A 127,020-nucleotide genomic window follows, 5' to 3' on the forward strand; every position below is an offset into this window, starting at 1 on the left:
TTGGAAAACATAGCAGCACTCCTTTTTCAAGCATTATTAAAATCACTGCTCCTGAAAAAACAGCCGTTTTGAAAACTTTTTTTTGCATTGATACATGTCCCCTGGGGCAGGACCCAGATCCCTAAACACTTTTTATGACAATAACTTGCATATTACCTTTAAAATTAACACTTTAGATTTCTTCCATAGACTTTTAAAGGGTGTTCCGCAGCTTTTCGAATTTGCCACGAACACCCCAAATTGTTCCCTGTTCGGGCGAACAGCCAATGTTCGAGTCAAACTCGTGTTCAACTCAAACAGATAGCCCATCCCTACTTATCAGCACCACCAGCTATAGCCTGCAGTGCTGATTGAGAGAAAAAATTTCCAACAAGCTGGTTGTACATAAGTCGATCGATAGATTGACTTGTGTACAACCAGACTGCCCATACATGGATGGAAATTCGGACAGTCTCTGCTGAACTAGCAGAAATTTGACCCATGTATGGCCAGTAATACAAGGGGTAATACAAGTTTTAGCTGTTGCTGGTTAACCGCTTGCCGACCAGTGCACGCCGATTTACGTCGGCAGAATGGCACTGGTGAGCAAAAGGGGCTTACAGGTACGTCCCCTTTAAGAAGCGGTGCTGCAGGTGCGTGCGCACCGCCAGAGTCTCCGTGACCGCGGGTCCCGCGGACTCGATGTCCACCAGGTGCCTGCGATTGTGTCACGGAGAGGTAGAACGGGGAGATGCTTTTGAAAACAAAGCATTTTCCTGCTCTGCCTTGTGACAGGACATAGATCACCGCTCCCTGTCATCGAGAGCAGTGATCGCTGTCATGTGAGGCGCAGCCCCTCCCCCCCACAGTTAGAATCACTCCCTAGGAAACACTTAACCCCTTCACCGCCCCCTAGTGTATAACTCCTTTCCCGCCAGTGTCATTTACACAGTATTCAGTGCATTTTTATAGCACTGATCGCTGTATAAATGACAATTGTCCCAAAATAGTGTCAAAAGTGTCCGATCTGTCCGCCATAATGTCACAGTCCCGATAAAAATCACAGATCACCGCCATTACTAATAAAAAAAATTAAAAACAAAAATGGCATAAAACTATCCCCATTTTGTAGATGCTATAAATTTTGCGCAAGCCAATCAATACACGCTTATTGCGATTTTTTTTTTTTTATACCAAAAATATGTAGAAGAATACATATCGGCCAAAACTGAGGAAAAAATTTTTTTTTAATATATTTTTGGAAGATATTCATTATAGCAAAAAAGTCAAAAATATTGTGTTTTTTTCAAAATTGTCACTCTTTTTTTGTTTATAGCGCAAAAAATAAAAACCGCAGAGGTGATCAAATACCATCAAAAGAAAGCTCTAATTGTGGGGAAAAAAGGACGTCAATTTTGTTTGGGTACAATGTCGCACGACCGCGCAATTGTCAGTTAAAGCGATGCAATCGCAAAAAGTGCTCTGGTCAGGAAGGGGGTAAATTCTTCCGGGGCTGAAGCGGTTAAGCAAGGAGGTAGGTCTAATTTGAGCATGGTCAGGGCTGGGTGGAGCTTTGGGGGGGAAGTGGATGGTTAACCAGATGGGGGTGGTCTTCAAATAGAGGTCAGCAAGCAAGAAACAACTTCCCACCCTCCCGCCCTGCATGTGGTGGGTATTGTGGGTTGGGGAATTGGGTTGTGAGGAGCCGGGTATGGCAACTGGTGGGGTGCAAGGTCCTTTTAGGTTCAGATGGGGACAAAGGGTATGGTGTAGGGACCCGTCTGAGGTACGGCTCCCTGTTGGTGTATGTGTACCTGCGAGTTGTCTCCGAGTCTGTGCTTTTGCGGCTTGAGGCTTGAGAAGTGACGCGCCGGTAATGTCTTGGTTTCGATGCCTATTAGGACCTTATGGCTCTATTCTTTAATACACTGTGTGTTCAGGTTACTGTGTTATTGATCAGTTAATTATTTGTCAATTATTTGTTGTTTACATATTTTGGTTAATAAAAGGCTGCTATTGCCAATTTAACTCCATTGTTGTGGTGTGGTTATTATACCGGAAGGGTGGGATTTTTGGTGTAGTCGTTTTTAAAAGACATGTGCATTCGTTTTCGTCCGAATGCATTTTCGTCCGAAATTCATGTATTTTCGTTATCGTTTTAACAAATGAAAACGAACGTGCAGAATCCGAAAACCGAAAGATCCGACATAAACAAATGCTTTATTTTCGTTATCGTTGCGACGACAGTTCGATATAGATAGGAGATTCGACATGACGCTGACAATAGTGATCTGTGTCCATCGAACCTGTGGTCGAATGTGCCTAGCCTTAGCTCTATTAGTCCAAGATTATTCTACATAGAGAGAAAAGATTCGACAATAGAGAGAAAAGATTCGACATTATAGAGACAATAGCAAAAAAGGTCGAATGTGCCTAACCTAACTCTATTAGTCCAAGATTATTCGACATAGAAAAGATTCGACATAAAGATTCGACGAAGCAGTCGCCACAAGTGGACATTTATGGTCAAATGCTCCGCCCATAGGCTATAGAAGAATTCTAATGTTGGTTGACTAGTAATATTAATTAATAAATATAATTATTACTAGTGTCATACAACATTAGAATTCTACTATAGCTTGTAGGCGGAACATTCGACCGGAAATGTACGATTGCGGCGTCGTACAGTTTAGCTGCTCCGTCGAATCTTCTTAGAACATCCGACAGATACCATAAGCCTTCAATGACAGATTCGACCTTAAAGTGGAGTTCCACCCACTTTTACAACTCTTCAGCATCCCTCACTAAACTGTGCACTGTAAACGAATTGGATATTTTTTATTTTTTTTCTCAGCACCTACTGTATATCTGCTGTATTCATTTTTCACTTCCTCCTCCCTGGCCGCGGCCCATCGCATCATTTCCTGTTTGCAATGCCTTCTGGGAGTGGGGGGGAAACTTCCTCTGAAACTGCCATTGCTATGGAAACCTGACCTGAAACCTATTACACTGCTTGTGCTGCACTGAGCATGTGCGAGATCTGCAAGAATGAGATCCAGGAAGAAATACAGTCTGGCTTCAGATGCCCACACTTAAGATGGCCACGGCCTGCTGTAAGTTTATAAAATAACAAACTACTGCTATAAACTAACAAAACAGACCTTAGTTTACTAGAATACATTAAGCTTGTGTATTATAGGGGTATTTTTATTTAAAAAGTATCATTTCGGCCGGAACACCACTTTAATTATATGGGATTTTCGGACGAATGCATTTTTTTAACGAAACTAAATGAATAAAAACTAATTTCGGGAGTAACCACATAAATTTTTTTTCAGTGAAAACGAAATTCCAAATCGAAATATTTCAGTGTGCACATGTCTACTTTTTAAGCACAAGCCATATTTCATACTATAGTCATGAATCAATTAGTGAAAGTCTGTGGATGTGGTCAAGGAACAGCCCCCAACACGGTGCAGCCAGATCCAAGACCCTGCACTGCCATCCCCGTGAAAACTTCTGGAACCAGTAAGGCACTTGGGGAAAGGGAGCAAGGCAGTAATTCAGAGACAGCAGAGAGCATTTCTTCAGTACCCCCCCTCCCAATCCTCACTTACATAGACTACCTTTTAAAAAGAAAAGTGACAGCAGCTAGAGGGGCTCATCTGTATGACACACACATATCCACAAACATACAGGTTGCTGCTTAGGCTCCGGGATTTACATAATTGTGTTATCTCTTATCCATTCAGGAAATAGTTGGGGACCCTGGATGATGCCTAAACAGAAATGGTGATGTATACCTCCCAACTTTTTGAGATGGGAATGAGGGACACCTATCAGCAAAAGTATGCAGGCATAGGACACGCCCCTTGCCACGCCCCCCTTAAAGGAGAATTGTACAAAAAAAACCAAGATTAGTTAAACCCACATGTGCTTTACCACTATCATTCCTTTATATTGGCTTTTGGAATTTACAAATGCAGCAATTTAGAAATCAGATGAAAGGTTTAGCGCTGGAAAACTCTTTTTGATAGATAAAAAGTGCATTTTATATACATCTATATAGATCAGACCAAAATGAGGGACAAATGAGGAGGGATGAGGGACAGAGGGACATTGCTCCAAATCAGGGACAGTTGGGAGCTATGGTGCTGGCTATCTAGGAAATAAGGAAAGGGAAGGCTTTCACAGAGGGAGGACGGTGACCTCTGTGAGAAATAATAAATACCTGAAGGTGTCACTTAGATCATGCTTTGTATCTGTGTGCATGAAAAATATATCTAATGCTAGGTCCAATCAAAATGACTACATATTTGTACACACAGTATGTTGTATTGACTGGTGTACTTTTATGTCTTATAAAAGGATCCTAAGAAGTGTACTCACCTTTCCTTTTACCTTTTTCTTTTAGGTTTTCTGAAAAAGATAGAAAATATTGGAAATGCAGAGTGAGCAGATGAGAGGAAATGTGTTGGTGATACTGCAACTTTTATCTACATGAAAATAACCAAAGCAAAACTCCAAGCAAACAGATAAATACGAAATGCAAATATGTGTATAGCTGTCAAAGGAATTGTAATTCTGTGCAGTTGTTGATCATATGATTTACACCCATTTTCCACACCGTACAACCAGACAATTGACACACTGAGTTCCTGATTGCTCCTTCCTGGCCTCTCCCGGCAGAGGTGGGACAGGCTTCCCCATCACATGAGCACTGTTATTGGCTGTCCCAGTGGTTGCATGATCAGAAGTGGTCACTTACCGTAGGTGGGAGCATGCAGTGAGCACACTCTCAGCATGGAAACTTTGACCATGAATCAGACTGAGATAGAAATTCAGTATCACACCTTTTTAATGTAATGGTAAAAAAATGGTACAGATCAGTAAATGTAATCAAAACATAAGCCAGGGATTGGAAGCCAAAGTGGGTAGTCAGACAAGCCAGTAATCAGGAAACCAGAGATCAGCATAGTCGGAGGCAGAAGAACAGGATCAGGAACCAGAAGGGATGTCAGCCGGGCAAAGTCTTTCACAGGAACACAGCAGAGAACCTCCAGATATGTTGACCAGGCTAAAGCAGGAAAGGAATGAACAAGGCAGTTTAAATAGCCAGAAGGGGCTGGCTGTAGGCGGGACTGACGAGCAGATAATGATAACCAGGTGAGCCACTGGGGAATCAATGACTGCTGACAATTATCCGACAGCTGAGCAGCCTGAGCACAGAGAAGAGATCTGCTAAGAGCCCAGCCCTGACAGGAATATGGATTAGTTTGTGAAGATGAAGACCACCCAGAGCAGCCATCTTGTATACTGGCATGCCCTTCATGACAGCTGCTCAGTAAAGTGTGATCCTAAAACTAATTTGTGGAAATCTCTATGTTGGAACATATAGAGTATAGCATTATCGATAAATTCGATAAATTTAGGGCAGGTATGCCTGGAGGCATCAAATTTCTCCTTAAGGCACAGGTACACATTAGAAGCCTGGCAAGAGCACAATGGCAGCTGAAAGTATCCAATGTGTCTATGCCAATTTCAGCAAGTTAAGCAACAACGACAACCACCCCAATTTATAACTAGCTATTAGAACAAGGAACCTCTAGAAGGGCATTGCACAGAGCAAAACAAACCAAAATGTGTTTCATCACAGAAGAAATTGGACTTTCTCCTAATTTGCATTCACAATTTCTTAACCCGGTGAGGACCAAGTAGAGGACTTTAGCCAAGCGTTTGTTACACCAGCACGTATAACATGACATTTTGTCCCAATGTCACATGAACAGCTACACATCTAGCATCCCTCAATGAAAAGTTATAGTTATATCAACCCTGTATTACAAAGAAAGTTACCAATTCTCTTTTTTTAGCCTTTTGCCCTAAAGGCCCAGTAGCATTTATGCAGGAATTTAGCCTCTTTCTATAGAAGCCTCTTTCCTCTATCTTCTCTACTAGATGTTAAAGTGGAGCTCCAGTTTGGGCAAAAAAATACTGTAGCTGCTGACTATTAATATAAGGACACTTACCTGCCCAGGGATCTTGTGATGTTGGCCCCCCGAGCTGATTCTTCAATTGGCTTTGGGTACAGGCGCCGGGATCTTAGGTAGCTGTAAAAACGTCCAGTGTGTATGAGGCCTTATATGTAGCACCCTCTAGTGTGCTAGAAGTGATTTTTTTTGTTAGAGTAGTGAAATTGTTTGGCTTGGCTGGCAGCCAAGCCTGTGTTTTTCTGGGTTGGGGTTTGAGTGACTCAGGGAGGACTGGATGACTCACAGGCAGCATCTCTGAGACCTCCCCTTACATCTGGAACTTGCTGGATACTTCCAGAGGTATGGGTATGGAGGTGAGGAGGAGCCGCCTGGAATAATCTGAGGGCCCTGACCAATACCCAACAGATGAGTTCACAGGGGGCAGGCCCCCCACAAATACTCAGGGTCAGCCCAGCTGGGGCAATGGAGTTCTGGTCCAAGATGAAGGTGGACTGAGGCTGTCGGTGGCCCTTAAGGGTAGCCCCCTAGTCTGGGGGGGGGGGGGACCTCAGGCTTGTGCTCAGGAGTGGAAGGTATCCTCTTCACGGGCACACAGAGGTGCCCTGACAGGAGGCACGGGAGCAGGAGAAGGACAGCAGGAGGACACTGCCGGGCAAATCTCCAGGAAGGAAGAGGGCCAGGGGGGCTGGTGAGTGTTACAGTCAAGAGAACTGAGAGGCAGCCTGAGAGGACTGAGGAGAGCATTTTGCTACTTATCTGACTGAGCCTTGTCAGACCATCAAAACAGTGCCAGCTGATCCTGGGTGTTGTAGTTCTACAAGCAAGAATTGTGCTAGGTAGAGGTGAAGTGTATAGACTGTATGTATGGACTGTATAAAGTTGTGTCCCTGAAGAGTTCTACTGCTTTGATCAAGTGGGTATCCCATAATACCCCAATCCCTATCCAAGTTTATTACCCAAAGGCCCCTTTCACACTGCCAGTGCCCGGGCGTCAGCTGTAAAGTGGCTTTTTACTTTACCGTCGTTTTAGCGGCGCTATTTGGCCACTAGTGGGCCGGTTTTAATCCCGGCTAGCGGCCGAGAAAGGGTTAAAAACCACCGCAGAGTGCTGCTGCAGGGGCGCTATGCCGGCGGTATAGCCGTGCTGCCCCATTGATTTCAATGGGCAGAAGCGGTGAAGGAGCGGTGTATACACCGCTCCTTCACCGCTCCAAAGATGCTGCTAGCAGGACTTTTTTTAACGTCCTACCAGCGCACCACTCCAGTGTGAAAGCCCTTGGGAGGATGTGCAGGATGGGGGACCCCTTTCTACTTGCGGCTCCTTAGGAGGTGCACTACATACAGTTATGCTCATAAGTTTACATACCCTGGCAGAATTTATGATTTCTTGGAGGGAAAAGGTAGTTGAGCTGTATAAAACAGGAAAGGGATATCAAAAGATATCCAAGGAATTGAGAATGCCAATCAGCAGTGTTCAAACTCTAAAAAGAAGTGGAAAATTAGAGGTTCTGTTAAAACCAAACCATGGTCAGGTAGACCAACTAAAATTTCAGCCACAACTGCCAGGAAAATTGTTCGGGATGCAATGAGAAACATGAAAACATGTGGTGTGGCTCTTTCAAGATGTACAATAAGGAGGCACTTGAAGAAAGATGGGCTGCGTGGTCGAGTCGCCAGAAGAAAGCCATTACTATGCAAATGCCACAAAGTATACCACTTACAATACGCCAAACAGCACAGAGACAAGCCTCAAACCTTCTGGCACACAGTCATTTGGAGTGATGAGACCAAAATTGAGCTTTTTGGCCACAACCATAAACGCTACATTTGGAGAGGGGTCAACAAGGCCTATGATGAAAGGTATACCATTCCTACTGTGAAACACGGAGGTGAATCACTGATGTTTTGGGGATGTGTGAGCTACAAAGGCACAGGAAATTTGGTCAAAACTGATGGCAAGATGAATGAAGTATGTTATCAAAAAATACCGGAGGAACATTTGCATCCATCAGCCAGGAAGCTGCGCATGGGACATACTTGGACATTCCAACATGAAAATGATCCAAAACACAAGGCCAAGTGGACCTGTCATTGGCTACAGCAGAATAAAGTGAAGGTTCTGGAGTGGCCATCTCAGTCTCCTGACCTCAATATCATTGAGCCACTCTGGGGAGATCTCAAACGTGCAGTTCATGCAAGACAGTCCAAGAATTTACAGTTACAATTTTTTTGCCAAGAGGAATGGGCAGCTTTACCATCTGAGAATATAAAGAGCCTCATCCACAAATATCACAAAAGACTTCAAGCTGTCATTGATGTCGGTATTAAGAACTGGGGTATGTAAACTTTTGATGAGGGTCATTTAGGTAGTTTCTGTTGCCATTATGATCTTAAAAGAGTAAACACAGTTGATTAATAATAAATGGCTTCAGCCAAACACTAACCATGAGTGAAAAAAAAGTTTGTACTATCATTCATATTCTCTGAAAAATGGCCAAGAAATCATAAATTCTGCCAGGGTATGTAAACTTATGAGCACAACTGTATATATTCCTGAACAATATGTTCTATTCAATCAGCATTGGCTGATGATCACAGGGGGATAGAGACAGTTTTTGGAGTCTCCTTTATTACCTAAAGAAGACCCTTGGCATTTCTGTACAACTCTTAAATAACATTCTGTGGGGTAATCAATGCACGTACCTTAATTATACAATATCAACAATATACAAAGAAAGTATACATAAGCAAATCTTATTAAAATAACAAAAAAACAGTCACAGATCTGGTTTACCTAGAGTACAGGGACAAGGTATCACATCTTTTTAAATCAGCCAACATGCTTGCCAGTTATTGCCAGAACCCAAAGTTCCCCAACCCGATCACACGTAACAGAAACAATATACACACACTAGGATCTAAGCTGAAACCATTCACAGTTTACAAGAATATGGGGTGCTGTTGACCAATGGTGCTGGATAGGCAATTTCAGCATGTGGAATAGGATTGCCAGCAGTTTATTTATGATCTGCTTGCTAGGATTCTGTCTCCAAAAAAAAATTTGCCCTTTGACCCTACCTATCACTCGACATGGTCAAGCAGACACTGACAAACAGGTCTCTCCATCTAGAAAAAGTAGTTCCAGAAGTTACCATCCAGCCCTGACTGTGTTCAGCCAAGCTGAGTATAAATGAAAAAAGAAAGAGGACGCCACCATCTTAGTGTAACAAATTTTCAAATAGCTACAATTAGACGGAGGCACCCTTTTTCTTTCATTTATCCTATGTGCATTAGAGTTTTTTCAAGGTTTGGTTTAGAGGAGCTGCATCCATTATACAGTGGCGGAACTGTCATTCTCACATTATGACTTTTTAGACAATTTTTTCCCCACTGTCTAGGTTCCTCTTGCTCCATTCATTACAGACCTCAGACTCAATTTGTGCACCATAGTCAATATTCCTTTGTTCAGCCAAGCTGAGTAGCCGAGCAACATACAGCAAACATAAACCGAGCTAATAAGCCTGGATAGAACTTTATACAGTGCCTTGAAGAAGTATTCATACCCCTTGAAATGTTTCACATTTTGTCATGTTAAAGCCAAAAACGTGAATGTTTTTTTGGGGGGATTTTACATGATAGACCAACACAAAGTGGCACATAATTGTGAAGTGGAAGGAAAATGATAAATGGTCTTCAAAATTTTTGACAAATAAATACGTGAAGAGTGTGGCGTGCATTTGTATAGCGCCCCCCTGAGTCAATACTTTGTAGAACCTCCTTTCTCTGCAATTACAGCTACAAGTCTTTTTGGGGATGTCTCTACCAGCTTTGCACATCTAGAGAGTGACATTTTTGCTCATTCTTCTTTGAAAAATAGCTCAAGCTCTGTCAAATTGGATGGAGAGCATCTGTGAACAATTTTCAAATCTTGATGCAGATCCTCAATAGGATTTAGTTCTGGACTTTGAGCCATTCCAACTCTTGAATATGCTTTGATCTAAACCATTCCATTGTGGCTCTGGCTATATGTTTAGGGTCGTTGTCCTGCTGGAAGGTGAACCTCCGCCCCAATCTCAAGTCTTTTGCAGACTCTAATGCCCTGTACACACAAGTGGAATGTCTGACAGAAAAAGTCCGACGGAAGCATTTCTACGTCTATTTCAATCGTGTGTAGGCCTCATCGGTTTTCTTTTTTCAAAAATCCTGACAGACCTAGAAATAGAACATGCTCTAAATATTTCCAACGGAACCAATTCCTATCGGGAAAACTGCTCATCTGTATGCTGTTTCAACGGACCAAAAAACTACGCATGCTCTGAAGCAAGTACGAGACGGAAGTTATTAGCTACTGGCTATTGAACCTCCTTTTTCTAGTCCTGTCGTATGTGCTGTACGTCACCGTGTTCTGGAAGGTCGGACTTTGGTTGGACTTTGGATTGACCGTGTGTAGGCAAGATCGCTTGAATGGAATTCCATTGGAGTTCCGTCGGAGGAGTTTATTCCGACGGCTAAACCGGTCGTGTGTACGCGGCATTACAGGTTTACTTCTACTGCCCTGTATTTGGCTCCATCCATCTTCCCATCAACTTTGACTAGCTTCCCTGTCTCTGCTGAAGAAAAGCTTCTCCATAAAATGATGCTGCCACCACCATGTTTTATGGTGGGGATGGTGTGTTCAGGGTGATGGGAAGTGTAAGTTTTCCGCAACACAAAGCGTTTTGCTTTTAAGCCAAAGTTCAATTTTGGTCTCCTCTGACCAGAGCACCTACTTTCACATGTTTGCTGTTTCCCCCACATGGCTTCTCACAAACTGAAAATGGGAATTCTTATGGCTTTCTTTCAACAATGGCTCTCTTCTTGCCACTCTTCCATAAAGGTCAGATTTATGGAGTGAATAACTAATAGTTGTCCTATAAATACAAAAATTCGCCCGTGGGACTTTAAATGAAGTGTCCATGGTGATCACAGAAAAATAACAAGAGTATAGGAATGACAAAATTTATTGTGATAAATAACATCCAGTACAAGTTATGAACATCGGTGACACATACATAAGAACAGCAGCATGATAAATGGTCCTAAAAGCATAGCCATCATGACATAACATCAAAATATAAAAAAGTACAGATATACATGCTACATCTCTAATCCGACGCGTTTCGCGAGCTCTCCTCGCATCATCAGGGGCTGATGTGTATATCTGATGTCTGTAATAACAGGTAAAGAGTATATTGAAGTATAGGTTATGGTAGGACAACAACATGAAGCCAGAGTAATTAATCCAATACCCACTTGTCAGGCGTAGAACCCCGAAGGGGTGGCCCCCAGCGGGGGGCAGCGGCGATACATCTCCCCCGGGAGCTGAGGGGGAGGAGACCACCAAATGGACGTCCAGGATCAGGCAAAGAGCAGGCAAGGCAGTTGAAAAGAAGAGAGGAATGAACCCGGCTGTCACCCAGGATGATTCCAGGGTGTATTCACTATAATGAAATAAATAGCAAAAATGTATACGTATCTAAGATACTGGCAATAGCCATATCCAAAAGAAATTAAGAAAAGTATACTTGAATATGAAGAGTGCAGGGTGTTCAGCAGGGGATGAAAAAACAAGAAACGAAGGCAAAGAAGGGGTAAAAAAAAAGTGAACTCAAGTGCTACCCATGGACCTAGCAGGGCATACTCCATGTCATAGCGTATATAAATGTGTATAAATGTATTGAGATGGTAAATGACATAATCTCCCAAGTAGCCCATAAGTCCTAAATGACATGAGTACCATAGTGAAATACATGGATATATATATTGTATGACTGGGATTGTTAATGTCACACTGTAGTGGGAATGTAATATAGTAACCTGAGGTACAAGGAATGCAGGAGTGTCTTGCAGAGCATGGGGAAGTGTGATGTGAGAAGAAAGTGCATGTGGGGAACGAAGTGAGGGAGTGGTGAAGAGGAAGAGGAAAAGGGGAGAGGGGGAGAGAAAAAGGAGAGAAAGGAAAGAAAGACGAAAGAGGAAAAGACAGCAAAGAAAAAGAAACAAAGAAAAAAGCAGAGAAGAGAAGGAGAAAAAACATGCAGACGGCCAAAAGAGATGAACAGATAAAGGGAAGTAAAAATCAATGACAAGTATGGCTCCGGGGTGTACCTATATGAATGAGGGGTACGCTAGTGAAGTGACATATAACGATTTGTATGTGAAAGTGGTGCTTACCAGTGTGCTCTCTTGTCAGAGTGTGAAGGAGGCCAGATAGAAACAAGGAAGACTGACCATGCCAAAACCCCCGCCTTAAATGCCCGGACGTCCACCGTAACCTCCACCCCCAATGTCATACAGACATCGGTGAGGGGGACCGCCCAACCACGTCCGCTAGAGAGCGGCGGAACGCAGCAGAGGTCCCCGCCCAACGTCAGCTGTTACTGTGCTCAAGAGGTGGGGACACCGCCGTATGCGGAAGTCTCCCACTGTAGCACAAGGCATGACGCCGATGCACTAGTTGTCCTATGGACAGATTCTCCCACCTGAGCTGTGGATCTCTGCAGCTCCTCCAGAGTTACCATGGCTGCTTCTCTGATTATTGCACTCCTTGCCCGGCCTGTCAGTTTAGGTAGACGGCCATGTCTTGGTAGTTTTGCAGTTGTGCCATACTCTTTCCATTTTCGGATGATGGATTGAACAGTGCTTCCATGAGATGTTAAAAGCTTGGGATATTTTTTTATAACCCAACCTTGCTTTAAACTTCTCCACAACTTTATCCCTGACTTGTCTTGTGTGTTCCTTGGTCTTGGATACGGTTTGTTCACTAAAGTTATCTGAGGGCTTCACAGAACAGCTGTATTTATACTGAGATTAAACTTCTGACAACAATTGGTTCCACTAGATTTCAGTTAGGGTTATCAGAGTAAAGGGGGCTGAATACAAATGCACCCCACACTTTTCACATATTTATTTAAAAAACATTTGAAAACCATTTATCATTTTCCTTCCACTTCACAATTATGTGCCACTTTGTTTTGGTCTATCACATAAAATCCCAATAAAATACATTTTTACATTTACATTTTTGGTTGTAATATGACAAAATGTGGAAAATTTCAAGGGGTATGAATACTTTTTTAAGGCACTGTAGTTGCCTCTCTGCCATAATTTTAATGCATTTTGTAAGTACTTCAAACCAAACCAAACCAAACCAAACTATTCTGTATAACTATATTAGTTTAAAATAGGAGTTCAGTGTGCACACATTTGCAAATATATGCGTAAGCTGCAGAGCCACTTTATGGCACCCCAGTATTGTCTGCAGTCCTAACTGTAACATTTGAGAGCATCCATAGTAGAAGCACATGCATTATGATATATAGGCAGGGGGCAGGTGAGTCTGGAGGTACCCCTCCCCTCCTTAATGGCACAGGGCTGCACTGGACACCCAGCATATAGCACAATGGCAGCAGAGGTGCCCAGTGCATCCTCTCACTGGTATTCCAACAGTACAAACAAATGGCCACTGACCCCCACCTATAACTGGCCTTTGCAGCAAGGAGCACATGGAAAGGCAATGCATGTCAAACATGAACACAAAGGAATGGATCTCTGCTACATAATTCACCTTGTGCCTCATGACAGCTCTGTTAAAGTGTCTAACAATTGTCTTCTCTTATTTGCTCCCATTTGACCTGTTAAATATACCATTGAAAGTGTTTTATTAAACCTGCATTATCTCACAAAAGTGAGTACACCCCTCACATTTTTGTAAATATTTAATTCTATCTTTTCATGTGACAACACTGAAGAAATGACACTTTGCTACAATGTAAAGTAGTGAGTGTGCAGCTTGTATAACAGTGTAAATTTGCTGTCCCCTCAAAATAACTCAACACACAGCCATTAATATCTAAACCGCTGGCAATAAAAGTGAGTACAATCCTAAGTGAAAATGTCCAAATTGGGCCCAATTAGCCATTTTCCCTCCCCGGTGTCATGTGACTCGTTAGTGTTACAAGGTCTCAGGTATGAATGGGGAGCAGGTGTGTTAAATTTGGTGTTATCGCTCTCACTCTCTCATACTGGTCACTGGAAGTTCAACATGGCACCTCATGGCAAAGAACTCTCTGAGGATCTGAAAAAAAGAATCTGAGCTGCAGCACAATGACCAAGACCATAGAGCAGTTTAACAGGACAGGTTCCACTCAAAACAGGCCTCGCCATGGTCGACCAAAGAATTTGAGTGCATGTGCTCACCATCATATTCAGAGGTTGTCTTTGGGAAATAGACGTATGAGTGCTGCCAGCATTGCTGCAAAGGTTGAAGGGGTGGGAGGTCAGCCTGTCAGTGTTCAGACCATATGCCGCACACTGCATCAAATTGGTCTGCATGGCTGTCGTCCCAGAAGGAAGCCTCTCTTAAACTTAATGCACAATAAAGCCCGCAAAAGTTTGTTGAAGACAAGCAGACTAAGGACATGGATTACTGGAACCATGTCCTGTGGTCTGATGAGACCAAGATAAACTTATTTGGTTCAGATGGTGTCAAGCGTGTGTGGCGGCAACCAGGTGAGGAGTACAAAGACAAGTGTGTCTTGTCTACAGTCAAGCATGGTGGTGGGAGTGTCATGGTCTGGGGCTGCATGAGTGCTGCCAGCACTGGGGAGCTACAGTTCATTGAGGGAACCATGAATGCCAACATGTACTGTGACATACTGAAGCAGAGCATGATCCCCTCCCTTCAGAGACTGGGCTACAGGGCAGTATTCCAACATGATAACAACCCCAAACACACCTCCAAGACGACCATTGCCATGCTAAAGAAGCTGAGGGTAAAGGTGATGGACTGGCCAAGCATGTCTCCAGACCTAAACCCTATTGAGCATCTGTGGGGCATCTTCAAATGGAAGGTGGAGAAGCACAAGATCTCTAACATCCACCAGCTCCGTGATGTCGTCACGGAGGAGTGGAAGAGGACTCCAGTGCCAACCTGTGAAGGTCTGGTGAATTCCTTGCCCAAGAGGGTACAGGCATTGCTGGAAAATAATTGAAACTTTGGGCCCAATTTGGACATTTTGACTTAGGGGTGTACTCACTTTTGTTGCCAACAGTTTAGACATTAATGGCTGTGTGTTGAGTTATTTTGAGAGGACAGCAAATTTACACTGTTATACAAGCTGTACACTCACTACTTTACATTGTAGCAAAGTGTCATTTCTTCAGTGTTGTCACATGAAAAGATATAATAAAATATTTACAAAAAACTGAGGGGTGTACTCACTTTTGTGAGATACTGTATATATACAGTCCTCAAATTTTCCACTTGCCTACTTGCACTTGCCACTTGGAAAATGAGGGCTGGCGAACGTGGGCTGCCTCGGAGTGGGGGGCGAGCAATAAAATATTTACAAAAATGTGAGGGGTGTACTCACTTTTGTGAGATACTTTATATACAGGTGCAGAAAATGCTCATTATCAAAAAAAAAAAAAATACTCAAATATTATTGTTATTATCACACATCAGACTTATCAAACACATATCAAATAGTAAGGCAAAAGACAGCCAATGCATTTTGGAGACCATAGATCCCCCCTCATCAGGGCTTGGGCAATGTAGCAAAAATGTGTCTATTATACTCAAAGCAAAAGCTCTTGAATATAAATTTCTGACAAGAGAAAGACTTAATATGCAAGTGTGCCTGCATCTATGGCCTAATGGTGCCGTTTTCAACTTGGGCTCCCTTGACCTCCCATATGATGGTGCCTTCATAGTTCCAGGTCCAACACCAATTGGCAGAGCCAGAGGAGTGATTGTAAGGGTAGCATTCTGACCACCACTATAAGGGAAGCATTTTCCCCATTGACCACCACCAACATAAGGGGCGTTTTTCCAATGACCCCCAATGGAGTAATTTTAGCAAGTGTTCCCTGAAAACTGAAAATTATTGCAAAGGTTCCTCCAGGGTAAACATTTTGGGAAAGTTGGTCTAAGGAGTACGGGTTAGACACCATTTTGCTACATTGTCGATGCCCTGATGATGTTCCTTTACCCTTGAAACTCTCTGGCTATCTTTTTCCTTCCTGTTGTTATGTGTGATAATAAATGATTTTGAATTCTTGAAACAATTGTTTGGCACCCTCTCCTTTTTTGTTCTTTACATGGACTTCTCAATTGAGGTGACCCCTGTCTTTCAGGGGGCGAGGGCGTTTTGTGAAGAGCTGCCCAAGGCAAGCCATTAGGCATTCCTCACTAAGGGTTAAAGATTTGCGCCCACGCCTCGTCTCCCCCTTTCTTTGCAGTGAAAGCTCAAGCAATGTCCTTATCCCTGTTCAGTTAAGCTCCATAAACTACAGAACACCTACTTTCTACATTATAGTGATGAGGAGAGAGGACTGCAGTCTAATGCCCTGTACCCACGGTCGCACATTCCGACAACGAAATCCTTGTCTCGCATACACACAGTCGCACAAAGTTGTGGGAATTTCCGAACGTCAAGAACGCGGTGACGTACAACATGTACGTCGGGACTATAAACGGGCCAGTAGCCAATGGCTTTCGTCTCGTAATTTATTCTGAGCATGCATGGCACTTTGTGCGTCGGATTTGTCTACACACAATCGGAATTTAAATCGGATTTTGTTGTCGAAAAATGTTATATCCAGCTCTCAAACTTTGTGTGTCGGAAATTTCGACGGAAAAAGTCAGATGGAGCCCACACACGATTGAAATTTCCGAAAACAAGCTCCGACATTTTCCGACGGAAAGTCTGACCGTGTGTACAGGGCATTAGACTGGGGGGAACAGTTTAAGGTGACATTGCTTCTCTCCCATGGGTGCAGTTCAGTGACTGAGCGTTGTCACCCTAGGACAGAGCTCAACAAATCCCAGCCGTGTCCCAGCACTTGGGGCCCCCGCAGGCTCATCTCTCATCACACAGCGATCCCCCCATGGAGCAGAGGATGCAGTCTCCCACGTTGATGGCTCTGTTCATACTACTCCTGCTGGAGGGTGGCTGGGCAGCAATGGACGAGTGTTCGGAGGGCGGCCGACCACAGTCCTATATGCTGGAGTTTGGCAATGCCACCCTCAACGTGATGGTGGTGGCCACCAATACAAGCACCCCCCCCCCCCCGCCAGGATCCAGTACCCACACTCAATCAACCTCACCCTGCATCTCGGTGAGTGACAACACCCCATACCTGGACACAGGGGCCCCATCCCTCCATACCAGATCTAACCTCATACACCTAGCCAGGGATAGGGATCCCCATTACCAGACCATGCTGGCCAGCATCCAGCACCCAAGCTCCATCAACCTCACCCTGCACCTAGGTGAATAACAACTCCCCCCCCTACTTGTACACAGGGACCCCCATATCCCCCAACAGTCCACCTACCTGTAGACAGGGGCCCCCATACCCCCAACGACCTATACACAGGGGTCCCTATCTCCACCATTCTCCAACCCCAGACCCCCTGTACAATACCACATCCCACTCCCTGCTCCACTGCCCCCCACCTGTCCCACTTCCCCCTCCTGTCCTACTGCCCCCATCTTGTCTCACACCACCTGTCATGCTGCCCTCCCACCTGGCTCCTAACTTTTTTAGCTGGCTAATAGATTCAAAGCATGTTTGTCAAGCCCTGCCCTAGGACATAATAAGATAATAAGGGTGAAAGAGCCTAATAGAAAATGAAAGCGGCCACCACATCTAAGGACCAATAAACTGCAATATATTACATTTTTTTGTTCTTGGGTTTAACACTGAGAATCCTATTTATTACAATTGCGATTGTGCAGAACATTGAGGTTCTGCCAACAGAATAAGATGGAACCCCCTCTAAATATGTGAGTTTATGTTTGCTTACCTGATGTTTTGGTGCCGTCCGTGGTCGATAAGCAGACGACACTAAGTAAGAAGAGAAGTAACAGGATGTTGGTCTCCATCTAGACTGAGATGTAATGATGAGCACAAAGTCTATAAAGATGTAATATGTATGGACTCCGATTGCCAGTTTGGGAATATCATCCCATCTGATGATGAGGAGGAGGTGGAGATGATATTTATAAACTTTTTTTTTTTTTTATTATCTCTAAGGGATGGGAGAGTTAGCTCTAATGTACTGAACATGTTTGCTTTTAATCCCACATTAATAAAACCGTTAACAGAGACGTATGCGTAAAAATTAGCTTTAATGGTGAAGGTGGACCTTGCATCCAATATATTTTTTTTCATATTAAGTGCAGGCTAATGTGTGAGTGTATTTATCATCTCTCACACAGATCACAGTAATACCCTTAATTGGCTTTACTCATTAGAAGGGAGCCATCTTTGTTTAGGCGTTAACCACTATATTACCAAAAGTATTGGGACACCCACTCACAAGAACTTTAATGGCATCCCAAATCTATGGGCCGTACACACGGTCAGATTTTCCGACAACAAATGTTGGATGTGAGCTTGTTGTCGGAAAGTCCGACCGTGTGTAGGCTCCATAGAACATTTGTTGTCGGGGGGGCGTGTCCGGACGCACACCGAGGAGGACGCATGGAAGCTGAGCTCCGATCAGGCATAAACAATCCACTGCCATCTCAGCCATACTACGCCTTGGCGATTCCCCATCGCACTCCATCTGCCTCCTGGTCCCTCCTGCTTTCCCCCTGGAGGGGTCTTTTTTGAGCTAAGAGCGTCCGCTCCGATCCGGGCCTACAGGACACGCCGCAGCTTGGTCGCCAGCCGCCATCTTAGGCCCTGCTGCCCGACCCGAGCCTCCTGCTATTGCCTCACTACAGGAGGGGTTTGAACGCTCTCGAGAGGTCGGCTATCTGCGGGGTGACTGGGGTCGCGGGTTCGACCGGTCACCCGAAGATCACTGCCCGAGACTCCGGTGATTGCGGTCCGAGGCGCCGCGGCCTGCCGCCATCTTGAGGCCTGCCGGCCTGATCTACCACATCTCGGGCTCACAGTGAGTACTAAGTTCCCCCTGCACATCCACACTCTACAGTGCACTTCATCCACTGGAAGTTTAGAACTGTGTTCTTTAAAAGCCTGTGCAGAGGTCTGTGTACCCTACGGGGAGTGGGTGCTACCCGGCTGGTTGTCCCTGTTAGGAAAGACCGCGGCTTCGGCCTGTGCCTGGAAGTGAGCGGCCATCTTGCTACTCCTGCTGCACCAGACCTTAGATTTCATCTCCCTACTTCATTCCTCCAGCACTACATCTCCTTCCTCTTCAGAGTTTATTCAAGTGATAGACTTATAACCTCACAGTGATTAAAGGGAACTTATTTGCAATTGCCTATCTTATCCAGCAGTGGACTTGAAGCTTTTTTTTTTTTTTTTTTCTATTTTCTCTGTGAATGTAACCTGATGTGACCGCGAAGAGCCCCGTCCAACTGCCGGCCCTACAGTTCCAGCTATGCCTGCCAAGACACCTAAAACCCGCTCTTCAATAAGTAAGAGATCCGGGAAAGGGGCGAAACCTCACTCCGCTGTCTCTGGCTCTATTCAGCAATATTTAGCTGGCGCACGTAACAGTCAAGCTAGAAACTCTCGTCAGAGTGTTTCCCCTCCCTCTCATACTGCCTCTATAAGGGAAAGTTCACCTGCTTCATCCTACTGCTCAGACCTCATGGAGGACCCAGGATCTCCCATTAGCTCAGAAATGACATCACTGATGAGTGGTCTTAAAAAAGAGCTTGCGGGAATGTTTCACAGTCTAGAAAAATCAATTAAGAAAGAAATTACCGCAGTAAGAGCTGACATGTCCCACCTCTTAGCCAGAGTGGAGGAGTCGGAGCAGCGTCAGGATTCCCATGCAATTGCCATAAAGGAGTTACAAGAGACTGTTACCCAACTAGCTTTTGCTCATCGTTCCTCTCTATATAAGCTTGAAGACCTTGAAAACCGCAACCGTAGGAACAACCTACGTATCAGAGGCCTACCAGAAGCAACTAGAGACAATGATCTAGAGCCATCGATCCGTGGAATTCTCAACACAATTCTGGGCAATCCTGTCACTGACCCACTGCGATTTGATCGTGTCCATCGTGCATTGCGTCCTCGTTCTGCTAACCCAGATCAACCCAGAGATGTCGTTTGCCGCCTTCACTATTTCGAGGATAAAAATGCCATCATGACAAAACTTCGCAACACCCCTAACATTGACTTTGATGGCGCAGTCATTAACATCTTCCCTGATCTGTCCAAAGAAACTCTTGATCGCCGCAGAGCTCTAAAACCACTCCTGGAGCATTTACGCACGGATGGAATCAACTATAGATGGGGTTTCCCAGCTTCTTTGATAGCCACCAAAAATGGCCGATCTCATACCTTACGATTCCCAGAGGAACTCCCTACCTTTCTTCAAGATCTCAATCTTCCTTCAGTTGAGCTCTCGAGCTGGCAAGACCATGTTCCGAAGTTTTCAAACCCATTTGACCCTCCATGGCGGAAAACTCCGTCTAAGAAAAAGCACACCTCGATTCCCGGTTCCGCACAGAAGCATGGATGAAATATGCCTCTTTCTACTTGTCTTGGACTCTCCTTCCACCCTTCTGGCGCTCTCTCCTCTTTATATTTACTGATGCCCTTTTTTCAATAATTGTTTGACTCTGGTCAGACCCTTTGGACTCTTTTTCAGCCCCCTTTTTTGGCTCAAAGGATCTTGACCCGACAGTTTCTGCTCATTGAGTATTTTTTGCTCCAAATATAGTTTGCACTTTTAATGTTTTTGGTTATCAATGGTTGCATTGCAAACAGAGGAGGAAGGGTGGGGGAGAAGAGAGAGGAAAGGGAGGGATTTTTGCTGTTTTGTAATTTTTTCTTTTTCCTTCCCTTCCCTCTCTAAAGTTCTTTACTGGAACTCATGTTATGTTAATTTATGTACTTATAATGCACTTCTCAACAGGCCGAATGTTGGCGGGGCACATTGCTCCTTCGCTCTCCCGCCTCGGGGCGCCCTCCGCCCCCCCCTTCCTTTTGGGGTTGGTGAGACCGAGCGGCCTATAGGATCTTTATCCTGGACTCTTCGCGGAGCTCCAGATGGCCGCTTGTTCTTTCTCTCCCCTCAGGGAACACTGCAGATTTCTGCGTGTTTTTCTCGTAATTCCCACATTTGTTTTGATTTATTGGTATGCTACTACTTCTGTATGTTATTTCCTCTTTCCCCTACTCCCTCAAACCTTTTTTCTTTACCCTTCCCTCTCCATTCCCCCTTCACGTTGGCATGCGTGGAAATTTAAAGTAAGCTATTCCTCTCTGCTGCACCTATGGCAACTCTGACAATTACATCATATAATGTTCGAGGCCTTAATGTCGCGGCTAAACGACACCAAGTGATGCGTGAGTTAAAACGCAATAATTGCTCAATTGCCTTCCTTCAGGAAACACATTTAACCCACACCACTTCGGTCGGATTGACCTCACCCCACTTCCCGCAGTGGTACTACGGTCTTTCTGACACTAACAAAGCAAAGGGTGTTGCCATTGGTTTCAGCAGTAAGGTATCTTTTCGTCTAACGGAAATGCTTGCAGACGACCATGGTCGTTTCCTCTTCCTCAAGGGTTTTATAGGCAATACCTTATGCACATTTGCAAACATATACTCCCCAAATCAGAATCAACCAACCTTTCTATCGCAAACCCTCACTAAACTTTCACAATTTGCTAAAGGTGTCATTGTCCTCGCTGGTGACATAAATATGCCCCTTGACCCTACAATGGATACCTCCCAGGGCCGCTCTAACATTTCTTTTAAACGTTTAGCTTTTGTTAAAAAAAGGCTTTCAGACCATCAACTAATAGATGTATGGCGCCTTCTCCACCCTAAGGATAAAGACTTTTCCCATTTCTCTGCAACACACTTATCTTACTCAAGAATAGATAATATATTCCTTGATCACTTCCATCTTCCTCTCCTCAAATCTGCCCATATAGGTACATCTACACTATCTGATCACGCACCTGTGACGATGTGTATGACCATGCCCACCTTATCTCGCACCACAAATAACTGGAAACTTAATGAAGCTCTTCTCTCTAACCAAACTGAAGTCTCCATGTTAGCCTCTCATCTGAAGCATTATTTTAAAGAAAATGCAACCTCGATGACCTCCCCATCTGTTGTTTGGGAAGCGCATAAGGCAACTATAAGGGGACGTTTAATTGAACTCGGTGCTAGGAAGAAGAGGGAGCATGGTCATCAAATAGCACAGGTCCTGCAACAAATAGCTGACCTTGATAAACAACATAAACTTTCACTTCATAGCGCACACCTTAAAGCCCTCACACTTAAACGCGAAGAACTACAAACCCTTTTAAATCTAGATACTAAAAAGAGATTTCACCGTATATCACAAAAATTTTATGAATGGGGCAATAAGCCAGGCAGATTACTAGCTAGGTCCCTTAAAGCGAAACAAACACAGTCATTTATTCCTAAAATTAAACTTCCATCGGGTGAATTAGTACATGCAACCCCACACATAGCTAAAGCTTTTAGGGAATTCTATGCGGATCTCTATAATGTTACGAACGGGCTAGCCCATCTACCCCCATCTGAGAGACGCTCCCGAATCCTCTCCTATTTGAGGGCGGCGAACCTCCCTAAACTATCCAGGTCAGCTCTTAAGGAATTGGAAGAAGACTTCTCCATTGAAGAATTCCAATCCGCCTTAAAATCCTCTCCGTCGGGTAAAGCCCCCGGCCCCGATGGTTTCACCATCCTTTATTATAAGACATTTCAAGATATCCTACTTCCTCGCCTCACAGCTTATGCTAACTCCATTTCCCAAACCTCAGGCTTACGTCCAGAATCCCTTTCAGCACATATAACTGTTATTCCTAAACCCGGTAAGGATCCCACCCTTTGCAGCAGCTTTAGGCCAATTTCTTTGATAAATACGGATATTAAATTATTTGCCAAAGTGATGGCCAACCGCATTCTTCCTTTCATACCTAGTTGGATTTCGGCAGACCAGACCGGTTTCATACCGCACAGAGAGGCTAAAGATAATTCTTTACGGACAATTTCCCTAATTCAGTATGTTCAAAGATGTGCCCAGCCCACCCTACTCCTTTCTACCGATGCTGAAAAAGCATTTGATAGGGTGGACTGGGACTATCTCAAGTTAACTTTGCGACATTTTGGTTTGGGCCCGAAGATGCTCCATCGCATTTCTTCACTGTACTCCACCCCTTCGGCGCAAATCCGCATAAACGGCTCGCTGAGCGACCCCTTCACCTTGCATAACGGCACTAGGCAGGGGTGCCCTCTCTCCCCCCTCCTCTTTGCTATCACTTTGGAACCGTTCTTAGCCACAATTAGACGCAATATTAATATACATGGTATCCAGGTAGGAAGTAGAACTCATAAATATGCTGCTTATGCAGACGATATACTCTTCTTTATCCAACAACCGCGTATCTCCCTGCCTAACTTAATGTCAGCTTTTTCTACCTTCCAAATGTTATCAAATTTTAAAATAAACCTTTCCAAATCGGAAATCCTCAATATTAACCTCCCTAGAACAGAAGCGACCTCCCTGAAGCCCCTCTTCCCATTCAGATGGGAACAGACCCATATGAAGTATTTGGGCATATACCTCACACCTAGACTACGCTCTCTTTTTAAATATAATTACATTCCATTATTAAATAGCATTAGAGCAGATCTAAGAAAGTGGTCCAATCTACCCCACTCTTGGTTAGGGAAAATCAACATAATTAAAATGAACATTCTCCCCCGCGTATTATTTATTTTTCAAATGATTCCACTTGGTGTCCCGTTGGGATTCTTCACTATATTACAAGCAATGATTTCCCGATTTGTTTGGGGGAACAGTCGCCCTAGAATATCCAGAGACGTTCTTTTCCGCTCCAAATGCTCTGGGGGACTGGCACTCCCAAACTTTAAGACCTATTATCATGCTGTCATATTATCCAGAATCGCAGACTGGAAATACGCGATTAATTCAAAATTATGGGTGCAACTAGAATACTCTCTGAGTGGAGCCGATCTTTCGGTTATCCCCTGGATACCCAGAACTCATAGGCACACTTCCCACACTGTACCCACACTCACCACGTCTTCACTGGATATATGGGATGCCATATACAGGAACTTTTCCTGGACCTATGACTCCCCCCTGATGCCCCTCCTCAATCATCATTATTTCCTACCAGGTTTACTGGATCCGGGATTTAAATCTTGGTCCCCAGATGAACCTCTTCTGCTACATCACGTCATACACGCCAACACATTTAAACCTCTTTCGGAGATTCTCAGAACCACACAACTTACATTTCTGGACAAGTGGAGATATCATCAATTACAACGCTTTTTACATTCCCTCCCTCACCCGTTACGAGGTTCACAAGATTTAAATGGCATAGAAGAAATATTTTACCCAAAAGACCCCCCTTTACATGGAATTTCTCTGTTTTATAAGGCTCTTGTGGACCTCTCTAACCCTGGGTATCCGCATTTCTTGGCAAATTGGGAATCAGACTTAGACTCCCCCATAACAAACTCTCTAAAAGATAAAATCCTAACACTGGCTCATGTCTCCTCACCCGCCTCCAAGATGGCGGAAGTCAATTATAAACTTCTTTCCAGATGGCATTACACCCCATTTAAAATGCATCGAATGTTCCCTGATAGCTCCCCGTTGTGTTGGAGGAGCTGCGGGAACGAAGCTTCTCACGCACACATTTGGTGGCACTGCCCGCTCATTCGCCCTTTCTGGACCAGTGTTATTAACCTCATAAAACTTATCACAGACGTCAGTCTACCCCTTGATCCCTGGGTTGTCCTTTTCCACGCCACTAAAGAATCCATAGGCACTTACAAACGCTCCCTTATACCACATTTGCTAAACACTGCCAAGGATCTAATCCCCACATTGTGGGGACAACCTACAATCCCGTCTATACAAACTTGGTTGCGTAAGGTCTCGGAGGTTCACCACCTAGAAGATATAACTCACAGCATCAGGGGTACCTCTCAGAGACACACTCTAACATGGACACCCTGGATAGTGTTCACATCTTCCACTCATTATAAAGACATTATAACTCAACATATGTGAGCCTACCTCCCTAACCTTGCCCTGGGTCTCAATAGACCTCATTAGACCTATTCTCAGAGTTTTCTTCCCTTTACTGACAGAAAATCAAATTAAACTAAATTACCGATACAATTTTCCAATATTTTTTAACATATTGACACGCATGCCAACAATCCCCCCCTCCCCCCCACCCTATCCTATACCCTATCTACTATCCCTCTTCCTTCATCTATTCTCCACCTTATTATCTATTTTTTTCTATTCCCCCTTCTCTATTCTTTTTCTTTTGTCTTTCTCTTCAGTTCAAAGCAACGTTTCTTCTTTCTTATGTTTTGTTTCATATGCTCGCATAGAAAGAAGCCTCTGTCTAGTTAGTTAATACACTCGCTCGTATTTTTCCTCTTGTGTTTACAGGGGCAATTATTGGTTTTTAGACAAACGTTGTAAACTCGTGAGCATTGAAACCTGTGTCATAATTTTTTCTCCGAGAATGTATATGCTTTGTGGTATATGTATATCTCTTCTCTATTTTTCTTTAATAAAAATTTATTAAACAAAAGAACATTTGTTGTCGGAATTTCCGCCAACAAATGTTTGAGAGCAGGTTCTCAAATTTTCCGACACCTTAGACTTGTTGTCGGAAATTCCGAGCATGTGTACACAATTCCGATGCACAAAAATCCGCGCATGCTCGGAATCAAGCAGAAGAGCCACACTGGCTACCTAATTTTTCTCGGCTCGTCGTACGTGTTGTACGTCACCGCGTTCTTGATGTTCGGAATTTCTGACAACATTTGTGTGTATGCAAGACAAGTTTGAGCCAATATCCTTCGGTTTTGTTGTCAGAGCCTTAGTCCGTAGGGTTCAATAATGACTTGGCCCACCCTTTGCAGCTATAACAGCTTCAACTCTTCTGGGAAGGCTGTCCACAAGGTTTAGGAGTGTGTCTATGGGAATGTTTGACCATTCTTCTAGAGGTGCATTTGTGAGGTCAGGCACTGATGTTGGACGAGAAGGCCTGGCTTGCAGTCTCCGCGGGTTGAGAACTTTGTGCAGGCCAGTCAAGTTCCTCCACCCCAAACTCGCTCATCCATGTCTTTATGTACCTTGCTTTGTGCACTGGTGCGCAGTCATGTTGAAACAGGAAGGGACCATCCCTGACCTCAACCCGATAAAACACCTTTGAGATGAATTAGAGCGGAGATTGCAAGCCAGGCCTTCTTGTCCAACATCAGTGCCTGACCTCACAAATGTGCTTCTGGAAGAATGGTCAAACATTCCAAGAAGAGTTGAAGCTGTTATAGCTGCAAAGGGTGGGCCAACTCAATATTGAGCCCTACTGACTAAGACTGGGATGCCATTAAAGTTCATGTGTGTGTAAAGGTAGGTGTCCCAATACTTTTGGTAATTTCGTTTATTTCCCAGACTGAGATGCCAGTTTAGAGATGACACCCACCTTGTGACTTGCTGCAAAGATGCAATGTTGAAGTTTGATCACTGCATGAGAGGAGACTGGGGAAATGTTTCCTCCTGCCTGCAGCAGACTAATGGCATCATCTCAGCTTGGGCAAAGTCACAGCACAAGAGCACAAGAATGGCTTTTTATAAAAGTTGGAGCTTTGTTTTTGAATAATTGTACTGTTGCCAGGGAGTCTATTTATAATTTTTTTTTGGCCAAGATCCACATGACGTTTGCGAAAGATTCACACATTTTTCACCCAAGATTTATATGTGCCTTGTTTGCCTTGCATACACACGGCCACGCAAAAGTTCGCTGAAATTACGACCGTCAAGAACGCGGTGATGTACAACACTATGACAAGCTGAGAAAATGACGTTCAATGCTTTGGAGCATGCGGTTGGATTTTGCGTGTCGGAATTGCCACAGACGATCGCATTTTCGGATAGGAACTTTTCCCAACCGAAAAATTGAGAACATGCTCCCAATCTTTTGCTGGTTGGAATTCCGCCAGTAAAAGACCGATGGAGCGTACACACGGTTGCATTTTCCGCCAAAAAAATATCATCGGTCTTTTGCGGTCCGAAATTCCGACCGTGTGTACGCGGCATAAGAGTAGCAAGAGTGCAGGTGTAAAGCTTCTGATGCAGAAGGGAACCATAAAGCCACTGCCAAAGGGATGTGAGGACACTGGATCAGTAAGCCTTTCATTGGCGGCTGGTGTTTTTTTTGGGGGGGCAGCAAACAACCCCCCCGTTGGTTGGTCAGTTGGCGGCACCCCCTCGGCACTTACCCCATCCAGGTTGTGGGCGGGTATGCGGGCTCCTACGGGTGGCGGGCAGCGGCTGAGTTGCAGGCTCCTACAGGCGGTGGGCAGGTTGCGGCCTCCTACAGGCAGCGGGCTCCTATGGGCGGCAGGCAGTAGGCTCCTATAGGCATTGGGCAGCAGCTCCTGTGTCTTCTTCCCTTCTTCTGCATCATGGCGGCTTCTGCCGTGCAGCTCCTTCCTCCTCCTCCTCCTCCTAAGCATCCAATAGGATCGACTGTCCTCTCAGCCAATCAGGTGACGGGTTTCAAGACCCGCTTCCTGATTGGCTGGGAGGAGGATCACTGGGTGGGATCGGGGCGCAGTGCCCTGCGCCCCAAGCCCACCCTTTTTTGAAGCCTATTAGAGCCTCTGGCTCTAATCATGTGCTTCAAAAAAACATCCCGCCCTTGGAATCCATGCGTCCGGTGCCCTGTATGTAGATCAGGGGGCTGGACGCATGGATGGGGGGGGAGGGGGGCGCCCGTGAACCCCTAATGGACGGGCCACCACTGAAGCCTTCATAGGTGAAATCTGGACCTGCCGAAAGAATTACAGTCAGTAGTGTCTATGGCAATCTTCTGTGCACTACAACAGAGCAACCATCCACAAGTCCAATGGGAGGGCAGCAACACTGTCCCAGCCCATTGTCAAGCTAACCCAAAGAGTCAAATAATATTCGCATATGTTCACTCACATCTGGTCTTCAATCGAAAACTTCTAAACTGTACTAGTTACCCTATTTATTACTTAGAGAATGTAGATTCAATCAGAAAATCACTCAACCTTTATTTTTTACCTATAGCAATATTTCTTTCAGATTGACTTTTGTTGATCAAGGACATTGGAACATCATCTGTGACATAGGCAATGTAGCCACCTATACCAATATTTAACTCTTCCTCTGTGTGATCTCCCCGGTGGCATCCAGGGTGAATATCTCCTTAACGGTGCACGTTTGGGAGATGTTCATTTTACCTGCAGGCAAGTCTTATGATAGGCTTACCTATGGGTAAAAATCATAAAGTGGACTTTACTACTAGGGGTGGGCAAACGGTTCAGCCCGAGCAGAACTTTGGTTGTTCGACCGTTCGGCGAACAACGAACATTATGTGGTGTTGCGGCAAATTCGAAAGCCGCGGAACACCTTTAAAGTCTATGGGACACTAACATGAAAAATCAAAAGTGCTCATTTTAAAGGCTTATGTGCAAGTTATTGTCATAAAAAGTGTTTGGGGACCCGGGTCCTGCCCCAGGGGACATGTATAAATGCAAAAAAAAATAAAAAAAACAGACTTTTTTGGGAGCAGTGATTTTTTTTAATGCTTAAAGTGAAATAATAAAAATGAAATATTCCTTTAAATATAGTGCTTGAGGGGTGTCTATAGTATGCCTGTATAGTGGCGCATTTTTTCCGTGTTTAGAACAATACCACAGAAAAATGACATTTCTAAAGGAAAAATTGTCATTTAAAACTGATTGCGGCTGTAATGAATTGTCGGGTCTCGGCAGTATGGATAAAACTCATTGAAAGGCATGGGTTCCTCCCCCAGTCCATTACCAGGCCCTTTGGGTCTGGTATGAATATTAAGGGGAACCCCAAACCAAAAATTAAAAAAACATTGCGTGGGGGTCCCCCCAAAATCCATACCAGGCCCTTCAGGTCTGGTATGGAAATTAAGGAGAACCCTGCGCCAAAATAAAAAAATGGCGTAGGGGTCCCCTCCAAAATCCATACCAGTGCCTTATCTGAGCATGCAACCTGACAGGCCGCAGGAAAAAAAGGGGGGGGGGAGAGAGCTACCCCCCTGAACCGTACCAGGCCACATGCCTTCAACATGTGGAGGGTGCTTTGGGGTCTGACCCCAAAGCACCTTGTCCCCATGTTGATGGGGACAAGGGCCTCATCCCCACAACCCTTGCCCAGTGGTTATGGGGGTATGCGGGCGGGGGGCTTATCGGAATCTGGAAGATCCCTTTAACAAGGGGACCCCCAGATGCTGGCCCCCCATGTGATTTGGTAACGGGGTACATTGTACCCCTACCATTTCACAAAAAAAGTGTCAAAAATGGTAAAAGAGACAAGAGACAGCTTGGAACAAGTCCTTTATTAAAAAATAAAAAAGTAAAAAATGTCCAGCGATGTAAATTCACGCCGCCCGACGGACCGGAAAAGAAAGCTGCAACTGTTCCACCCCCATGGGAGGCTCCCGCCGAGTGGCGCTTCTTCTTGATGACAGCTGTTATATAGCTGAGGGTGGGGCCACCCGGTGACGTAAACGGGTGACCACGCCCCCTCTGACATCTGTCGAGTAGCGTGAATTTACATTACTGGACATTTTTATTTTTTTATTTTTTAATAAAGGAAAGTCATTTTTACCATTTTTGACACTTTTTTGGGGGAAATGGCAGGGGTCCGATAAGCCCCCTGCCCGCATACCCCCACAATCACTGGGCAAGGGTTGTGGGGATGAGGCCCTTGACCCCATCAACATGGGGACAAAGTGCTTTGGGGTCAGACCCCAAAGCACCCTCCCCATCTTGAGGGCATGTGGCCTGGTACGGTTCAGGATGGGGGGGCGCTCTCACCTCCCCCCTCTTTTCCTGCGGCCTGCCAGGTTGCGTGCTCAGATAAGGGTCTGGTATGGATTTTGGAGGGACCCCTACGCCATTTTTATTACATTTTTGGTTCTGGGTTCCCCTTAATATTCATACCAGGCCTGGTAATAGACTGGGGATGGGGGGACCCATGCTGTTTTTTTCAATGAGTTGCATATAAGCCTGATGGGTGTTACTTCCTCTTTGTTTCCCTGCAAAGGTAAAGCATAATGGGCTACTATGCATTGCATAGTAGCCCATTATGTGACACTTACCTGCAGGAGAAGCCCGTGATGTCCCCGTCTTCCTCGCTAGTAGCGAGCGTCCATTCTTACAACCACTTTAGAGCACTAAGTGTCATTTCTGTCTGCTGCCCCGTTCTTCTGTTATCAGCATGAGTCACTTCTGACAAGTTTTCCTGACACCAAGAGAAAAATGATGACAGGGGAGGGAGCTCCAGGATATTGACAGCCTTAGCTCTGTTCCTGTGTGCTGTGTGGAGGGGGGGGTGTCCCTTCCCTCCAATCAGCTCTCAGAGCTCTCCTTACTGGGCTCTGCAGAGTGTAATTTCAGCTCTCGGACCCCTTTTTTCTGAACTCTTAGACAGGCCGTATACATTCTGGACTTTGAGCAGATGTAGAGAAGAGAAGGCAGCAGATAAACAGGTTTAACTGATGTAGGAGGATTTGCCTCAGCTATGTGCATTACCTGAGGATAGTCACTTCACTGGGTATACTGTATGTAAGTGTTTACAACCAATTTAAGAAGCAATATGCCCCAATATTCAAAATGAATTATTCAGTGCTGACCATCTAAACAAATGATAAAAAATATGTAAATGCTATGAAGAACTAAGTGAAACTAAACGGCAAATATATCTCCAACTAATGTCTGTCAGAATCAGTAATTATGAAATGTGTAATTGCTATTAAGAACTAAATGAAAGAAAACTAATAAATCTCCAGCTAGTGAATCAAAACTAATGGTAATTTTTTGCATTCTTAATTGCTTTCCAGACCGCATTGTTTTCTGTGCCAGCAATAACAGACCATGGCACCAACCACTAGGGATAAGCAAATCTGCCTGGAGTTGATTTACATCAGGTTTGATGAATCCTGCTTAAGGCAGGGTTCACACTAATGCGATGCACATCTGCATCACAGCGCATTCCTGTGTGAATTACATGCGGTATTTCCAGGGTGCAATTTGAGGCATGGATTTGTATTGCTCAAATCGCACCGCATTCTCAGGGCCCTTTTTTTGTTCGCACCAGAATCTGATCGCATGGGTGTTTACACCCATGCGATCCAATTCTGCAAATTGCACTGCGTTTTTAAATAGGTTTGATTCAGAAGACCTGGCTTTGGCTCCCTCAGATTCAACACAAAGCTGTAGGAGAGTAGAGCTACGAAAAGTACACTCCACTCCTCATACTAGAAGTCCTTCCTCCTTTATTGTGTGTTCTGATTAACCCCTATTGGATACTTTTAACAGCTGTTCTTTTTATAAGAACAACTCTACTCCTCCTTTACGAGAAGGTGCATCAATGTCTTTTACAGCTGATCAAGTGAGTGGTTGAGGAGTAGGGATGGGCGAGCGGTTGGGACCGAGCATAAGTTCGGGCTGAACTTTCGTTGTTTGATCGTTTGGCGAACAGCTGAACAAACGGGTTGTTCGACTGTTTGTTCGGCCCCCCGAACCCACCAAAATGCATTGCGGCCCTGAACAGTACATTGCAAGCCCTGATTGGCTGAAGCAGTGAAAGATTTAGCCAATCAGGGCACAGAGCACTGTCAGAGTCATGATTGGACATTTTATCCAATCATGGATCATTCCCGCCCCACAGTATAAAATTATTTTTTCAATGGCAGCCATTTTCAGTGTGATTTCGGCGTGGAGAGAGAGATAGAACAGGGCTCTGTTCAGTGCTATTAGTTAGTTAGTGTGCTATACTGTGCTATTTTGCTTCAATTGTCAGTGTAGAATATTAGTTTAGTGTCAGTCTAGGGATAGTGTGAGTGTTGTAAGGAGGACCATCATTTAGGTTTGCATAGTGTGCAGCTAGAGCAGGGACAGCTCAGATAGTTTCACGGTAGTATAGTGAGACCCTGTCAGTAATCTTTACATTAGCGTATAGCTAGAGTAGGGACAGTTCAGATAGCGTCAGTGTAGTGACAGTTGAACACCGTCTATTTGATTGCGTTACTGCCAGTTTAACGCCATTTACTTCTGTGTGCGTTACTGCCAGTTTAACGCCATATAGCCCTGTGTGTGTTACTGCCAGTTTAAAACCATATAGTTCTGTGTGCGTTACTGCCAGTTTAATGCCATTTACTTCTGTGTGCGTTACTGCCAGTTTAACGCCATATCGTTTTGTGTGCATTACTGCCAGTTTAATGCCATATAGTTTTGTGCGTTACTGCCAGTTTAACGCCATATAGTTTTGTGCGTTACTGCCAGTTTAATGCCATATAGTTCTGTGTGCGTTATTGCAAGTTTAACGCCATATAGTTTTGTGCGTTACTGCCAGTTTAACGCCATTTACTTCTGTGTGCGTTACTGCCAGTTTAACGCCATATCATTTTATGTGCCTTACTGCCAGTTTAACGCCATATCGTTTTGTGTGCATTACTGCCAGTTTATCGCCATATAGTTCTGTGTGTCACTGTACATTTGGCGTATTATATTGCAGTATATTATAGTGTATCCGTGGAGTGTGTCTGTGTAGTATGAGTACTCATTTGCTTATAAGCACCACCCCCTCCCTCTGGGAGGACAACAAGGAGTGGCAGATGTTCCCTTGGCACTGTATAGGGGCCAGCAACAAATGTATCTACAGTCAAAGGTGGACGTGGTGGTCAGTCCTCAGGCAGGGTATCATTTCCTCTGTTTAGTGAGTTTGCCCGTGCTATTCAGCCACAGCATGCAGAGGAGGTGGTGGACTGGCTTACTAAACCTTCCTCATACTCCTCATCCTCTGTCACGCAAGCAGAGACAAGTGTGCAGTCCCCTGCAGTTGCAAGAGTGGATAAACCTGCCTCCTTGTCCACATTTATTCCTGCCATAGTGCCAACAACAGCCATTGAGGAGTCAGCTAAGTTATTTGACCACAGCGTCAGCCACTTGCTCCCTAATGATGCCCAGCCATTACTGGATTCAGATGTTGGTTCTGAGGTTGAGGATAACAGGAACATGAGTCTAGGGAGAGGGAGGAACACTGGTAGACAAATTGGCATTCATGTTCCCCAAACCGCAGTGTATTGCCAAGTTGTCTCCAGTGTTAAAGATGAAGATGGAGGAGATGAAGATGTTGATGATGATGATGATGATGATGATGAGGTCACTGATGCGACTTGGCTGCCAGATAGAGCAGAGGAGGAAACTGAAGGTGAGGCGGCACAACCCCAAGGAGGCCAACATCAAGAAAGAGTAGAGAGCAACCACCCTATTCCATCACATTCTGCAGCTGTTATCTCCCGGCCCACTCCCCAAAGCTCAGCTGTCTGGGCCTTTTTCAGGAACATCTGCAGCAGATCGCAGGTGCTCAGTCTGAAGCTGTGGAACTTGGTGTAAGTGGAGCTGGAATAAGTGGGAGTTAAAAAACCAGAGTTAGAGTGTACAAGTCTTGCTGTTTGTTTGCTGTTTGTTTGCTGTTTGCTGTTTGTTTGCTGTTTGTGTGCTGTTTGTTTGCTGTTTGTGTGCTGTTTGTGTGCTGTTTGTTGTTTGCTGTTTGTTTGCTGTTTGCTGTTTGTTTGCTGTTTGCTGTTTGTGTGCTGTTTGTTTGCTGTTTGCTGTTTGTTTGCTGTTTGTTTGCTGTTTGCTGTTTGTGTGCTGTTTGTTTGCTGTTTGTTTGCTGTTTGTTTGCTGTTTGTTTGCTGGGTTGCATTTTTGGGGCTTTTCCTTTTAGTTTTTAATTTGCCTTTTGCTGTCACTTTTTAAATAGCTTTTTTTTTTTCTCTGGTTTCATCAGTCTATCAATTAAGGGGTGTGGTTAATTTCTCACAGGTGCCTATTTAACTGGTTGTAGGACTCAGTCTGAGCGTGCTCAGTCTGAAGCTGTGGAACTTGGTGTAAGTGGAGCTGGAATAAGTGGGATTTAAAAAACCAGAGTTTAAAACAGGAGGTTATAACAGGGGTCATAGTACCTGTGTAGTGTGAGTATCTGAGTGTTGTCTGAGTAGTGTGTGTGGATCGTTAGTACTTGTGTATTGTGTACTGTGTACTTGTGTATTGCGAGTGCACGTAGGTCTGTGAGTACCTGTGTATTGTCGTGTACCTGTGTATTGTCTTGAGTATTAGTGCCAGGAAGCTAGCTGTTAGGTAATTTGGACAGGGTAAAATCCCCAAATCCTCACTAAATTTAATAGGTACGATGCCCGGCGGGTGTGGAGAGGCAACTCTTTGTACATCTTGCCGCATGTATGCGTTCCTTGATCATCCGATCGAGGGCGAATACTGCCGTGCAAAATGTAAGCACATTGTTTCCCTGGAAGCCCAGGTTCTGAATCTGGGGAAGCAACTGTCAGCACTGAGAAGTCCCTCCATACTAAAGGTGAGCCAGGAACGTACACGGCAGGTGCCGGCAGGGGCCAACACAGAGGCGGGTGGAGACAAAGAGGTGCAGGCACTAGCAAAGAGTAGATGGGTGACAGTCAGGAGGGGTAGAGGGGGAAGTGCCAGAGAGGCCGATCCAGGACTGGAGCATCCCAATAAGTACGCTCCATTGAGTGACATTGGTGAAACCAGTCAGGGACCAGCACTGCTGGAGATGAGGGACTCTCCTAGCTGCCAGGGGAAGAACTCCTCCAGTGAGAGTGGGGGGGCAGCAAAGGGAAAGGAAAGACAGATTCTGGTGGTAGGGGACTCAATTCTTAGAAGGACAGAGAGGGCAATCTGTAACCAAGACCTGAAGCGCCGAACAGTATGTTGTCTACCGGGCGCTCGGGTTCGGCACATCACGGATCTTGTGGACAGATTACTGGGAGGGGCTGGGGAAGACCCGGCTGTCATGGTGCACGTTGGCACCAATGACAAAGTCAGAGGCAGATGGAGTGTCCTAAAGAACGATTTTAGGGACTTAGGAGCTAAATTGAGGAAAAGGACCTCCAAGGTAGTGTTCTCAGGAATACTACCGGTATATCGAGCCACACCAGAAAGGCAGAGGGAGATTAGGGAAGTAAACAAGTGGCTGAAGAGCTGGTGTAGTAAGGAGGGGTTTGGGTTCCTGGAGGACTGGGCCGACTTCTCAGTCGGTAACCGGTACTATAGAAGGGACAGACTGCACCTAAATGAGGAGGGTGCAGATCTGCTGGGAATGAAGATGGCCAAAAAGTTAGAGGGGTTTTTAAACTAGGCGATGGGGGGGAGGGTCCAGAGACAGTGATAACCAGCGCGGAAGATATTCCAGAGGGTAGTATTGGGGGCATTAGTGGTAGGTTAACCAAAGCACAAAAACACAAGGTGAGTATAGTAGCAAGTCCTAGTTGCAATCTTGAAACACCCAATACGAGGACAATATGCGACCGGTCTAAACTATGTGGCATGTTCACTAATGCCAGGAGCATGGCGGACAAGATGGGTGAACTAGAGATACTGTTGTACAAGGAGGATTTGGATTTTGTGGGAATTTCAGAGACCTGGTCAACAGCTCTCATGATTGGCTGGCAAACATTCAAGGGTATACCCTATACCGCAAGGATAGAGAGGGTAAAAAAGGGGGAGGGGTATGCCTATATATCAAGAATAATGTACAAGTGAATGTGAGAGATGACATCACTGAGGGGGCTAGGGAGGAGGTGGAATCTTTATGGGTAGAGCTCCAAAGGGATGAAGCTAAGGGGAAAATAATACTGGGAGTATGCTATAGGCCCCCTAACCTGAGGGAGGAAGTGGAGACGGATCTCCTATCACAAATTGGATTAGCAGCAAGGATGGGAAGTGTTATCATAATGGGGGATTTTCATTATCCAGACATAGACTGGGCGGAGGGAACCGCGCATTCATTTAAGGCTCGCCAGTTCCTTAATGTCTTGCAGGACAATTTTATGGGTCAGATGGTAGACGCACCAACTAGAAATAAAACATTACTAGATCTACTGATTACCAATAATACAGACCTGATCACAGATGTGGAAATACGGGGCAATTTAGGTAACAGCGATCACAGGTCAATTAGTTTCAGTATAAATCACACAAATAGGAAACATGAAGGGAACACAAAGACACTGAATTTCAAAAGAGCCAACTTCCCTAAACTACAAACCTTGCTAAAAGGCATAAATTGGGATAAAATATTAGGAACAAAGAATACGGAGGAGAGATGGGTTTGCTTTAAGAGCATATTAAATAAGGGCATTAGCCAATGTATCCCATTGGGTAATAAATTTAAAAGAGCGAACAAACATCCTGGATGGCTTAACTCCAATGTAAAAATGCATATAAAAGCAAAGGAGAAGGCCTTCAAAAAATACAAGGTTGAGGGATCATCCTCAGCATTCAGAATTTATAAAGAATGCAATAAGAAATGTAAGGGTGCAATTAGGACGGCTAAGATAGAACAGGAAAGACACATAGCGGAGGAGAGCAAAAAAAATCCCAAGAAATTCTTTAAGTATGTAAACAGTAAAAAAGGGAGGACAGACCATATTGGCCCCATAAAGAATGAGGAAGGACATCTGGTTACAAAGGATGGGGAGATGGCAAAGGTATTGAATTTATTCTTCTCCTCAGTCTTCACGAGTGAATCAGGGGGGCTTCAGTAACCAAAACTGCAGTGTTTATCCTCATGACACAACACAGGAAGCACCTACATGGTTAACAGAGGACGGAATTAAAATTAGACTTGAGAAACTTAACATTAATAAATCACCGAGACCAGATGGCTTGCATCCGAGGGTACTTAGGGAACTCAGTCAGGTGATTGCCAGACCGTTGTTCCTAATTTTTACAGACAGTCTATTGACTGGAATGGTACCAGCTGATTGGAGAAAAGCCAATGTAGCACCAATATTTAAAAAGGGCCCAAAAAACATCCCTGGGAATTACAGACCAGTTAGCCTAACATCAATAGTATGTAAACTCTTGGAGGGGATGATAAGGGACTATATACAAGATTTTTGTAATAAGAACGATATCATTAGCAGTAATCAGCATGGATTCATGAAGAATCGTTCTTGCCAAACCAATCTATTAACCTTCTATGAGGAGGTGAGTTGCCATCTAGATAAAGGAAGGCCCGTAGACGTGGTGTATCTGGATTTTGCAAAAGCATTTGACACAGTTCCCCATAAACGTTTACTGTACAAAATAAGGTGCGTTGGCATGGACCATAGGATGAGTACATGGATTGAGAACTGGCTACAAGGGCGTGTTCAGAGGGTGGTGATAAATGGGGAGTACTCAGAATGGTCAGGGGTGGGTAGTGGGGTTCCCCAGGGTTCTGTGCTGGGACCAATCCTATTTAATTTGTTCATAAACGACCTGGAGGATGGGATAAACAGTTCCATCTCTGTATTTGCAGACGATACTAAGCTAAGCAGGGCAATAACTTCTCTGCAGGATGTGGAAATCTTGCAAAAAGACCTGAACAAATTAATGGGGTGGGCGACTACATGGCAAATGAGGTTCAATGTAGAAAAATGTAAAATAATGCATTTGGGTGGCAAAAATATGAATGCAATCTATACACTGGGAGGAGAACCTCTGGGGGAATCTATGATGGAAAAGGACCTGGGGATCCTAGTAGATGATAGGCTCAGCAATGGCATGCAATGCCAAGCTGCTGCTAATAAAGCAAACAGAATATTGGCATGCATTAAAAGGGGGATCAACTCCAGAGATAAAACGATAATTCTCCCGCTCTACAAGACTCTGGTCCGGCCGCACCTGGAGTATGCTGTCCAGTTCTGGGCACCAGTCCTCAGGAGGGACGTACTGGAAATGGAGCGAGTACAAAGAAGGGCAACAAAGCTAATAAAGGGTCTGGAGGATCTTAGTTATGAGGAAAGGTTGCGAGCACTGAACTTATTCTCTCTGGAGAAGAGATGCTTGAGAGGGGATATGATTTCAATTTACAAATACTGTACTGGTGACCCTACAATAGGGATAAAACTTTTTCGCAGAAGAGAGTTTAATAAGACTCGTGGCCACTCATTACAATTAGAAGAAAAGAGGTTTAACCTTAAACTACGTAGATGGTTCTTTACTGTAAGAGCGGCAAGGATGTGGAATTCCCTTCCACAGGCGGTGGTCTCAGCGGGAAGCATTGATAGCTTCAAGAAACTATTAGATAATCACCTGAATGACCGCAACATACAGGGATATGTAATGTAATACTGACACATAATCAAACACATAGGTTGGACTTGATGGACTTGTGTCTTTTTTCAACCTCACCTACTATGTAACTATGTAAGATCGCACTGTTGCTATCTGCAAACTGTGTATCAGGCACATCAAACGTGGCAAAAACACCAACCATTTGGGTATCACATGCTTAACAAGGCATTTAACGTCCGACCACTCAGCCCGTTGGCAAGAGCACCTAAAAGCCACACAAAAGGGGCACAAATCTGTCCCTCCTCCTCCTTGCCCACTTCAGTCTGCCCCTGCGATACTGAGTCATAACCTTTCAGCAGCCTCCACTGAAAGGGATGATGGTATAGCACATGGTGTCTCAGGTCCTAGCAGCACATCTGCCAGCAGCACACCACCAGCTGTAGACTATAGCCGGCAAATTTCTCTGCCCCATCTGCTGCAGAGGGAAAAAAAGTCCCTGCCACCCACATGCCCAGCGTATGAATGCAAGCTTGTCAAAGCTGTTGGCTCTCCAACTTCTGCCTTTCAGTCTGGTGGATTCTGCCCCCTTCCGTAAATTCGCACATGTGCTGTACCACAATGGCAGGTTCCCAGTCGCTACTACTTTTCACGTAAGGCCGTTCCATCTCTCTACCATCACATGGAAGGGAATGTTCTGGCATCGTTGGGCAAGGCAGTCAGCCGTAAAATTCACCTTACTGCTGACACGTGGTCCAGCAAGCATGGGCAGGGACGATATATTTTTGTTATTTATTTATTTATTATATTTTGTTCACAGCACACTGGGTAATGCTGCTTGCAATTCGAAAGGATGCAGGACAGGGCTTGGTGCTGCAGCTTTTTGTGCCCCCACATCTCGATACAGCTGGTGGTGATGATACTAGACCTGTGAGCTCTAGCCCCTCCTCCTCCCTCACTTCCATGCCCTACTCTGCATAATTGTCCTATGAACATCGGGTACACCCTAAGCGTTCAAGGGGCTATTCCGAGAGTCAGGCTTCAGTGCTTCAGCTGGTGTGTTTAGGGGACAGGAACCACATCGGAGCAGAGATTCTTGCAGCTCTGCAGGGACAGGCCCAGAGGTCGTTCACACCATGCCAACTGGAGCCAGGAATGGTGGTGTCCAATATCAACTCAAACCTCCTGTCCGCAATTAGACAGGGAAAGTTGACACATTTACCATGCCTTGCACATGTCCTCAATTTGGTGTTGCAGCGTTTCCTGAATACATACCCAGGGTTGCAAGATGTACTAAAGCTAGCCAGGAGAGTCTGTAGCCATTTCAAGCGGTCATACACAGCCAGTGCTCGGTTGGCTGATATTAAGCGGGAATTCCACCTGCCCTGTAAACCGCCTGATTTGTGACATGCCCACCAGGTGGAACTCAACTTTGGGAATGCTGCAGCGGCTATACATGCAGCAGAGGGCCACCAATGAGTACTTGTGCCAGTATGGCATGGCGTCAGGCTCAGGCCGCCTCGGCTTATTTCCCCACGCCAATGGCTGATAATTAAGGATGCATGCACTGTATTGTCACCATTTGGGGAGGCCACAAGGATGGTGAGCAGTGACAGTGCATGCATCAGTGACACAATCCCTGTTGTGTTTCTGCTGGAGCAGACACTGCATGGCATTATGGACAGGGCACTGGAGGCAGAGCAGCAGGAGGAAGAGGAGGACTTCCTTTCCTCTCAAGGTCCACTTTATCCAGACACCATCATTCCTATGTCACAGTACACACAGGAGGAGAGGGGGTAGGAGGATGAGGAGGAGGATTCTGGCACTTTCATAGGCTTCAAAGAAGAGAAAGACATGCGTCAATCTGTAAGCGATGGCTTTCGACCCCAGGACCCTTGGGAGTAGTATGTGGCTGGGAGGTGGAAGTTCAAGATGCTGACATCCTGAGTGACCCAGAGGAGTCTGCTTCTCAAGCCTCTGCAAATTTGAGGTGCATGGGCAACCCCATGCTTCAAAGCCTGCGAAAGGACTCAAGAATACGTAGCATAAAGGAGAAGGATGATTACTGGTTGGCAACCCTCCTTGACCACTGGTATAGGGGAAGGTCTCTGAACTCATCCCGTCCCCACAGAGAGTGCAGAAGATAAAATCTCTTGAGGACACGTTAAAGAGGATTTTATTGAATGTTTTTTCTGATTCCAGTAGGTTACAGTGTCGTGGAAAATGTAGTTTTGAGTCTTCTGTTGGTCAAGAGAGGCGCATTGGAGAAGGCGTCTGCCTAAGTGAGGCATTTTGGAATTTTTTTAGTCCTCGCCACCCAGGGCTGTTAGCTTCCACATCCCATCGGTAGCGTTTGCATCACATGGTGGACGATTACCTCGGGGCCAAAACAGAGAGCTTTCCAGCTGACCATCCACTGACTTACTGGGTCATGAGAATAGACCACTGGCCAGAACTTGCCCAGTATACTATTGAGTTGTTGGGCTGCCCTGCATCCAGCATGCTTTCAGAACGGGCATTCAGTGCTTCAGGAGGTTTCGTTACTGATCATAGAACGCGTCTGTCCACAGACTCCGTGGACCGTTTGACTTTTATAAAAATGAATCAGTCCTGGATTACCAGCTATGAAGCCCCTGATGCCGATGTCACTGATTAAGTCTTTTTGGGATGTGGAATCTCTGCAGGACTTCGAGGCTGTCTAGCTTTGGGGGTGTTCATTCATTTCATCTAGAAGAATGTTTCTGGTATAGGTTTCATGGGCACAATTAACACCCAAAGACCATTTTTTCTGCACCTGTTTGACAGGTGTATATCATTGCAATTTTTTACAGCAAGGCCAGTTCTGAGGAAGTCACGTGATTTGACGCAACGCGTAGGCACGCAACCGGAAATACGTCAGTGCGGACCGGAAGTGACGTAGCGAGTATCGCTATAACGCTGTTCCCATCGCTGTTTGGCGGTTTTTGTTTACGTTCATGTAAGCTGATTTTTTACCTTTAATAAATCCATTGGCTTTAACTTTATTACACTATTGGAGTCTTTTCAATTACCCCTATATGGAGCGTAACAGTCGGAGAAAGTGACGGCCCCCTCCCCCAGAAGGATTAGGACGCCATCACCATCATTGCACGAGAGTGACCACATACCCATTGGAAGTACATAGGCACCCCTACTGTGGAATAGAGGCCCTACCAAGTGGAGGAAGTGACGCCCCCCTCCCTCCGGAAGGAGTAGGACGCCATTGTCATCACTACACCAGAGGGACCACAGACCTATTGGAAGCACACAGGCACTTTTATCGTGCCATAGAGGTGAGAGTTCTGGGAGCCCCGAGTGGGTATCCGTTACCACGAACAGTCACCAGATCACCTAGCAACGCATGTTCACCCACTAGTCACAGTTTATGTTATGTTTTGTGCTTTTACTGAGTGACTCTTATTTGACTAGCACTTTGTCACTATGATACACCTGCTACATGTTTTTTAATCTGCACATATTGCTCTACCCCATTAGGGGATTGTTACTTTATTTTTTAGGTGTGTAGTTTATGCATTTATTCATTTACTTCATTTTGTGTTGCGCAGAATCACTTACACAATCCATTACGATTGTGTCCTTTTTAGTTAAGGCCAGTTCTTGCTTTCATCAAGATTACCTCTATAAGGTTACGGTGGGAAGGCGCCACTGACACACAAAGACCAATTTTTACTCACCCGTTACTTCTATCCAGTATATAAGTATAAAACAACATTAAAAACTTGCGTGAAAAATGTTTGTGCACTTGCAGAGTGCTAGAGCAGGTGGGAGCTTCCACGTGCAGTGTCGCAGGAGCACAGGAGGACCACCGGAAAGTCTTTATTGAGGGATCCACGAGTGCCGTGTGTTAGTCGCAGCTGGAGCCTCGATAAGCCTTATGGAGACATCGGCTGTGTGGTTCTGTGTGTCATTTTTAACTCAAGTTTTTAGTGTTGTTTTATACTTATATACTGAATAAATTCCTAAGCTGTTTAAAGGATTGGCTTGGCGCTTCGCTCTCCTCCTTTTGCTTTCCTTTTGTTCACAGTGATCGGGTTCCCCAGCCCGCGCCTGAAGCAGCCTCGCTCCCTTTACAGCCTCCATTTAGAGACCTTTTTTAGAGACTAATTTTTAGGAGTTCATTCCCTAGATCTTTCAATCCACTCACCATTCACATGGTTGTACCTTTATGTATTAGCATGCAGATGCATGCTTTTTCATTTGAATGTTAAATTTTAATCTTTTTCATCAGATGCTTTAGCGCTGAACATTATACCAATATTGTGTATGTGTTTCCTCCATTGTGCCAATTGATCCTGTCTTGATGAACTTGGCCAACTGGGCCCCCAAGCAATACGGACAATAGGGACAGAAAGCGACATATGAATGGGCACAGCAGAGAGCATTGCCTATATCCATGGACATGATAAAGACTGTAATAGGGAACTGTACAGTGTGTGGAGAAGCGTGACAATGGCCATTGCAAAAGTACTCCACAGGGTCGATTTAAGAGGGGCGAGATGCCTGCAGAGTTTTGGCAGATTGACTTCATCGGTCCCCTGCCTTGGGGAAACAATGGACTGAGGTATTGTTGCACTGCAGTGGACACTTATTCCGAAATTTTGCTTGTTCATCCTTGCAATTGTGCAGATCAACACTTCAACTGCTCCAACTTGTTGCTTATGGTTGCCCCAAACAGGTCCAAAGTGATAATGGGTTAAACTTCACTGGATCAACAGTACAGCAATGGGCCAAAGACTCTGGAGTGTACTGGTAGTGCCACATCCCATACCATTCACAGGCTGTTGGTTTGATTGACAGATATGGGCTATTGAAGGACCAGATAAAGGGCCGTCTTTAAGGCGGAACAAAAGGGGCACCTGCCCAGGGCCCTGTGGAGAGGCCCAACATCCTAACAATCTCTCCCTGTCACATAGTGCAACTGCAGGGAAAGGGTAGCAGTAAGCGACGGTGTTGTGTAATTACCAATCAGAACAAGCCTATTTGCCCTGCTGAGTTGAACCTTCACTGCTTTACCTGCTAAACTACCACTGATCTCTGCCTCTCTGCTTGCTATGCTCATTGACAGTACTGTTTTTGAATTTAATTCCGGTCGGTTTCATTAACCCCATCTTTTCTGCCATATGTTAATATCTGCTGAAATGCAAGACAACACTTCTACCCTGGCAAGGGAATTGTTGTGTGTTTGTAGCATAATCTATCTAGCAACCAATCAGTGAGCAGTAATGATGTGCAGTAACCTCTAGCAACCAATCAATGAGCAGTAATAATGTGCAATAACCTCTAGCAACCAATGGATGAGCGGTAATAATGTGCAGTACGCTCTAGCAACCAATCAGTGAGCAGCAATACCATGCAGTAACCTCTAGCAACCAATGTTTTAGCAGTAATGATGTGCAGTAAGCTCTAGCAACCAATCAGTGAGCGGTAATGACGTGCAGTAAGCTCTAGCAACAAATCAGTGAGTGGTAATGATGTGCAGTAAGCACTAGTAACCAATCAGTGGTTGGGAAGGATGTGCAATAATCTCTAGCAACCAATGAGTGAGCAGTAGTAATGTTCAGTAACCTCTAGTTTAATTTAATCCTATTTAGTAATTTGTTAATTTGTTAATTTTCTTAATTAGTGGGTGCAAAAATGACTACAATGGGTGAGCAATTATGATGTACAGTAGGCTCTAGCAACCAATCAGTGAGCAGAAATGATGTGCTGTAACCTCTAGCAACTAATCAGTGAGCAGTAATTGATGCTATAACCCCTAGCATCCAGTCAGTGAGTGGTACTGATATGCTGTAATGCTGTAGCCACTAGCAACCAATTGCAATTGCCGCCTGATCTGCTGCAGTGATTTGATTTTGAGTCTAGCTGCTATCTATTGTATGTCTCAGAGCAGGTGGATAGAGGAATTGCATAGTCGTGGGGGGGTGGCTTTAGGTGGGGGGCACAAGAAAATGTTTGCCCGGGGTCCAGTTAATATTAAAGATGGCCCTGACCAGATACACAAACTTACACCCACACAAGTACTAAGGGGGTGGGCCCGGGACCTCACACATGTTGTTAAATTCTATGCCAATATCTAAAGCACACTATATGAGAGGATGGTGGGAGCTGGGGCACAGATTAAGCTGGAGTGCAGAGTTCAGTATTTATGCAAGGTTCCTGAAAGAATAGGGCTTAACAGGGTGCCAAGTTACTTCTCCCCATGACATAGAAACCAAGAGTGACATATCTGAAGCTGAAGCCTATCTAGGAATGAGAGGAAATCTGGCAGGAAGGTTTGAAGTTATATTTGCATTGGCAGATGAGCTTCAGGACAGTAGATGAGATTGATTGGTTAGTGGATACTTTTTAGCAAGAGTGGAAAGTGAGGCTCTATAACATCAAACCTTCCAAAGTAAACAGCAATGATCTCCTGGGAAATATTAGCATATTTCTTCTACTCCCTATAAATGTTCTTTGGGAGGGTCAGAAGTGGATACAGGGAGGTGACAAGGTGTTGGTCACAGATCTAGGCAAGGGAGTTTGTGGCTGACGGCTGGGGCCTACTGTTTATGTATTATTAGAAGAAGCAGATAACCTGCTTTGTTTTCCACTCTACAGGCTGTCTCTGATATGATCCATAGGAAGACCAGAGAAAAAGAGCTTCACGATGAACAGAATAATAGAAGACCGCAAGAGCTGTGGAGACTTGACTTGACTTGACTTGTTTATAATGGACTTTCTAAAGAACTTTTGCAAAAGACTGAAACACCTTCTCAGTGGCAGAAATATGGTAGGGGGTTGCATTCAAGGCAAAGTAATATTTAGTATGAGTTTTGTTAATAATGACGTGATTTTCTGTGTGGCGTCTGAGAGAAAAATCAAGGGGCAGAATGTGTTGAGTATTATAAAATATATACATACCTCCCAACAGTTAATTGGCAGCTCTGTCCCGGGTCCCAGGCATCTTCATTCCGGGACAATACAGTATCCTGGAATTGCCTCCTGATCCTGGAGCGTTCTGATGTCTCCTAAAATAGCCCTTGCATCGCCGCTGTCATGGACTGTGGTGTGCCCCTGGTTGGTGGAGACCCCTTTTACTTTATTCTCCGGCCCCTGGCTCACTGCCCAAACTGGTTGCTAGCAGGCTGCCCGCCTGTTATCTAGCAACCAGTGACAACCGAGGAGGTGAGAGGCAGAGGCCTCAGCATTCACAGTGCACTTGTTCAGTCAGAGCTGGGGGCGGAGTTGGGAGGCGGAGCTGGCGGTCCTAAGTACAGGGATGACTTTCATACTGCCCTCCACTGCCCCTTCTCCCATTATACTGCCCTCCACCACCCCCCTCCTATCATACTGCCCTCCACTACCTCCCATCATACTGCACTCCACTATCCCCCATCCTATCATACTGCCCTCCACTACCACCCCTCCTATCATACTGCCCTCCACTCCCCCATCATACTACCCTCCACTACCACCTCTTCTATCATACTGCCCTCCACTACCCCCCCCCTCCATCATACTGCCCTCCACTACCCCCCCTCCATCATACTGCCCTCCACTACCCCCCTTCCATCATACTGCCCTTCACTACCCCCCTCCCATCATACTGCCCTCCACTACCCCCCTCCTATCATACTGCCCTCCACTACCAACCCCCTTATTATACTGCCCTCCACTACCCCACTTTCCTATCATACTGCCCTCCACTACCCCCCTCCTACCATACTGCCCTCCACTACCCCCCCATAATACTGCCCTCCACTACCCCCCTCCTATCATACTGCCCCCCACTACCCCCTCCCATCATACTGCCCTCCACTACCACCCCTCTTATCATACTGCCCTCCACTACCCCCTCTCCTACCATACTGCCCTCCACTACCCCCCTCCCATCATACTGCCCTCCACTACCACCACTCCTATCATACTGCCCTCCACTACCCCACTCTCTTATCATTCTGCCCTCCACTACCCCCTCCCATCATACTGCCCTCCACTACCACCCCTCTTATCATGCTGCCCTCCACTACCCCCCTCCTATCATACTGCCATCCACTATCCCCTCCCATCATACTGTCCTCCACTACCTCCTCCCATCATACTACCCTCCACTACCACCCCTCCCAATACTGCTCTCCACTACCCCCTCCCATCATACTGCCCTCCACTACCCCTCCTAATATACTGCCCATAACTACCCCCATCTCCTATCATACTGCCCTCCACTACCCCCCTCCCATCATACTGCCCTCCACTAACCCTCCTCCCATCATACTGCCCTCCACTACCCCCTCCAATCATACTGCCCTCCACTACAACCCCTCTTATCATACTGCCCTCCACTACCTCCCTCCCATCATACTGCCCTCCACTACCCCCTCTTATCATACTGCTATCCACTACCCCCCTCCCATCATACTGTCCTCCACTACCCCCTACCATCGTACTGGCCTCCACCACCCCCTCTTAACATACTGCCCTCCACTACCCTCATCTCCTATCATACTGCCTCCACTACCCCCCCCCCATCATACTGCCCTCCACTACCCCCGCCTAACATACTGACCTCCACTACCCCCCTCCCATCATACTGCCCTCCACTACATCCTCCCATCATACTGCCCTCTGCTACACCCCCTCCCATCATACTGCCCTCCACTACCCCCCTCCGATCATACTGCCCTCCACTACCCCCCTCCCATCGTACTGCCCTACATTACCCCCCCTCTTATCATACTTCCCTTCACTACCCCCTCCCATCATACTCCCAGAACCCTGCACTCTGTACATAGCTCATCCCAGAACTCTGCACCCTGTATATAGCTCATCCCAGAACCCTGCACTCTGCACGCAGCTCATCTCAGAACCCTGCACTCTGTACATAGCTCATCTCAGAACCCTGTACTCTGTAAATAGCTCATAGATCGTCCCAGAACCCTGCACTCTGTACAAAGCTCATCCCAAAACCCTGCACTCTGTACGGAGCTCATCTCAGAACCCTGCACTCTGTACGCAGCTCATCCAGAACCCTGCACTCTGTACACAGCTCACCCCAGAACCCTGCACTCTGTACATTGCTCATCCCAGAATCCTACACTCTGTACATAGCTCATCCCAGAAACCTGCACCCTGTACATAGCTCATCCCAGAACCCTGCGCCCTGTACATTGCTCATCCCAGAACCCTGCACACTGTACATAGCTCATCCGAGAACCCTGCACTCTGTACATAGCTTATGCCAGAACTCTGCACCCTGTATATGGCTCATCCAAGAACCCTACACTCTGTACGCAACTCTTCCCAGAACCCTGCACTCTGTACCCAGCTCGTCCCAGAACCCTGCACTCTGCACGTAGCTCATCTCAGAACCCTGCACTCTGTACATAGCTTATCCTAGAACCCTGCCCTCTGTACATAGCCCATCCCAGAACCCTGCACTCTGTACATAGATCATCCCAGAACCCTGCACTCTGTACACAGCTCATCCCAGAACCTTGCACACTGTACATAGCTCATCCCAGAACTCTACACTCTGTACATAGCTCATCCCAGAACCCTGCAAACTGTATATAGCTCATCCCAGAACCCTACACTTTGTATATAGCTCATCCCAAAACCCTGCACTCTGTACATATCTCGTCCCAGAGCCCTGCACTCTGTACGCAACTCTTCCCGGAACCCTGCACTTTGCACGCAGCTCATCCCAAAACCCTGCACTCTGTACACAGCTCATCTCAGGACCCTGCACTCTGTACATAGCTCATAGCTGGTCCCAGAATCTGCACTCTGTACATAGCTCATCCCAGAACCCTGCACTCTGTACGCAGCTCATCCCAGAACCCTGCACTCTGTACGCAGCTCATCCCAGAACCCTGCACTCTATTCGCAGCTCATCACAGAACCCTGCACTCTATACGCAGCTCATCCCAGAAGCCTGCATTCTGTACACAGCTCATCCCAGAATCCTGCACTCTGTACATAGCTCATCCAAGAACCCTGCACTCTGTACATAGCTCATAGCTCGTTCCAGAACCCTGCACTCTGTACATAGCTTATCCCAAAACCCTGCACTCTGTACGCAGCTTATCCCAGAACCCTGCACTCTGTACGCAGCTCATCTCAGAACCCTGCACTCTGTACATAGCTCAACCCAGAACCCTGAACTCTGTACATAGCTCATCCCAAAACCCTGCACTCTGTACACAGCTCATCCCAGAACCCTGCACTCTGTACATAGCTCATCCAAGAACCCTGCACTCTGTACATAGCTCATAGCTCGTCCCAGTACCCTGAACTCTGTACATAGCTCATCTCAAAACTCTGCACTCTGTACGGAGCTCATCGCAGAACCCTGTACTCTATACGCAGCTTATCCCAGAACCCTGCACTCTGTACGCAGCTCATCTCAGAACCCTGCACTCTGTACGTAGCCCATCCCAGAACCCTTCACTCTATACATAGCTCACCCCAGAACCCTGCACTCTGTACATAGCTCATCCCAGAACCCTGCACTCTGTACATAGCTCATCCCAGAACCCTGCACTCTGTACATAGCTCATCCCAGAACCCTGCACTCTGTACATAGCTCATCCCAGAACCCTGCACTCTGTACATAGCTCATCTCAGAACCATGCACTCTGTACGCAGCTCATCCCAGAACGCTGCACTCTGTACATAGCTCATCCAAGAACCCTGCACTCTGTACATAGCTCATAGCTTGTTCCAGAACCCTGCACTCTGTACATAGCTTATCCCAAAACCCTGCACTCTGTACGCAGCTTATCCCAGAACCCTGCACTCTGTACGCAGCTCATCTCAGAACCCTGCACTCTGTACATAGCTCAACCCAGAACCCTGAACTCTGTAAATAGCTCATCCCAAAACCCTGCACTCTGTACACAGCTCATCCCAGAACCCTGCACTCTGTACATAGCTCATCCAAGAACCCTGCACTCTGTACATAGCTCATAGCTCATCCCAGAACCCTGCACTCTGTACATAGCTCATCCCAAAACCCTGCACTCTGTATGCAGCTCATCCCAGAACCCTGCACTCTGTACGCAGCTCATCCCAGAACCCTGCACTCTGTGTGCAGTGGTCAGTGTAGTGTAGTAAGGTGGTCAGTGTAGTGTAGTATGGTGGTCAGTGTAGTGTAGTATGGTGGTCAGTGTACTGTAGTATAGTGATCAGTGTAGTGTAGTATGGTGGTTAGTGTAGTGAAGTATGGTGGTCAGTGTAATGTAGTGTAGTATGGTGGTCGCAAGGGGGTGCAAATTACTTGCCTTGCCCCGGGCGCTGACAACCCATGCTATGCCACTGCCCTGAAGACAGGAGGTCTGGGAATGGAAGTCAGTAGGGCTTCACCTAGGAGAGAGAGAGGTGGGAGCCAGTGTAGCATGAGGCTACTTGCTGTACGCACGGAGGTGCTGAGTGTCCGGTCTGTGGGAGACAGACCAAGGCCCTAAAGTGTAAGGCCTGAGCTGGAGAGCTGCATTTATAAGCCAGGAGGGCTGAAAATTGTTCACTTTGGTAGCAGGACTGAAATACTGAATACCCCTGTGAGGGAATCTTCTGTGTTTGTTTTGAACTTTCTTTAAATAAAAGTGGGTAAAACCAGCCCTGAAATGGATAAAAGCGAGTGGTGGTGTCCTTAAAGCGCTACACTTGGAGTGAACCCCTGACGCCTTCTTCGACCCAGTCTGTCAGTATGGACACCTGCTGACTTGGCACCATCCACAGGCAGCTTAACTCTTTAACCACCTTCCTGTTCAGGCAATTTCTATCTTTTAGCACTGTTAAACTTTGGATCAGTGTATATTATTTAGTCTGTAGCACAGTTATAGAGTCCCGAACTTATGATACATAAAGGTGCATCTCATAAAATTAGAATATCATCAAAAAATTATTATATTTCAGTAATTCAATTCAAAATTAGTTTTGATGATTATGGCTTACAGCTAGTGAAAACCCAAAATTCAGTATCTCAGAAAATTAGAATATTACATAAGGCCAATAAAAAAAAAAGATATTTTTAACACAGAAATGTTGGCTTACTGAAAAGTATGTCCATGTACAGTATAGTATGCACTCAATACTTGGTCGGGGCTCCAGGTTGCTTTGATAGCGGCCTTCAGCTCATCTGCATTGTTGACTCTGGTGTCTCTCATCTTCCTATTGACAATACCCCACAGATTCTCTATGGGGTTCAGGTCAGGCTAGTTTGCTGGTCAATCAAGCACAGTGATACCATGATCATTAAACCAGGTATTGGTCCTTTTGGTAGTGTGGGCAAATACCAAGTCCTGCTGGAAAATGAAATCAGCATCTCCATAAAGCTGATCAGCAGAGGGAAGCATGAAATGCTCTAGAATTTCCTACTAGAGGGCTGTCCTGACTTTGGACTTGATAAAACCCAGTGGACCAACACCAGCAGATGACATGACTTCCCAAATCATCACTGACTATGGAAACTTCACACTGGACCTCATGCAACTTGCATTCTGCACCTCTCCGCTCCTCCTTCAGACACTGGGACCTTGATTTCCAAATGAAATGCAAACGTTTCCACAGTCAGTGGTGATTTGGGAAGCCATGTCATCTACTGGTGTTGGTCCACTGTGTTTTATCAAATCCAAAGTCAGCGCAGCCCTCTAGCAGGAAATTCTAGAGCACTTCATGCTTCCCTCTGCTGACCAGATTTATGGAGATGCTGATTTTGTTTTCCACCAGGATTTGGCACCTGCCCACACTGCCAAAAGTAGCAATGCCTGGTTTAATGATCATGGTATCACTGTGCTTGATTGGCCAGCAAACTCACCTGACCTAAACCCCCATAGAGAATCTGTGGCAGTGGTGGGACTACCAGGGTCACAGCAGCCGTACTTGCGACTGGGCCCTGACGTTCTGCCACTCTGTGAGGGCCCCAAGACGGCCATATAGTGCTTGGGTTCAGACAGGCTCGGGGGCTGGACGGGCGTGCTGTGACACTACTAAAAAGGAGGAGGGTAGGTCAGCACACACCAGTTAACAGGATTTATATAGCGGCAACAGTTTGCACAGCGCTTTACACCATGGGGGTAGGCAGTACACTTACAACACAAATCAATAAAGAGGGATCAGAGGGTCCTGATAATTAGAGCTTACAATCTAGAAGGGAGGGTCAAGTGGAACAAAAGATAATCCAATCCTGCAGAATGACTGCAGAGCCACACTCCGGCTGGCCTGGACGGGACATATATCCCTCAGGTCTCCATCAGCAGGAGCCCAGCCCCCTGCCAAGCCAATGTCTCCTTTGCTGGCGTCATTTTGTTGAAGTCTACCCATATACACAGAGTGGAGTTGGTCTTCAACAATATGGCGCCCAAAACCACAACTATGGGACAAATGTCATCTGTGAATGAGATGACAAACTACACAGGGCAGGGGATATGAAGAGGGGGAGTGGGAGAGCCAAGAGAAGAAAAGAAGCGGATTTCCCCCCAGTACAAGGGAGAACTCTGTGGAGCTTGATGTAAAGGGGAACCCTGATGTAAAGGGGAACTCTGATGTAAAGGGGAACTTTAAAGAAAAGGGGAATGCTGCAGATCATGATGCAAAGGGGAACACTGTAAACTCTGATGTAACAGGAGGGGCCACCGTACATCAAAATTTCCATTTACACTATTGTCCACAGCATTCCACCTTACATCATGGTCTGCAGCATTCCCCTTTGCATCAGAGTTCCCCTTTACATCAGGGTCTGCTGCGTTCTACCTTACACTGTAAGGGGGAACCCTGTGGACTCTGATGTGAAGGGGGATGCTGCGGACCATGATGTAAGAGGGACCAAGGTCACCAGAGCCCCCCTTACATCAACGTCTACAGCATTCCCCTTTACGTCGTGGTCTGCCACATTTCCCTTTACATTAGAGTTCTCCTTTACATCAGGATGCACAGAGTTCTCCTTTTACATCAGGGTATACTGTAAGGGGGGAACCCTGTGGACTCTGATGTAAGGGAGAACTTTGTAGACTGTGATGTAAAGGGGAACTCTGACGTAAAGGGGAATGCTATAGACAATGATGTAAGGAGGAACTCTGTAGACTGTGATGTAAAGGGGAACTCTGACGTACAGGGGAACGCTATAGACAATGATATAAGGAAGAGCTCTGATGTAAAGGGGAATGCTGCAGACTGCGATATAAAGGGGAACGCTAGGGACAGTGTTGTATAGGGGGGGGGGGGGGGGGTCGGGAGGGGCCTTTATGGTTTCTTGTACCAGGGCCCTGAACATAGGTGTGTGCGCAGTCTATTGCATTAGGGTGTGCACCCCAAAGCTCAAACATGCATGTGTGCGTGTGTGTATGTATGTATGTATGCGTAATATATACACACTCTTTTAAATTAATGTAAAAAACATTTTAAAATGTATTAAAACATAGACAGTGTTAGTAAGCCAGTGGATGTGTCAGAAGTTTTTTATTGTTATTAATTTATTTTCGTATTATTTTTTACAGTTTTTTAGGAGCCCCATTGTGGCATCTTGGGGAAATATTAGCAGGGGGAATCTGTGCGGCATAGGGTACACCCCTTGCGCACACCTATGGCCCTGAAGTTTCTATTGCAGAAAAACAAACACTCCTGTGCACAAGTGAGTTACCAGGTGGACTAGACGTTCGTACTGGAAAATACTTCAGGCCTTGCTGCCCTCAAGAATAGGGAGATCCTAGTAGTCAGAGAAACAAGAAGAAAAAGAGGGCGCACCAGCCTTGTGCATTATCCTTAAACGTCTTTTTTTATTAGAGATAAGATAAAAATACTACTCACAAACATGTGGGAAAAAGTTTCCAATACAAACAATCTCCAAATGGCAACAATTAGTTGACTGACAAAAACAGACTCCAGATGGTAACACAGGAGATTTCAAGGGCCAATGTCCGGCTGACGCGTTTCGAAGGGATACCTTCTTCCTCAGAGCCTAGGAGTGTTGTCCCCTACAGCTTCCCATATTTATATATATATACACATACACACATACAACAATGAGCATTTGGGAGACTCCTCCCTGTGGGGTCAAAAGGCGCCACCCATGTTGGTGGGTGGATCACAACTAAGGGCACACGCCCACTAGGCGATTCATACACTTAGTACAGTGGATACATAGAGCAAATAATGTCCTACAATACAGATACCTATGTATGCACTAGGGGGCCGTAACCCAAAACTATAGAGGACAGTGACCAAAAATAGCATTACTTGATATCAATGATTAAGCTAGAAGGCCAGATAGAAACACTAGTAATTTGTGTAGAACATCTGTGACCTCGACAAGGAATACTAATGCCCCGTACACACGGTCGGATTTTCCGACGGAAAATGTGTGATAGGACCTTGTTGTCGGAAATTCCGACCGTGTGTAGGCTCCATCACACATTTTCCATTGGATTTTCCGACACACAAAGTTTGAGAGCAGGCTATAAAATTTTCCGACAACAAAATCCGTTGTCGGAATTTCCGATTTCCAGCCATTAGCGCCAGCAAAAGGGGGGGAGGGGGAGTTTCTAGGTGCACCTCTGATCTGTGGGGTATTGTCAAGTGGAAGATGAGACACCAGACCCAACAATGCAGATGAGCTGAGGGCCGCTATCAAAGCAACCTGGGCTTCCATAAGGCTCGGTTCACACGGGGGCGACTTGTCAGGCGACCTAGCCACCTGACAAGTCGCCTCCCGTTCTGTACAATGGAACCGTTCTAATCGGAGCAACGCAAGTCGCTCCGACTTAGAAGAAAGGTTCCTGTACTACTTTGGGGACGACTTGCATAGACTTCTATACAGAAGTCGTCTTGCAAGTCGCCCCGGCAGTCGTGTGCAGGTCGCCTCGGTGAGGCGACCTGCAAGTCGTGCCGCATCTAGTGTGAACCGGCACTAACACCTCAGCAGTGCCACAGACTGATCACCTCCATGCCACGCCGCATTGATGCAGTAATTCATGCAAAAGGAGCCCCGACCAAGTACTGAGTGCATACTATACTGTACATGGACATACTTTTCAGTAAGCCAACATTTCTGTATTAAAAATCATTTTTTTTAATTGGTCTTATGTAATATTCTAATTTTCGGAGAAACTGAATTAGTTACTAGCTGTAAGTCGAAATCATCGAAATTAAAAGAAAGAAAGGCTTGAAATATATCATTCTGTGTGTTACGCATCTATATAAAATATATGAGTTTCACTTTTTGAATTGAATTACTGAATATATGAACTTTTAGATGCTATTCTAATTTTATGAGATGTACCTGTATATATATTTAACAATTGATCTATCCTCAGGGCCGTCTTTACTATTGATTGGGCCCTGGGCAAAAAAAATTCTTGGGCCCCCCCCATGCAAATTGTCTCTCCACCCCAACATTCGAAAAAACAAAACAAACACGTAAACTTATGTATTGCATTGTATTCTACTTGTACTGTCTGCCCTCATGTTGTAAAGCACTGCACAAACTGTTGGCGCTTATATAAATCCTGTATAATAATAATAATGATGGGGAGAAGAGATAGAGAAGTCCAGGGTGATGGGTGGGGGGGGGGATATGGGAGTCCAGGATGATTGGGGGGGGGGAGAGATGGGGGAGTTCAAGATAATGGGGGAAGGGGGGAGATAGGAGTCCAGGATGACACACAGGGATTGGGGGGGTGTACTTTGAGGTGTTTGTATCATACAGGGCACAGAAAAAAATCAGCACAAGGGGTAGTACTTGCATATCCTCCTCCCTCCCGCAAAGTTACCATCTATTGGTCACCTCTGCACATCACTTTGCTTACCTCTGCTTCCTCATCCACAGCTCACTTCTGTATTCCCTGTCTATCTCTGTCCCCCCCCCCTATACAGCTCACCTCTGTACCCCTCTATCCACAGCTCACTTCTGTATCCCCTGTCTACCTCTGCCCCCCCCATCCACAGCTCACTTCTGTATCCCCTGTCTACCTCTGCCCCCCCATCCACAGCTCACTTCTGTATCCCCTGTCTACCTCTGCCCCCCCCATCCACAGCTCACTTCTGTATCCCCTGTCTACCTCTGCCCCCCCATCCACAGCTCACTTCTGTATCCCCTGTCTACCTCTGCCCCCCCATCCACAGCTCACTTCTGTATCCCCTGTCTACCTCTGCCCCCCCCATCCACAGCTCACTTCTGTATCCCCTGTCTACCTCTGCCCCCCCATCCACAGCTCACTTCTGTATCCCCTGTCTACCTCTGCCCCCCCCATCCACAGCTCACTTCTGTATCCCCTGTCTACCTCTGCCCCCCCATCCACAGCTCACTTCTGTATCCCCTGTCTACCTCTGCCCCCCCATCCACAGCTCACTTCTGTATCCCCTGTCTACCTCTGCCCCCCCATCCACAGCTCACTTCTGTATCCCCTGTCTACCTCTGCCCCCCCATCCACAGCTCACTTCTGTATCCCCTGTCTACCTCTGCCCCCCCCCATCCACAGCTCACTTCTGTATCCCCCATCCACCTCTGTACCCCCCCCATGTCCACCTCTATATCTTTCCGTCCACCTTTGTACCCCACATCCACCTCTGTGTTCAGCTCTGTACCCCCATCCACGTTCACTTCTATATCTTTCCGTCCACCTCTGTACCCCCCCCAATGTCCACCTTTGTACCCCCTATCCACCTCTGTAGTACCCCCCCATCCATGTTCACCTCTGTACCCCCCCACCGCTTCTGTTCACCTCCGTACCCCCATGTCCATCTCTGTACCCCCCATGTCCATCTCTGTACCCCCATGTCCATCTCTGTACCCCCCATGTCCATCTCTGTACCCCCCCATGTCCACCTCTGTACCCCCATGTCCATCTCTGTACCCCCCCATGTCCATCTCTGTACCCCCCCATGTCCACCTCTGTACCCCCATGTCCATCTCTGTACCCCCCCATGTCCATCTCTGTACCCCCCCATGTCCATCTCTGTACCCCCCATGTCCACCTCTGTACCTACTATGTCTTCTCACTTCTGTACCCCCCATGTCCACCTCTGTACCCCCCATGTCCATCTCTGTACCCCCCCATGTCCACCTCTGTACCCCCCATGTCCACCTCTGTACCCCCATGTCCATCTCTGTACCCCCCATGTCCACTTCTGTACCCCCCATGTTTTCTCACTTCTGTACCCCCCATGTCCACCTCTGTACCAGCAATTCTCTGCAGTCTGCACAAATGAATCCTCTTCCCCTTCTCTCCACCTTGTTCTTTCTTACCTGGTCACACGGCGGTGCAACGAACACAGTCCCAGCCTATCAGACCCAGCACACAGCCAGAAAACTTCACTCGGCTGTGTGCTACACAGGTCTGCCAGGCGGGGGTGGGGGCGGGAGGAACACAGAGCGCCGCTCTCGCACTGTCATTTACTAGGGTCCGCAGCTCCTGACAGAGGGAGAAGCGGGACGAGCGGGCTCAAACACATGAAGCCCGCAGCTGTCCCGCTCTCCTGTATAATGAATGTAGCCGCTTGGGAGAGCAGGGGGGATCGGCTCCCCCCGCTACTCTGCAAAAACTGCGGGCAGCGCAGGGCTTAAGTGGCAGCTGCTTTGGGCCCCACAGCAATGACAGGGCCCAGGGCAGCTGCCCCTTTTGCCCTGCGTTAAAGACGGCCCTGTCTATCCTGATCCTGATGATCCTGACGGCCGATCTAATTTCTCGAGGCTCTAAAATGCCAGGACAGGACAGATATCCCCCAAATGCCCACTTTTTGGAAAGCAGGCAGTCCGTGGTGTTTAGTAAAAAGCATGGCAAATTTTTTAAAGTTGTAATTCTTGGTCATTTTTTGGGGAAAATTGAGAAATTAAATAAAATTCGTTTTTTTTTTTTCCACAAATTTTTTTTTTTTACATACTGTCACCGGTGCAGTACAGATTCATCATATGACTGGTGGATTGGTGATCAGGGATACTGACTGTTGACAGTATGTTAAAAAAAAAAAATAAATAAATTAAACCTTTTTTTTGTTTTTTTTTATTATTTTTTTTTTACTGTGACCAGAGCAGTGTAATGTTACCATAGTGACACTGTACTACTCTGGGGAGGTGATCAGGATTTTTTTTTTTTTTTTTTTTACACTATGATTGCTTATAACAGTGATGATTACTGTTATAAGCAATCATTTTTTATGAACGGCATCCATTCATTCACAGACATTCTTTGAGCACTATTGTGATTAGCTGTGATTGGCCACAACTAATCACATGGTACAGATAAGCTGTGATTGGCCCTGCCTGTACCATATGACCATTGTGACCAATCACGGAGATTATCATAAAAGTACATAATGAATGGCTATGACTGAAAGCCATTTATTGTGTAAAAATGACTGGTGACTGCTGTAATTGGTCACAGTGGTCACATGGTACCGGGACACAGTTGGTGACAGATTGCGCCGCAATGCAACCTCTAGAACACTTGACTAAATGTACATAATATAACCGGATATTAACATTTATAGGTAATGTTGATCATTTTTTATTGCCTCTCGGGGGATCTGAAAGGAATTTTTTTCCCTGCTGGAGCAAATTAGAGATCATGCTTTGCTGGATTTTTTTTCCCTCTGGGTCAACTGTGGGCATAGGATTGCATATATAAGATTGTATGATTATTATTTTTTTTTTTTTAGGATATTTTTTTTTCAATTTTATTGTTTGAACCAGATGGACTTGTGTCTTTTTTTTCAACCAAACTGACTATGTAGCTATGTACTGTGACTAGGAGGATCTAGGAAGCTCTCGTTCGGCTATCAATTGTCAATAGGACAGGCAGGAAGCGGTTAATAAAACAGAGAATTTTTATCCAGTGCAATTTTACTTCACCTAATTGCAGTACAGAGGATTTTTTTTAGTCTTTTGAAGTATAAAGCCGCGTACACACGATTGGATTTTCCAAGGGGAAATGTTCGATGACAGGCTGTTGTTGGAAAATCCGACCGTGTGTACGCTCCATCGGACAATTGTTGTCGGATTTTCTGCGGACAAATGTTGGATGGCAGGCTTTAAAATTTTCAGCGGACAAACGTCTGTTGTCGGATTTTCCGAGCGTGTGTACACAAGTCCGTCTGACAAAAGTCCAAAATACAAACCTGCATGCCCTGAAGCAAGGAAGAGCTGGAAGCGGTCGGTCTTGTAAACTAGCGTTCGTAATGGATAATTAACATTCGTGATGCGGAAAATTATGAATTACAGCGCATATTCTCTTCTTCTTTAATGGGATAATAATGAAGCTTTTTTTAAAGGCTTTTTCTCTAGTGTTATCAAAAATATTATTATGCTTTTTTTTTTTTGTGCAAGTTACCACAACACCATTATCCCGTAGTTTTTAAGATCAAAGATACAACTATGTTGGTGTTCCTTGTTAATTTTACATTGCATTTTTTTTTAAATGTAACTGCCTACTCCCAAACTGTCATTTGAAGTAAAACACATAGCCAAGTATTATTCTACACAATTTTTTTTGTTGTGCATTAAAAAAAGAAAACAAATAAAATTAGACATGCTATCTGCCAATAGAACTTAACCAAAAAGTACATTCTATGCATCCAAAAATATAGAAAATATAACAAATCAAATCTTTATTATTCAACCAAAAAATAAAATAAAAGTCTCATGCATTTGTCCTGCTTCTTAATATAGGGGGTCAGCAATGCCAAGAGTTGGTGAAAGCAGGGGTCCGTCAACCGGAGATAATCCCGAAAATCATCTGGATTATTCTCCTGGAGCTCCCGCAGCAAAGGCATATGACATAATTGGTCACAATTAATAAAACAACCAATTTTTGGTCCAAGAACTCCTCCTCCTGTTCCTGGAATGGACTTGGGTCAAAGCAATACTCCAAGGCCAATAATAAATAACACGTTATCTCCTTCGATTCAACATGTCTGGTAGACGAACGGCCGTTCAGAAACGAACTGAAAAGCACGAAATGAAAAGCATGAAATGAAAAGCGCGAAATGAAAAGCACGAATCAACTCTCACCAAACTTCTACTAACAATAAATTAGCAGAAGAAGCCCAAAGGGTGGTGCTAAAAAAAACACGTAGTACGTCACTATGTTCGTGTTTGTCGGCCGACAATTTTGTGTCGTTTGTACGCAAGACAAGTTTGGGGCCAACGCCCTTTGGACAAAAGTCAGCGATTTTGTCTGCGAAAAATCTGATCGTGTGTACGAGGCTTAAGAAGACGGTGGCTTTCCTTGGCCCTGTCTCTGCAAAGTACTAATACTGACTGAGGGAATATGAAAGAAACAAGGAGAGTCTAGCCAGCACAGAACAAATTAGCACTAAACAGGAGGGAAAGTGGGAGAAACCAAAATCACATATTAAATAAGTTGTAGTGGCCCAAAACCCCCGCATGCTGCAAAACAATAATAACCTGATGCACTTTAATAAAACACATTGGCGTTATGTTTTCCATTGGGGGTATTTTTTTGACACCCATTCCTCAAGCAAGTCCCGTAAGAAACAGCTTCAGGTCCCCGCTCTACAGAGTTTGGCTAGATGTCTCCCTTCCCGTAGTACTTGAAGGGGTAAATGAATCTATGAAATCAGCCATAGTTTTGCCACAACAAACCAACTTGTACTCTAGTTTCTTAGACTTCGAAAAGCCGTGATAATAGACAACCGGATCCAGACAACAGCTGATGGTAGAGACGCTGACAGATAGGATGTAGGCAAAATAAACGGAGTTTCCAAATGGCTTATCAAAATTCAGATAATAAATGAAAAAGATTACGTTAGTCGGGCCAAAACAGAAGATATACTCAAAAAGTACAACGACACAAAGGACGATGGATCGGGACTTTTTTTTGGGGTTTCCAAATTTTGGTGAGCTCAGACCTCTGATGGTCATTACGTAGCAAAAAGTCGTAACGATAAAAGGCAACAAAAAGAAAGCGGAAATATAAGTGGTAAAATAAGGCAAGTAGAACCTCTGAATGTCTTTCATATCCAACATATCATAGCAAGTGGTGATATTCATCTCGTAAATGCGAACAGTTAGCTTGTTTACAAGGAGCGGCACGGTGCCGGCAATGGAAACCACCCAGATGAGAAGACACACCAGCCAGGCTCTGCTCACGGTGCGCCATGTAAGAGACTGAATTGGGTAGACTACACCGAGAAACCGGTCCACGCTGATACTGGTCATGAGCAGGATGGAACAGTACATGTTGCAGTAGAATGCGACAGTGACAAAGCGGCACATTCCTTCTCCGATCACCCAGTTGTTTCCTGAGAATCGGTAGACGATGTTGAACGGCAGCAAGGTGACGAAGAGGACGTCAGCAACAGCCAAGTTGAACATGAACACCACCGATGGCTTCTTCAGGTGAATTCTGAACAGGAATATCATGATTGCTGTTACGTTCAAAGGCAGCGATAAGAGGAATACAACCGTATAGATGGAAGGTATGAATTTGGTCAACCAAGGACTGAAGACATAGGATAAACTCTGATCTGAAATCACCTTGGAAAAAACGTTCTGTTTATTGTCAATTTCCACACCTGAAAGATAAAAGACATTCAGAAATGACTTAATAAGATGGCACATTTATCTATACAATACTGAAGTGTCAAACATGACAACAATGGTGTTGAGATGTAAGGCTGCGAGGAAATAACTTTTTCATCACAGGAGAACCCTGCCCTCTGGTGGAATAAATGCCTGCAATGTGGATCTGCATGCTGGCCACCCCCGGTAGGTTTCATGAATACAAGTGTTCTGTTCCTTGTAGCACTTACCCCTGAAGGAGCTGCTGTTTTCTTGGACCCCCTTGTTCCCAGAGCCCACCACTCTTGGAGCAGCAACACACTCTCCAACACACCCAGAATGAAGAGGAGATGTTTATGGTCTGTATATAATACTATAATGACTAGAGGGATAAAAACAGCAATAATCCCTCAAACAAACAAGTAAAGCAATGGAAAAATAGAGAATACTCTTGGTAATAAACAAACAGACCATAGAATAACCACTAAACCCTATGCTTAAGGAGGTCCTATCTAATGCCACATACACACGATCGGAAATTTGGCCAGCAAAAGACCGATAAGAGCTTTTGGTCGGAAAATGCGACCGTGTGTATGCTCCACTGGACTTTTGCTGGCCGAATTCCAGCCAGCAAAAGATTAAGAGCATGTTCTCAATTTTTCGGTCGGAAAAAGTTCCTATCCGAAAATGCAATCATGTAGCAATTCTGACACGCAAAATTCCTACGCATGCTCAGAAACAATTTGACGCATGCTCGGAAGCATTTAACTTCATTTTCTCGGCTCGTCGTAGTGTTGTACGTCACCGCGTTCTTGACGGTCGAAAGTTCAGCAAACTTTTGTGTGACCGTGTCCAAGCAAGCCAAGCTTGAGCGGAATTCCGTCAGAAAAACCATCCATGATTTTTCTGACGGAAAATCCGCTCGTGTGTACGCGGCATTAGGGGAAAACTAAGATAACAGCTGAGCGGGCTTTGTCAAGCCCTTTCCCTACAGGTCAGTACACTGGGGCCCCAATCTGGTGTTGAAGTGCTCAGATAAAGATAATGGTGCGGGGTGGTTTTTCAGAGGCTGGGCTTGGCCCCTTAGTTCCTGGCCTGGCTTGCAGTCTCCGCTCTAAAGGCCCATACACACGATACGAAAATCAGATATGATGAGCTGTCTGCTGATTTTCGGATCGCTAGTACGGTGCTTTCGACAGCCGATTTTCGCTTTTAGGTAAGACAAAAGCTGGATGTGCAGACTATAACATTTTTGTTGTACGTGAACACAACGTCCTGCATACCAAGACGTTCTGGACAATTTCATGCTCCCAACTTTGTGGGAACAGTTTGGGGATGGCCCCTTCCTGTTCCAACATGACTGCGCACCAGTGCACAAAGCAAGGTCCATAAAGACATGGATGAGGGAGTTTGGGGTGGAGGAACTTGACTGAGTGGACTGAGTTCATCATATGTTTAATGTGCTTTTATTGTGTCTCTTATGTGACCTTATACCTAGCACAAGGATAGCACACTTTTAATTAGCATTTAGTTGGAGATTCTTCTACAACCCCCAAGACTTAAAGCTGAACTCTGAGCACAAAAATATAATTTTTTCCTGCTCAAAGGCGTTATTCAAAGATATAAAGATTACATTACATTACAGATCAGCTGACACAGCAGCCTTTGCAATACACAATTGTCTTTATGGACCTTGCTTTGTGCACTGGTCCAAATCATTTGGTGGAGGGGGGATTATGGTGTGGGGTTGTTTTTTTAGGGGTTGGACTTGGCCCCTTAGTTCCAGTGAAGGGAACTCTTAAGGTGTCAGTATACCAAGACATTTTGGACAATTTCATGATCCCAACTTTGTGGGAACAGTTTGGGGATGGCCCCTTCCTGTTCCAACATGACTGTGCACCAGTGCACAAAGCAAGGTCCATAAAGACATGGATGAGCGAGTTTGGGGTGGAGGAACTTGACTGGCCTTCACAGAGTCCTGACCTCAACCCGATAGAACACCTTTGGGATGAATTAGAGAGGAGACTGCGAGCCATGCCTTCTTGTCCAACATCAGAGCCTGACCTCACAAATGCACTTCTGGAAGAATGGTCAAACATTGCCATAGACACACTCCTAAACCTTGTGGACGGCCTTCCCAGAAGAGTTGAAGCTGTTATAGATGTAAAGGGTGGGCCAACTCAATATTGAACCCTACGGACTAAGACTGGGATGTCATTAAAGGTCATGTGCGTGTAAAGGCATGTGTCCCAATACTTTTGACAACATAGTTTTAGCGCACTACTCCCTTGCTTTAAGTCTTTGGTTCCCAAAGATAGAATCCAACGGTCTGGAAAGTTGGCACAGGTTATAAACCTAATCCCACTTCAGGCCAGACAAATAACTATATAATTCTGGACTCTCTTTAACCAAACTATACACTTCTTCAGTAAGTTCACAACCCACTTTTGAGAAGGTCAGGGCAATTGCCGTGTCCCACCCTTCGGTGTCAAAGGTTATGGTGGATTTGTCCCCTATCTGATTGACAGTGGAGGACATAGCTCTGGGATCTGATCTTTTAACTGTGGGCACCTGCTCTTCAGAGCTCTCTCCCAATGTACATATGTAAGTCTCTGGTGGCTGCACTTTCCGCCTCAAGGCCCTGAGTACAGGACCCTCAGCCTGCTGAGGTGAGTCTTTAACTCCGTCTTGATCCTCCACTTGGAGGTCAACATTGATAAACGGTTCCTGGGTTTCATTGGTAGAGTCCATTCCCAACTCCTCAATTTCTGGGGTCGACAGTACTTCGCTCAGAAAATCTATCAAGTCTCCAATCTGTTCCTCAGAGATCATTGTTTCAGTTCCAGCATCTGTCACTTCACCATTTTCCTCGGATCCCTTAAACTCCTGCTCAAGAGACCTCCTGGTCCTTTTCCTCGGCTTTTCTTGTTCAGCTGGACTGCACATTAAGTCCTCCTCCTGCTCCCAGAACTCCGCGGGTACTGACACCAGGTCCTCTTCTTCTTCTATCTGTCTCTTCACAGACGATGACACTGGACTAAAAGGTTCTGTAAGTCCACAATCGACATCAAATTCATCACTCTCACTGATTCTCGGTAACCTCATCTTTTGTGACCGTGTACAAGCCGAAGTTGACCTTTGATAATCTTGGTTCCTGTGTACTTCCCTCTGATGAACTGACCAGCACCACTCTGAATGATGCATTGGGTTGTAGATTTCAAAGTCCCAGGCCTCACCGCCTACCTTGAATCTTGCAAATCCGCCCAATGTCAGTTCTGGAAAGTGTCCCTCACTAGGTCCTTGGACGCATAGTGAGTGTACGGATAACACTGCTGGGTTGCACACCCTTTGCTCGCTCCCATCGACGGTCCATGATTGCCACAGAAGGTCGACCCCAGTCTCCTCCATCCGTTTTTCACCTACTTCCTCCTCCGCATGGTCCAGTGCATCCCAGGCTGGGACACCCGGTTTCTCCTCCGCACTACACAGCGGCTGTTCCTCCGACTATCCAGCGCTGGGGTCTCTGAACCCCCAAGCCTTCAAGCCCGACTCCTGCCATCCAGCACTGAGGTCTCTGAACCCTCAGGCCTTCAGGTCTGCTACACGTTCCTCCTACATCTTTACTGTTTTGTCTCCCCTTACTCTCCTCCCCAAAGGCATGTGACCCCCAGCTTATATGCAAGCCCAACTAAAATTAATGATTGTCCCAGAGCTCATCCACAAGCTGCCTGCCACTCCAGTCCAAAGTCCTGCCTCCCTTCCAGAACATTTCCCTGAAAGTTTGAGGGGGAGCCCTCTGAACCAAAGTGTAGGTGGCCATGCCCCTCTCTATTCTACCACTCCCCTCTCCCAGAATAAACAACCAGGCCTAAAATAGGTAAGGCCCTGGCTAAATTTACCTACCACTACCTACAGAAACCCTATCTAGCACCCACCTAAGTGGGGTGGGCGCTACATAGTGTATATTTATACTTATAGTGTAAATGCTGTTTGCTCCAAGTGGCTATTCAGGGATGGGGCAGCATAATTCACCAATCTACAAGAAGATAAAAAGTCTCAATGTATTGAATGGCTCTGGACCAACAATTCACTTTGTTAGGTATTTAAATGTATTCATCTTAGTAAGATAGATGTGTGTACTTACCGTTATATACAAAACTAGTTATTGTTTCTGAAAGAGAAAGAATTGCGTAGAACTGAAATAACACCCAATATATGTAAAAGACAGAAAATTAGGGAAAATCTCTCTAGTGGTGCCCAAAAAAGTAGCAAAACCTGACAAGGGGTTCTAACCCCCCCACCCAACCACCACCCCCACTCCATCCAAACAAAAAACAACAACTTTTGACTGTATGCATTAACCCCATAAGGACTAGTCCAGTGATGGAGAACCTTGGCACCCCAGATGTTTTGGAACTACATTCCCCATGATGCTCAACTACACTGCAGAGTGCAAGAGCATCATGGGAAATGTAGCTCCACATCTGGGGTGCCAAGGTTTGCCATCATTGTACTAGTCTGTATATACACTTTCCTTGCCAGGCCATTTTCTCAGCGCTATGATAGCTTGACTGACAATTACTCCATCATGCAACGCTGTACCCAAATAATTTTATACCATATATTTTTGGTGGTATTCAATAGGCAATGTTTTTTATTTCTGCTACACTATATTACCAAAAGTATTGGGACGCCTGCCTTTACACACACATGACCTTTAATGGCATCCCAGTCTAATGCCGCGTACACACGGTCGGACTTTTCGTCTACAAAAGTCCGACAGCCTGTCCGACAGACTTCCGGCGGACTTCCGGCGGACTTTCGGCGGACTTGCAGCAGACTTTCTAACGAACGGACTTGCCTACACACGGCCACACAAAAGTCCGACGGATTCGTACGTGATGACGTACACCGGACTAAAATAAGGAAGTTCATAGCCAGTAGCCAATAGCTGCCCTAGCATGGGTTTTTGTCCGTCGGACTAGCACACAGACGAGCGGATTTCGGGGTCCGTCGTAGTTACGACGTAAAGATTTGAAGCATGTTTCAAATCTAAAGTCCGTCGGATTTGAGGCTGAAAAAGTCTGCTGAAAGTCCGGAGAAGCCCACACACGATCGGATTACCAGCCAGCTTTAGTCCGTCGGCGTCCGTTGGACTTTTGTAGATGAAAAGTCCGACCGTGTGTACGCGGCATTAGTCTGTAGGGTTCAATATTGAGTTGGCCCACCCTTTGCAGCTATAACAGCTTCAACTCTTCTAGGAAGGCTGTCCACAAGGTTTAGGAGTGTGTCTACGGGAATGTTTGACCATTCGTCCAGAAGCACATTTGTGAGGTCAGGCACTGATGTTGGACGAGAAGTTCTGGCTCGCAGTCTCCACTCTAATTCATCCCAAAGGTGTTTCATCAGGTTGAGGTCAGGACTCTGTGCAGGCCAGCCAAGTTTCTCCACCCCAAACTCCCTCATCCATGTCTTTATGGACCTTGCTTTGTGCACTGGTGCAAATCATTTGGTGGAGGGGGGATTATGGTGTGGGGGTTATTTTTCAGGGGTTGGGCTTGGCCCCTTAGTTCCAGTGAAGGGATCTCTTAAGGTGTCAGCATACCAAGACATTTTGGACAATTTCATTCTCCCAACTTTGTGGGAACAGTTTGGGGATGGCCCCTTCCTGTTCCATCATGACCGATCACCAGTGCACAAAGCAAGGTCCATAAAGACATAAATGAGCGAGTTTGGGGTGGAGGAACTTGATTGGCCTGCACAGAGTCCTGACCTCAACCCGATAGAACCCCTTTGGGATGAATTAGAGCGAAGACTGTGAGCCAGGCCTTCTCGTCCAACATCAGTGCCTGACCTCACAAATACGCTTCTGGAAGAACGGTCAAACATTCCCATAGACACACTCCTAAACCTTGTGGACGGCCTTCCCAGAAGAGTTGAAGCTGTTATAGCTGAAAAGGGTGGGCCAGCTCAATACTGAACCCTACGGACTAATTCCCCGTACACACGGCCGGATTTTCCGACGGGAAATGTTCGATGGACGCTTTTTGTTGGAAATTCCGACAGTGTATAGGCTCCATCGGACATTTTCCATCGGAATTTCCGTCACACAAAATTTGAGAGCTGGTTCTCAAATTTTCCGACAACAAAATCTGTTGTCGTAAATTCTGATCGTAAATTCCGATCTCGTGTACACAATTCCGACGCACAAAATTCCACGCATGCTCTGAATCAAGCAGAAGAGCCGCACTGGCTATGGAACTTCATTTTTCTCGGCTTGTCGTACATGTTGTACGTCACCGCGTTCTTGACGATCAGAATTTCCGACAAGATTTGTGTGACCTATGTGTATGCAAGACAAGTTTGAGCCAACATACGTCGGAAAAAATCGTGTGTACGGGGCATAAGACTGGGATGCCATTGAAGGTCATGTGTGTGTAAAGGCAGGTGTCCCAATACTTTTGACAATATAGTGTATATTTATACTGATAGTGTAAATGCTGTTTTCTCTAAGTGGCTGTTCAGGGATGCGGCAGTCTGGTTCTGCTCAGGATATAGTTCACCAATCTACAAGAAGATAAAAAGTCTGAATGTATTGAATGGCTCTGGACCAACAATTCAGTTTGTTAGGCATTTAAATGTATTCATCTTAGTAAGATAGAAGCGTGTACTTACCGTTGAACCAAAGAAAAGGTAATCTATCTGAAAGAGAAAGAATTACGTAGAACTAAAATAACACCCAATATATGTAAAAGACAGAAAATTAGGCAAAATCTCCTTAGTGGAGCCCAAAATAGCAGCAAAACCTGACAAGGGGGTCTACCCCCCCCCCCCCCCACACACACACACACACACACACACTCCATCCAAACAAAAAACAACAACTTTTGACTGTACATACTGTCAGGGGCGTTGCTAGGTGGCAAAAAACAGAGGTTTCAGCCCGAAGTCTGAGCCCAGCACTGGGGGGGGGGGGGGTAGTACCTATCTGATGTGTGCTGACCTACTTGACACTGACCTACCTGACACACACTGACCTACCTGACATACACTGACGGACCTGACCTACCTGACACACACTGACCTACACTGACCTACCTGACACACACTGACCTACCTGACATACACTGACATACACTGACCTACCTGACATACACTGACCTACCTGACATACACTGACATACAATGACCTACCTGACACACACTGACTTACACTGACCTACTTGACATACACTGACCTACCTGACCAGATTTCAGGTGTCCTCCTGCAGCTCAGTGGTCCGCCCATCACACAGTAGAGTAGACTCCAGGCAGCCAGAGCCCTGATGAGGAGAGCCGGGGCGCTGAGTGGGGTTGGGATCTTCTCATTGTAATTCCCGCCTTCTGGAGCCTGCAGTGCCTATGATGGACGTCACACGTCCCATGATCCCAGCATTGGACCAGTGGGACAGCCATCAGCGCTGCAGGCTCCAGAAGGCGGGACCTGCTATTACACTCAGCCGCTCTCGGGTCAGATCAGTCCCCACTCGGCGGCGGCTCTCGGGGCTAATAAAAGAACCGTGCTCACCCGAGACCCAGGGCTTTTTGGGGACCCACTCGGGGCTTCAGCCACCGTCAGCCCCCCCCCCCCCCGCCGATGCCACTGCATACTGTATGCATTAACCCCATAAGTACTAGTCCAGTGATGGCGAACCTTGGCACCCCAGATGTTTTGGAACTACATTTCCCATGATGCTCAACTACACTGCAGAGTGCATGAGCATCTTGGGCAGTGTAGTTCCAAAACATCTGGGGTGCCAAGGTTCACCATCACTGTACTAGTCTTGTCATGCCTCCAGCCTATAAAGAAAAATAACATCTTCTGGACTTGCAATATCAACATTGCCCACTAGATGCCACTCTCAACAAAGGACTATTGATGGGTAGTGTTCTATGGTTAATAGAAATTTCCTGTCATATCACTAGATACTAGCCCACTTCCTATTACAACTCTTTCATCTTTTACATGAGGAGGACAGACTGCAATGGAGCCAGCTAAGCCTGTACTACATGTTCTGAGGAAATTCCAATCCTTCTAAGGCAGCATCGCTGGTATGCTCAAGACTGTTTATTTGTATACCAAGTAGACATTTGCTATGTTCATGTAATTCTTATATATGTTCATGAACAGGTGACCACCACCTGTTAATCATAATAAGGATCCAAAGTTACAGACAGTCTGGTTATTGTAGGATTCAAGGTTTAAACTGTATGTTGAGCTACATACAAGCCAGGGGCAAACGTGTAGCGAGAACAGAACAAGTCTGTATATACACCTTCCTTGCCGGGCCATTTTTCAGTGCTGTGATAGCTTGACTGACAATTACTCCATCATGCCTTGTCTTGTTGAGTACCTGTGTCAGGAAGCTAGTTGTTAGGTAATTTGGACAGGGTGTATCCCCAATCCTCATTAAATTTAATAGGTACGATGCCCGGCGAGTGTGGAGAGGCGACTCGTTGTACATTTTGCGGCATGTATGCGTTCCTTGATCATCCGATCGAGGGTGAATACTGCTGTGCAAATTGCAAGCACATTGTTTCCCTGGAAGCCCAGGTTCTGAATCTGGGGAAGCAACTGTCAGCACTGAGAAGTTCCTCCATACTAAAGGAGAGCCAGGAAGGTACACAGCAGGTGCCGGCAGGGGCCAGCACAGAGGCTGGTGGAGACAAAGAGGTGCAGGCACTAGGAAAGAGTAGATGGGTGACAGTCAGGAGGGGTAGAGGGGGAAGTGCCAGGGAGGCCGATCCAGGACTGGAGCATCCCAATAAGTGCCATCCATTGAGTGACATTGGTGAAACCAGTCAGGGACCAGCACTGCTGGAGATGAGGGACTCTCCTAGCTTCCGGGGGAAGAACTCCTCCAGTGAGAGTGGGGGGGGGGGGGAAGGTAAAGGAAAGACAGATTCTGGTGGTAGGGGACTCAATTTTTAGAAGGACACAGAGGCCAATCTGTAACAAAGACCTGAAGCGCCGAACAGTATGTTGTCTACCGGGCGCTCAGGTTCGGCACATCACGGATCTGGTGGACAGATTATTGGGAGGGGCTGGGGAAGACCCAGCTGTCATGGTGCACATTGGCACCAATGATAAAGTCAGAGGCAGATGGAGTGTCCTAAAGAACGATTTTAGGGACTTGGGAGCTAAATTGAGGAAAAGTACCTCCAAGGTAGTATCTCAGGAGTACTACCGGTACATCGGGCCACACCAGAAAGGAAGAGGGAGATTAGGGAAGTAAACAAGTGGCTGAAGAGCTGGTGTAGTAAGGAGGAGTTTGGGCTCCTGCAGAACTGGGCCGACTTCTCAGTCAATAACCAGTACTATAGAAGGGACCTAAATGAGGAGGGTGCAGATCAGCTGGGAATGAAGATGGCCAAAAAGTTAGAGGGGTTTTTAAACTAGGCAATGGGGGGAGGGTCTAGAGCTAGAGATAGTCAGCGCGGAACATATTCCAGAGGGTTGTATTGGGGGCATTAGTGGTAGGATGACCAAAGCACATAAATCCAAGGTAAGTATAGTCCTAGTTGCAATCTGTGAACACCCAATAAGAGGATAATATGCGATCGGTCTAAACTATGTGGCATGTTCACCAATGCCAGGAGCCTGGCGGACAAGATGGGTGAACTAAAGATACTGTTGTACGAGGAGGATTTGGATTTTGTGGGAATTTCAGAGACCTGGTTCAACAGCTCTCATGATTGTCTGGCAACCATTCAAGGGTATACCCTTTATTGCAAGCATAGAGAGGGTAAAAAAGGGGGAGGGGTATGCCTATATATCAAGAATAATGTACAAGTGAATGTGAGAGATGACATCACTAAGGGAGCTAGCGAGGAGGTGGAATCCTTATGGGTAGAGCTCCAAAGGGATGAAGTTAAGGGGAAAATAATACTGAGAGTATGCTATAGGCTTCCTAACCTGAGGAAGGAAGGGGAGACAGATCTCCTATCACAATTTGGATTAGCAGCAAGAATGGGAAGTGTTATCATAATGGGAGATTTTACATATCCAGACATAGACCGGGCAGAGGGAACCACGCATTCATCTAAGGCTGGCCAGTTCCTAAATGTCTTGCAGGACAATTTTATGGGTCAGATGGTAGACGCACCAACTAGAAATAAAGCATTACTGGATCTACTGATTACCAACAATACAGACCTGATCACGGCAATTTAGGTAACAGCAATCACAGGTCAATTGGCTTCAGTATAAATCACACAAATAGGAAACATAATGGGAATACAAAGACACTGAATTTCAAAAGAGCCAACTTCCCTAAACTACAAACCTTGCTAGAAGGCATAAATTGGGATAAAAATTAGGAACAAAGAACATGGAGGAGAGATGGGTTTGCTTTAAGAGCATATTAAATAAGGGAATTAGCCAATGCATCCCATTAGGTAATAAATTTAAAAGAGCGAACAAAAGTCCTGGATGGCTTAACTCCAATGTAAAAATGCATATAAAAGCAAAGGAGAAGGCCTTCAAAAAATACAAGGTTGAGGGATCATTATCAGCATTCAGACTTTATAAAGAATGTAACAAGAAATGTAAGGGTGCAATAAGGACAGCTAAGGTAGAACATGAAAAACATAGCGGAGGAGAGCAAAAAATATCCCAAGAAATTCTTTAAGTATGTAAACAGTAAAAAAGGGAGGACAGACCATATTGGCCCCATAAAGAATGAGGAAGGAAATCTGGTTTCAAAGGATGGGAAGATGGCAAAGGTATTGAATTTATTCTTCTCAGTCTTCACAAGGGAATCGGGGGGCTTTAGTAACCAAAACTGCAGTGTTCATCCTCAGGACACATCACAGGAAGCACCTCCATGGTTAACAGAGGACAGAATTAAAATTAGACTTGGGAAACTTAACATTAATAAATCACCGGGACCAGATGGCTTGCACCCGAGGGTACTTAGGGAACTCAGTCAAGTAATTGCCAGACCATTGTTCCTAATTTTTACTGACAGTCTACTGACTGGAATGGTATCAGCTGATTGGAGAAAAGCCAATATAGCACCAATATTTACAAAGGGCCCAAAATACATCCCTGGGAATTACAGACCAGTTAGCCGAACATCAATAGTATGTAAACTCTTGGGGGGATGATAAGGGACTATATACAAGATTTTAGTAATGAGAACGGTATCATTAGCAGTGATCAGCATGGATTCATGAGAAATTGTTCTTGCCAAACCAATCTATTAACCTTCTATGAAGAAGTGAGTTGCCATCTAGATAAAGGAAGGCCCGTAGACGTGGTGTATCTGGATTTTGCAAAAGCATTTGACACAGTTCCCCATAAACGTTTACTGTACAAAATAAGGTCTATTGGCATGGACCATAGGGTGAGTACATGGATTGAAAACTGGCTACAAGGGCGAGTTCAGAGGGTGGTGATAAATGGGGAGTACTTGAAATGGCCAGAGGTGGGTAGTGGGGTTCCCCAGGGTTCTGTGCTGGGACCAATCCTATTTAATTTGTTCATAAACGACCTGGAGGATGGGATAAACAGTTCAATCTCTGTATTTTTGAACAATACTAAGCTAAGCAGGGCAATAACTTCTCTGCAGGATGTGGAAACCTTGCAAAAAGATCTGAACAAATTAATGGGGTGGGCAACTACATGACAAATGAGGTTTAAAGTAGAAAAGTATAAAAAAATACATTTGGGTGGAAAAAATATGAATGCAATCTATACACTGGGGGGAGAACCTCTAGGATGGAAAAGGACCTGGGGGTCCTAGTAGATGATAGGCTCAGCAATGGCATGCAATGCCAAGCTGCTGCTAACAAAGCAAACAGAATATTGGCATTAAAAAGAGGATCAACTCCAGAGATAAAACGATAATTCTCCCGCTCTACAAGACTCTGGTCCGGCCGCACCTGGAGTATGCTGTCCAGTTCTGGGCACCAGTCCTCAGGAAGGATGTACTGGAAATGGAGCGAGTACAAAGAAGGGCAACAAAGCTAATAAAGGGTCTGGAGGATCTTAGTTATGAGGAAAGATTGTGAGCACTGAACTTATTCTCTCTGGCGAAGAGACGCTTGAGAGGGAATATGATTTCAATATACAAATACCGTACTGGTGACCCCACAATAGGGAAAAAAGTTTTTTTGCGGAAGGGAGTTTAACAAGACTCGGGGCCACTCATTAAAATTAGAAGAAAAGAGGTTTAACCTTAAACTACGCAGAGGGTTCTTTACTGTAAGGCTGGATTCACACCTATGCATTTTTAGTGCTTTTTGCATTTTGCAGATTTGCACTACAGCCCATTTACCATGGTTTCCTATGGAACATGTTCTGTAGTGCAAAGCTGCAAAATGCAAAAAGCGCCAAAACTGCATAGGTGTGAATCCAGCCTAAGAACGGCAAGGATGTGGAATTCCCTTCCACAGGCAGTGGTCTCAGCGGTGGGGCATCGATAGTTTCAAGAAACTATAAGATAAGCACCTGAACGACCACAACATACAGGGATATACAATGTAATACTGACATATAATCACACACATAGGTTGGACTTGTGTCTTTTTTCAACCTCACCTACTATGTAACTATGTAACTATGCAACGCTGTACCCAAATAATTTTATACCATATATTTTTGGTGGTATTCAATAGGCAATGTTTTTTATTTCTGCTACACTATATTACCAAAAGTATTGGGACGCCTGCCTTTACACACACATGAACTTTAATGGCATCCCAGTCTTAGTCAGTAGGGTTCAATAATGAGTTGGCCCACCCTTTGCAGCTATAACAGCTTCAACTCTTCTGGGAAGGCTGTCCACAAGGTTTAGGAGTTTGTCTATGGGAATGTTTGACCATTCTTCCAGAAGCACATTTGTGAGGTCAGGCACTGATGTTGGACAAGAAGGCCTGGCTCGCAGTCTCCGCTCTAATTCATCCCAAAGGTGTTTCATCAGGTTGAGGTCAGGACTCTATGCAGGCCAGCCAAGTTTCTCCACCCCAAACTCCCTCATCCATGTCTTTATGGACCTTGCTTTGTGCACTGGTCTAAATCATTTGGTGGAGGGGGGATTATGGTGTGGGGTTGTTTTTCAGGGGTTGGGCTTGGCCCCTTAGTTCCAGTGGAGGGTACTCTTTAAGGCGTCAGCATACCAAGACATTTCGGACAGTTTCATGCTCCCAACTTTGTGGGAACAGTTTGGAGATGGCCCCTTCCTGTTCCAACATGACTACGCACCAGTGCACAAAGCAAGGTCCACAAAGACATGGATGAGCGAGTTTGGGGTGGAGGAACTTGACTGGCCTGCACAGAGTCCTGACCTCAACCCGATAGAACCCCTTTGGGATGAATTAGAGCGAAGACTGTGAGCCAGGCCTTCTTGTCCAACATCAGTGCCTGACCTCACAAATGTGCCAACGAATGGTCAAACATTCCCATAGACACACTCCTAAACCTTGTGGACGGCCTTCACAGAAGAGTTGAAGCTGTTATAGCTGAAAAGGGTGCGCCAACTCAATTTTGAACCCTACATACTAATGCCCCGTACACACGGTCGGATTTTCCAAGGGGAAATGTTTGATGGGAGCTTTTTTTGGAAATTTGGACTGTGTGTATAGGCTCCATCGGACATTTTCCATCGGAATTTCCGTCACACAAAATTTGAGAGCTGGTTCTCAAATTTTCCGACAACAAAATCCGTTGTCGTAAATTCCGATTGTAAATTCCGATCGTGTGTACACAATTCCGACGCACAAAATTCCACGCATGCTCGGAATCAAGCAGAAGAGCCACACTGGCTATTGAACTTCATTTTTCTCGGCTCGTCGTACGTGTTGTACGTCACCGCGTTCTTGACGATCGGAATTTCCGACAAGATTGACAAGTTTGAGCCAACATACGTCGGAAAAAATCCATGGATTTTGTTGTTGGAATGTGCGATCGTGTGTACGGGGCATAAGACTGGGATGCCATTGAAGGTCATGTGTGTGTAAAGGCAGGCATCCCAATACTTTTGACAATATAGTGTATATTTATACTGATAGTGTAAATGTTGTTTTCTCTAAGTGGCTGTTCAGGGATGGATGTTCAGTCTGGTTCTGCTCAGGATATAGTTCACCAATCTACAAGAAGATAAAAAGTCTGGATGTATTGAATGGCTCTGGCCCAAAAATTCACTTTGTTAGGCATTTAAATGTATTCATCTTAGTAAGATAGAAGCGTGTACTTACCGTTGAACCAAAGAAAAGGTGATGTATCTGAAAGAGAAAGAATTGAGTAGAACTGAAATAACACCCAATATATGTAAAAGACAGAAAATTAGGCAAAATCTCCTTAGTGGAGCCCAAAATAGCAGCAAAACCTGACAAGGGGTTCTAACCCCCCCCCCCCCATCCAAACAAAAAACAACAACTTTTGACTGTACATACTGTCAGGGGCGTTGCTGGGTGGCAAAAAAAAGGGGCTTCAGCCCGAAGTCCGAGCCCAGCACTTGGGGGGGGTTAGTACCTACCTAACCTACACTGACCTACCTGACATACACTGACCTACCTGACATACACTGATCTACCTGACACACACTGGCCTACCTGACATACACTAACCATTACACCTACCTACCTGACATATACTGACCTACCTGACACACACTGACATACACTGACCTGCTTGACATACGCTGACCTACTTGACTTACACTGACCTACCTGACTTACACTGACCTACCTGACACACACTGACTTACACTGACCTACCTGACCAGACTTCAGGTGTCCTCCTGCAGCTCAGCGGCCCACCCATCACACAGTAGAGTAGACTCCAGGCAGCCAGAGCCATTCACTTTGTTAGGCATTTAAATGTATTCATCTTAGTAAGATAGAAGCGTGTACTTACCGTTAAACCAAAGAAAAGGTGATCTATCTGAAAGAGAAAGAATTGCGTAGAACTGAAATAACACCCAATATATGTAAAAGACAGAAAATTAGGCAAAATCTCCTTAGTGGAGCCCAAAATAGCAGCAAAACCTAACAAGGGTTTCTCACCCCCCCCCCCCACCCCACCCACCATCCAAACAAAAAACAACAACTTTTACAAATTTACAACAACCAGTTCTGTGCACCAGTCCTCAGGAAGGATATACTGGAAATGGAGCGAGTACAAAGAAGGGCAACAAAGCTAATAAAGGGTCTGGAGAATCTTAGTTATGAGCAGGGATGAGCTTCGAGTTCGAGTTGAACCCATGTTAGACTCGAACATTGTGTGTTCGACCATTCGCCGAATTGCGAATGTTATGGGCCGTTCACTCCAAATTCGAGTGGCGCGTCACAGCCCATAATTCACTGCGGCATCGCAGTGCATTGTTGGCTGATGATTGCCCAAGGATGCACTATGACCCGCATGCTTGGCCAATCACAGCGCCGTCTGAACAGAGAGCCGTAATTGGCCAAAGCCAGGGTGGCAGGTTGAAGTATTTACAGTTAGTGTACTGTGTACCCTGCACAGTTGCACCTATAGCTACCTGAAGACAAGTCCTGTTGTTCTTCTTCTGATCCTATTAATAACACAGCCAGGCAGGTTGAAGTATTTACAGTTAGTGTACTGTGTACCCCTGCACAGTTGCATCTATAGCTACCTGAAGACAAGTGCTGTTGTTCTTCTTATGATCCTATTAATACCATAGGCAGGCAGGTTAAAGTATTTACAGTTAGTGTACTGTGTACTCTGCACAGTTGCACCTATAGCTACCTGAAGACAAGTCCTGTTGTTCTTCTTCTGATCCTATTAATACCATAGGCAGGCAGGGTGAAGTATTTACAGTTAGTGTACCATGTACCCTGCATAGTTGCACCTATAGCTACCTGAAGACAAGTGCTGTTGTTCTTCTTCTGATCCTATTAATACCACAGCCAGGCAGCTTGAAGTATCTACAGTTAGTGTACTGTGTATCCCTGCACAGTTGCACCTATAGCTACCTGAAGACAAGTGCTGGTGTTCTTCTTCTGATCCTATTAATACCACAACCAGGCAGCTTGAAGTATTTTAAGTTAGTGTACTGTGTACTAGAGGTCGACCGATATGGGTTTTTCTCTGGCCGATGCCGATATTTAGAAATCGCGGTGGCCGATGGCCGATATGTGATGCCGATTTTTTTGGGCCGATATATTAGGCCGATTTTTTTTTTTTTCTTTTTTTTTCCCCCCTTCATCTCATAAAATCTAACAGTTAGACCCCTTTCACACTGGGGCGTTTTTTTAGGCGTTTTTGGGCTAAAAATAGCGCCTGTAAAGTGCCTGTAAAACGGCTTCCCTACAGTCTCAGTGCGATATCCCGAGTGCTTTCACACTGAGGCGATGCGCTGGCAGGATGTCTTTGGAGTGGTGTATACCGCTGCTCCACCATTCCTGCCCATTGAAATAAATGCGCACCGCTGCTGAAGCGGCTGCAAAGCGGCTGCAAAGCGTTTCGGCAGCAGGACATCAGGGGCGCATTTAACCCCTTCCTCGGCCGCTAGCTGGGTTATAAGCGCCCCGCTAGCAGCCGAATAGCGTCGCTAAAATGACGGTAAAGCACCGCTAAAACTAACAGCGTTTTACCGTCAACGCCTGCCCGCTCCAGTGTGAAAGCAACCTTAAGTAATAAGTGATACCGAAAATTTTTTACATTTAAACATTTATTGAACAAAACAAACCTCCAATCAGTTCACTTGTATGTATAATTTAGATAAAAAAAAAAATAACTATATCTTAAATATTAAATACACAAAAACAGGTAACCAAAACTTTTGGACGAAAAAAAATGGGCTAACTTTACTGCTTATTTTTTTAATTAGTGTATTTTATTTTAAAAAATTGCGTTTGAAAGACCGCTGCACAAATACCGTGTGACATAAAATATTGCAACAACCGCTATTTTATTCCCTAGGGTCTCTGCTAAAAAAAATATATATAATGTTTGGGGGTTCCAAGTGATTTTCTAGCAGAAAATACAGAATTTTTACTTGTAAGCAACAAATGTCAAAAAAGATTTAGTCTTTAAATGGTTAAACTGAGAACTTCTACACACGGAGTTCAGTCTATTGATAAAAGAACCTGAAAGAGATACAATGTATCTTCTTATCAGACTTGGCAGGCTGCCCAGAGGAGGAGAGAAGAAACCTTCAGACAACTTGCAATTGACTTCTATTACAGAAGTCATTTGCAAGTCCCGCTAAAGTTATAATCGTTTTTTTTTTATCAGCACAATCGGCCAATGCCGATTAAGTAAAAAAAGCCAAATATCGGCCGATATATCGGTCGACCTCTACTGTGTACCCTGCACAGTTGCACCTATAGCTACCTGAAGACAAGTGCTGGTGTGCTTCTTCTGATCCTAATAATACCACAGGCAGGCTTTCTGCTGGCTGCAGTATAATCAGTATGTATATGCATCCCAGTTTTGTGCAGCTACATCTCACTGCAGGCCATTAGTATGTCTGGAAGGCCGACAAGGAGAGGCAGACAGTCACAAGCCAATAAAAGAGGGCAAGCAGGCTCTGTGTCTAGAGGCAACAGTGCTGGTCGTGGAGACGGTGCATCCTCATCAGCACGTGGCCGTGGGACACGCTTGTCCTTTTTTTCGGCAGCTGGCTGTGTTGAGCCGCAACAGGCGGAAGACTTGGTTGAGTGGATGACCAAGCTGTCCTCATCCTCCTCATCCTCTCTCACCCAGGCTCAGGGTACTTTGTCTGGCAAAGCAGCTGCCAACGCGGCCTCTTCCCTCGGCTCAATGGCATCAGTCACTCCTTCCCTAGCCCCACCATGTCCTCCTGAGGAGTCCCCTGAACTGTTTGACCACAGTGTTGGGTACATGCTCCATGAGGATGCCCAGCGTTTTAAAGGCTCCAATGATGGTACTCAGCTAGAGGAAGGCAGTAATGTGAGCCCAAACAGAGGGGGTGCCCAAGAATGACAGCAATCTGGCAGTCTGCATCACACCGCAGAGCTCCGCATGTGCAGGGCGCTGTCTCTGCGCGTTATTCCAAAAGTTCTTTGGTGTGGGCCTTTTTTGAGACGAGTGCATCAGATCCCACCGCTGCTATTTGCAACATATGTCTCCAGCATATCTCGCCTGGCCAAAACATCACCCGCTTGGGCACCACATGCTTGACCAGACATATGTTGACCTGCCATGCAGTTCGTTGGCAAGCGTACCTAAAAGACCCACACCAAAGAACAAAGAGGACCTCTCCTTGCTCCTCATCAGCTGGGATCTCCAACCCCACTATACCTTCAGTCCTCTCTGAGACCTGCACTGAGAGGAATGAAGGTGTAGAATTAGGTGTGTCACAGCCAAGTACTTGCGAGCAACCTGCTATCGGTACACCAACGTCAGATTGTACCAGGTAAATTTCCCTGCCCCAGCTCCTGCACCGCCGAAAGAAGTTCGCTCCCAGCCATCCACATGCCCAGAGGTTGAATGCTAGTTTGGCTAAATTGCTAGCACTTCAACTGCTGCCTTTTCAGTTGGTAGACTCTGCCTCCTCCAGTTAGTTTGTGGAATGTGCGGTTCCTCAGTGGCAGCTTCCCAAACGCCACTTTTTTCTCACGGAAGGCGATTCTGGTATTCTCCTGGCATATGAAAGGCAATGTCTTGGCCTCGCTGGACAGGGCGGTCAGCCGTAAGGTGCATATTACCGCTGACTCATGGTCCAGCAGGCATGGACAGGGACGTTACCTATCTTTCACGGCACATTGGGTGACTCTGCTAGCAGCTGGGAAGGATGCAGGACAAGGTGCAGTAGTGTTGGAGGTTGTTCCGCCACCATGCCTCCAAAAATGCTACTACTGGTGATTCTGACACACCTCTCTCCTCCACCCCCTCCTCTTCTTCTTCCTCCATGGCCTCTTCCTGTGCTTTGTCCTTGGAACCAGCAGTGCTCCGTAGCCGTTCAAGGGGCTACGCAAGTACGCAGGCCAAAAGATGCCATGCGGTGCTTGAGCTGGTGTGCTTGGGGGACAGGAGCCACACTGGGGCAGAGATTCTGTCAGCTCTGCAGGGGCAGGCTCAGAGGTGGTTGACGCCACGCCAGCTTCAGCCAGGAATGGTGGTTTGCGACAATGGCACCAACCTCCTCTCCGCCCTCCGACAGGGACAACTGACCCATGTGCCCTGTTTGGCTCACGTCCTTAACTTGGTGGTGCAGCGGTTCTTGGGCAGGTACCCGGGCTTACAGGATGTCCTGAGGCAGGCCAGGAAAGTCTGTGTGCATTTCTGCCGGTCATATAATGCCAGTGCTCGGCTGGCTGACCTCCAAAAGAAATTTAACCTGCCCAAGAACCACCTAATCTGTGACATGCCCACCAGGTGGAACTCAACGTTGGCCATGCTGCAGTTGCTGCACACGCAGCAGAGGGCCATCAATGAGTACCTGTGCGACTATGGCACCAGGACAGGATCAGGGGAGCTTGTTTTTTTTCCCCACGCCAGTGGGCCATGATCAGGGATGCATGCACTGTCCTGTCACCATTTGAGGAGGCCATGAGGATGGTGAGCAGTGACAGTGCATGCATCAGTGACACTGTCCCCCTTGTCCACCTGTTGGAGCACACGCAGCGTGGAATCATGGACAGGGCACTTGAGGCAGAACAGAGGCAGGAAGAGGAGGACTTCCTTAGCTCTCAAGGCCCCCTTTATCTAGACAGTGTTCCTGCGTGCCCACCTTTCACACAGGAGGAGGACGAAGAGGAGGAGGATTGTGTCAGCATGGAGGTGGAGCCTAGCACTCAGCATCAGCAGCAGTCTTTAAGGGATCATTTACAGTCCCAAGAAACCTATGGACTTGTACGTGGCTGGGAGGAGGTGGCTGTGGATCATGTTGTCCTTAGTGACCCAGAGGACTCCGGACCGAATGCCTCAACAAACCTACGCTGCATGGCCTCCCTGATCCTGCAAAGCTTGCAGAAGGATCCTTGTATTCGTGGTATCAAGGAGAGGGATCGTTACTGGCTGGCAACCCTCCTTGATCCACGTTACAAGGGTAAGGTTGCGGACCTTATCTTGCCATCGCAGAGGGAGCAGAGGATGAAACCTCTTCGGGAGGCCTTGCAGAAAGGTCTGTGCAACGCGTTCCCAGAGACTGGGAGGTTACAACCTCCTGTTCCTGGACAACGTGTTGCTGAGGCTTTGGTCAGTTAAAAAAGGAGCGGTGGAGAAGGTGGCGGTCTGACCGATGCGTTCAGACAATACCAGACAGAAATACCTAGGGGCAAGATCTGACTTGGACAGCTTTCCCACTGAAAATCCTCTGGGTTACTGGGTCTTGAGGATGGATCACTGGCCAGAGCTTGCACAGTATGCAATTGAGCTACTGGCCTGTCCTGCATCCAGTGTTCTTTTGGAACACACATTCAGTGCTGCTGGAGGCTTTGTAACCGACCACAGGGTGCGCCTGTCCACCGACTCAGTCGATCGACTGACCTTCATAAAAATGAATCTTGGATCACCAGATACCAAGCACCTGATGCTGATGTAACCGAATAATTTTTTTTGAAATGTCAGATCCCTTCAAAGACTGCCTATGCTGATGCTGAGTGACTATCCTGTTATGCTGAGTGACTATCCTCTTCCTCCTCAATGATCATGCTGATAGCTTGTGAGAATATTTTTGGTTCTGGGCGCTGCCACCAGTGGCTAAGGCACAATTTTTCAGACCCTGTTTAACAGGGGCGTGTAATTACAATTTTTGATGCAATATTTTGCAGGAGGGTTCATTGCTGTGCTCAACTAGAGTATCTGTGAGGGGTTGCAATGTTGTTGCACCAGCACCAGTGTCTAAGGCCCAATTTTTCAGCCCCTGTTTAACAGGGGTGTGTACAATTTTTGATGCAATACTTTGCACCAGGGCTTGTTCCTGCACTCCAACTAGAGTATCTGTGAGGGGTTGCAGTGTTGTGGCACCAGTGCCTAAGGCCCAATTTTTCTGCCCCTGTTCATCAGGGACATGTAATTACAATTCTTGATTTAATATTTCACAGCAGGGCCCGTTCCAGCGCCCACCAAGAGTAACTGTGAGGGCTTACAGTGTTGTGGCAACACCAACATCTAAGGCCCAAATTTCTGCTGAGTATATAGGGCAGGCCCCTACTTTCAAACATCCAACTTACAAACGACTCCTACTTGCAAACGGAAGGAGACAACAGGAAGTGAGATGGAATCTACCCCTAGGAAGGGAAATTCTCTCCTGTAAGAGTTAATATGGGAAAAACGTGTCTCCTCTCCACTGATGCTTTATCACCAATCCTTGTTTCACTAAAACCCCCAAATTTTCAAAAAACATTTGTCATTGGGACAGAAAGTGAGGTGAAATCTTCTGAAGAGGAGCACAGACAGCAAAACAAATGTCACAGGGGTGATAACCCTTCCCTATGTTTTCCAAAAAGCTTAAAAATAAATTTTTTGGCTGGAGCTACACTTTAAAAACGTACCAGTTCAAAATTACAAACAGATTCTACTTAACAACAAACCTACAGTCCCTGTCTTGTTTGCACCGCAAGTATACTGCTATTCAGAGTATATAGGGCCTGGGGGCCCACGCCTTTCCTTTTTTTAATTTGGCTGCGGGGTTCCCCGTAATATCCATACAAGATCCAAAGGGCCTGGTAATGGACTGGAGGGTACCCATGCTGTTTATCTCACTGATTTTCATCCATATTGCCAGGACCCGACATTACATTAACCACTTGACGACCGCCTCACGCCGATTTACGTCGGCAAGGTGGCACGGACAGGCAAAATCACGTACATATACGTGATTTGCCTTCCGCGGGTGGGGGGTCCGCAGCGATCGGAGATGAGGGGGAGGCCATCCGTTCGTGGCCCCCCCTCGCGATCGCCGCCGGCCAATCACATCATTCCTTTGCTGCTGTATGCTAAACAGCAGCAAAGGAAATGATGTCATCTCTCCTCGGCTCGGTAATTTCCGTTCCGGCCCGAGGAGAGAAGACAGGTATGTGAGTGCACAACACTACACACACACAGTAGAACATGCCAGGCACACAAAACACCCCGATCCCCCCCCTGATCGCCCCCCGATCCCCCCCCCAATCACCCCCCCCCCCGTCACAAACTGACACCAGCAGTTTTTTTTTTTTTTTCTGATTACTGCATTGGTGTCAGTTTGTGACAGTTACAGTGTTGGGACAGTTAGTATTACTCCCCTGTAGGTCTAGGATAACCCCCCTAATAAAGTTTTAACCCCTTGATCACCCCCTGTCACCAGTGTCGCTAAGCGATCATTTTTCTGATCGCTGTGTTAGTGTCGCTGGTGACGCTAGTTAGGGACCTAAACATTTAGGTTCGCCGTCAGCGTTTTATAGCGACAGGGACCCCCATATACTATCTAATAAATGTTTTAACCCCTTGATGGCCCCCTAGTTAACCCTTTCACCACTGATCACCGTATAACTGTTACGGGTGACGCTGGTTAGTTTGTTTATTTTTTATAGTGTCAGGGCACCCGCCATTTATTATTGAATAAAGGTTTAGCCCCCTGATCGCCCGGCGGTGATATGCGTCGCCCCAGGCAGGGTCAGGTTAGCGCCAGTACCGCTAACACCCACGCACGCAGCATACGCCTCCCTTAGTGGTATAGTATCTGATCGGATCAATATCTGATCCGATCAGATCTATACTAGCGTCCCCAGCAGTTTAGGGTTCCCAAAAACACAGTGTTAGCGGGATCAGCCCAGATACCTGCTAGCACCTGCGTTTTGCCCCTCCGCCCAGCCCACCCAAGTGCAGTATCGATCGATCACTGTCACTTACAAAACACTAAACGCATAACTGCAGCGTTCGCAGAGTCAGGCCTGATCCCTGCGATCGCTAACAGTTTTTTTGGTAGCATTTTGGTGAACTGGCAAGCACCAGCCCCAGGCAGCGTCAGGTTAGCGCCAGTACCGCTAACACCCACGCACGCACCGTACACCTCCCTTAGTGGTATAGTATCTGAACGGATCAATATCTGATCCGATCAGATCTATACTAGCGTCCCCAGCAGTTTAGGGTTCCCAAAAACGCAGTGTTAGCGGGATCAGCCCAGATACCTGCTAGCACCTGCGTTTTGCCCCTCCGCCCGGCCCAGCCCAGCCCACCCAAGTGCAGTATCGATCGATCACTGTCACTTACAAAACACTTAACGCTTAACTGCAGCATTCGCAGAGTCAGGCCTGATCCCTGCGATCGCTAACAGTTTTTTTGGTAGCTTTTTATTGAACTGGCAAGCGCCAGCGGCCTAGTACACCCCGGTCGTAGTCAAACCAGCACTGCAGTAACACTTTGTGACGTGGCGAGTCCCATAAGTGCAGTTCAAGCTGGTGAGGTGGCAAGCACAAGTAGTGTCCCGCTGCCACCAAGAAGACAAACACAGGCCCGTCGTGCCCATAGTGCCCTTCCTGCTGCATTCGCCAATCCTAATTGGGAACCCACCACTTCTGCAGCGCCCGTACTTCCCCCATTCACATCCCCAACCAAATGCAGTCGGCTGCATGAGAGGCATTTTCTTTATGTCCTCCCGAGTACCCCTACCCAACGAACCCCCCCAAAAAAGATGTTGTGTCTGCAGCAAGCGCGGATATAGGCGTGACACCCGCTATTATTGTCCCTCCTGTCCTAACAATCCTGGTCTTGCATTGGTGAATGTTTTGAACGCTACCATTCATTAGTTGAGTATTAGCGTAGAGTACAGCATTGCACAGACTAGGCACACTTTCACAGGGTCTCCCAAGATGCCATCGCATTTTGTGAGACCCGAACCTGGAACCGGTTACAGTTATAAAAGTTAGTTACAAAAAAAGTGTAAAAAAAAAAAAAAATATATAAAACTAGAAAAGGTACAATTTCTGGGGAAATTGTGAAGTGTTCTTGCCTCTACAACTGGAGTGGGCGGAGTAACTGGGTGGGGTGGAGTGGCTTGAGTAACTGTGAAAAGTGTTAAAAAGCTTAATATTTTAAAAAGTATAAATAGTAGTAAAAAAGTTCCATCATTCGCTGAAAGAGCTGAACATTTTTTTCAAAAGTAATTTTTTTTTTCAAAAATGAATTTTTTTTAATCAAAAATGATTTTTTTTTCTTCAAAAATGATTTTTTTTTTCAAAAGTAATTTTTTTTTTCAAAGGTAATTTTTTTTTTCAAAAATGAATTTTTTTATTTCAAAAATAATTTTTTTTTCGAAATTATTATTTTTTTTAAAGTAATTTTTTTTTCAAAAATAATTTTTTTTTTTCAAAAATATTTTTTTTTTTCAAAAATAATTTTTTTTTTAAAAGAAATTTTTTTTTCAAAAATATTTTTTTTTTTTCAAAAATAATTTTTTTTTTTTCAAAAATATTTTTTTTTTCAAAAATATTTTTTTTTTTTTCAAAAATATTTTTTTTTTTTTTTCAAAAATTATTTTTTTACTTTTTTCAAAAAAATTTTTTTTTTTTCAAAAATATTTTTTTTTTTTACATGGGGCGGTCATAATGTTTTGGCTGATCATGGGGTTGTCAGCTTTTGTCACCTCCCACTCTAGTTTTGAACATTTCGCCATTCATTCCTATGGGACCAATTTCGCCGCAAAAACGTCATTTCGTGGACCATTCGGCAAAACATTCCACAAAGTAATAACACACCAATCGGGAACAATCCGCTCGTTTCGGTATATTATTTGTCTCTGTAGTGTGAAAACTGTGGGAGGAGTCTACAAGCATTATCAAGTCTAGCAGATGAAGTCACATGCATTTGGGGTGTCTCAGCATCTTGTGTTTACAACCACTGTTTCCTAGCAACGCTCATGCCCTGTTTATGCTTCCCAAATACTACTTCATCAAAACTGCCCCATCAGAATTACCCCATCAAAACTGCCCCATCATATTCCTCTATTATAAATCAGTACATGGTGTGTCTGTCCCCTCCCCCGGGCTCTGTAATCAGCTGAGATGCTCCAGCCACCTCCCCCCCTGTGTATAACAGAAGCTTTGGTAACCATGGCAACAAAACAAACACTAACAGTACACTCTGATTAATGGCTAAAATTTCCTGAAATGACCTCTAAACAAATGGCCGTATTTTAAAAACTGTACATCCTACAGCGAAGATCTTTATATTGTGAGAATCACAAGACCCAGACCTAGATTTTGATGTATAGTATGTCTCTGAAATATTAAAAATGAAGGCACGGTCGTAGTTTAGAAATTGCCCTTCAAATTTGGAGGGGGCTAGAGTGTAGTTTCAATGAATGTCAATGGACGGCGTGAGTTGCAAACAAATGGTCATATTGTGAAAACTATCAGGACTATGGCTTAGCCGTGGACATGTTTAGTGGCAGCAGGGATAGCTGAACGTTTTGATATAAGATTTGTGTAGGTGGGCTTGAAAATGAGGGAGTGGCGGCAGTTTAGAAATCATGTTCTGATTTTCCAGCTTTTGTCATCTCCCACTCTAGTTTCCCCATTCATTCCTATGGGACCAATTTCGCCGCAAAAACGACGATATTTCGTGAACCATACGGCGAAACGTTCCACAAAGTAATAGCACACCAATCGGGAACAATCTGCACGTTTCGGTATATTACTTGTCTATGTAGTGTAAAAACTGTGGGAGGAGTTAGGGTGGTAAATTTGGCTATAATAATAAGAACTAGAAAAGGTACAATTTCTGGGGAAATTGTGAAAGTGTTCTTGCCTCTACAACTGGAGTGGGCGGAGTAACTGGGTGGGGTGGAGTGGCTTGAGTAACTGTGAAAAGTGTTAAAAAGCTTAATATTTTAAAAAGTATAAATAGTAGTAAAAAAGTTCCATCATTCGCTGAAAGAGCTGAACATTTTTTTCAAAAGTAATTTTTTTTTTCAAAAATTAATTTTTTTTCTTCAAAAATGATTTTTTTTTTCAAAAGTAATTTTTTTTTTCAAAGGTAATTTTTTTTTTCAAAAATGAATTTTTTTATTTCAAAAATAAATTTTTTTTTCGAAATTATTTTTTTTAAAGTAATTTTTTTTTCAAAAATAATTTTTTTTTTCAAAAATAATTTTTTTTTTTTCAAAAATAATTTTTTTTTTTTCAAAAATAATTTTTTTTTTTCAAAAATTATTTTTTTACTTTTTTCAAAAATTTTTTTTTTTTTTCAAAAATATTTTTTTTTTTACATGGGGCGGTCATAATGTTTTGGCTGATCATGGGGTGGTCATAATGTTTTGGCTGATCATGGGGTTGTCAGATTTTGTCACTTCCCACTCTAGTTTTGAACATTTCGCCATTCATTCCTATGGGACCAATTTCGCCGCAAAAACGTCATTTCGTGGACCATTCGGCAAAACATTCCACAAAGTAATAACACACCAATCGGGAACAATCCGCTCGTTTCGGTATATTACTTGTCTCTGTAGTGTAAAAACTGTGGGAGGAGTCTACAAGCATTATCAAGTCTAGCAGATGAAGTCACATGCATTTGGAGTGTCTCAGCATCTTGTGTTTACAACCACTGTTTCCTAGCAACGCTCATGCCCTGTTTATGCTTCCCAAATACTGCTTCATCAAAACTGCCCCATCAGAATTACCCCATCAAAACTGCCCCATCATATTCCTCTATTATAAATCAGTACATGGTGTGTCTGTCCCCTCCCCCAGGCTCTGTAATCAGCTGAGATGCTCCAGCCAGCTTCCCCCCTGTGTATAACAGAAGCTTTGGTAACCATGGCAACAAAACAAACACTAACAGTACACTCTGATTAATGGCTAAAATTTCCTGAAATGACCTCTAAACAAATGGCCGTATTTTAAAAACTATACATCCTACAGCGAAGATCTTTATATTGTGAGAATCACAAGACCAAGACCTAGATTTTGATGTATAGTATGTCTCTGAAATATTAAAAATGGAGGCACGGTCACAGTTTAGAAATTGCCCTTCAAATTTGGAGGGGGCTAGAGTGTAGTTTCAATGAATGTCAATGGACGGCGTGAGTTGCAAACAAATGGTCATATTGTGAAAACTATCAGGACTATGGCTTAGCCGTGGACATGTTTAGTGGCAGCAGGGATAGCTGAACGTTTTGATATAAGATTTGTGTAGGTGGGCTTGAAAATGAGGGAGTGGCGGCAGTTTAGAAATCATGTTCTGATTTTCCAGCTTTTGCCATCTCCCACTCTAGTTTCCCCATTCATTCCTATGGGACCAATTTCGCCGCAAAAACGACGATATTTCGTGAACCATTCGGCGAAACGCTCCACAAAATAATAGCACACCATTCGGGAACAATCCGCACGTTTCGGTATATTACTTGTCTATGTAGTGTAAAAACTGTGGGAGGAGTTAGGGTGGTAAATTTGGCTATAATAATAAGAATAATATATATGTGAGATAACAGTAAGTGGTCTTGCTATGCAAGAACACTTAATAAAAAAAAATAGTTGTCGTTTTATTGTTCTCTCTCTCTATTCTCTCTCTCTTGTTCTGCTCTTTTTTACTGTATTCTATTCTGCAATGTTTTATTGTTATTATGTTTTATCATGTTTGCTTTTCAGGTGTGTAATTTTTTATACTTTACCGTTTACTGTGCTTTATTGTTAACCATTTTTTTGTCTTCAGGTACGCCATTCACGACTTTGAATGGTTATACCAGAATGATGCCTGCAGGTTTAGGTATCATCTTGGTATCATTCTTTTCAGCCAACGGTCGGCTTTCATGTAAAAGCAATCCTAGTGGCTAATTAGCCTCTAGACTGCTTTTACAAGCCGTGGGAGGGAATGCCCCCCCCACCGTCTTCCGTGTTTTTCTCTGGCTCTCCTGTCTCAACAGGGAACCTGAGAATGCAGCCGGTGATTCAGCCAGCTGACCATAGAACTGATCAGAGACCAGAGTGGCTCCAAACATCTCTATGGCCTAAGAAACCGGAAGCTACGAGCATTTTATGACTTAGATTTCGCCGGATGTAAATAGCGCCATTGGGAAATTGGGGAAGCATTTTATCACACCGATCTTGGTGTCATCAGATGCTTTGAGGGCAGAGGAGAGATCTAGGGTCTAATAGACCACAATTTTTTCAAAAAAGAGTACCTGTCACTACCTATTGCTATCATAGGGGATATTTACATTCCCTGACATAACAATAAAAATGATAAAAAAAATAAAAAATGAAAGGAACAGTTTAAAAATAAGATAAAAAAGCAAAAAAATAATAAAGAAAAAAAAAAGCACCCCTGTCGCCCCCTACTCTCGCGCTAAGGCGAACGCAAGGGGCGTTCTGTCGTCAAACGTAAACAGCAATTGCATCATGCATGTGAGGTATCACCGAGAGAGGTCAGATCGAGGGCAGTAATTTTTGCAGTAGACCTCCTCTGTAAATCTAAAGTGGTAACCTGTAAAGGCTTTTAAAGGCTTTTAAAAATGTATTTATTTTGTTGCCACTGCACGTTTGTGCGCAATTTTAAAGCATGTCATGTTTGGTATCCATGTACTCGGCCTAAGATCATCTTTTTTATTTCATCAAACATTTGGGCAATATAGTGTGTTTTAGTGCATTAAAATTTTAAAAAGTGTGTTTTTTCCCCAAAAAATGCGTTTGAAAAATCGCTGCGCAAATACTGTGTGAAAAAAAAAAAAATGAAACACCCACCATTTTAATCTGTAGGGCATTTGCTTTAAAAAAAATATATAATGTTTGGGGGTTCAAAGTAATTTTTTTGCAAAAAAAAATAACTTTTTCATGTAAACAATGAGTGTCAGAAAGGGCTTTGTCTTCAAGTGGTTAGAAGAGTGGGTGATGTGTGACATAAGCTTCTAAATGTTGTGCATAGAATGCCAGGACAGTTCAAACCCCCCCCCCAAATGACCCCATTTTGGAAAGTAGACACCCCAAGCTATTTGCTGAGAGGCATGTCGAGTCCATGGAATATTTTATATTGTGACACAAGTTGCGGGAAAGAGACAAATTTTTTTTTTTTTTTTTTGCACAAAGTTGTCACTAAATGATATATTGCTCAAACATGCCATGGGAATATGTGAAATTACACCCCAAAATACATTCTGCTGCTTCTCCTGAGTACGGGGATACCACATGTGTGAGACTTTTTGGGAGCCTAGCCGCGTACGGGACCCCGAAAACCAATCACCGCCTTCAGGCTTTCTAAGGGCGTGAATTTTTGATTTCACTCTTCACTGCCTATCACAGTCTTGGAGCAGCTGCTTCTCCTGAGTATGGGGATACCACATGTGTGGGACTTTTTGGGAGCCTAGCCGCCTACGGGGCCCCGAAAACCAAGCACCGCCTTCAGGATTTCTAAGGGTGAAAATTTTTGATTTCACTCTTCACTACCTATCACAGTTTCGGAGGCCATGGAATGCCCAGGTGGCACAAAACCCCCCCCAAATGACCCCATTTTGGAAAGTAGACACCCCAAGCTATTTGCTGAGAGAAAAAAGTAAAGATGGCTAGATGGTACCAGAGGATACAGCACCTCATCCCCTAAATAATCAAACGTTAAATGGGTGTGTGGACAAGGGATTATAGCGGTGCTAGGGTCAGGAAGATTAGAGAAGAAAAGATAAAACAAAAAATACTAAAATTACAAATTTTATTAATAGTCTATCATAAATACAATGTACATTATAAACAATTCATACAGTAATTATACAAATTTTGTGGATACATGTACTGTAAGTGACCCTAAGAATGGTCAAGTGGGCCAGATGGCAAGTGGCCGTTGAAGGAGGGGGGGCTCATTTTCCTACATGTTTCGCCAAAACATTGGCTTCTTCAGGGAACAGGAGCTCATAGGGTGGATATATATAAAAAAAATTCTGTGTGGTGGACATAAAAACACATGTTAGAAATATTAATTTGACCAAACACTGCATAGTAAAAACAATAACACATTGCAACTGTGGCTGGACATTCATGCAACCCCAAGCTCCACACCACTAAACGGAACTGCGGACATACCTGGAGCGTCAGTGCCCAAGACGGGAGGGAAGAGAGGGAGAGGGGGAACACAGCCACCCAAGGAGATCCCCACCGGGGAGCAGGCAGACCGCGCCGTAAATTATGCCTGCAGGGGGCATACAGTAGACCTGGCAAAGGAATGTAAAGATAGTCATGTGTCATAATGCACTGTGGTAGTTATTCCAGGAATAGAGGGTTGCGCATATGTGCATTGTATTAAAAAGAGAACAAAAAATATATGTATATAAATGTATCTATATCTCTGGAAAAGGTGCGGACTTACATGTATATCTAAAAGCTGTAGAGAGGCAAGGTCAGGAAGTGCCTGTGATATATGTATGCACACAGCAAGGAAAGGACATCAAGGTTGAACCATATCTGCAGACCACTTAAAGCAGGCCTAGTTGGAAAAATGGATAGTGTTAGGGGTCTTGCTGTTGTTAACTGGGGCCAGATATGGTAGTTTATGCCTATACTTACTTGATGGTATCTGCTGTAAGAAAAGATTCTCATAGCGGTACATTCACAGGTATATAGTACCGGTGCTGGGATGAAAAAGGGATAAAAATAACAGTGGATCCTATATGAAATATAAAGGAAAAAAGGAGGATCAGAAAGGTAGGGAAATGGAAGCTTTAAAATGTACTTGGGCACAGGTGAGGCTAGTGAAAAGGAATCTATTACCTAATTCATCATGAAGCACACCGTGTTGCTTGAGAAAATCAGTGTTAACCACCAGAGTAAGAGGCCGGTCCAAAGTAAGTTCTAAAAAGTATGTAAACGAATAATAAATAATTCATGTAAACAACATGAAGTCAGGGTGTTTTGAAAGGCAGAAGTTTACCTTGTAGCTGTGTGCAGAGCGAATGCAGGCACGTCCCTCGTCCATGGGAACTGAGGGACTGGCCGGTTACTCATATACCCCCCACACCTGATCAGATGATGATCAGGTGTGCGGACGCTAAACGAGGGGTAGCCACGGCTGTGCACTGCACGGTGCCTAGGAACTACGAGTTCCATCATGCAACGCGCGCGCATACTCAGATCTCACAGACCGTGTGGCGATTGGAGAGGCGAACACCCCTGGAATGGGAAGTACCAAGGTGTCATCTCACCCAATCTGCCGATGGAATAAAGGACCAGAGGGTCTGAGAACAGACGTGGGCACCCAGGGGCAGACAGTTGTCTGCGCCTTGGCGTCCGTACAGGCAAAGACAGCGCTAGCCATGTCACCCCCAAACCGGGAGAGCCTGCGGAGCCGCCGCCCACCACCCACGCCACAGATAATCCCCCCAGTCGTGGGGCTAGCCAAGGCACCAGGGACAACCGCAGTCCAGTGGCGGGGAACAAAGGGGCACGAAGTGTAGTGCGCCGAGACACAGGATGGGAGGATATCCCAAAGGTTGCCCAACGATCCACAGGGGCCACTGGGGAAGGTGGGAATTACTGTGTGTCAGCACACGACATCCAGCCACAATGTGTGCAGTGTGCATAGAGAACCACTGGGTCCCAGTACGATAGTAAAACCTACAACCAAAAATTGAAAATACAATGCAAAAACAATATATAGAAAAGAATATATAAAAAAGGAAACACACAGTATATGTATTGCAACAGTTGTGTCGAAAAATATTGTTCAATAATGACAAAAAAGAGTTTTAAGTCGCAAATAAATACAGGCAATATACACTTATAGAATATACAGGGATATAAGATATATTGAGTCAATTTGCCAGCTTGTCTCAGAAAAGGAAAAAGGCATTTGTAATCAATGTAGAAGGCAAGGTATTAGTCCATGTCAAAAAAACATTATATGGATGAAATACCGGGTGGAGCCATGGCAGCAAAGGGAAAGAAAGACAGGGAATACAGGAGAATGAGAAACTAAGAAGGGAATAGAAGGGGGGGGGGGGGGGGGGAGGGATGGAAGAGGATAGGGTAGAGAGGAAAAACCACAAACGACGTTGTCTGGGGAAGGGGCATGGAAAAGAAAAACTTAAAGGAAGGGCTTAAAACTAATATATTCATTGAGTCCTGGGAAGATGGTAGCATTTAATATATGAATCCATTTGGTTTCGAGTCGTAATAGTGAATTATCAGTACTACCGCCTCTTACATGTGAGGGGATATGTTCAAGTGCGGAAAACAAAATAACATGGGGATCGGAGTTATGTTGGGCAGCGATATGCCTATTAATGGCCGTAGTGGTGGTGTTCTTGTATAGTGGTTTAATATGGTCCCGGATACGGGTCTGAAAGGGGCGCTTGGTTTTGCCAACATAGAATGCGCCGCATTGGCATTGGGCCAGGTATACAACCCCAACAGTGGCGCAGGTGACATAGTGTCTGATGGTGTGTGTGTTTAATAGGCATATCGCTGCCCAACATAACTCCGATCCCCATGTTATTTTGTTTTCCGCACTTGAACATATCCCCTCACATGTAAGAGGCGGTAGTACTGATAATTCACTATTACGACTCGAAACCAAATGGATTCATATATTAAATGCTACCATCTTCCCCCCCCCCCCCCCCCCTTCTATTCCCTTCTTAGTTTCTCATTCTCCTGTATTCCCTGTCTTTCTTTCCCTTTGCTGCCATGGCTCCACCCGGTATTTCATCCATATAATGTTTTTTTGACATGGACTAATACCTTGCCTTCTACATTGATTACAAATGCCTTTTTCCTTTTCTGAGACAAGCTGGCAAATTGACTCAATATATCTTATATCCCTGTATATTCTATAAGTGTATATTGCCTGTATTTATTTGCGACTTAAAACTCTTTTTTGTCATTATTGAACAATATTTTTCGACACAACTGTTGCAATACATATACTGTGTGTTTCCTTTTTTATATATTCTTTTCTATATATTGTTTTTGCATTGTATTTTCAATTTTTGGTTGTAGGTTTTACTATCGTACTGGGACCCAGTGGTTCTCTATGCACACTGCACACATTGTGGCTGGATGTCGTGTGCTGACACACAGTAATTCCCACCTTCCCCAGTGGCCCCTGTGGATCGTTGGGCAACCTTTGGGATATCCTCCCATCCTGTGTCTCGGCGCACTACACTTCGTGCCCCTTTGTTCCCCGCCACTGGACTGCGGTTGTCCCTGGTGCCTTGGCTAGCCCCACGACTGGGGGGATTATCTGTGGCGTGGGTGGTGGGCGGCGGCTCCGCGGGCTCTCCCGGTTTGGGGGTGACATGGCTAGCGCTGTCTTTGCCTGTACGGACGCCAAGGCGCAGACAACTGTCTGCCCCTGGGTGCCCACGTCTGTTCTCAGACCCTCTGGTCCTTTATTCCATCGGCAGATTGGGTGAGATGACACCTTGGTACTTCCCATTCCAGGGGTGTTCGCCTCTCCAATCGCCACACGGTCTGTGAGATCTGAGTATGCGCGCGCGTTGCATGATGGAACTCGTAGTTCCTAGGCACCGTGCAGTGCACAGCCGTGGCTACCCCTCGTTTAGCGTCCGCACACCTGATCATCATCTGATCAGGTGTGGGGGGTATATGAGTAACCGGCCAGTCCCTCAGTTCCCATGGACGAGGGACGTGCCTGCATTCGCTCTGCACACAGCTACAAGGTAAACTTCTGCCTTTCAAAACACCCTGACTTCATGTTGTTTACATGAATTATTTATTATTCCTTTACATACTTTTTAGAACTTACTTTGGACCGGCCTCTTACTCTGGTGGTTAACACTGATTTTCTCAAGCAACACGGTGTGCTTCATGATGAATTAGGTAATAGATTCCTTTTCACTAGCCTCACCTGTGCCCAAGTACATTTTAAAGCTTCCATTTCCCTACCTTTCTGATCCTCCTTTTTTCCTTTATATTTCATATAGGATCCACTGTTATTTTTATCCCTTTTTCATCCCAGCACCGGTACTATATACCTGTGAATGTACCGCTATGAGAATCTTTTCTTACAGCAGATACCATCAAGTAAGTATAGGCATAAACTACCATATCTGGCCCCAGTTAACAACAGCAAGACCCCTAACACTATCCATTTTTCCAACTAGGCCTGCTTTAAGTGGTCTGCAGATATGGTTCAACCTTGATGTCCTTTCCTTGCTGTGTGCATACATATATCACAGGCACTTCCTGACCTTGCCTCTCTACAGCTTTTAGATATACATGTAAGTCCGCACCTTTTCCAGAGATATAGATACATTTATACCTATTTATATACATATATTTTTTGTTCTCTTTTTAATACAATGCACATATGCGCAACCCTCTATTCCTGGAATAACTACCACAGTGCATTATGACACATGACTATCTTTACATTCCTTTGCCAGGTCTACTGTATGCCCCCTGCAGGCATAATTTACGGCGCGGTCTGCCTGCTCCCCTGTGGGGATCTCCTTGGGTGGCTGTGTTCCCCCTCTCCCTCTCTTCCCTCCCGTCTTGGGCACTGACGCTCCAGGTATGTCCGCAGTTCCGTTTAGTGGTGTGGAGCTTGGGGTTGCATGAATGTCCAGCCACAGTTGCAATGTGTTATTGTTTTTACTATGCAGTGTTTGGTCAAATTAATATTTCTAACATGTGTTTTTATGTCCACCACACAGAATTTTTTTTATATATATCCACCCTATGAGCTCCTGTTCCCTGAAGAAGCCAATGTTTTGGCGAAACATGTAGGAAAATGAGCCCCCCCTCCTTCAACGGCCACTTGCCATCTGGCCCACTTGACCATTCTTAGGGTCACTTACAGTACATGTATCCACAAAATTTGTATAATTACTGTATGAATTGTTTATAATGTACATTGTATTTATGATAGACTATTAATAAAATTTGTAATTTTAGTATTTTTTGTTTTATCTTTTCTTCTCTAATCTTCCTGACCCTAGCACCGCTATAATCCCTTGTCCACACACCCATTTAACGTTTGATTATTTAGGGGATGAGGTGCTGTATCCTCTGGTACCATCTAGCCATCTTTACTTTTTTCTCTCAGCAAATAGCTTGGGGTGTCTACTTTCCAAAATGGGGTCATTTTGGGGGGTTTTGTGCCACCTGGGCTTTCCATGGCCTCCGAAACTGTGATAGGTAGTGAAGAGTGAAATCAAAAATTTTCACCCTTAGAAATCCTGAAGGCGGTGCTTGGTTTTCGGGGCCCCGTACGCGGCTAGGCTCCCAAAAAGTCCCACACATGTGGTATCCCCATACTCAGGAGAAGCAGCTGAATGTATTTTGGGGTGCAATTTCCTTATATGCCCATGGCCTGTGTGAGCAATATATCATTTAGTGACAACTTTTTGTAAATATTTTTTTTTTTTTTTTTGTCATTATTCAATCACTTGGGACAAAAAAAATAAATATTCAATGGGTTCAACATGCCTCTCAGCAATTTCCTTGGGGTGTCTACTTTCCAAAATGGGGTCATTTGGGGGGGTTTTGTACTGCCCTGCCATTTTAGCACCTCAAGAAATGACATAGGCAGTCATAAACTAAAAGCTGTGTAAATTACAGAAAATGTACCCTAGTTTGTAGACGCTATAACTTTTGCGCAAACCAATAAATATACGCTTATTGACATTTTTTTTACCAAAGACATGTGGCCGAATACATTTTGGCCTAAATGTATGACTAAAATTTAGTTTATTGGATTTTTTTTTATAACAAAAAGTAGAAAATATCATTTTTTTTCAAAATTTTCGGTCTTTTTCCGTTTATAGCGCAAAAAATAAAAACCGCAGAGGTGATCAAATACCATCAAAAGAAAGCTCTATTTGTGGGAAGAAAAGGACGCAAATTTCGTTTGGGTACAGCATTGCATGACCGCGCAATTAGCAGTTAAAGCGACGCAGTGCCAAATTGGAAAAAGACCTCTGGTCCTTAGGCAGCATAATGGTCCGGGGCTCAAGTGGTTAAACCTGCAAGCAGTTTTAAATGACTTTTATTCCTTTAAAAATGACATTTGGTGCAGGGACTGCTCTAAGCACAGGTAACACACGCCACTTTACAGGCATACTATAGACACCCCTCAGGTAGGGTGGCCACGTGTCCCGGATTGCCCGGGATTGTCCCTTATTTGAGATTTTTGTCCCGTGTCCCGGGTACCTTCATTCCGGGACAATACAGTGTCCCGGAATGAAAAAAAAAACACACCGCCGACTGGCACCAGTCCGACTCCGTCTCTGAGTCTGCCACCCTTATCACAGTATACACAAGTAACACACACAGATGCGCAGCTTAAGTGCTTAACTGGTTGCTAGGCTAGGGCCGCCCGCCCCGCGTCTAGCAACCAATGACGTCAGCTGGCTCTGTCAGTCACGTGGGAGTCAGTGCAGTGGGCACCCGCACGGCATGGCCCACTCTAGTCTAGACTCTACATGCTACGGCTGAGCAGCGCGCCTCTGAGAGAGAGAGCAGCCGCCAGCCTGCCAGTGAGTCCACACTTACTAGCCTGCCCTGTGCCCAGCCCCAGTCAGTGGTGGTGCCTGCCAGTGACCAGTCCCGGACCCAGAGCCGCCGAGCCGACTACAGCTACTCCAGCAGCCGCACATTGCCAGCCAGCAAGCGCAACCCGGGCCGACTCCGAGCTGCCCGTCCTGAGAGTGAGTCGTCCTCCTGACTGAGCCGCCTCGTCCGAGTCCTCCCTCCGGCTCCCTCCCGCCCACGAGGTCCGCCCGCCAGAGTACTTCAGGTTAGTGTAACTTCCACTGCTGCTGTCCCCAGACCCCCACCCCCCTCAGTTCTGCTGCTGTCCCCAGACCCCCATCCCCCTCAGTTCTGCTGCTGTCCCCCACACAGCCACACTTCCTCTCAGATCTGCTGCTGTCCCCCCCAATCCCCCTCAAATCTGCTGCTGTCCCCCACTCCCTCTCAGTTCTGCTGCTGTCCCCCCCACTCCCCCTCAGTTCTGCTGCTCTCCCCCTCCATCTTTCCTCCATGTCCCCCTCCGTTCTGCTGCTATCCCCCTCCGTTCTTCCTCCGTGTCCCCCTCCGCTCTGCTGCTGTCCCCCTCTGTTCTTCCTCCGTGTCCCCCTCTGTTCTTCCTCCGTGTCCCCCTCTGTTCTTCCTCCGTGTCCCCCTCTGTTCTTCCTCCGTGTCCCCCTCTGTTCTTCCTCCGTGTCCCCCTCTGTTCTTCCTCCGTGTCCCCCTCTGTTCTTCCTCCGTGTCCCCCTCTGTTCTTCCTCCGTGTCCCCCTCTGTTCTTCCTCCGTGTCCCCCTCTGTTCTTCCTCCGTGTCCCCCTCTGTTCTTCCTCCGTGTCCCCCTCTGTTCTTCCTCCGTGTCCCCCTCTGTTCTTCCTCCGTGTCCCCCTCTGTTCTTCCTCCGTGTCCCCCTCTGTTCTTCCTCCGTGTCCCCCTCTGTTCTTCCTCCGTGTCCCCCTCTGTTCTTCCTCCGTGTCCCCCTCTGTTCTTCCTCCGTGTCCCCCTCTGTTCTTCCTCCGTGTCCCCCTCTGTTCTTCCTCCGTGTCCCCCTCTGTTCTTCCTCCGTGTCCCCCTCTGTTCTTCCTCCGTGTCCCCCTCTGTTCTTCCTCCGTGTCCCCCTCTGTTCTTCCTCCGTGTCCCCCTCTGTTCTTCCTCCGTGTCCCCCTCTGTTCTTCCTCCGTGTCCCCCTCTGTTCTTCCTCCGTGTCCCCCTCTGTTCTTCCTCCGTGTCCCCCTCTGTTCTTCCTCCGTGTCCCCCTCTGTTCTTCCTCCGTGTCCCCCTCTGTTCTTCCTCCGTGTCCCCCTCTGTTCTTCCTCCGTGTCCCCCTCTGTTCTTCCTCCGTGTCCCCCTCTGTTCTTCCTCCGTGTCCCCCTCTGTTCTTCCTCCGTGTCCCCCTCTGTTCTTCCTCCGTGTCCCCCTCTGTTCTTCCTCCGTGTCCCCCTCTGTTCTTCCTCCGTGTCCCCCTCTGTTCTTCCTCCGTGTCCCCCTCTGTTCTTCCTCCGTGTCCCCCTCTGTTCTTCCCCCGTGTCCCCCTCTGTTCTTCCCCCGTGTCCCCCTCTGTTCTTCCCCCGTGTCCCCCTCTGTTCTTCCCCCGTGTCCCCCTCTGTTCTTCCCCCAAAAATTGGCAAAAAAAAGTATCAAAAACCATCCTTTTTGGGCGGCGCGGGGGGGGGGGGTCCCTGAATGGCAGTTTGGAAATGTGGTCACCCTACCCTCAGGTACGATATTTAAAGGAATATTTCACTTTTTTTTTTTTTTTTACTTTAAGCATCATTAAAATCACTGCTCCCGAAAAAATGGCTGTTTTTAAAACTTTTTTTTGCATTGATACATGTCCCCTGGGGTATGACCCGGGTCCCCAAACCCTTTTTAGGACAATACCATGAAAATTAACCTTTAAAATGAGCACTTTTGATTTCGAACGTTCGAGTCCCATAGACGTCAATGGGGTTCTAATGTTTGCGCAAATTTTCAGTCCGTTCGCAGGTTCTATCTCTATTGCGGGGTCACCAGTCCGGTATTTGTATATTGAAATCATATCCCCTCTCAAGCGTCTCTTCTCCAGAGAGAATAAGTTCAATGCTCGTAACCTTTCTTCAAAACTAGGGATGAGCCCTAGTTTTGAAGAAAGGTTACGAGCACTGAACTTATTCTCTCTGGAGAAGAGACGCTTGAGAGGGGATATGATTTCAATTTACAAATACCGTACTGGTGACCCCACAATAGGGATAAAACTTTTATGCAGAAGAGAGTTTAACAAGACTCGTGGCCACTCATTACAATTAGAAGAAAAGAGGTTTAACCTTAAACTACATAGAGGGTTCTTTACTGTAAAGCTGGATTCACACCTATGCATTTTTAGTGCTTTTTGCATTTTGCAGATTTGCACTACAGCCCACTTAACATGGTTTCCTATGGAACATGTTCTGTAGTGCAAATCTGCAAAAAGCGCCAAAACTGCATAGGTGTGAATCCAGCCTAAGAGCGGCAAGGATGTGGAATTCCCTTCCACAGGCGGTGGTCTCAGCGGGGAGCATCGATAGTTTCAAGAAACTATTAGATAAGTAACTGAACGACCGCAACATACAGGGATATACAATGTAATACTGACACATAATCACACACATAGGTTGGACTTGATGGACTTGTGTCTTTTTTCAACCTCACCTACTATGTAACTATGCAACGCTGCACACAATTAATTTTATACCATATACAGTATTTTTGATGGTATTCAATAGGCAATGTTTTTTATTTCTGCTACACTATATTACCAAAAGTATTGGGACACCTGCCTTTACACACACATTTGAACTTTAATGGCATCCCAGTCTTAGTCCGTAGGGTTCAATACTGAGTTGCACCCCCCCCCCCCCCCTTGCAGCTAAAACAGCTTCAACTCTTCTGGGAAGGCCGTCCACAAGGTTTAGGAGGGTGTCTATGGGAATGTTTGATCATTCTTCCAGAAGCGCATTTGTGAGGTCAGGCACTGATGTTGGACGAGAAGGCCTGGCTCACAGTCTCCGCTCTAATTCATCCCAAAGGTGTTCTATCGGGTTGAGGTCAGGACTCTGTGCAGACCAGCCAAGTTTCTCCACCCCAAACTTGCTCATCCATGTCTTTATGGACCTTGCTTTGTGCACTGGTCCAAATCATTTGGTGGAGGGGGGATTATGGTGTGGGGTTGTTTTTCAGGGGTTGGGTTTGGCCCCTTAGTTCCAGTGAAAGGAACTCTTAATGTGTCAGCATACCAAGACATTTTGGACAATTTCATGCTCCCAACTTTGTGGGAACAGTTTGGGGATGGCCCCTTCCTGTTCCAACATGACTGAGCACCAGTGCACAAAGCAAGGTCCATAAAGACATAGATGAGTCAGTTTGGGGTGGAGGAACTTGACTAGCCTGCACAGAGTCCTGACCTCAACCCCCTGCATACCTTTGGAATTAGAGCGGAGACTGTGAGCCAGGCCTTCTCGTCCACCATCAGTGCCTGACCTCACAAATGCGCTTCTGGAAGAATGGTCAAACATTCCCATAGACACACTCCTAAACCTTGTGGACGGCCTTTCCAGAAGAGTTGAAGCTGTTATAGCTGCAAAGGGTGGGCCAACTCAATATTGAACCCTACGGACTAAGACTGGGATGCCATTAAAGTTCATGTGTGTGTAAAGGCAGGCGTCCCGATACTTTTGACAATATAGTGTATATAACCCCTCCCCTTTATACCCCCCTTTATGACCAGGCCATTTTTTGCGATACGGCCTTGCGTTACTTTAACTGACAATTGCGCAGTCGTTAAACGCTGTACACAAATAACATTTATGTCTTTTTTTCCTTTTGGTGGTATTTGATCACCTCTGCAGTTTTTTTTTTTTTTTTTTTAGTATAAACAAAAAAAGACTGACAATTTTGAAAAAAATAAAAAAACCAATATGTTTTACTTTCTGCTATAAAACATATCCAATAAAAAAACATTTAAAATCTAATTTGTTCATCAGTTTAGACCAACATCTATTCTGCTACATATTTTTGGTAAAAAAAAAAATCCCAATAAGCGTATATTGATTGGTTTGTGCAAAATTTATAGCATTTACAAACTATGGGATATTGTCAGGGCTGGGCCCAGCCCTTCCTTCTCTGAGCTGGCTGCTCAGCTGTTGGCTAATTGCCAGCTCCTATCTCTCCACAGTTACTCACCTGTTGATGATATCCTGCTCGTCAGTCCTACCTACTTAAGCCCAGATGATCTCTGCCTTTACTTTAGTCACATCTCTATAGACGCTGTCCTGTGTTCCTGTTAAAGACTTGCTTGGCTGACATACCTTCTGGCTCCAGATCCTGCTTGCTGTTCTACTACGCTTATCTCTGGCTCCCTGGCGTTTTGGCTTGTCTGACTATCCGTTCCGGTTCCTGAACTCTGGCTATGTTTTGACTACGTTTACTCTGTTTAACTTTTTTCATTATTATTAAACAAGTGAGATTTAACTGTACTTCTGTCTCAGTCTGATTCATGGTTTCTGACAGATCTTGTGTTTTGGCAACCAAAAACACACTAGGGCTTATTTCCGGGGGATATCTTATTTATTTATGGTATGTACAATGATCTTAAAGTGGTTGTCACCCTAAAAAAAAAAAAATCCTGTTCCTTTAAAGCATGATAGATTGCATAGTGCTTGTGCTGTGTCATTTATCCATGTCCTGTGTCCCCCTGTCTTCTCCTCCTCCCCGTCAGGTCAGGAGTCAGTATTTTGACATAAACATCTTAAAATACTTATAGAATTATGTAATCCATTTTGTAGGAATTGACGAACTTTACTAGGGCTTATTTTCGGGGTAGGGCTTATATTGCAGCCCTCCCTGAAAATCCTGCTAGGTCTTATTATCGGGGTAGGTCTAATTTTCGGGGAAACACGGTATGTACTGGAATTTTCATTTATTTATTTTTTATATTACTTGTAGTAATGGCAGCGATCAGTGACTTATAGCGGAACTGAAATATTGCAGTGGACAATCAGATACTAACTGACACTTTTGACACTTTGTGGGAATCAGTGACACTATTACAGTGATCAGTGCTAAAATTATACACTGACACTGTACTAATGACACTGGCCAGGACATCTAGGCTGTGTGCCTATCCAGTGTTTTTGTATACTGTGTGAGGTGCTTTTACTAAGGGAAGTAATTCATTTTATTCCCTGCTTTGCAGGGACACAAAATCCATCCCTTCCTCCTAGTCGGAATGGAGCTCTGTCTTGTTTACATAGGCAGAGCTCCATTCTGTGTCTCTGCCTATCGATCAGCGTGTGTTGGCAGACATCCATTGCCCAGATTTGCTTCTGCTGTAAGTAGCAGAAGAGCCCCTAGGCATAGGTGCAGAATTGTGTGTATGTATGTGTGTGTGTGTGTGTGTGTGTATATATATATATATATATATATATATATATACAGTATCTCACAAAAGTGAGTACACCCTACACATTTTTGTAAATATTTTCTTCTATCTTTTCATGTGACAACACTGAAGAAATGACACTTGTCTACAATGGAAAGTAGTGAGTGTACAGCTTGTATAACAGTGTAAATTTGCTGTCCCCTCAAAATAACTCAACACACAGCCATTAATGTCTAAACCGCTGGCAACAAAAGTGAGTACACCCCTAAGTGAAAATGTCCAAATTGGGCCCAATTAGCCATTTTCCCTCCCCGGTGTCATGTGACTCGTTAGTGTTACAAGGTCTCAGGTCTGAAAGGGGAGCAGGTGTGTTAAATTTGGTGTTATCGTTAGCACTCTTTTATACTGGTCATTGAAAGTTCAACATGGCACCTCATGGCAAAGAACTCTCTGGGGATCTGAAAAAAAGAATTGTTGCTCTACATAAAGATGGCCTAGGCTATAAGAAGATTGCCAAGACCTTGAAACTGAGCTTCAGCGCGATGGCCAAGACCATACAGCGGTTTAACAGGACAGGTTCCACTTCGAACAGGCCTCGTCATGGTCGACCAAAGAAGTTGAGTGCACGTGCTCAGCGTCATATCCAGAGGTTGTCTTTGGAAAATAGATGTATGAGTGCTGCCAGCATTGCTGCAGAGGTTGAAGGGGTGGGGGGTCAGCCTGTCAGTGCTCAGACCATACGCCGCACACTGCATCAAATTGGTCTCCATGGCTGTCATCCCAGAAAGAAGCCTCTTCTAAAGATGATGCACAAGTAAGCCTGCAAACAGTTTGCTGAAGACAAGCAGACTAAGGACATGGATTACTGGAACAATATCCTGTGGTCTGATGAGACCAAGATAAACTTATTTGGTTCAGATGGTGTCAAGCATGTGTGGCGGCAACCAGGTGAGGAGTACAAAGACAAGTGTGTCTTGCCTACAGTCAAGCATGGTGGTGGGAGTGTCATGGTCTGGGGCTGCATGAGTGCTGCCGGCACTGGGGAGCTACAGTTCATTGAGGGAACCATGAATGCCAACATGTACTGTGACATACTGAAGCAGAGCATGATCCCCTCCCTTCGGAGACTGAGCCACAGGGCAGTATTCCAACATGACAGCCCCAAACACACCTCCAAGACGACCACTGCCTTGCTAAAGAAGCTGAGGGTAAAGGTGATGGACTGGCCAAGTATGGCTCCAGACCTTAAACCCTATTGATCATCTGTGGGACATCCTCAAACGGAAGGTGGAGGAGCGCAAGGTCTCTAACATCCACCAGCTCCGTGATGTCATCATGGAGGAGTGGAAGAGGACTCCAGTGGCAACCTGTGAAGCTCTGGTGAACTCCATGCAGAAGAGGGTAAAGCAGTGCTGGAAAATAATGGTGACCACACAAAATATTGACACTTTGGGCCCATTTTGGAGATTTTCACTTAGGGGTGTACTCACTTTTGTTGTCAGCCGTTTAGACATTAATGGCTGTGTGTTGAGTTATTTTGAGGGGACAGCAAATTTACACTGTTATACAAGCTGTACACTCACTACTTTACATTGTAGCAAAGTGTCATTTCTTCAGTGTTGTTACATGAAAAGATGTGAGGGGTGTACTCACTTTTGTGAGATACTGTTGATATACAGTCCTCAAATTTTCCACTTGCCTACTTGCACTTGCCACTTGGAAAATAAGGTCTGCCTCGGAGCTGGGGGTGGGGGTGGGGGTGGGGGGTGGGGAGCACCGCCGGTAGGGGGGCTGAATAAGAGCTGATCTCCCAGCGATCGCCCTGGGGAAGAGAGAGGAGAGCAGGCAGCTGGATCATCACAGAGCGGGGAACACTGCTGCAACAACTTTCATTTGAATTGCTAAGTGTTTCCCACACTCGCTGACAGACACAGCCCCGCCTCCTAGCCCGGGTCCTTTGATAAACAGGTCACCCGCCCAATGCCGGGATGTGTGACGTGTATTAAAGTACCCGGGCCAGGAGGTGGGGCTGTATGTGATGGCAAGCGGTGGGAACACTCGGCAATTCAAATGAAAGCTATTACAGAGATGTTCCTCTGCGCTCTCATGATCAGACCGGCAATCCTCTTCCTCTCCTCTCTTCCCCTGCACAGGTAGGCTGCATTGATGGGCACAGGTAAGGCTGCACTGATGGACACAGGTAGGCTGCATTGATGGACACAGGCAGGCTGCATTAATGGACACATTCAGGCTGCATTTATGGACACAGGCAGGCTGCATTGATGGACACAGGTAGGCTGCATTGATGGACACAGGCAGGCTGCTTTGATGGACACAGGTAGGCTGCACTGATGGACATAGGTAGGCTGCATTGCTAGACACAGGTAGACACAGGTAGGCTGCAAGGATGGACACGGGTAGGCTGCATTGATGGACACAGGTAGGCTGCATTGTTGGACATGGGTAGGCTGCATTGATGGACACAGATTGGCTGCATTGATGGGCACAGGCAGGCTGCAAGGATGGGGCTGTATGTGATGGCAAGCGGTGGGAACACTCGGCAATTCAAATGAAAGCTATTACAGAGATGTTCCTCTGCGCTCTGATGATCAGACCGGCAATCCTCTTCCTCTCCTCTCTTCCCCTGCACAGGTAGGCTGCATTGATGGGCACAGGTAAGGCTGCACTGATGGACACAGGTAGGCTGCATTGATGGACACAGGTAGGCTGCATTGTTGGACACAGGCAGGCTGCATTGATGGGCGCAGGCAGGCTGCATTGATGGACACAGGCAGGCTGCATTGATGGACACAGGCAGGCTGCATTGATGGACACAGGTAGGCTGCATTGTTGGACACAGGCAGGCTGCATTGATGGGCGCAGGCAGGCTGCATTGATGGACACAGGCAGGCTGCATTGATGGACACAGGCAGGCTGCATTGATGGACACAGGTAGGCTGCATTGCTAGACACAGGTAGGCTGCAAGGATGGACACAGGTAGGCTGCATTGATGGACACAGGCAGGCTGCATTGATGGACACAGGTAGGCTGCATTGTTGGACATGGGTAGGCTGCATTGATGAACACAGGCATACTGCATTGATGGGCACAGGCAGGCTGCATTCATGGGCACAGGCAGGCTGCATTGTTGGACACAGGTAGGCTGCATTGATGGACACGGGTAGGCTGCATTGATGGACACAGATTAGCTGCATTGATGGGCACAGGCAGGCTGCACTGTTGGGAACAGGTAGGCTGCACTGATGGGCACAGTAGGCTGCATTGATGGACACAGGTGAGGCTGCATTGTTGGGCACAGGTGAAGCGACATTGATGGACACAAGTAGGCTGCATTGTTGGGCACAAGTGAGGCTGCATTGATGGACACAGGTAGGCTGCATTGATGGACACAGGTAGGCTGCATTAATGGACACAGTTAGGCTGCATTGTTGGGCACAGGTAAGGCTGCATTGATGGACACAGGTAGGCTGCATTGATGCACATGGGTAGGCTGCATTGATGGTCACAGCTAGGCTGCATTGTTGGGCACATGTGAAGTGACATTGATGGACACAGGCTGCATTGTTGGGCACAGGTGAGGCTGCATTAATGGACAAAGGTAGGCTGCATTGTTGGGCACAGGTGAGGCTGCATTAATGGACATAGGTAGGCTGCATTGTTGGTCACAGGTGAGGCGGCACCGATAAAGTTGTTGTTAATATTTATTTTTGTAACTTAATTCTGCATAAAACATTTAAGTGTCATTTCATTACATAATTTATGAGGGCGTGTTTAGGGGCGGGGCAACTGGTGGCGAGTAAACCTTAAGGTCTGGCTAGTAGCTCAGGACTTGAAATTTTGAGGGCTGTATATATATATATATATATATATATATATATATATATATATATCTGTGATTCAGCACAAGACAGCCACCCTGTAGCAGTATATCTGCTATAAGGTGTTCATGAACTGGTTAAAAGGAAAAGAGACCAACAATTTGCTTACATTCACCTTTCATTTCTTTATGCATTGATATGTAAATAGGGGGACATTCATATGTATATCATGTCCCCCTGGGGTCATATCCACCATCACTTCTGCTGAATGCTGCCCACTGGGGAGGTAAAGGAGCATGCTTGAAAGTCCTGCCTACAACTGTGGTCATTAAGACAAACATCAGCCTGTTCTGCAAAGGTAAGCAAATTAGTGGTGGAACCCTTTTTCAAAATAACATGGTGCCACAGCACTGTGACTTTTGATGCACGTGAATACGCACATCTCAGCAGATGTGTGAGGTGTCATTAACAATGAATGACACTGCTGTGTATCTGCTAAAGGATAGCACGTTTCTGTGGTGTCAGGAAAACGATGTTGCATGCGTTCCCAACACACACAATTGTGGACGCAGGCTAAATGTCTGAGTTACATTGGTGGTCAGTGTAAATCTTCTCATTACCGTATATACTCAAGTATATATCGACCCCGAATATAAGCCGAGGCACCTAATTTTACCACAAAAACTGGGAAAACGTATTGACCCGAGTATAAGACGAGGGTGAGAAATGCGAAGCTACTGTAAGTAGAAAAGAGGGTCAACAATGCCCATTTGCAGCCTCACTGTGCCAATTTGCAGCCATAGGTCCCCTGAACTTCGAACTCGGTAGTTAAGGGTTCCTAGATGCCCCCTAGCTACATCCAAAATTTGGGGTCTCTGGACCCGAAGGGTCCCGAAATGACATTGCTGCAGATGGACATAGTTGACCGAATTTGGGGCTCCGTATCTCGGGGCCACTTAGTGCTAAGAACCCCAAATTTGGCATGAAAACCCAGTGGAACTAGCACCACAATATATCCAAAGTTGGGATTCCTAGCACCAAGTGACCCCGAGATACAGGGCCCCTAAAAATCGGTTCAGAAAATGTCAAGCACTTTTCTGCAGCAGAGAATGACATTTTCCGAACTGACTTTGGGGCCCCGTATCTCGGGGCCACTTGGTGCTAGGAACCCCAGCTTTGGATATGTTGTGGTACTAGTTCTATTTGGGGTTCCTAGCACCAAGTGGCCCCAAGATACGGGGCCCCAAAGTTGGTTCGGAAAATGACATTTTTTGCTGCAGAAATGCTTAACTCGAGTATAAGCCGAGGGGGGCACTTTCAGCACAAAAAAATGTGCTGAAAAACTTGGCTTATACTCGAGTATATACGGTACATTGGGGCTTTCATTCACAGTAGCGGCCAGTGTGAAGGTCCCCCTTACATTTGTGGTCAGTTTCGAATCCTCCCTTACATTGGTGGTCCATGTAGAAGCCCCCTTTAAATTGGTGGTGAGTGTAAATCCCCTCTTACATTGGTGATCAGTGTAGAAATCCCCTTTTATTGGTTGATGGTGTAAAATCCCTTATTACATTGGTTGTCAGTGTAAATTCTTCATTACATTGGTGATCAGTGTACATTTCCCTTTACATTGGTGGTAAGTGCAGAATTGCCCTTACACTGGTGGTCAGTGTAAATCCCCCCTAACATTGGTGGTCGGTGTAGAAGTGCCACTTACATTGGTGGTTAGTACAAATCTCCTCGACAATGGTTGTCAGTGTAAATTCCCCCTTACACTGGTGGTTGGTGTAAATGCTCCATTTACATTGGTGTCAGTATAGAAATCCCTCTTTTTATTGGTGGGTGGTGTAAAATCCCCCGTTACATGGTGGTCAGTGCAAATTTCCCCCTCAAATGGGGGTCAGTGTAAATCCCCCATCACATTGGTGGTCATTGTAAATTCCCCATTACATTGGTGGTCAGTGTAGAATCCCCCACTATATACATCCTTTCTTCTTCTGGTGACCCCTCTAGTTATACAGTTATAACTAAAGAGCTATATACAGGAACCAGGACCTCTTTTCTCCTCCTGGTGAACCCTCTAGTGATAACTAAAGCTCTATATAGAAGAATTGGGACCTCCTTTCTCTTCCTGGTGATTTTTGTAGTAATATAAAGATCTATATAGAGGAATCAGGACTTCCTTCCACCTCCTGGTGACCCCTCTAGTGATAACTAAAGATCTATACGGAGGAATCATGAGCGCCTTCAATCCCCTGGTGACCCCTCTTGTGATAACTAAAGCTCTAGATGGAGGAATCAGGACCTTCTTCCTCCTGCTGGTGATCCCTCTAGTGATATAAAGCTCTATATAGAGGAATCAGGACCTCCTTCCTCCTGCTGGTGATCCCTCTAGTGATATAAAACTCTATATAGAGGAAACAGGATCTCCTTCCTCCTGCTGGTGAACCCTCTAATGATTTTGTTATCTAATGATAACTAAAGATCTATATAGAGGAATCAGGACCTCCTTTCTTTTGGTGGTGACCCCTCTAGTGATAACTAAAGATCTATACATAGGAATCAGGACCTCCATTCTTCTGCTGGTGATCCCTGTAGTAATAACTATAGATCTATATAGAGGAATCAGGAGCTCCTTCTTTCTGCTGGTGATCCCGCTAATGATATAAATATCTACATAGAAGAATCAGGACCTCCTTCCCCCTGCTTTGACCCCTCTAGTGGTGTAAATATCTTTATAGAGGAATCAGGACCTCCTTCCTCCTGCTTATGACCCCTCTAGTGATATCCAAAAATCTATTTAGTGAGATAAGGACTTAATTTCTCCAGCTTGTGATCCCTCTAGTTATATGTAAATATCTATATAGGGTTAATTGGACCTCATTCCTTAAACTGGGGATTGCCTATAATTATATCTGTAGCACCCTGTAGCTGTGCTAGTGTAAATAGGTTAGTTGTTAGTGTAGTAGGCTAATTGGTTTGGCTGAGAGCCAGGCCTGGGTTGTGAATCTGGGTCAGGGTTTAGTAACTCAAGGGCTAGATGACTCATCCTGACAGCCCGCCTGGTGCCCCCCCTGTTCTCTGGAACATTGGAGAATGTTCTAGAGCAGGGCTCAAAATTTCAAGTCCCAAGCTACTAGCCAGGCCTCAAGGGTTACTTGCCACCAGTTACCCCACCTAACCCCTACCCTGCCCTGCCTCTAATTCTGCCCCTAAACACGCCCTCATAAACTATCTCATGAAATTACGCTTAAATGTTTTATGCAGAATTAAACAACTTTATCCGTGCTCATCCATGTAGCTTCACCCGTGTCCACCAATGCAGCCTTTCCAAGTCCACCAATGCAGCCTCAACCGTGTCCACCAATGCAGCCTGCCCGTGTCCACCAATGCAGCCTACCCATGTCCATAATGCATTCTGCCCATGTCCATAATGCAGCCTACCTGTGTCCATAATGCAGCCTACCCGTGTCCATAATGCAGCCTGCCCGTGTCCATAATGCAGCCTGCCCGTGTCCATAATGCAGCCTACCCGTGTCCATAATGCAGCCTACCCGTGCCCATAATGCAGCCTGCCCATGTCAATATTGCAGCCTGTCCGTGTCCATAATTCAGCCTACCTATGTCCATAATGCAGCCTACCCATGTCCATAATGCAGCCTACCCGTGTCCATAATGCAGCCTACCCTTGTCCATAATGCAGCCTACCCTTGTCCATAATGCAGCCTGCCCGTGTCCATAATGCAGCCTGCCCGTGTCTATAATGCAGCCTTACCTGTGTCCATAATGCAGCCTGCCCGTGTCTATAATGCAGCCTTACCTGTGTCCATAATGCAGCCTTACCCGTGCCCATAATGCAGCCTGCCCATGTCAATATTGCAGCCTGTCCGTGTCCATAATTCAGCCTACCTATGTCCATAATGCAGCCTACCCGTGTCCATAATGCAGCCTACCCTTGTCCATAATGCAGCCTACCCTTGTCCATAATGCAGCCTGCCCGTGTCCATAATGCAGCCTGCCCGTGTCTATAATGCAGCCTACCCGTGTCCATAATGCAGCCTACCCGTGCCCATAATGCAGCCTGCCCATGTCAATATTGCAGCCTGTCCGTGTCCATAATTCAGCCTACCTATGTCCATAATGCAGCCTACCCATGTCCATAATGCAGCCTACCCGTGTCCATAATGCAGCCTACCCTTGTCCATAATGCAGCCTGCCCGTGTCCATAATGCAGCCTGCCCGTGTCTATAATGCAGCCTTACCTGTGTCCATAATGCAGCCTACCCTTGTCCATAATGCAGCCTGCCCGTGTCCATAATGCAGCCTGCCCGTGTCTATAATGCAGCCTTACCTGTGTCCATAATGCAGCCTGCCCGTGTCTATAATGCAGCCTTACCTGTGTCCATAATGCAGCCTTACCCGTGCCCATAATGCAGCCTGCCCATGTCAATATTGCAGCCTGTCCGTGTCCATAATTCAGCCTACCTATGTCCATAATGCAGCCTACCCTTGTCCATAATGCAGCCTACCCGTGTCCATAATGCAGCCTACCTGTGTCCATAATGCAGGGGAGCAGAGGAGAGGAAGAGCATTGCTGGCCAGATGATAAGAGCGCCGAGGGACATCACTGGAACAGCTTTCATTTCAATTCCCCGCCACTCGGCGACACATGACCGAGGGCCCGTGGCCAGTAGGGGGCCCCATGACAGCTAGCTGTGATTGACGGGTAGATCGGGTTCCTGCTCACTGCTAAGAGACTGCAGTGTAAACAGACCTCTCGTGATGCACTCCTCCCCGCCGGCCCCTCCTTCCCTCCCATCCACCCCATGTGCTTGTATCTGTCATCACCTCTGACGGACAGAAGAGAGGAGGGGTCAGCGAGGAGGAGCGCATCACTAGAGATATGTATACAGCCGCTTCCCGTGCTACTCTGCATCTAGGAAGGAAAGTGCAGCAGCTTGCATGCTGTCCTGTACTTAAGCGTGTACCACGTGCTGCTATTAGAAAGTTGCTGCACAGCTTCCCACCCACAGTGTCTCCCTGTGCCCCCCACCTCCCCACAGTGTCTCCCTGTGCCCCGCACCTCCCCACAGTATCCCCCCCTGTGCCCCCACCTCCCCACAGTGTCCCCCTGTGCCCTCCACCCCCCCACAGTGTCCCCCTGTGCCCCCCACCTCCCCACAGTGACCCCCTGTAACACCCACACACAGTGACCCCCTGTGCCACCTCCCCACAGTGCCCCCTGTGCCCTCCACCCCCTCACAGTGTCCCACTGTGCCCTCCACCCCCCCCACAGTGTCCCCCTGTGCCCTTCAGCCACCCCCCACGGTGTCCCCCTGTGCCCTTCACCCCCCACAGTGTCCCCCTGTAACACCCACACATAGTGTCCCCCTGTGCCACCCCCCACAGTGTCCCCCTGTGCCCTCCACCCCCCCACAGTGTCCCCCTGTGCCCCCTATCTCCCCACAGTGTCCCCCTGTGCCCCCCACCTCCCCACTGTGTCCCCCACCTCCCCACACTGTCCCCCTGTGCCCTCCACCTCCCTACACTGTCCCCCTGTGCCCTCCACCCCCCCACAGTGTCCCCCTGTGCCCCCGACCTCCCCACAGTGTCCCCCTGTGCCCTCCACCTCCCCACAGTGACCCCCTGTAACACCCACACACAGTGACCCCCCACCTCCTCACAGTGTACCCCTGTGCCCCCACCTCCCCACAGTGTCCCCTTGTGCCCCCCACCTCCCCACAGTGTCCCCCTGTGCCCTCCACCTCCCCACAGTGACCCCCTGTAACACCCACACACAGTGACCCCCTGTGCCACCTCCCCACAGTGTCCCCCTGTGCCCTTCACCCCCCACAGTGTCCCCCTGTAACACCCACACATAGTGTCCCCCTCTGCCACCCCCCACAGTGTCCCCCTGTGCCCCCCACCTCCCCACTGTGTCCCCCACCTCCCCACAGTGTCCCCCTGTGCCCTCACCTCCCCACAGTGACCCCCTGTAACACCCACCCACAGTGTCCCCCTATGCCACCTCCCCACAGTGTCCCCCTGTGCCACCTCCCCACAGTGTCTCCCTGTGCCCTCCCCCCCCACAGTGTCCCCCTTTGCCCCCCACCTCCCCACAGTGTCTCCCTGTGCCCCCCACCTCCCCACAGTGTCTCCCTGTGCCCCCCACCTCCCCACAGTGTCTCCCTGTGCCCCGCACCTCCCCACAGTATCCCCCCCTGTGCCCCCACCTCCCCACAGTGTCCCCTTGTGCCCTCCACCCCCCCACAGTGTCCCCCTGCCCCCCCCCCACAGTGTCCCCCTGTGCCCCCCACCTCCCCACAGTGTCTCCCTGTGCCCCCCACCTCCCCACAGTGTCTCCCTGTGCCCCGCACCTCCCCACAGTATCCCCCCCTGTGCCCCCACCTCCCCACAGTGTCCCCCTGTGCCCTCCACCCCCCCACAGTGTCCCCCTGTGCCCCCCACCTCCCCACAGTGTCCCCCTGTGCCCTCCACCTTCCCACAGTGACCCCCTGTAACACCCACACACAGTGACCCCCTGTGCCACCTCCCCACAGTGCCCCCTGTGCCCTCCACCCCCTCACAGTGTCCCACTGTGCCCTCCACCCCCCCCACAGTGTCCCCCTGTGCCCTTCAGCCACCCCCCACGGTGTCCCCCTGTGCCCTTCACCCCCCACAGTGTCCCCCTGTAACACCCACACATAGTGTCCCCCTGTGCCACCCCCCACAGTGTCCCCCTGTGCCCTCCACCCCCCCACAGTGTCCCCCTGTGCCCCCTATCTCCCCACAGTGTCCCCCTGTGCCCCCCACCTCCCCACTGTGTCCCCCACCTCCCCACACTGTCCCCCTGTGCCCTCCACCTCCCTACACTGTCCCCCTGTGCCCTCCACCCCCCCACAGTGTCCCCCTGTGCCCCCGACCTCCCCACAGTGTCCCCCTGTGCCCCCACCTCCCCACAGTGTCCCCCTGTGCCCCCACCTCGCCAGAGTGTCCCCCTGTGCCCCCACCTCGCCACAGTGTCCCCCTGTGCCCTCCACCCCCCACAGTGTCCCCCTGTGCCCTCCACCGCCCTCCACAGTGTCCCCCTGTGCCCTCCACCCCCCCACAGTGTCCCCCTGCCCCCCCCCCACAGTGTCCCCCTGTGCCCCCCACCTCCCCACAGTGTCCCCCTGTGCCCCCCACCTCCCCACAGTGTCTCCCTGTGCCCCCCACCTCCCCACAGTGTCTCCCTGTGCCCCGCACCTCCCCACAGTATCCCCCCCTGTGCCCCCACCTCCCCACAGTGTCCCCCTGTGCCCTCCACCCCCCCACAGTGTCCCCCTGTGCCCCCCACCTCCCCACAGTGTCCCCCTGTGCCCTCCACCTTCCCACAGTGACCCCCTGTAACACCCACACACAGTGACCCCCTGTGCCACCTCCCCACAGTGCCCCCTGTGCCCTCCACCCCCTCACAGTGTCCCACTGTGCCCTCCACCCCCCCCACAGTGTCCCCCTGTGCCCTTCAGCCACCCCCCACGGTGTCCCTCTGTGCCCTTCACCCCCCACAGTGTCCCCCTGTAACACCCACACATAGTGTCCCCCTGTGCCACCCCCCACAGTGTCCCCCTGTGCCCTCCACCCCCCCACAGTGTCCCCCTGTGCCCCCTATCTCCCCACAGTGTCCCCCTGTGCCCCCCACCTCCCCACTGTGTCCCCCACCTCCCCACACTGTCCCCCTGTGCCCTCCACCTCCCTACACTGTCCCCCTGTGCCCTCCACCCCCCCACAGTGTCCCCCTGTGCCCCCGACCTCCCCACAGTGTCCCCCTGTGCCCTCCACCTCCCCACAGTGACCCCCTGTAACACCCACACACAGTGACCCCCCACCTCCTCACAGTGTACCCCTGTGCCCCCACCTCCCCACAGTGTCCCCTTGTGCCCCCCACCTCCCCACAGTGTCCCCCTGTGCCCTCCACCTCCCCACAGTGACCCCCTGTAACACCCACACACAGTGACCCCATGTGCCACCTCCCCACAGTGTCCCCCTGTGCCCTTCACCCCCCACAGTGTCCCCCTGTAACACCCACACATAGTGTCCCCCTCTGCCACCCCCCACAGTGTCCCCCTGTGCCCTCCACCCCCCCACAGTGTCCCCCTGTGCCCCCTATCTCCCCACAGTGTCCCCCTGTGCCCCCCACCTCCCCACTGTGTCCCCCACCTCCCCACAGTGTCCCCCTGTGCCCTCACCTCCCCACAGTGACCCCCTGTAACACCCACCCACAGTGTCCCCCTATGCCACCTCCCCACAGTGTCCCCCTGTGCCACCTCCCCACAGTGTCTCCCTGTGCCCTCCCCCCCCACAGTGTCCCCCTTTGCCCCCCACCTCCCCACAGTGTCCCCCTGTGCTCTCCACCTCCCCATAGTGTCCCCCTGTGCCCTCCACCTCCCCACAGTGTCCCCCTGTGCCCTCCACCTCCCCACAGTGACCCCCTGTAACACCCACACACAGTGACCCCCCACCTCCTCACAGTGTACCCCTGTGCCCCCACCTCCCCACAGTGTCCCCTTGTGCCCCCCACCTCCCCACAGTGTCCCCCTGTGCCCTCCACCTCCCCACAGTGACCCCCTGTAACACCCACACACAGTGACCCCCTGTGCCACCTCCCCACAGTGTCCCCCTGTGCCCTTCACCCCCCACAGTGTCCCCCTGTAACACCCACACATAGTGTCTCCCTCTGCCACCCCCCACAGTGTCCCCCTGTGCCCTCCACCCCCCCACAGTGTCCCCCTGTGCCCCCTATCTCCCCACAGTGTCCCCCTGTGCCCCCCACCTCCCCACTGTGTCCCCCACCTCCCCACAGTGTCCCCCTGTGCCCTCACCTCCCCACAGTGACCCCCTGTAACACCCACCCACAGTGTCCCCCTATGCCACCTCCCCACAGTGTCCCCCTGTGCCACCTCCCCACAGTGTCTCCCTGTGCCCTCCCCCCCCACAGTGTCCCCCTGTGCTCTCCACCTCCCCATAGTGTCCCCCTGTGCCCTCCACCTCCCCATAGTGTCCCCCTGTGCCCTCCACCTCCCCACAGTGTCCCCCTGTGCCCTCCACCTCCCCACAGTGACCCCCTGTAACACCCACCCACAGTGTCCCTCTGTGCCACCTCCCCACAGTGTCCCCCTGTGCCCTCCACCCCCCCCAGTGTCCCCCTGTGCCCCCCATCTCCCCACAGTGTCCCCCTGTGCCCTCCACCTCCCCACAGTATCCCCCTGTGCCCCCCACCTCCCCACATTGTCCCCCTGTGCTCTCCACCCCTCCACAGTGTCCCCCTGTGCCCCCCACCTCCCCACAGTGTCCCCCTGTGCCCCCCATCTCCCCACAGTGCCCCCCTGTGCCCTCCACCTCCCCACAGTGTCCCCCTGTGCCCCCCACCTCCCCACGGTGTTCCCCTGTGCCCTCCACCTCCCCACAGTGTCTCCCTGTGCCCTCCACCTCCCCACAGTATCCCCCTGTGCCCCCCACCTCCCCACATTGTCCCCACAGTGTCCCCCTGTCCCCCTGTGCCCCCCATCTCCCCACAGTGTCCCCCTGTGCCCTCCACCTCCCCACAGTATCCCCCTGTGCCCCCCACCCCCCCACAGTGTCCCCCTGTGCCCCCCACAGTGTCCCCCTGTGCCCTCCACCTCCCCACAGTGTCCCCCTGTGCCCCCCACCTCCCCACAGTGTCCCCCTGTGCCCTCCACCTCCCCACAGTGTCCCCCTGTGCCCTCCACCTCCCCACAGTATCCCCCTGTGCCCCCCACCTCCCCACATTGTCCCCCTGTGCTCTCCACCCCTCCACAGTGTCCCCCTGTGCCCCCCACCTCCCCACAGTGTCCCCCTGTGCCCTCCACCTCCCCACAGTGTCCCCCTGTGCCCTCCACCTCCCCACAGTGTCCCCCTGTGCCCCCCACCTCCCCACGGTGTCCCCCTGTGCCCTCCACCTCCCCACAGTGTCTCCCTGTGCCCTCCACCTCCCCACAGTATCCCCCTGTGCCCCCCACCTCCCCACATTGTCCCCCTGTGCTCTCCACCCCCCCACAGTGTCTCCCTGTGCCCCCCACAGTGTCCCCCTGTGCCCTCCACCTCCCCACAGTGTCCCCCTGTGCCCCCCACCTCCCCACAGTGTCCCCCTGTGCCCTCCACCTCCCCACAGTGTCCCCCTGTGCCCTCCACCTCCCCACAGTATCCCCCTGTGCCCCCCACCTCCCCACATTGTCCCCCTGTGCTCTCCACCCCCCCACAGTGTCCCCCTGTGCCCCCCACCTCCCCACAGTGTCCCCCTGTGCCCTCCACCTCCCCACAGTGTCCCCCTGTGCCCCCCACCTCCCCACAGTGTCCCCCTGTGCCCTCCACCTCCCCACAGTATCCCCCTGTGCCCCCCACCTCCCCACATTGTCCCCCTGTGCTCTCCACCCCCCCCCACAGTGTCCCCCTGTGCCCCCCACCTCCCCACAGTGTCCCCCTGTGCCCTCCACCTCCCCACAGTGACCCCCTGTAACACCCACCCACAATGTCCCCCTGTGCAACCCCCCCACAGTGTCCCCCCTGTGCCCTCCACCTCCCCACAGTGTCCCCCTGTGCCACCTCCCCACAGTGTGCCCTCCACCCCCCCACAGTGTCCCCCTGTGCCCCCCACCTCCCCACAGTGTCCCCCTCTGCCCTCCACCTCCCCACAGTGACCCCCTGTAACACCCACCCACAATGTCCCCCTGTGCAACCCCCCCACAGTGTCCCCCTGTGCCATCCACCTCCCCACAGTGTCCCCCTGTGCCACCTCCCCACAGTGTGCCCTCCACCCCCCCACAGTGTCCCCCTGTGCCCTACACCTCCCCACAGTGTGCCCTTCAACCCCCCACAGTGACTCTCTGTAACACCCACCCACAGTGTCCCCCTGTGCCACCTCCCCACAGTGTCCCCCTGTGCCACCTCTCCACAGTGTGCCCTCCACCCCCCCCCACAGTGTCCCCCTGTGCCCTCCACCTCCCCACAGTGTGCCCTTCAACCCCCCACAGTGACCCTCTGTAACACCCACCCACAGTGTCCCCCTGTGCCACCTCCCCACAGTGACCCCCTGTGCCCTCCACCTCCCCCCCACAATGACCCCCCTGTGCCATCCAACCACAGTGTCCCCCTGTGCCCTCCACCCCCCCCCCAGTGTCCCCCTGTGCCCTTCAGCCACCCCCATGGTGTCCCCCTGTGCCCTTCACCCCCCACAGTGTCCCCCTGTGCCTTCCATCCCCCCCATGGTGTCTCCCTGTGCCACCCACCCACAGTGTCCCCCTGTGCCCTCCACCCACCTACAGTGTCCCCTCCACCCCCCCACGATGTCTCCCTGTGCCCTCCAACCCCCCCCCAGAGTGTCTCCCTGTGCACTCCAACCCCCCCACGGTGTCCCCCTGTGTCTTCTCCCCCAACAGTGTCCCCTGTGTCCTCCACCTCCACTGTGTCACCTTCCCCTCTGATGGATACCCTGAGAGACACTATGCTAAGTCTGGAGGATCCCAGTGCTCTACTGTGTGCCCTGTGTTTTGGTTTGTGCCCTGCTATTTGCCCTACTGCGTGCCCCATGGCCTGTGATGTGCCCTGCTGTGTACCCTCTTATGTGCCCTACTCTGTGCCCTTTGCCCTGTGATGTGCCTTGTGATGTGCCCTGCTGTGTACCGCCTGTTGTGCTCTACTATGTGCCCCATGCCCTGGGATGTATGCCTCATGCTTGTGTTTGTGCCCTCATGCTTGTGTTTGTGCCCTGCTATTTGCCCTACTGCATGCCCCATGGCCTGTGATGTGCCCTGCTGTGTACCCCCTTATGTGCCCTACTCTGTGTTCCTTGCCCTGTGATGTGCCTTGTGATGTGCCCTGCTGTGTACTGCCTGTTGTGCTCTACTGTGTGCCCTGTGATGTGCTCTACGGTGTGACCCATGCCCTGGGATGTGTGCCTCATGCCCTGTGATGTGCCCTGATGTGTACCGCCTAATGTGTCCTGTTCCCAAGGATGTGCCCCCTGGGATGTGCCCTACTGTGTGCCCTATGCTCTGATGTGTGTCCCATACTATGTGCCACATGCCCTGTGATGTGCGGCACGCCCTGCTGTGTATCTCCTGATGTGCTCTGTGATGTGCCCCGCTGTGTACCCACTGATGTGCCCTGTACCCCCTGTGATGCACCATGCTGTGCTCAATAATGTGCCCTGCTGTGTACAGCATAATAAACCCTGCTGTGTGCCCTACTGTGTGCCCTGTGATATGCCCCATGCCCTGTGATGTGCTCAGTGCCCTGCTGGGTGCCCCCTTATGTGTCCTCTGTGCCCTGTGATGTGCCCCACTGTGTGCCCCATGCCCTGTGCCCCATGATGTGCCCCGTGCTCTGCTGTGTGCCATGTGATGTGCCTTACTGTGTGCCCCATGATTTATGTAAGTGGGGCTTTGTGTAGATGTGGCTGGCATGTGGGCAGAGACACAGGGGGCCCATGATCTTGTATTGCCCGGGGGCCCCATGAGTTGTCAGTCCGCCCCTGACCACACCATTCCATTTGCTTTTTCTATTGTGTTCAAAGTGTTTGCTCATCTTGCAATCATCAGAAATGAACACCCTCAAATCTTCTCCTTCTAGTTCCTGCTAACACTGCTCCCCCAATATAATACACTATGAGCAATTCCCTAAGTGCACTGTTTTCATTTGGAAAAACTGCTGTTTCAGCTACCTTGATCAATTTTCTATAAATATTAATAGTAGGATTTTCATCACTGCTTAATAAAATTGATGATCGCAGCCCTATGAAAGGTGGGGATCAGGTGGCCTCTTCCTAAAGCACATCTGTCTCCGGAGAAGCAAGCTCCACATACTGTATGTATGCCCTTTGAGTTCACCTATCACCCAACATGGTCAATGAGACATTTCCTTGCTAGAAATCTCCCAACCCATCCAAAGTTACCATCCATCCATCCATCCAACCAAAGTTTATAAGCTAAATAACTGAGTAATATACTGCAATAATAAGCCAAACTATTAACCCTTCATGTAGCAGGTAGACTACGCTACTATAAGCATGTCTGGGGGTTTTAGAGCAACAGATCCTCCCAAGTGATGATAAACATCAACTTTTGTCTCTTTGGCTTAATCTTAGATGTTATGACATGTTCATTAATGCTAAATGCAGACAATTGAGACTGCATAAACTTGGATCCCCCTTTAAATATGGCATATTATGGTTGCTTACGTGACGTGTCATTGTGGCAATCCACACTCCATAAGCTGATGACACTAAGGAAGAAGAGAGGTAATAGGAAGTTGGTCCCCATCTAGATGAAGCCTTAACGATGAGCCTTCAGAAGGAGTCTTCAGAGATCTAATGTCTGATGATTCAATCTTCCTTTTTATCAATTTGCGATTATCCTACCATTTGAGGAGGAGGAGGAGAAGGAGGTGGTGATCCTTCTAAATTGTTTACTTGGGAGACCTTGCTCTAATGCACTGAAATGATTGCTTACCACCGTAGTACTTACAAAACATTTATTATCTGTTTTCTATATCTTTAATTACCAGTACACTTCCCCAGACTAAATGACTAAATACTTCTCTGAACCGTTTTTGCTTTTAAAAAGTTAATGGTTTTTGTAATGTGTTTTGCATAAGTATTGTTTCAATGATTTGCTTTTCATTTTTTTTACCTCTTTCTTGTCTGATCTGTTACAGTTTTTTTAAATATGAACTCTGGATAAATGGAAACATTTTCCTCGCAGAGGTGCTCCCCATATACTTCAAGGGTTGAATGGTTGCTTTTGCTTATGGTACCAGTAAAAATCTAATTTACTGACCTTATATCTCTCTCCAGCAGGCTCCTCTTTCTATGCAATCAGTCACCTCTTCAGCTCTGATGTCATCAAAGCCAATGTACCAGTTTATCCATAGGGTCCCTATGGGTAAGCTCCTGACTGAGTGAAACGCGTTAGTAAGAATTTGCAGCATGTGTGTTGGAAGATACAATAAAAGTGTTTGAGGCTTTAATTCGATGAGCGGTTCATTTTCTCTCCTTTAGTGCTTGGTATAGATTGTGAGTAGCTGTTGACTACAGGAACCGGTGTTCTATAGGATAGTGCCCTCTGTCGAAAAATGCCCGAGCCGTGCTGCGTATGGGCAGTACGGAGTGACACCCCAGGTGATTTCCCGATCAGATGTTGTGACGGCATGACGGCGCATGCGCAGATCGTCAGAGACGGGTTCAGTGCTGCAAAGGGACAATGTTATTCTACGATTCTGTCTCGCGCTTGCAGGGCGTGGTCACCCTGCACCACACTGAACACGCCCCACAAGCGCAAGGCAGAATTGTAGAATAATATTGCCCCTTTGCAATAGTGAACCCGCCCATCAACAGAAAAAGAAAAAACTCCATTCACTAAAAGGCCTTAAGGGTGGTTCTAAAGACAGAAGGTTTTTGTCACCCTAATACATTCAATGGGACCTCTGATGTGAATCATGAATGGATTATATTTAATTACCTGGACTCCTCTGTTGAAACTCAATATTCTAATAAATGGAATACAACCCTTTCATGTATGCACCCCAAAGCTCACTCACTGTGTTCTTTCAGAAAGGGCAGAGGCTAGGTAAATTACATACAGTATCTCACAAAAGTGAGTACACCCCTCACATTTTTGTAAATATTTTATTCTATCTTTTCATGTGACAACACTGAAGAAATGACACTTTGCTACAATGTAAAGTAGTGAATGTACAGCTTGTATAACAGTGTAAATTTGCTGTCCACTCAAAATAACTCAACACATAGCCATTAATGTCTAAACCGCTGGCAACAAAAGTGAGTACACCCCTAAGTGAAAATGTCCACATTGGGCCCAATTAGCCATTTCCCCTCCCCGGTGTCATGTGACTCGTTAGTGTTACAAGGTCTCAGGTGTGAATGGGGAGCAGGTGTGTTAAATTTGGTGTTATTGCTCTCACTCTCTCATACTGGTCACTGGAAGTTCAAAATGGCATCTCAAAGAACTCTCTGAGGATCTGAAAAAAAGAATTGTTGCTCTACATAAAGATGGCCTAGGCTATAAGAAGATTGCCAAGACCCTGAAACTGAGCGGCAGCACGGTGGCCAAGACCACACATCGGTTTAACAGGACAGGCTTAACTCAGAACAGGCCTCGCCATGGTCGACCAAAGAAGTTGAGTGCACGTGCTCAGCGTCATATCCAGAGGTTGTCTTTGGGAAAAAGACGTATGAGTGCTGCCAGCATTGCTGCAGAGGTTGAAGGGGTGGGGGGGGGGGGGGGGGGGGTCAGTCTGTCAGTGCTGTTGAGCGTGTGTGGTGGCAACCAGGTGAGGAGTACAAAGACAAGTGTGTCTTGCCTACAGTCAAGCATGGTGGTGGGAGTGTCATGGTCTGGGGCTGCATGAGTGCTGCCAGTACTGGGGAGCTACAGTTCATTGAGGGAACCATGAATGCCAACATGTACTGTGACATACTGAAGCAGAGCATGATCCCCTCCCTTCAGAGACTGGGCCACAGGGCAGTATTCCAACACGATAATGACCCCAAACACACCTCCAAGATGACCACTGCCTTGCTAAAGAAGCTGAGATTAAAGGTGATGGACTGGCTAAGCATGTCTCCAGACCTAAACCTTATTGAGCATCTGTGGGGCATCCTCAAATGGAAGGTGGAGGAGCACAAGGTCTCTAACATCCACCAGCTCCATTATGTCATCATGGAGGAGTGGAAGAGGACTCCAGTGACAACCTGTGAAGCTCTGGTGAACTTTATGCCCAAGAGGGTTAAGGCAGTGCTGGAAAATAATGGTGGCCGCACAAAATATTGACACTTTGGGCCCAATTTGGACATTTTCACTTAGGGGTGTACTTACTTTTGTTGCCAGCGGTTTAGACATTAATGGCTGTGTGTTGAGTTATTTTGAGGGGACAGCAAATTTACACTGTTATACAAGCTGTACACTCACTGCTTTACATTATAGCAAAGTGTCATTTCTTCAGTGTTGTCACATGAAAAGAAATAATAAAATATTTTACAAAAATTTGAGAGGTGTACTCACTATTATGAGATATTGTATTTATCTGCCCCTTCCCCAACTCATCCAAAAACATTCCCCCGTGTGTGCCCGCAGCAGCAGCCATCGGGACAGGAGAGGAGGGAAGCTGGCAGCGCTGAGGGGGAAGCCAGGGCAGTAGGGGGAATCTGTGCTGTACAGTGGGATTAGGGTGTGCCTGGGCACACCTGGCACACCCTGTGCACACACACCTATGCCTTTCACCATTTGTAGCCTCCCTGTTGGAGTAATATTTCATATAGCAATCTAAGCTGAGATCCAACACTCAGGACAATACTTTGCCATCTTTGCTGGCAGCTGCCTGTTGAGAGCTATAGTGGGAGAGAATACATGTGGAACAGTGGCGGCTGGTGCTCAGATTTCCTGGAGGGGGGGGGATGACAAATCCACATCCAATATACTGTAATATATAAAGAGCAAAACAAGTTGAAAAGAACGCCTTGGGAACAAAGCCTTCTTTTTGTTCATGGAGGACCTTAAAGGATGTGTGATTGTCAAAGAGGCAAGACATTGAATAAATGTATTAAAATCAAACTATTACAAATTAATAAAATTGCAAATTTAGTCCAAACATGACCACATAAGCTTTAAAAATATTCCACTATACATGTAGGGCAAAACATGATGATAAAAGTTGATTGATGGAGATTTCTGGTGATCAGCTCCATTGTGTTTGGCAGACTTGATCTGCCCTCTCAGGGAACTTTGATCTCCATCTAAAAAGTCACTGGAAGTTCAACAAGTTTGTGGTAGGCTTTCTCTTTCCCCTATGAGTGTTTATATGCAAATTGGTATGCGGTAAGGGGATTTGGGGACCTGTGAATCGGTGGTGGGTGCGTGGGTTGCCCGCCCCCACCCCCTCCCCTCTGCTGTGGGATGGCTTGGTGGGTGGACTTTAGTAGTTTGTGGTTGGGATGGGCGCCATTGTAGTGTCCATGGTGTATGTGTGTGCTGATGTGTGTGGATGGGGGTGGATAATCTATGGATGTTGGCTGGTGTCTTGGTAGGGCTGTGTGGGATGGATGTTTTGTGTTTGAGTGACATGTGGTTAGTTTAGTGGCCCCTGGACGTGGTCATGTATGATTCTAGGGTTGATTGTGTCTGGGATCATTGGGGCCTCTCTGGCTTAGTGTGGTAGTGGGGGGCTGTGGGTAATTTTGTTGTGTATCTGCTACTGTTCTTAATTACAACATGTGAGGATGGTAAGTGTCATGGTTAGTATGCCAATTTCTAGCAATATAGGGCTCCCCTCCCCTATGTGTGTATATATATATATATATATATATATATATATATATATATATATATATATTTATTTATTTATTTATTTATTTATTTACACATATGTTGGTGCCTTTTTAGCATGCCATTACATATACTTTGGGTAATACTTTAGTGACCTTGACAAGATATTGCAGAGTTGATCTTCCCTCTCGAATAGTCCAGCATCCGCCAGATTCTCTCCTACCTATCGGTTGGGGCACAGTTGACCCTCTACTGTGGTGTTCCTCCTTGAGCCAATTCAATGTATTCTTATGCCCCGTACACATGGTTGGATTTTCCGACGGAAAATGTTTGATAGGACCTTGTTGTTGGAAATTCCGACCATGTGTAGGCTCCATCACACATTTTCCATTGGATTTTCCGACACACAAAGTTTGAGAGCAGGCTATAAAATTTTCCGACAACAAAATCCGTTGTCGGAAATTCCGATCGTGTGTACACAAATCCGACGGACAAAGCGCCACGCATGCTCAGAATAAATAAAGAGATGCAAGCTATTGGCCACTGCCCCGTTTATAGTCCCGACATACGTGTTTTACGTCACCGTGTTCAGAATGATCGGATTTTCCGACAACTTTGTGTGACCGTGTGTATGAAAGACAAGTTTGAGCCAACATCCGTTGGAAAAAATCCTAGGATTTTGTTGTCGGAATGTCCGAACAAAGTCCGACCGTGTGTACGGGGCATTACAGTTGGTGAGCATATGTGTTTTTTGCTTTGTATTGTCTCTTTCTGGGCATATATATATATCTCTTGTCAAAACTGAGGATAATGAATTACCCTGTTATAAAATGATGACTTTTTAGATGGAGATCAAAATTCCCTGAGGAAGCAGATCAAGTTTGCGAAACGCGTTGGTACTGATAACCAGAAATTTCCATCAATCAATTATCTAATCTACAGTCATGTTTTGCCCTACATGTATAGTGGGATATATTTAAAGCTTATGTGGTCATGTTTGGATCGAATTTACAATTTTATTGATTTGTAAGAGAGGGGATCTGTATGTATATCCTTACTGAGACCTTACTGAGACCTTAGTGAGCAGCATAGACATGACGACATCAGCCTCACTCTCTACAACTGTATACTGTGAAAAGGGTTGCTCAGGGGTGGGACCCATGACACCCTGCAGTTATACTCATTCAACTCGTAAGACTGAGGCCACCTTGTGGCGGAGAAGAGGTACAGTGTGGAACATTTCCAGATAAATGGTAAGTATTGCAACCAGAGTTAGGCTTTAACAAAAGATATACAACCAGATTATGCACACACAAATTTATTACAAAAACCATGATTGTCCAATTTTTGTGCTTTTCTATCATGATAAAATCATTGTCAACCTATGGCTTTGGCACCATATTTAGGATAATTGCATTGACTGTTGGGTCACAGTGAAGGAGGTGATTCACCCTCCTTGAGGACAAGGACAAAACGTGAGCTCCATTTATGCAAAGTATCTTAAATAGTAACCAATCATTACTTCCTTTACTGTTCCAGTGCAACTTACAGTGTGAAAGAGAGGACCTGATTGGTTGAAATGGGCAATGCAGATAATTAATTGACTCTCTCGAGGCTGATGTACTTAATTGGAGTTTGTAACAAGACAAAATACCCATGTGTGAAGTCTTATGCCCCTTATGCCGCGTACGCACGAGCGGACTTTACGGCAGACTTTGTCCGGCATACTTTTCGACGGACTTTACGACGGACTTTCCGCATGAACGGACTTGCCTACACGCAATCAACCAAAGTCTGATGGATTCGTACGTGATGACGTACACCGGACTAAAACAAGGAAGTTCATAGCCAGTAGCCAATAGCTGCCCTAGCGTCGGTTTTAGTCCGTCGGACTAGCATACAGACGAGCGGACTTTTCGACCGGACTCGAGTCCGTCGGATAGATTTGAAACATGTTTCAAATCTAAGTCCGTCAAACTTTTGAGAAAAAAAAGTCAGCTGGAGCCCACACACGATCGAATTGTCCGACGGACACCAAGTATGCCATAATGTCCGCTCTTGTGTACGCGGCATTACACACAATCAGATTTTCCAACAACAAATCTTGGATGTGAGCTTGTTGGCTGAAAGTCCAACCGTGTGTATGCTCCATCGAACATTTGTTGGCGGACTTTCATGTTGGCTAGCAGGTTCTCAAATGTTCCGCCAACAAAACTTTGTTGTCGGAATTTCCGATTGTGTTTACACAAGTCCGACGCACAAAACTTCACGCGTGCTCGGAATCAAGCAGAAGGCGCACTGGCTATTGAACTTCCTTTTTCTTGGCTCGTCGTACGTCTTGTACGGCACGGCGTTCCCACGTTCGTAATTGTAGGCCAACATTTTTGTGACCATGTGTATGCAAGACAAGTTTGAGTCAACATCCTCCGAACAAAAATCCACGGTTTTGTTGGTGGAATGTCCGATCGTGTGTACGGGGCATTGGGTGAACTCTGTGGCTCCCTGGCTGCTGGGTTGCGTACCAACTCCAGGATAGAAAACTCCTTTGCATTGAAGCAGACTAGGATCAGTCTTCTCAAAGTAATATGTGGTCAGAGGATGGCATCTTTTTTCTGAGGCTTCTCACATAGGGGTTTTGCCTTGTGATGGGAAGGAGAAAAATAGTTCCATGTGTCAATGAAACAGGAGGTCAGAATCCCCACCCTACAGCATACAAATAAGCAAACATATTAGGAAAAATAAAGGGTCTACCTCTCCAAAATTGGCTTCTTGTAGATCTCAAGAACTTGCTCCCCTAGTCTGCCACCTCCATTATAACAGTATCATGCAACTTGTATTTATTTGCAATGGTGGGGTAGAAGATTTTGATCAAGCTGGCCATACACTAGTAGTTTGAAATGTTTTGTTTTGATCTTTTTCTGCCCACCTTACGCAAAATTGAGCTGGCAAAGAGGGTGGACTTTAATGCCCATGCCACACATATGCATTCATGGGTGGCAGAGCTTTCTGTGCTGAGAGCGTGGTCACCGCCTCCCCCCCAGCACAGAGGTCAAGCTGTCCAAGACAATTCTCAGTCTCTACTAATGATCGGGAGCCAGAGGGACCAGCTCCTGATCATGTGACCACTGTGACAGCCAATCACATTGGACACGTGATCGGCTGGATCTTCCTGCCCCTCAGGGTATAAATACCCTGGTAAAGAGACACTGGGGCTGGGAAAGAAGAGGTTAAGAAAGTTAATTCGTTTTTTTTTAAATTGTTAGTGGGGTCAAAACAACCACAACAGCCGTTTGTGGCCGCAGTGGTGAGGAAAAATTGAAGAAGCAGGATAGGAATGGGTACTAATGAGAATTAGTGTTAATGAGTTTGAATGTCTGCATGAACATTCATTTAAAAATCCTCCA

At 46.7% G+C, this 127,020-nt stretch overlaps 1 pseudogene; it reads right to left on the reverse strand.

Annotated features, from left to right (window-relative positions):
- Positions 1-59,404: 59,404 nt before the first annotated feature.
- On the reverse strand, positions 59,405-119,596 carry LOC141126364 (proteinase-activated receptor 1-like; annotated as a pseudogene).
- Positions 119,597-127,020: the final 7,424 nt, after the last annotated feature.

The sequence above is a fragment of the Aquarana catesbeiana genome, linkage group LG01 (genome assembly GCF_042186555.1).
Source record: "Aquarana catesbeiana isolate 2022-GZ linkage group LG01, ASM4218655v1, whole genome shotgun sequence".
In the NCBI taxonomy this organism is placed as follows: domain Eukaryota; kingdom Metazoa; phylum Chordata; class Amphibia; order Anura; family Ranidae; genus Aquarana; species Aquarana catesbeiana.